The following is a 144179-nucleotide window of genomic DNA, read 5'->3' as shown; positions in this document are numbered from 1 at the left end:
TGGGTCATCCTATCCTCTTCATGATCATGTGGACATGGCAGACCTAATGGCTGCAAACACACTAGATCAAAATAAAGCTCACTATATTTTCAGTCCAGTGTGTAAAACTGAGCAAAGATGCTGTTGGGGCTTAGCTTTGAATATTATACAAGAGAGAAACTATTTGAGCTCAATGCTTTTTAGACATTCTATGAATACCTATGCCATTATTTAAACAACAGGTGCGTTAATGCGCATTCCAGAGGATGAAGCACCAATGACATAAGACTTATAGCGTATTCAGAAATAACAGAAGCTATTCTGTGCAAAGATCAACTTGAAATCTCAAAGTATGCTGACTTTACAAGAAATTACATATTGCCATACTTGTTAGGTGGCTTCCTGCTTTTAACTTTGTGGCTAGGCTCATAGTCTGAAACAGACTCTTCACTGTTCTCTGCCTCTTCCTCAGCTGAAGAATTGGACGAGTCACTCCCTGAACCAGATTCTGAGCCAGACCCAGAATCGGAGTCAGAACCAGTCCTGTCACCCAGAAAATCATTTAAAAGTTCATGAATGACTGAGAAGTATCCTAATAGAAAGAATCTTTGATTCGATGCTTAATGACTAGACTCACCCTTTACTCTTTCGCTTCCTTGAAGAGTCATCATCTGAGTCATCACTACTAGAGGATTCCTTAACAATAAACACACACACAAATTACATACATTCAGGCTTTTGCAAGGTCATTATTATGCCAATCCTATGGTACACATTTTGAAGTCTATAATATGTATTCATGCAGATGCAATCACAATAATCAGCATCAGCCCAGCAAAAACCAAATACACGATTAAAAAAGTGAATAAACAAAATGATCCAAGAATGTGAAGATAACAGCAAAAGTAAATCAAAACAGCAGCCGGAAATGCTGTCCTGCAAGGTCCTACCTCATCTGAGTCACTGTTTGAGGAGCTCTGTTGCTGTTGTTGCTGCTGCTGCTGTTGCTTCCTGAGCATAGCTGACCTCTGCACTGCCAGGATACTGGGATTAGACTTCCAAAACTTCAACAAGGGGGAAGAAAGTAGAAATATTTTATTTCATGTTACTGTACATTACCAAGGACTGGTTTAGGGTGGATTATACCTTAAAGCTGGCTTTAGTTTAGCACCAGGTTTAAAGGAATAGTCTGACTGTAAATGTCCAGAGTGGTTAACAATAAATGGAAGCCAGCACCTACATGAGCATGTTGTAAATTTACATCAGGTGGATAGGTAGATATTCACCTTAACTAATCCGATAATCTGGTAGGTTGTACGTTCTCACTAACAATTAACAATGACCTTCATTTTCACATGTGCTGTGAACTCAATATTTTAGCACCAACCTCTGACCACAAAATGAGATATGTGATTAAACTGTCAAAATAAATCATAAAGCCTCACTTCTGATGAATCAATCTTGGCCGAGTTGTTCTGACCATTCTTCCCTTTGGACTTTTCAGAGTCAGAATCAGACTGGCTGCCTGAGTCTGAGCCACTTCCTGAGTCGCTGCTCCCTGACTGGCTGCTACTGGAGCTGCTGCTACTGGAGCTGGAACCAGAGCCGGAACCAGATCCAGACCCAGACCCAGACTCATCGTCCGAGTTACTGAAACACAAACAATTTTTATGTTAAGACGCAACAGAGCCACTTTAATTTGAACACAAAAGAAAACAGCACAGCATGTTCTCTGACATCTCTATCATCAATCCAAATGACAGGGAAAAAAATACAGATCTGCAAAGATGACATTGTAAAATCCTCTACCATACTGTTAACCTGATTAACAAAACATGTTCAATATTTACTCATAAACCACACTGCAGGCTTTAGAAAGGGAAAAACACACACACACTGAACAGAGAAAACAATTTAGATATATGGCTGAATAATTTTCCTTCAATCACACCTACATGGATATGGCACAACTTGAATCTATAAACAAACACGCAAACCTACCAAATTCCAAGAGGAATATATATTTAAGATTGTTTTTTAGGAAACTTTGTTTAAAAAAGTGAAATCAGAAGAGGGGTTCAATTGGTCGCCTGTTAATGTTGGAACATCAAATCACCTCTGCAGTGGTCATTTTAGAGCCATACTTCAACTGTTTTATTGGGGGTGATTGTTGGGAGGTGCTCAAGAAACTGACTGAACCAAAATACAGTGATTAAAGTCTTACTACATGCACAGTTACAGAAATGCTCTGCCAACGTTAACTTCTACTAAGAATATTAGTTTTCTTTACCTGGAATCTCCACTGCTGTTGCTCACACTTTCATCTTCACTGCGGCCGTCCATGGCTGTGGTTTAAATATGTAGGTCTCCAAAACTACCTATCTTTGCTATTTGGCCTGACCAGGTCCACCTTTGTACAGAGGTGCTCACCTGTAGAAATAAAACATGATGGTTACTTTATTTAATAGAGAAAAAGACAAATGTCAGTTTAGCACTATAGTGAGATTTTTAACTGAACTAAAGTATATTTTCATTAAAAAAAAAAAAAAAAACCCTAAGAGTTTTGCGTATAAGGGAAATTACAACAGAGTATGAAGCAAAAGGGTACAGATATAGTCACACTTCCAGATCACTGTGAACATACTTCTTATTTAAAAACCAAAAAAAAAGCTTTTCAATGATAAAAGTCAAACTGAAACGTCTAGGAACTAAAAGAAAAAGAATAACTTCACTTTCCATTGTATACTATTATAAAAATGGACAAATGATTGCGGTCAACATTAGAGAAAAGTCTCCTGTGTGGAAGCGCTCAGGCCTGTTCGTTAGGCCTAAGCAGGGGGACTCCCGTGGACAATAAAGCCCAGCAGAGCGCTGTAACCGGCGGACAAAGTAACAACACCCATCCTGGGGATGTCCATGCCGAGGAATGCCGACAAAAGAGATTATGCAAGCTCTAATATAGCGCCTCAAGGTTTAAAACAAACAAAAAGAATCAACCCGTTGTAGTTTTCTGTCTTTGGAGTAAAGTTAATATACTTTCACCAAAGCTAGCTTTACAATTCGCGGTACATTTTAAATCCAGCCTATCAACCGCTGCCTAGCCGACTGAGCTAACAAGCTAACGCATAAAATCGTGTTTTCTTGACGAAAAGTTGCGTTAGCACATTAGCTAAACACAGCACAGCTAGCTACACTCTACCAGTGAGTGCGGCGTGTTAGCTATTTTGCTAACACAATGTTGTGCTGAATATCACAAAAAAACAGTAAACTCCTGAGTGAATATCAATATATACGCCTCTTTTAGTTTTTTGCTCATTTACTCGGCGCAGAAAACAGGCGCTTAGCGTTATATTTCAATTTAACTAGCCACCGAGCAAGTCTGCTAAGCTAAAAGCTAACGGCTAACTAAAACCGACAGAGTTTGGCTCGGAGAAGTAACTTAGCTGACTTTTTTGACTCAGAGTCGTATTATATACTACAGACTTACATCTCTATACAGAAAGGTCCGAGGAAAGGCTCTGAATTTCCCTGATGTTTTTATAAAACACTGTTTAAGTTTGATGGCCGCTCGTGTATGCAGGCTAACGCTAATTCCCGCACTGCATCTTCAGCCTTCGCTCAGTGTCCTTAACCGCTACCAGTGCTCAGTAACGAGGGTGAAGAAAGCAACTTCCCAAAATACGCACCGCGACTCCACTTCATTACTGCATAATTCCACACATCTGAAATATTAGCCCAGTGCTCATGAATGAATAGCTACAGATCTTAAAGTAAAATGAATGCAGAGTTGAGCCTCATTTCGCTTTGTGTCGTTACCTGGCTCCGGCGGGCGCCAGTCGGCTCCGTAGCCGAAACTCGGCTGTCCTTTTTTCTTGTTTTCCTCACCCAGTTAGCGTTAGCAGCTAACCGCGGCTAGGCTAGCTCCCTGTGTGAGTGAGAGAGAAAGCAGCCCAAAACACTCCAACTTTTTCTACGGAGTCGATCTTATTTAGGTCCCCGTTTCCCGACTTCCAAAAAATGTCTGCGTTTGAAATTTCTTTGTAATCCGCAAGAAGAAGACCCAGGACAAGCTAGAAGGCATTTCAGCCGTGAGTGCTACAACAGCCGGCCTCCGCCATGACGCCGTCGCGAGCTCACACACTCAAACCGGAGCCAGTGGAGATGGAAACCCCGGGCAGTGACGTCACCGCCACCATGCTGTGGGCACCGGGGCCAGAATAGGTGCTTCGGTAGAAATGACAAAACAAATAATTTGCACTCACTTTTAGAAATAATAATAAACTAGACACGTGTACATCGTCACAACAGCGTGGTTAGTTTCCTGTAAAATGAAGAACTCGAGCATGACCACTTTATTTGCATAAGTCCAGGAGTAAGAAACCCCAGGTCCCTAAGGGCCCCTGCCCTACAGAGGTCTGTGTTTCCCATTTGAACACTTCACATTAGGTTCCTTAAAGCTGCTCGTGGTTCTTTTTGTATTTCAATGTGATGGAATGCTGAATTTTGGAGTACTTTGTCTTCTTTTTGGACAAAATATATAAACTTTAATAACTGCACATTCTCACAACCAAAGACAGTGCTGGCCTGAGTTGGTTTTGTTAAAAATAAAAAACAAAAAAAGTAAAACAGTTCAGTGTGTAATTTTGTCCAGCAGTTGTGGTGGTAGTGTTTCCATCTGGTGGTAAGTCCTGATAAATTATTATTATTATTATTATTATTATTATTATTATTATTATTATTATTATTATTATTATTATTATCAGGTCAGGGTAGCAGCCAAGCATGAAGCGGGAACACATTCTGTATGGGATAACCACATTCACACAACTAATGCATCATTTGAGAGGTCAGAGGAACCAGGAGAACCTGGAGAAAAACCCAGCCAGATAAATAGAAAACATGCATTGCCTTATATTTTGTGTGGTTTTTTTGTGATTTTGCTTACAGTGATGCAGTAGACTCCAACACTCCTGGTGTTACTTCTGCCCAGGGGTACCCCCTGATGAAGAGCACATGTAATGTTATAACATTCTGGATAATATTTCCTGATCTTTCTTCTTGAACATTTGCTCATGGGACAGCTTGCACAGGTGTGGACACTGACTATTTTCACTTTGCAGAGTAAAGCTGGGTATGTGGTAGCTTAGTGGTTAAGGTGTTGGGCTAGTGATCAGAAGGTTATGAGTTCAAATCCTAGGTTCTTCCAAGCTGCCACTGCTGGGCTATTGAGTGTGGTCCTTAACCATTAGCTCTCATTAAAATGAGATAAAAATGTAAGTGGCTCTGAATGCTGAGTGTAGTAAGTTGTTTGTATCTGTGGTACTATTCATATCTAGCAACATAGACACACAAAGATAATGTCGAGTAAAGATTGGTGTTCCACTTTGCTTAGATGAACACATTATTAAATAATAATAGTATGTCAATGCATAACCATCAACAATGTAAACAAAATTATGTTTAAAGGTAAAGAAATAAGATCTAAAATTTTAGTGCTCATACATCACACAAGTGCTTTTATGAAAACTAAAAAAAGCCAGTGTTTTTAGGTTTTAAGTTTTCTTCACATTTACCATCTAAAGGACAATGATGAGAGTTAGGAGCAGGGAACTGTGTAAGGCAGCAAATCCCCAGGAGAGGAGCTGAGCTCATATCACTAATGTAGTGATGCAACCTTCTCAGTCTTCTTGTGGTATTATTTTCATCTTGTGGTAATTATTGATAAAGAACTAAATACATGTAGGTTTACATCATGTTTACATCATGATTGCTCTGTTCGTTGGTATCGTAGAGTCCTAATAATTATAATAATAAGATAATAATTGATTATATCTGAATTTCTGAAAATCAAATAATAATAATCCTCAAAGTCCCAAGTGAACAAACCATTAAAACTGAAATATTTTAGTAAATACGTAATGTTAAATAACAACAAAAAAATGTAGACTTGGGCAACTGCAAGTTTCACTACGAGCTTTTAAAATGCTAGTAATACAAACATGTTCTCAAATGTACACCGATCATAAGGCATAACATTATGACCACCTGCCTAATATTGTGTTGGTCCCCCTTAGGCTGCTAAAACAGCCCTGACCCGTCCTGCACTGTGTATTCTGACCTCATTCTATCAGAACCAGCATTAACATCTTCAGTAATTTGAGCAACAGTAGCTCGTCTGTTGGATCGGATCACACGGGCCAGTCTTCTCTCCCCACGTCCATCAATGAGCCTTGACCGCCCATGACCCTGTCACCGGTTCACCACTGTTCCTTCCTTGGACCACTTTTGATAGATACTGACCACTGCAGACCGGGAACACCCCACAAGAGCTGCAGTTTTGGAGATGCTCTGATCCAGTGGTCTAGCCATCACAATTTGGTCCCTCATCAAACTCAAAGCTCAAATCCTTACACTTGTCCATTTTTCCTGCTTCTAACATCAACTTTGAGGACAAAATGTTGACTTGCTGCCTAATATATCCCACCCACTAACAGGTGCCATGATGAGGAGATACTCAGTCTTATTCACTTCACCTCTCACTGCTCACAGTGTTATACCTGATCGGTGTATATAAACCATGCAGAGGTTTTTCGAACATTGGTTCAAGCTCCTTAGAGCAATCAAATGAGTTCAAGTTCTAATTCTTTTTAACACTTAACAAAGAATCTAAAAGAAATGGCAAAAGATATGTTAAATTCATGTTGATTGCTTTACCTACATAATAAATGCATTCCAACTAAATGGTTTAAAGTTTAAAATCTAAAAGTGCCTTTACAGTAAAGTTAAAGGCGTAATCAGACGTCTATTTTATAATTGAATATCACATCTCCTTAGTAAATCTGGGACAAAAACTAAACTCTAACCCTGCTGTGGTGTGACTGTCTGCCGAGTCACGCCTGTCAAACTTTATTTCTGCCTCACTTTATGAAAAACAAAGAAGCAGACAAAGATGGTATTCATTTAGATAATACATTCAGGCCTACAGTACACTTTTAAAAGCTCTTTGAAAGCTGAGTTGTGCAGTAATGTACAGAAATGGCCAAAGATTTATTAATCCATTATTACTTTACTATTCATTCTGAAGCTCCTTTAATTTCATGTTATGTATGTTTACTGATCGAGTTATAACAGAATTGTTATACAGATTAAAATCTTTCACGTTCAAGTAGAAAAGTTGTCTGTTGCTTGACATCTCTACTCTAAATGGTCTGTAGTGTGTGAATGGAGATGTGAGTGTGTGTGATTTGCCCTGCGATGGGTTGCCACCACCTCCAGGGTGTCCCACGTCCTCCATGCTTCCTGCGAGAGATTGTTGCTGATCTTTATTTTTGTTTAATCCTGCATCATGCTGAACCAAATGCATCCTGCCTGCTACTGCAAGAAACACCTAACCCAGTAAAAACACTCTCTACCATATGACCAAACATGCCATTAAAGATTTCTTTCAGTTCCTCTTTGTATATGATAGAAAATCTTTCATATAACTTTCATATGTAGAGACTCATCATATAGGGGATTTCAGAAAACATACGTAATATGTTGGGATAGTTTTATTAAAAGCAAGAAAGCTTGGACAGAGCAGGAATTTAAAATGTGTCCCAAAATATCTGAACTACCTGAAATATTTGAAGTATTAAAGTAATTGTACTCTGTAAATTCTCACCTTTACTTGGTCTTAAAAACTGATTTGCTTCAAGTAAAATGTAGTACCAGAACCAGCAAAAGTCATACACTCACACAAAAATAAAAACACACTGTTATAGAACACAAGCCTCTAATTAGACTCCCATCTTAAATGTATTCCTTAAAATATACTGTATGTTTAAATTTCAGCTTTGACCATGCTGCTGTTTTTGTGGTTTTCATATTTCTGCTGTTTTATTTTCCTGCTGAAATTGCAGGCTGTTAGTGATGACAAAAAACAGCCAGAAGAGGTCTCCAAGCTGCCAGCGCATGATCCCTTACCAGTAAAAAGTTGAGTGACGGCCCTGCTGGACGCCTTTTCTCCTGCAGCAGTGAGATGAGAATCAGAAGAGCCAAGAAAAAAAGAAGAAAAAAGCTCAAAATGTCAAAAAAGTGTCAGCCAAATGGCAAACTCTAGGAAGCATGATGAAACCACACAGCAGTCAGTGTGACGAGCAGAATAAGAGTGATGCTCCACAGAGTCAGCAGGGAGTAATAGAATAAGGGAGAGAAGATAGCTGGACTAGATTTCACTGCTGACATTGATTTCAAAAACCTGTTGTATGATACTCACCATCCATCTGCCACCTACTACAGAGCTCAGAAAGGGAGCCATTTAAAAGCAACAGCCTTAAGTCACAGAGGGAGAGAGAGAGTCAAAGCAGCTGAGATTCAGGGGGAAAAAGTATTAAAAAAGAGGCTTGAATAAAAAATAAGTGATGTGAGAAAGTGTGTGTGGATTAACGCTACAGGGTGAGACTCGCTGAGGATAAAACAGACAAAAGAGGAGCAGTGAAAATTATTCTTTCTACTGATTCATTGTGTTAATGCCGTAAAAATGCGTCTTTCGTTCCATTTGAGATTATGACAGTTTGCAAAATATGCATCCTAGGATTTTTCTGTATCTTAAAAAAACTGGGATATTCTGCGATATATCTGAGAATGCAGCAGAAGCAACTGAAAAACTATTAAAAATGCAGCAATTAAATGAAAGTATTGTAATTTTAGATGAATTTATGTTGTCATTCTATAGTTTATTCATTCTGTCTGCACAGAGTGTGTGTAGTATGGCCACACCTAAATCCCACTGGTCTCCTGAACTAGGGATTTTGGGTTTGAGTCCCATTTGGGGTCAGGGTGAGTGGTACAGTGCAGTGGGCGTGTGCTCAGTCCATAACCCAGAGTCTGATCATCAGCTGTGAACAGTGAACCCTCTAAAACAAACAAGGTGAACTGTTCTGTTCATTTACAATGAAAATGTAACAGTGAGATACTTCCATGACATTCATCAGTGTAGCTCCTCTACTTTAAATCAGTCTAAACATGACAGGCAATTCAACTGACTGATATATTCTTATAATTTTCAATCTAGACAATGAGTTTTAAATTGCTGAAAGAAAAATAAAAGAGCACAATTAAGAATGGATATAAATGAATAAATAAAATGAATGGTGAAGTATAAGCAATAAAGTGTTCGAGTATCAAAATGGTGTGAAAAGATAAGTGTTTTAAGGCCGGGGCAGACTTAACCAATAAGCAGACGCTTAGGGCCCCTGGGGAATTAGGGGGCCCCGACCAATACCAAGAAGCCTATATAAATCATACAATACTTATTATTTTCTATCATATATTGTATGGTCTGTCTATAACCATTAAGGTTTTAACGTTATTATTACATCTTTTCAAATGCGGGGCCCCCCCATGATTTGTGAATAGTGGAACGTTCCTATCGTACTGCACATGTGCGAGATTCCCATACCTGGAATCGTTTAGGGCCCCCAAATCCCTAAGTCCGCCCCTGTTTAAGGCAGGGGTGTAACTCTGGTCAAAACAGATTTGATTCATGAGACAATCCGATTTATTTCCACTCTCATAATTTTGACCAAAATTTGAGGAAAGGATTGTGAGTGAGAACATTCCTTTTTTATTTCTGAATCATAAACAATACTGAACAATGTACATATTTCTCTGTATAAGCTGTGGTGCAGCAGAAATGTGCTGGGTCCATAACCCAGAGGCTGAGCCTGGTGAGATTTAATGCCTTTCACACAAAGAAGGTCCACATGCATTCAGCTTGAGGTCACAACTTAAGCCAAATAAAACTCTTTAATGCCCCTAACACAAATACCTACTGCAGCAGTAGGTATTTTCTAAATATATTAGAAAATGTATTCACATCCAGAAAAATCCTAAAAACGAAATAAAAGGAAATTAAAAATAGAATTTATACACACATTAAAAAAAAAAGAAGCAAATCAGAGGCATTAAAATATTAGACAAATTTGGGGCACAACTGACAGAAAGAACATGAACATCATCAACGCAGTACGGCATAGTCAGGCATAAATTCAATCAAATGTCTGACATCGCTGGTGAGATCCATTAAAGAAGTAGGCCTCTGCAATTCCCAAATCCCAGTTTAACACAATATGCATATCCTGAGTTATTCTGAATTATGAGGCCATGCGCTTGCTGTGTGAAGGCTGACTGGTGTCATTTGTGATTGCGCTCTGATAGACCGGCTGGCGTAATGGGTAAGGCACCAGCTCCTAAACCAGGGACTGTGGGTTCTCCTCCCATCAGAGATTCATGTGGTGTGTAGCGTGGCACAGTGGCAGCGTGCTGGACCCCTAACCCAGAGGTTGCTGGATCGAGCCCATCCTCTGCTAGGTCAATAACTCTATTTAGATATGGCTCTCTGTATGACTAAACATAATAAGCTGTTCACTTATCTAACACTATATTATTCAGTATATAGTTTCTACTTTATTATTAATATATTCATGACCAATTTTCAACAAGACTGTGTATGAAAGTTGTGCACGATGTCATTCTGATGATATTCTTGATTACTTCCCAGGAAGCGGCTCATCCGCACCTCCGCACTTTATAGCAGAATATCACCACAGACGACAGAATAAGTAGGCCATGTCCAACAAGCTGCTGAGTGAAGCGTGGGATTAGTCTAGAAGAAAAAAAAAGGCTGGAAACATGCCACCATCTGACTTCATCTTGTCAACCAACAAGGAAACAGAAAATAGTCACAGAAAGCACAAAAACAACACTGAAGTACCGAAATACTTACAACCAAACAGAGACGAGATCAATGTATTTTTTTATTTCATTTGTCTAAAATTTCTACAAACATAGAAATTTGGTTTTGAAAAAAGTGAACTCAGATTAAAGCTGCAAGTTTAGCAAAACAAGTATCAAACTGTCTAAAAATGACCGATCACATTCAACATCTTTACAAAAAATTACAATATAAATTACTGACCAAATGAAAATCCTGAAAGAGAAAACAACAGCAGTTTCCTCAAACAATAAATAGTATGATACATGGCTGCAAACACCAGGCAGTACAGTATCTCTAGGACATACCATAGAACCATAACACACACGGTTCTAGTCTTTCTTGAGGGAGCTCAGGATTTTATTCCACCATCCGCAGCCAGATTTGAACAAATTTGAACAAGGATCCATGTGCATTTGCTAAATAAATCCCTGGTACACCACTGGCTCTAACACAGTTGGTCTTCACATAGTGCTTGACAAGCTTGTGCCATAATCTGTAAACACGTAAAGAGCACCTCGTGGGTGCTAATCTCTTTAGTCTAGTTAATCAATTGAATCAGTCATTTCTCAGGACAGACTGTAAAATACCATTTAATGTTCCCAGTTACTGTTTTTTCTACAGATCTCTTTAGCATTATTGCGACTGCTGAGTGTTTAGCTGTTGACTAACACTGCTTGCTACAGCTACATATTCCGAGACAGAAAACCAGGAGGACTGGAACGATTAAAGGCATTTTTTTAAAGATCTCTGTTTTCAGCAACCGTCACAAAACAACCCGATGGCAAAACACTGCAAACCAAAATGACTGGCAAGCAAACACAATTTGTACAAAAAGACAAATGTGACATTAACAATATTCTAGGAAATTAGTCCATAACTGAGACCAACCTCAGCGATACAGTGCATGTAATACATTACAATATGCAGTCAGCATGAAGTAGTACGTTTCTGTTGAAAACCGATGGAAATGTCTTTACATTCTTACATATGTACAGTGCTACAGCTAGCAAAAACTCAAATCAAATATCAGCGAGAGAGACTGGAGGAGCACCGAAGGCCTGGAACCACCGAGCGTACACATGTTGTGCAACAGCAATGTTCTCTACAATGCGCTAATGTGCAAACGATAAAGGCAACGTTACATATTCAGTCTACAAAAGGAGCTGAAATATGGAATGTTTTGAAGTTTGGGGTGTTTAGAATTTTCACGTCAATGATCATTTAGGCTTAAAGTATCACAGTTATCACGGTAATAATCAGCCATTAACTTTGGTGAAAATCTAAGGAAATATGTACTACTATTTTACTCTTTGCACATCCTTGTATTTATAGCAAAAAAAGGAAAAAAAAAAAAAGAAAAAGGATGGATCAAACGTTCAAATTTTTCTTCTTTGTGCAAGAAAAGATTTCTGCTACAGACGGCATCTTCACTAATCACGATCTCGGTATAAATCACAGAGAGGGGAGTGTCTTCACTTCCATCACATTACAATTGCATGTACACTACATAGTACACTACCTACACCTCATTTGAAATCCAGATTTGATTATTTAATTGATCACATTATTATAAGTACTTGTTGTAAGGTTTGTGGATGCGGAAGTTAAGCTTGATCATCAGTAGGTCACATGAGCGTTGATGCAATAATGATGAAAGCTCACGCAAGGACAATTATATTTTGAAAAAGTCAAGGCTAAGGTAACACATTTGAGCAAACACATGACTAACACACAGTTCCATGAGAAACACAGCTAAACTGTAGTATATATGATGAATAGTTCAGTAAATCCAGGCCTTAAACCAACAGAAGAAAATAACTAATAATCAGGCTCAATAAATATATGGTCCATTCCAACAACACTAACACCAGCCTATCCTTCCATGTGACAAACTATGCATCATTTACACGAGTGGTTTTTACTATTCTGACTTACAATGTGTTACATCATGGAGGCTTGAAATGGCTTAGAAAATTAGTGACATCTTGAACACAGCAAACTGAACATGTAAGCACTGTATGACCTACTTTCATATAAAAATAATTTTCACTATTATGCACAAAGGCCTCTAGCTCCTAAAAATTACAGGACTGAAAAAAAAAACCTCTCAATGAACATGAAGATCTTTGGGACCGAAAAGACATTACAGTAACTTTCCTGTAGGAACGATGCTACTAATTTTAGATGAAAATCACTGAGGACAACCATACAGTATTCACGCGTAAAACAACCGATGAGACTTAAACTCACCGGTCATACTATTGCAAGGTATCTGTAGCTGAAGAGCTCTTTTACAGTTCGTCAGTGACTTGGGGAATTGAATTGACTGAAATATGATAGAGCACTCTGAAGCATTTTTGATTCTGCAGATAGTGCCTTTGAAATATCCAGCTGAAGGCACGTCCAGTTCAGCTTCAATGGATTCGGGTGAGGTTTTCTGTCACTCAGCTGCATCATCTGTCTTTACCATCAGTTATGACATTCACCGGTCAGAGCAGTCAGGCTGGTCTACATTTAGATGTGGTCAGCTTTAGTGCTCCTTTGCTGTGTAACATTTTTAATGTCTTGAACTCAAGTGGCATCCGGTGAGGACTAGCGTTGGAGAAGTATCGGTACTTGAGCATATCGTAGTAATGATACTTCACTAGATTTCCACTGGCGTCCTTTGGGAATGGCCAAAATCCATACAAGTGGATCTCATCGCAGAAACGCGTGGCCATGGTGTACATCAGCAATCCAGTGCTGGGACGCTTGATATTTACCTTGTTTGTCAGCCAGTACCTGGAAAAAATAAACATCAATATTAAATATAGTTGCAAGCAACGATGATCGGGCCCAAGCAACGGTGCCATCGCCGCCCAGGCGCACCAGACACAGTGAGCACAGTGGGTACATGCATTAAGGGGGAAATACCAAAAGGACAAGAGTGACAATTTGGGTCTAATGTAAGTGATCACAGCAAAGTCCACTGATGGCAACAAGAAAACTGCCTCTCCGTCTAAACTATATAAGGGCAAAAGTGACAGTTTGGGTGTAATGAAACAGATCATAGCAATGTCCAGTGATGTCAAAAGGGACAATGACTCTCCCTCTAAACTATATTACTATATCAGTTTATATATAGAGAGAGAGAGTCACCCAGGAAAAAATATCTACTTTTTCTTTTCATGAAGTGTATATACATTTTTTGGCTGACTCTGTATATATAAATTGTGAGCATGAAGCCATATTTAAAAAAATAAAAATAAAGGGGAAAGAGCCTCTAGTGGACATAGTCTAGTACTGCAGGAGTCAGGCTAAAACCATGTCCAGTCAACAGACTGATGAATGTAAAAATTTGTTGTGAGCCGTTTAAGCGTCACAAAATCATGAAACTAAGCAGACTTACTCACAACCAGTTGTTCTTTCTATGTAAAATGTTTTGAAACATTAGGACTTTCCACTGTTAAGATATAAGAACATTAAGTTTCTTCTATTATGTCCTCACAATAGCAACATCATTCACAATATCACAAATTCCTTCACAGTTTCACATCAGCCATGTCCTGACATTATTCTGACCGATTTTCAAGCAAATCAGGTGAAAGGAAGGGAAAACATTAGATTTCTAAAAGTGACACACTTCCTGCTGCCAGTTGGTGGCGCTATGACTGAGATTCACAGTTGTCATGTCGGTGTGTTCAACTTTCTTCTCTTAACATAAAATTGAGGTCTGATGTACATCACTCAATATACACCGAAGTTATTAGCCACTTCCTGTTTCCTCTTATTCTCCATATGTTTAAGGCCTTCTCACGGCTGAACCGTTTGAGATCAAAAATCCCTCATCAATTTACATTATCAATGTCTTGAGATCATATTAGCCTGGGTTTGGTGGCGGTTGTATCAATGTCGAGATCATATTAGCCTGGGTTTGGTGGCGGTTGTATCAATGTCGAGATCATATTAGCCTGGGTTTGGTGGCGGTTGTATCAATGTCGAGATCATATTAGCCTGGGTTTGGTGGCGGTTGTATCAGTGTCTTGAGATCATATTAGCCTGGGTTTGGTGGCGGTTGTATCAATTCCCTAGGAGGAGTATTTCAAATTCCATTGGGTGCGTTTTGCAAACAACTCAAAATACCTGACTTCCTGTGGATTAGACTTAATGACATGCAGCATGAAAGTTGTTCAGTTCAATGAGATCTAAGTCTGTACCAAGTTTTACATGGATACGTGCAAGTGTGTATCAGCTATGCAGCAAGATTTTCCAGGGGGCGCTGTGACGTGTGTGTGCCACGCCCAGGACCGAGCCACAGTGATGTCCTAATGGCCGCAGATTCCAACCTGTCTGCTGATTTTCATGAGTTTTTGAGCATGTTAACGCCCCCAAAAGTGCCTGGATGATCGAAAAAAACAAAACAAATCCTTAGAAGAACAAGAGGGCGCTCCACACTGCTAGTGCTTGGGCCCTAATAAACATCTTTCTTTGTTTAGGTTGCTTTTTTAAAAAATGTGCTACTTTTCTGTAACTCAGAGAAAAATGATCATCTCATTTTTATCTGATATATAAAGTGTAGAAATATTGTAAAATGTGTCCCATTTTACAGATGTCTTCTTAATACCACATTCTGACAAGTTTTCTCGTTTTCTCATTATATTCACAGCTGCTGAGAGCACTGATGTGGAAATGTAGAGTATATGGCAGCTTTCTGATTATCATGAATGTTTGTTACTAAAACGTAAAAACTAGTATAGTATTTTTTTTTATTATTTGGTGTCAATCTTGTGAAGATCATTTTCAGACACTCTGTAAGAACGCTTTTATCACCGCACCAAACTTTTGCCCACGCTCAACCCACCTATATGTTCTCTATACTGAGAAAACAGGCAACATTATCTAGCTAAGGATCATAAGATAGAGGGTTTGCATCCTCTACATTTATGAATAATACAGCTATAAGACTCGTGTCGCAAATCTCTGCCTTGCGCCGAGCGCCGTGAGTCGAGTCGTGCAGCACACATAGCAGCCCGCAGCACTACGGTGCTCACGACCACTTTCTTCTCATTTGTTACCGCTTTGTCGGTCTTGTTCATTGCCACATGTTTTCATGTCATGTCTCTGCCCCTATATGGTCGTTGGTTGTAGCCCAAATGTGTCATGATTAGTCTCACCTATTTCTGAGTTTTCACTGTGATTAGTGTGTATTAAACCCTCGTGGCTCTAGTATATACGCCGTGAAGTATTCGCTCAGTTAACGCCCTGTTTTTCTGGCTTGCCGGAGAAAACCTGTTTATATATCGCTTGACCACTGCCTGTTTTTGACTTTGAATCTGTCTTGTGCTGTATGTCTCTGTGAATCATTCCTGACAGCTGGATTGTGAGACAGAGACTGACACATCCCTAAAATGGTAAAGAAATTAAGGGAACAAAAAAGGGCAGGGATTAAGGAGATAAAAATCCTAGTAATAGTAGGGCTTCTAAGTTATGCAACAGAAAATTGGGAGATATTAGCCATGCTCTCTAGGTGGGAGGGATGGCATACTTTCTCTCTTGTCAGTCACAGTGACACAAGCCATGTGGCCATCATGGGCATCTGACAGCTCATGTATGTGGAAGATGGCAGATAGCATGAGCAGCAACTGGAGGAATGTGGAGAAACACAGAGGAAGCATGCGTAAGATTTCATCTTCCCTACTTGGTAGCTGATGTATGATGAAGAGAGACAGCTGGAGGCTGGGAACTGGTACATGAATAAGTTAGGCATAAAGTGGGGTAAGAAATATAGCCTGCTTCTTGGCCATCTTCATGTTCTTTGCAACAGCATAGAGCTCATGTGTATTATATGGAACAATGCATATGAGCTCTAAGCTGTTGCAAAGAACATGAAGATGGACCAATGCCTGAGTGTGTAATCATTCGAACGTAAGTAGCCCATCCAAAAGCTATGCTAAAGTAGCTGCCATTCTTTAGTAAACTCCCAAGAGTCTAATCGAAATAGATATTGCAAGATGAAATTTTTGTTGGGTTGTAATTGAATGGCAAATTAGGGTATAATTTGCCTGCCTTAATGATGTAATGCTCTACCGGCTCTGAGCCGGGGGCATTATCATGCAAAAACCTGGCCGTCTGCTGCCATGCATGCAAATCTGAAATTGCCAGTGTGCACCTTGCATGTTAATAGGTGATAGCTTCAGAAGGTTTTTAATCAGCACTGAATTAAAAAAGAATCTGGCCATGGACAATACAGCACTGTGATCAGACGCAGCATATTAGACAGCTGGAAAACTAGAGGTGTGATCAAATATAGTACATTATACTGAATTTTAAGATAAAATTTTAGATACAATGGTTCACAGGGGATCTGTTCGAGTCGTGAGCTGTGCAGAAGGACTGGGATTCCATGGGACATGAAAAAGTGAGAACAAGCGAGAGATTTTCACTTTCACGAGGGCACAAGCAGGGTCAGATATAAAGCTTGCAGTGCAAACAAAGACCACAACCATTAACATATGCATACAGCATTTTTTATTGATCCTTATTAATGCTCTGGTCAGGATCACAACACTTTTAATTAGGCTACTAGTTTGTTTATATCTTAGGAAACTGAACTAGCTAAATTTGCAAGCGTAAACAAATGAATAACTAGAGGAAGGAGGTTGAGGAGAAGCACTGAGCCTGGATTCACTGATCATGACAAAAATGCTTTCAGTGTTTCTAGAAGAACGCTGGGAGGGTTCATCAAAACAACAACAACAAAAAACACACTCGCAAACCAAAAAATCCTTCCGTTTTAGGCCATACACACCTCTGGTTTAAATTCAAATACAGATACGGATATTTGAAGCACTAATCAGATGGGTTATGTCTCTGTGATGTACATGCAGTCTATTACTTAATGTTGAATCAAAGTAAGAATCAACCAGCTTCAACTAAAATGTTGAATCAACTAAAGTGCTGGCTTTAGATTTAATCCAATCGATGGTTATATTCCTCTTTCTTGGTTCTGTACTTCCTCTTGGAACTTTCAACTTGTGTTTGTCTTCATTGTAAGCATAATTGATGAGAAACTTATGTAGTCTTTTAAGTACTCGATTCAATCTGTTTTTTTAAGTAGTCGATTCGTTTTGGCCCACAGGTTAAGTCGCCCTGACCGAAAGCCATTTCCCTCTTTTAGAAGCCTATATTTAGCACTGATGCAGGCCAGTCTGAAGGTGTCATTAAAAAGAAAAAAGGCTGCCTGGCTGCCATGGTAACTCACAAGAACATCTGATGTCCTCTTCAGAAACACAAGGCCAAAACAAGCACCTCTTGATGAGCATGGAAAAGTAAAAAACATGGAAAAGTGATTTGAATAGACCAACTAAGATAATCCGAGAGCTCTTCGCGAGAGCGGACAGATCGCTACACGAGGTAGCCTTGGTCTCATGCAAACCAATCGAAGAAAATTATACTCTGAAGTACACTTTGCCCATAAATCTTTTAAGCGCTGAGCCTGATGAAAGACTGAAAGTATGAGCACACAGTTTCATCAGCATTAGCCCTCCCCTTCTTCTCCACTCAATTCAAAATGAAAATATTATTTAAAACTACAAAGCTGCGTAGTCTGAAATCTGAAGATTAAGAGCACTTAGTGGCATGCTCTTGTGTAATCACTGGGTTTTCTTTGCGTACCCGCTGAGTGCTGCCTTCGCAAACACACGCCACAGGTGGCAGCCTGCAGGCTATTTTTCATTTCAGGAAATGACAAGTGGGATTCAGGAGCTCTGGGCTCCCTTCTAGTGAATACTGCCACGCCTGGGCTGCATGCCAATTCCTCTTGATGGATGAACCTTTCTTGTGTCTTCAAACAATGTCCGTACTTTTGATTCTGCTGATTTCTGCGAAAACGAACACATCCAGCGACTGAATGATGAAGTGTATCACAGTGCTGAGATGTTTGATGTGTATCCTAAAGCTAAAGACACGTCTGAGCTACATTTACACTGCAGCTAAAGATTTTTTTTTCACCACTGGGTGAAATCTTTTTTTGTCCCACAAAAGCCAGCGCAATCATGTATCTGCTCTACTGGCATCTCTGTTTCCAGACCAATTTCAGCTGTCAAAATTCTCTCTCTCTCTCTCTCTCTCTCTCTCTCTCTCTGCCTGTCTCTCTCTCTCTCTCTCTCTCTCTCATTCTTCCAAGTGTGAATGGTTGCTTGAAAGGATTGCACGGATATTTCCTGGATTTTTGAGATACATGTGAAAGTGTTAGGGGTGAACTCGCATACAAGGTTTTGAAACAAATTATAAAGTGTCTTCACACCAAACAAAATAGTATCACACACAGCTTTAAAGTGATGTTGGAATAAATCTTCAAAATATCTTGTCTTAAATTATCCAGCTGACAAATTTGGTATAAAAGCAGCACTTGTAGGGCGCTTTGACATACGCAGCATTTAGTCCATTTCTGTGGTGTGTTTTCCTTCTCGACACGAGTCCTTTAAGCGAGAATAAAAAAAAAAAAATACACAAAACTAAAATTAAAACAACCGGTCCCAGATAAAGTCCAGTCACATTGCAGTAAGTATGTAATTCAACCCTGAATCAAAAAGTCTGTATGCAGTGGAATGGACATTATTTTTGTTTAGGACAATAGTGGACATGCTATCAGTGTAATAGTGGATCAGCATTCACTATACAAGTAAAGGGTGTGAACAGTGCTGATATCCATTACCTGCAAAACAGCTGGGATTAAATTATATGAAATGAAATTAAATCTTGCTCACTCTCTTAAGATATCATGTGACTCACCCTCTGACAGCATGGACCAGGCGGAGGGAGGGGTAGGCCATGCGCACCGGAAGCTTTCTCTTGAGGATGAGCTCGTTGACGCCTTCCACGTGCTTCTCTCCTCCCTTCACCATGAAGGCTGGAATCCACAGAACGCTGTCATTCAAGAGCCTCAAACGCTGCACGAAGTGCTCACGCACCGTATCGTTCAACAGGCCGCCGTACACACGCTGAATCACAGACGGATTCATGGTGGTGAAGTCTGACCTTAAGCCCACATCCTCAGCGTATTCGGCCAGGGGAGCGAGGTTACATCTGTGCCACAGCCGCAGGGAAAGACAAATGTTAGAGCCGGCCTTCAGGCTGCCTACAGGGCTTTAGTCGTAGAGAAGTCTTTTTCTGTACTGATGTATGAGACATCATGAAAATTCAAGCTTCAGTGGAGTTTGATGAAATGACATGAACATCACACTGATACTGGTTTAGGTGTAAATGTGTGCAGCAAGTATGAAACTCATTGCTTTAGCTAAAATCTTATACAATCCATATAGATCTATCCGCAAAGGGTCGTGTGAGTGCAGGTTTTCATTCTCCTCGAGCAGGAGCCACACCTGATTCCACCTGTTTAATCAACTGATCTTGGATTTTAGTAGACTCAGATGTGGCTTTTTCTTGGCTGGAATGAAAACCTGCCCCCACACCGGACCTTTCCAGATAAGCTTGGGCACCACAATCTATTCAATATAAGGCAATTTTATACTTCTACCTTTCCAAGTATTTAAGAAGAGTCTTTCCCATGGCTTAAAAACACAGCTTTACTGGCACCCATTAGTAAAGCGCTGACACTGGAGACTCCTTCCACATACATACATTTATGTTTCAAAAAACAATATATTAAATCTTTTTATTATTAGACTTAAATTATATTTCTATTATAGTTTGCCATAAATGTCTGTGTAAGTTGCACTGGGCAAGTGCATTAATATAAACCTGTGAATTGAATTACAGCCAACACAACTGTCGTCGCTGCTGTTATGGAAAATTCCGACCAAGCCACGTTGGATAATATTTTAATTATTTTATTTTGACTGCCAGTTGGATTTGACTGAGAGAAATAACTTATTTTGACTTTATTCACTGCACAAGTACAATGAAACTGAGAACAATGCAACTGGGTTCTTGGCCAATTTAAGATTGCCTGGAGAACTGAGCTTTTTAAAAACCAGCGTTGCTGCTTCACAGCTCCAGTGTTCCCCGAGATAGACTAATTTAATCTCATATTTATACATCTGCCATCAGTAAAATCGCTATCCTCGTTAGAATCCCAGCAAATCTGGAGTCTATTCCGGGAACAGGCCAAAAATAGCACTTCTTTATGTACTGCTCTTTATATTATCATAGCATCGTACTATAGATGTTCCTATTAGATTTTAATGCACCACTCGGGAGAGCAGCGAAACATTGTGCCACATGGATTCCATCCAGATTTGAGCAAACAACCCCAAATAAGAGCCATTTTAGGAAAGGATGTGCGGTCTTCGCTTCTGTTATATAAGCCTAGTATTACTACTGTGAGAAGAAAAAAAAACTGCAAGACAAAAAAGTCATGGTAATTGAATACAAAAGTTTTGGACAACTCTGACAACTGTCTGGCTTCAAGCCATTTCTCCCGAAGACTGGATGAAAGCAGATTCATTCAATTACACCGACTGCAGTCGTAATAAATTAACAGCTCAGCAGAGGTATGTTACAACGGCGCCTAAGTGATCTCTAACAGCAGGCTGGCAGAGAGACGTTTTCCGACAGGCTTTTACCATTCGGCACTCTGACGTCTTGGTCATCGGGGACAGAGCTCAATACCTGACTAACTGAATAAAAGCTAAAGGAAATTACCGTATAACAAAATCATGGCTGTCTATCTCCTTCCCACATCCGCTCTTGAGGAGCACGCCCGAGTTGCCCACCACAGCACATGTCTTGAACCTTTTGTTTTTGAGAGGCGAGACCTCAGGAAGCAGGCTGTGGAGGGTGTGCGAGACGTTCAGCGTCCTGCGTCGGTCCAGAACGTAGTGGATGGTGTCACCAGGTTTAAAGCTGCTCTTTATCACGGACACATCCCTCTCTGCATCCAAGAAGTGGAGGATGTCCTTCCTTTAAATTGAACAAAAGCACATCATGAATTGGCCGTGTTCCATCATCACGAAAAGTTCACACAGTTCGTTGGTGGTTAAATGAAATGTAGTGTAGTGAAAGGATTGTTCTAGCCCTTTTGTCCTGGAATTGTGTTGCTCTTCAAGGTACTGTTCTCTAACATACTTTAAAACTGAGGTCTTTAAGAAACAGGTGTATTTATATTGAGACCATGTGACACTTTAATTGCTCCTAGCTGAAAATAATTCAAGTATGTGACTTTTAATTGCTAATTCATGAGTTTCACAGCAATGGGGGTGAATATTTATGCAAACAGAACTGTTATGTTTTTTTATTTGTAAATAATTCTAGAAATCTACAGTATTATAGACCACAATGTGCTGATTCATGAAGAATAATCTGAATTGTATCCATAACACTACAAAGAGTGAGAGAGCTTCAGGGGGGTGCAAACTTTTGCTCATCACGGTATTTTCCTGCTCTAAACTACAAACATTACAACACTGTGTTTATCTAAAAAACATACTGAAAGCTAGACATTTTCTATGTAGGTTTTAAATGTAAACCCCAAGATGGAACTTTCCACGTGTGCTAAAGATCTCAGTAGAAATTGGTATGAGTTGTTGCAAGCAATTAATGAGGAAGTGTGCGTGACACCTGTCTGTGAGTGTCAACAACAAGACATTTTCCAGACATCACAATGCAGATAACACGGTGCTTAGTAATTACAATATGCTCGTTTCCGTGCCACATGTGGGAACTGATAATGAGATTCTACAATTTATAAATGCAGACTTTTCCTCTGGAAATAAAGAAGTAGAAGTAACTAGCTGTAACTTCCTGCTAATTACAGGCCTTTTGTCACAGATAGCATTGACGAAGGAGTATAGATCTTCATCGCTGATTAAAAAGTGAATGCACAGAGTTAAATACACTATACAGTTAAACACACGAGGATGCCTGAACATCCCACTACAAAACCATGGGCTTTAATATCGAGTTGTTTCCCCATTCCACTCCTCTGAAGGTGTGTGTGGTTGTGGAGATGCAGCCACTAGTGAAGAGCAGAACTGAGGTCAGGCACTGATGTCAGTTCAACAATTCATCCCTGAAGTGTTCAGTGGAGTTGAGGTCAGGGCTCTGTGCAGGCCACTGCTCTTCTTAGCAAATCATGTCTTCATGGAGCTGGCTTTGTGCTCAGGGGCATTGTCATTTACATTTCTGGCAGACACCCTTATCCAGAGCGATGTTTTTTTTTATGCAGCTGATTAATTTAAGGTTAAGGGCCTTGCTCAAGGGCCCAGCAGTGGCAGCTTGGTGGACCTGGGACTCAAACGCACAACCTTCTGATCAACAGTCCAACACCTCAACCACTAAGCTACCACATACCCCACTATCATGCTGGACTATGTTTGTTCCTCTTAGTTCCAGTAAAGGAAAACTGTAATGTTTACAATATGATAAGACATTCTATACCAGAGGTGTCCGATATTATCCTCAAAGGGGTGGTGTGGGTGCATTCCAACCAATCAGAAGCTACACCTGATTCCATCTGTTTAATCAGTTAATCATAGTTTTAAATTCAATAATCAGGTGAGGCTTCTGATTGGTTGGAATGAAAATCTCCACCCATATCGGTCTTTTCAGGATAAGATTGGACACCCCTGTCCTAAACAATCGTGTGCTTCCAATTTTCTATCAACAGTTTGGAGAAGACCTGCATATGGGATTAATAGATGTGTGTCCACACACCATTGACACATAGAGCTATAGACTAAATAGTGATAAATAAAATCACAAATACCAGACCTTACCAGATTATATATATTATAATAATAAGCTAACTTGGGTAAAAAAAAATAAACTGAATTCATTTCTTTCATAATACTAAGCATTTCCACAGCATTAGTCCAGTCCTGCCAGGTAAGAATGACCCGAATGTTTTAAGAGTTCTTGTCAATTTTAGCCAACTCCACTGACTGGATGCAATGCAGACGGAGCATGTGGGGTTTCACCTGCTGTTTCAAATAATCACACAGGTTTTCCTCTGGAATTGAGGTCCAGGCAATTTGAATTCCAGTCAAAATCACTCTCCTGAAAAATGACACACAGATTTAGTCCTATGCACCCTGCGGCGTTTATCCTGGAACAGAGGAATGCCACTACGTGCACACAGAAAGCAAAACGTTACCAGAAATTTCTTCAGAAAATTTGGTTTTAAGTTAAATTAGGATATAATTATTTCCTATTTTTGCCTTTTACCTTTTACCTAGGTTCATCCTGTGTTTGATGCAGGGGTATGGGAAAGACGAGTAAAACCCTGCCCTGAGAGAAAATGCCCAGAGATCATGTCCAGTCACAACATCAGCTAGAGCCGTGTCACAGCCCACAGGTTTACACAGGCCACATACCTCCTGGTACAAACGCAATTAAAGATCAGTGATTTTGGTCGAAGCTAGCTGTATTCAATTCAAACTCGAAATATATATCTCAATCGTTTTGTGATCTCTCGAAAGCCGCTGTAAAATTACATCTTACATGAGCACACACAGAGTTTTAAAAAATACAGATGCCTCCTTCTTAGGATTGGTTGGATATTGGTGCTCCACATTATTTTTTTCTCTGTATTTATAAACCTGACTTCACCTGAGCTCCTCTGAGCAGATATTTCATTGCACCCGCCCCAATGTGAGTGGAAGATCCAAAATATTAAAATAGAGTGGATCAGGAAATAAGAGAAACAGCCAACAGAGAAAGCATGAGAAATTTTTTTTTATCTTGGTGAAGACCAAATGTCCCCACAAGGACAGGGATATCTAACAGTTTTGACCATGTCAGGACATGAGCAAAAAAAAACAATTGTTTACTTTTACTTACAGAAGTTATGGGTATGGAAATATTCAGGTGTAGGAGTTGCATAAATTAGTCATGTTGATAATTATTTCAGCAGGATGTCCTCACAAGGAAAGTAAGACAAACGTGTGTGTGTGTGTGTGTGTGTGTGTGTGCCTTTTAATGTGATAAAGCGAGTGCTTAGCACCAAACAGATAATGCCCTCTTCTTTAACACCCACCTATAAACACTGCATATAATTAAAGACAAATGATGTCTCTCATTAATTTGCATTCAACTCACATGCTCCAGAAAATGCTAATTACCAGTCATGTTTTTATATATATTCACAAGTTAGTGTTACATGAAGCTGAATCATTAGCAGCCAGTACACCTGAGCCAAGAGTGCTCAAAACCGAGCAACATGAAACACGTCACTGTACGAGTTAAAAATATATTTGATTAGAAAACTAAAAGACTGTTCACTTATTGGTCAATAAAATTGTTATAATATTTCAACTCCTTATAAGAAAAAAGTTTCACATCACTAATCCAAAATGTGGGTGAACAGATTCATTAATTGACATGATGCACAACACTAATCATATATGTGGGTAGGTTACACTCACCGGCCACTTTAATAGGAATGCCTTCACTCCTGCACATTCATGCAATTCTCCAATCATGTGGCAGCAGGACAGTGCATAAAACCATAACAACACCGGTCAAGAGCTTCAGTTAACGTTCACATGAAACAAATGTGACTTCTGTGACTTTAATGGTGGCATGGCTGCTGGAAATTGCTGTTGTATTCAGATTTTATGCACAGCAGTCTCTTCAGTTTACATCAAATGGTCAAAAAACAACCAACCAAAAGTCAGAGAACAGCACCAGCACTGGACAGCTGAAAGAAAAAGACTGTGATGTTTTTCTAATCTTCATCTATCCCATTCCTGGCTGAATAAAACGTAATGCATTCAGAGATGCTTTTCTGATCAGCACGGCACTAAAGAGTTGCAGACTCTAGTCATCCTGCCTGACTTCTCTCATGAACAAGGCGTTTCTGCCCACAGGACCGACACTCAATGGATGTTTTTTTGGCTTTCTAACATTTACATATCCTTCAGTGTGAATGCTAATACATCAATTTCTACAGTGTGAAACTGGCAGTAGATCTATTGGGACTCACAATGTTATAACACTTCAGTTTTGCAGTCAAATCACTAGAATAAAAGTTTGCTGTAGCTAGCTTGCTAACCCTATTGGTAAGAATAATTTTATCTACTGTATTTAATTCATTAAGTGTAATAAAATTATAAGAACACAGCAAGACATAAAAATGAACTCAATACAGTGTTCCTCTACTGAAATGTAATATGTAATATGATAATTAGTTAACTAAGCGTAGGATCTATGATTTTAGGTTTCTTCACACTGTTGACCTCAGGTACAAAATTGGTGTCCTGGTTAAGAATAGTTAACAGACAGAAATAATTAATAATCAGGAATACGTAGTATTATGTTATTACTATGTTAGTTAATATACAGAAACAGGAAATGAAATGCAGTATAAAAATTTTATTCAAAACCAAAAGTTCTGTGAGTGTCTAATCTCTCTGTGGAGTTGTTTGTGTATTCCTGCTGCCTGATCCTGACAACCTTTCTCCTGCTGTGGCTCCTCTCACCCTCCAGACGTGCCTGATTCATCCTGATGCTCTTCTTCTGCTCTGTTCTTTCTACTTCTTCATCTGGAGCTTTGTGCCCTTGTGACTCAGTTTCTGTTCCGTCCTGGATACCCAAAACATTTGCGATTTCCAAAAATAGTTTATCCCCAAGTCTCACCCTGGCCACCCCAGTGGATAATCTCACCTCAATACTCTAGACTAGTAGCTTCTACAAGCTGCTGCTGTAACCATAAAGACTGACCTGAATCAATCTCATTCAGAAACTTTTTACACACTTTACTCTTCTACACCCGGATACTATAATGATTTTATAATCTCACTATTTGGTCGGTCAGAAGAGGACAGGTTCCCTTTACAGTCCGGTTCCTCTCAAAGATTTCTTTCTCATTCCTCAGTGAAGCTATCTTAATCTATATCCAGATTTCTGCAACACTGCTGTGTGACAATGTGTATTGTTAAAGGGGTGATACGAATAAAATTATTTTGAAGTGAATTAAAAGAAAATCATTTTGGTCACCACAGGAGTTCTGACACACAAATGTCTTTCATTTTCACCATCTCGTGCTCTACAGAAATCTGAAGCACAAACCAGGAGTTGGATTCCCAGGGAACCTTTTTTAATATTACTATTAAAACACTGACACTAAGCTGACATGAAGAGAAGTGATTGAAGTGTTTGCAGCCTGAAAGCAACTGAACGTTTATGCTCAGCCTGCACTGCTCAGCTACGCTTATCTTTTAACATCTATAGTGATAGCTGAGAGACCTGACTGTGTAAAGGATGCACACTGTCTCACTGGGTAAAAAATGTGACCTGGGTAACATTAAGTGAGGCTGTGGTTTTGTATCTTAGCTGTTTAACATTTCTGTCTATGGGTAAACACGGCCCCATGCTGTGAGCTATTCTAAGCATGAAATACACAGGACGTGTTTAACAGACACCAGGAACATGCCAGGCTCTTCAGCAGATCCCTAACAGACCTTCACAACAAATACACTGTAAAATCTATACAGATTCAAACAAACACTATTCCTAATCTAAAAACTTCACACACTTTATGTCTTTCTCTGTCAGCGAGTGTGCTTGAGCAAGCACTACCTGTGGGCCCTACTCACGTTTCCTATTCAAATAAGTATTTGCATACTCCTACGACCTTAATATTTCAGAAGCAGCCAGTGGCTTTTATACCTGCCAGACATCCAACACTATCACTAACTAGCCTGGCTACATCATTCACACAGTCACTGACCTCAGTTAGCATATATATCATATATGCATTTTTCACATATATGCAGTTAGCATATACATCATGATATAGCATATATATCATTTTTGACAAAACTAGCTAATCCTAATGATTATGTGACATGTCCAAACTATCTAGCAACCGAGTTTTACGTTAATACTAAAGCTGAAGAAGCAATGACTGATTTTACTAAGCAAATATTTAGATTTAAATATCATACTACAAAACAGATCAAAGTCAAATTGCAGGTTTTAATTAAAGTTCCAAGCCATTAAGCTCTGCTGTCCTCATTACAAAGGTGCAGCCAGGTATTAACTTCACAAGGGATGATGAAATATACTTAATAAAATGGATTAATAACAATATATTGCTAAGTAAATGGTATGCTAGCTTAGTGGTTAGCATGCTTGCCTTGTACCTCCAGGGTGGTCAATCACCTATTTGAGTGGCACAAGGAAATTGTTTTCCGGAAAAAGCTCTGGAGGAGAATCTGACCTGGACTGAAGTGAAGGTAAAGCTCATAAGTGTTACACACACATTTCTGCTTTGCCTACGATAGCCCTGTGGCTAAGCACATTTGCCTCACACCTCTAGGGTTGTGGGTTTTATTCTTGCCTCTGCCGTGTGTTTGCATGTTATCTCCAGGCTTCAGGGGTTTCCTCTGGATCCCGGTTTCCACCAGACTAAACACGTGTTGTAGGTTGTATGAATGTAGAGTGTTAGTGATTGTGTGGTTCTCCCCTGCTTTGTGCCCCAAGGTTTCTGGGATAGACCCCAGGCTCCCTGTGACCTTGTGCAGGATAAGAGCTACAGCAAATGGATGGAGGGATGGATATTATATTGATAAGTCTACTTGTGCTTTTTGGTGGACGCCTGACAGCAGTAGAAGTGATGATGGCATGAATTTGTTATTTAATCACTTAAAGCATGCTGTCTTTCAATATTAATGACGTTAATGAGATACTGGTAAAATACGGTTATGACAATTCCTGTTGGTTAATTCAGTTTTTTGCCAAAGCAGACTCTCACCAATAACATGTGATTACGGTGAAAATGGATGGATGCATTCATTTGACGGTGAGGGTGGTTAAATCTAGAATGTTAAGGATAAGTCTATTGACCTTTTATAAACATCATTATTGTGTAATTACTGTGCATTTGATACAAAGAGAAGCAGCTGCTCTGCACGTCTATGTTAACCACCCACGATTAAGCATTAGGAAATGTCATAAAATATTTCTTGGGGATTCTGACCTAAATATCCCCATAGCAATGCTTCTTATTGCGATAGTTTACCACTCACCTGCAGGACTTGCTGCAGAGGAAAAAAGGCATGAATAGCATGGATTGCTGTTTATATTCCATACCATTAACACAAAAGAATGCAGTATTTCAGGAGGAAAAAGGTTTACTTGACTGTCAAGCTGTAATGCATTTGGTATAATAGAAAAGTGAACTCTAAACAGGCAGTAAATTATATTGGCACTCACTTTTAAAATGCAGAAGGAACAAACTGGAGTGGTTTAATAAAGTCCCATGCTAGGAAAAAACATTCAGTCTCTGAGCAAAGGCAGCGCTTAACTCTAAAATGCTGGGATGTTCAAGAAATAATCTGAATAACACTTAATATCAGCACTCAGAGTGATCTGACTCACCTTATTAGGCTAACTAGAGTAGCATTGACCTTCCACCCTTCTTGTGTGCCCTGCAAATATGCCGGAAGGTTCTTCCGAAAGTCGCTGCTGTTGGCCAGTAGTCTTGAAGTACTCAGCTCATTCTCACTGCAGAAACAGCAAAAGAGCACACTGGAGTGTAATTTCTGTCACATCATTTCTTTAGGGAAGTAAATCAGGTGTGAAATTCACATGACTAGGCTACATTTGGTTGCTGCTTTGTTTTGTTGGTAAAAGGAAGGAAAAGCACAGATAAGATTTTCACCACTATGAGAGAATACAAAGCTTGTTTTTCACACAGCACTGTTCACTGCGGTTATGTAACCCATTTGATTTTCAATGATCATTATATTTCAGTTCTCTTAATACAGACAGGTCTGAATGCGTGACTTCTGACTAGGTCAGATTTCGTATTGCACACGTCAAAGGCGCTGCATATACGGTATATCTCACAGCTGTTGCTTTTTCTGCAAATCAATACCACTAAGTTGGGGCCAACACAGAACCCACATCCTGTTACAGAAAACAGCACTGAGAAAGATGCTGTTTTTTTGTTCTTGGTTCATTTTAATGTAAATAATACCTAAAAAAAAAATGTAACATACTAATTTGAAGAAGAGCGGCAGTTTTAAAAAATTGTAAAATAGGGGTCAAGCAGGTTTAGAAAGTCATAAAGAGGACTAGCAGAGCGTAAAGTAGTACACAGACGCTTTCAGTCTTATGCACACCACAGGAAACTGCATAATGCCTGTAACTAAGCTACCACCCACAGCAAACCTTTGGTAATCTGTTAAAATGTCAGCTTCTGTATTTGTATTTTACTTTTATAATGCACAGAGTTCTCCTTCATTCTACACAGAAAATGACTTTTTATATCACATTAATCCATGAGGCTGGTCTTTTAACTGATACCTGAGGCAGCACACGACCTAAATATGTGAAAACACTGCCAGGTTTACACGAGAGCACACATACCAGCAGGTATTAACTTGTGTTATTCCTCCGGCTTTTTTACACACACCTTTACTGTGACACTCAGCCTCGTGGGGGATTAAACTGTTACTGCAAGTGGCAGCCAATTAACAGATGATAGCAGACATTAATGTGTGTGTGACGGAGATAGACACATGTGAAGCTAAATTCATGACACTTGAAGGAAAAGTCTGATTTTGGCACCATGAACGGATGCTAAAATCAGTGCCTTGGTTAAACATTCAGCACAATATTGGCATCTGACACAAAAACATTGCAGGTACCGGACATTTTAAATAAATGCTCATGTTGGTGTGATGCCGAAAATAAATTTTGGTCAGGTTAACGCAGGGCAACTTCAGGCTTGGGGATTTGTGCAGTGAAAGATAAAACACATATGAAAAGTTCAACAGGTTTAATCACAAAAACCTGCCATTTTATATATATGAAACTCTACTTGTGAATATTTATGATATTTAAATTCATAAAAAATGCATTAAGTAACTTTGTGTCATGAGAAAAGCTTGACACAGAAGAAGAAATCGTTTTTAATTTGTTCTTGTAATATCGCAGTGATTAATGCTCCATAACAGCAGTTCCGGCTGTAGTGTCAGTGAACGTCACGGTTCAAACACATTAGCGTTTCTATAGCAACAACCTACACGAGGATGAGCAAAGCGGACACTCTGCATCAAAAGATTACGAAAGATAATTGTTGATATGGTGACACGGTTTTCAGTGAATGATTATAGATCAGTTTATTATTTTTGTTAGCAGTCTCCAGGATCGTCGATTGTCAAACGTAAAGCCGTAACTTTCCGACAAGAAAAAATAACATCTCAGTAACATGACCAGCTGCATAATTTCTTTTATTACAGCTGCTATAGCATACGTGACTATTAATTAATCAACTATTAATAGTTAAAATGTTGATTTTTTAAATCCTTAAAATATTGGTAGTTCTGGCAAATGACTGTGGTAAAAGAAATAATGTTTGCAGGTGTTTACGTTGATGATTGTTTCCTTAAAATACACACCTGTTGTGTTTTCTTCCTTACTTGAAGGAAGTGCAATATTTAAACTATTGTATACCTGTATATATTTAACATAACACACGTTTTATGGTAATACAAGGCATGACTTTCATGAAATATCACATGGAGTCACCGTGTCACCATATAACTAACTGTTTTCAACAGATTTAAAACACAATATCTATAAATAAAAGATGTTGAGAGTAAAATATGATGGCTGCCCTTCACTCCCTTGTTGTAGTGATACTGTCAGTGTATTTCTCCTTATAAGAGACATTCACAATGCCACATAAGGACAATGATAATCATTTTTGTAGGTGGATTAAATAAAATTATTCCCACGATTTCAGTGACATGGCAAAGGTTACGGTGGGCAAAATGATCTTGCTGCCCGCTCTGTGAAAACATATCAGAAAAAGAGGACCAAATTTCCTTATCTTTCCTTTTTCCTTTTCCTATTTTAAGTACGTTAATAGAGTATGACAGAATAGAGTTAATAGAAGAATAGAGTTAAATGTATCTGTAAGTATAACTCTAACCAGAAGTTGTTAGCTAGATTGATCATTAAAACTGTCTCCTTTACCACTTAATCACAACTCAAGGTCAAGAGTTTTAAACTAAAAATAACTCTTTGTATTTTGTAATGGAACACAATAATGACTGGTGCCATATGGAGATCATTTGAAACACATTTTCCGTAAAAGAAGGAACAATCCGAATCTGTTCATACTTCTCATTTTAACCTTGATGTAGTTTTACTGTTTCATTAAAATGTCTCTACAATCTCGTGCATACTGCTTACAGAAACTACATTTTTTGGTAAATGGCCAAGCTGCTGGCCTGGAACACACAGATTTGCTCACAGATTTACTGTTGAAATGTGGGAGTGCAATGAAGCACATCTGTACAGATGTGATTGCACATACGTATCTTGCAATCACCGTCGATCATTGAACTGACTCGCGTACTCTCAAAACACCAAGACGTGAATAAAGAAAACAAGCAAAGTGAACAATTCAGTTAGAAAAAATAATAATAATAATCATCTTAGATCCCTTACCAGTGTCACGAACATTCAGCACACACAATGAGGATCTGATAAAACAAGGCTTGTGTTGTTTTCTCCTGTTTTCTCTTTTCCTGCATGTGAATGAAGCGAAAGTCGACCTTGCTGCTCATCAGTTATGGTACACCAACAGCTGTGTGATTAGCGTCCTTGGCATGAGAAGGATGGACGGACCATTTCAGGCGATAGATTCCGAGATTTAAGTTCAGATAATACTGCATATTTGTCTTGGTTCTTTGGACAATGTGCATTTTAGTTTCCAGCTATTTTTTTCACATCATGAATATGAGGTATGGAATTGTCTAATGCTTTAATTAGAGCCTTAATCTTTAATGTGTGCACCTTATTTTAAAGATCTGAGTTTCAAGGAGGTTAACCGAGACCTCAAAGACACATAATTATAGATGAATAAAACCTACGAAGTCTCATTTTTAACATAAAAATAATTCTGGAATTATTTTAGATTAGGAATATTCCTCATCTTAAAGTGAATCCAGACCCCAATTTTCAAATATGTAAAATCAGCTGTGAAAATCTGGACATTATTTGATGTCATTCATTTATTCAGTAACTGCTTTTTCCTAACCAGAGTCGTGTTTAATCTGGAGTCTTCTGGGGTAACACAAGACACAAGGAAGGTTTTAAAGTTCTGCACAGGATAGATGTCTTTAATTTGTAAACAGAAATAGAAATAAAATGACTTTTTTATGCTAAATTCAGGTTCTGGCGAGTCTGACTGAGCTGACTAGCCATGTAAGACGTTTGCTTTGTTTTCTGCTTCTGTTTTCTGATTGTGAGGATGAAAGTGTTTTCTATAAAAGGCAGAGACCACATGTTTTCAACTGTCTGTTTTTCCCATCATTTCCCTGCTCATAATCACCTACGCAAACAACACAAACACATCACCCCAAAACCACAATGTCTCATCATCACTGTCTAGCAGACAAGTGCAAGTCAAGCTTCCTCTTTCTTATTCTTCTCTAGAACAAAATCAATAATAATCAATCCTGTGACTTTAGGAAAATACTTCAAACTGTTGTGAGCACTGGTGTTATCTTAAGTGACGAACATTGCCTCTGCCTGTCAGGTAAATAATGATATCATGTTTTAAGGACAAGTAAGAACTTGATTCTGCTTTCAGTTCTGGGACTTTCTGACTTTCAGAAGCTCATGGTCTGTACGCAGTGTGGCTAACACTTCACATTACGGGGATTTTATGTTGTAGTTTCTTTTTGTTTTTTTTTTATGTTAACATTAATACACCATAAGTAATGTTACTAAATACACCAAATCCATGAGTAAACACACATTCACATACATTTACATTAAATAAATCAGTGTTTGTTATTAAACATTGATAATCAGATTAGCTCAGATATCTGTGTGTAAGTACTGTAATTGTCATGTAATTCTCACTCATTTATAAAATGTACTAATGAGAATTGCTTCGTTAGTTCATGTTCATAGTTAATGTTGTGGACCATTTTTAATTTATGGATGGAATAAACACGGTTAAAACTGATTAATGTATGTGTTTATTATTTGGCTTTTTTTTTTTTTAAATGTTAATACAACCGGCAGTGAGTTGTACAGAACTGATAGAGTATTAATGCTGAAGTTAATGGTTTGTTAAGGAACCTTCATGTCAAACGTTGCCTTACTGAAGACCTCCAGTAAAAACCTCCTCCAGTTTTATAACCACACCGGGACAGAGCGAGTATAATATCAAATGAAAGACAAGTGATTTCTAAATTTAATCAGAGGTTATACACATCCTGGAGGAGGTGCAGAGGGAAGTGGCCCAGTTTAACCAGTCTGATGTATTGTGGGGACAGAGCATTGTAAAGTGTTCAGTCTATTTCTGTTTCTGCTGTAAGGAAATAAATGAATCAAAACGTGTTAGAATTAGAAGTCGAAAGGACAAAATGAATCTAAATCACTCTAACACCTTGGTTTAAATCATGCGAGGACAGATTAATTCAATTTCAGCCTGAACAAAGGAAAATAAATCCTCATCCCATCCCAGTATGCAGTGGGGCAGGCTGGAGGAACCGACGGAGGAGCATTGTTTTATTGCAGTCTAAACTTCAGAGCTGTGTATGAGAAGCTGGCGTAGAGATGCTTTATCACCTCAAGAAAAATAATCACTTTTCATCCGCAACAGAAGAATAACAAAGCGGCTGACCACCATGTGCCTACTGACCATATCACCAGCAGGAGGACGGAACGTCTCGCGCCTACCTTGTGAGTTGGGCTTCCTGATGCTCGTTAGTTCTTGCTCTTTCTTTCGTCTTGTAGAAGATCAGGAGGAGGCCGATGGTGCAGATGGTCCAGCGTTTCCGCGTAAGGCGCAGTTCGCACACGGAACCCATCTGCATGCTTTAAAACCGACCACTTCACCCGCTGCTGTTCTCCTAATTCTCGCGAGCCTTTTCCCTCAGTAGCACTCATATGCAAACACACACGCTCACACTCACACACACTCTCACACACACACACACACTCTCTCACACACACACACACTCTCACACACACACACACACACACACACACACACATTACCCATTTACTTACTCAGCAGCTGCAGACACAGACTCCACGAGCTCTCGCTTTTTTTGACTGATGATCGAACCAGCCAATCGGCCCCTTGATATGCAAATTAATTTCAGAGCTAAGCCAATGATAATCGACGTGGGCGTGTCTCTTTGTCCCTGAAGTTGGAGCTCAGACAGTGAGGAGCGCGGCTAGACGGAATGAGAGATCAATAAGAAAGTGGCGGCGAGCTGCGTGTCTGTTTTATTGACCAACGGAGACGGAATACTTATTGCGTTAAGCAAATAAACACAGTTTTGACGAACGCGTTGAAAAACAATCTGCAGGAGAGTCAAACCCAGCCCTACAGAGATTTGTGGGTTTCTAATTTTAACTAGTCTTGTCCAGAATCTCGTCTTCAGTCAATGTTCCTAAAAATCAAACGATCAGTAGCAGCAACATGGCCGAAACACCAACAGAAATGTGTATTTAATTGCCATATATATATATATATATATATATATAGTTAAGTTCAGTTACTATTTTATCCCTAATGAGAAGCCTGAGGCAACGGTGGTGAGGAAACACTCCCTGAGATGATATGAGGAAGGAACCTTGAGAGGAACCAGGCTCAGAAAGGGAACCTCATCCTCATCTGGGTGACACTGGACAGGATATGATGTAAATGTAAATTATATTCTTTCTGCAACAGCAACCAAGGTCTCTTGAGGAACTAATAGGTCAGTGTAGTTTCTAAATTCATTATGGAGCACTGATTCCTTCCTGACATCACATCCATGTGTGGTTCTTCCCCAAACTGCCTCAAATTTGGAAGCACACAATCATATAGAAAGTCTTTATATGCTGTAGCACTACACTTTCCCTTCACTGGAACTCAGGGGCCCAAACATGTTCCAGCATGACAGAGCCACATTCCAAAATCTAACAGAAACCTTCCCAGTAGAGTGAAATTATTGTAACAGTAAAGGGGGACTAAATCTAGAATGAAATATTCAACAAAGAACATATGGGTGTTATGGTCAGGTGTCCACAAACTTTTGGCCATACAGTACTGAAATCTGAAGTGAAGGGAATGACATTAATTATCTCATCGCAGTGGCACCTGCAAATAGGTGGGATATATTATATTACAGATATATTAGTCAGGAAGTGAACGGTCAGTTCTTGAAGTTGATGTGTTGGAAGTAGGTCAAATGGGCAAGTGTAAGAATCTGAGTGACTCTGACAAAGGCCAAATTCATGTTTGTTACTTCGTCCCCCCCCACCCCCACCCCCACCTAACACTGCTGCAGACCAAGTACACCCCTCCATGCAACGGTATATCCTAATGGCAATGACCTCTTTCAGCAGGATAATTCTCCATGCCACACTGCAATAACTGTTCAGAAATGCTTTGAGGAACATGATAAAGACTTCACGGTGTTGCCCCACAATTCCTCAATCCAGTCGAGCATGTGTGGGATTTTCTGGACAAACAAGTTCAATCCATTGAGGTCCAAATCCACAACTTACAGAACTTAAAGGATCTACTGCTAACGTTTTGGTGCCAGATACTACAGCACACAGAGTCCATGCTTCAACTGGTCAGAGCTATTTTGGTTGCACAAAGGTGACCTACACATTATTACATATTAGACAGGAAGCTCAATATTATGTTTGACTGGTCTATGCTGAAATTTAGGTGTTAATGTATAATGTAAAATTAGGCCACTGACTTTTGCTAAATAGAAATGGGCTTTACGGGAGACACATATGAATCCCAGACAAGATTACAAGAGTAAACTATTGATTGTAAACTATTACAGTAAGGTTCAAAATAATGAAATGTATTACATTTACTATAACACTAACACTATATACTTAGTGCAACACAGCAAATAATTTCCTGTTAATTAGCCAATATGCTGATTCAGGTGTGTTAAATGAGGTATAAGATAAAAATGTAAGATGTAAAATAAATGATATGTTAGTGACTATAGTAAAATAGGCCATTATTTATTAATGATAATGACCTTGTTTTTATTTTCAATTAGCAATTTGAATTATGCATAAAACGTAATAAAACAATGTTTGTAGAGATTAAGGTTTCCATATGCCACATAGTAATCATACACAGCATGAAGTATCACCCTCATATTGTAAACTACCATAAGTTCTGTCTGGGAGATAGAATATTGCCTTTACTCTTATTAAAGGTGAGGCGTAATGCTCACTGTTATATGGCTAAGTGCTTTTAAGGCACTAAATTCACAGCAGTGTGGCATAAGACCTAAACACCATTTAGTTGAAAATATAATCCAATAAGACCTACCTCCAGAAGTCCAGCCCCATTACTCCCAACAATGCAAGGCATATGGGTAATGGCTCAGATGAGATTTCATCCCAGGCGTACAAGACATGAATTTGCTTTTATAGAACATCTTGTTCTGCAATGTATTAGGTCTCAATCTGGGGTCATCGCTTAGCCAAGATCTGCCTCACGAAGAATGAATGATAGCTGCACTCAGATAATTTAACCAACTTCAAACAAAATAGTGGGTGCAGTGAATTGCCAATTGCTATGATCCTTGTAGAGAGTGACACAGAAATGAAGGCCTGCTCATGTAAAGAGTTCAGTACAGACATGATCTAAGAGAAGAAACCCCACTGATGACAAAGGTTCTATGGAAAAGAGCAGTAAAAGCTTCCAGAGAGAGAGAGAGAGAGAGAGAGAGAGATGGCTATTCAATATGCCTTTTAGAGGAAGAAAATAGAGGAAATTTCTCATATAGAGGAATGGCTTACTCCAAAGCACTCTGTTCCATGATAATATAATTGTGTGAGAGGGTAAGAGAGGTAAATAAGGCTAGTTAAAAAGCATGGTTATATGAGACAGGGAGAAGGGATGGGGTGAAGAAACTGAGGACTACAAAAAATACCTTGACTTGAATCAGGAAAGAATAAGGGCACTATAATAAAAATATAAAACAAAATATAATACAATAAAAAACAATAAGTATCTAATGCCTTGTACCTTGTAATCAAATAAAGGAAAAACAGAAAAGGTTGAATGATCCTGATGGTCATGATGATAATGTTGATGTTAATGGAGCCCTGCTATAGGCTTGTGAGGATGGTATTATATTATCATGGCATCAGTCATGGCATTCAATTACTACAGCAATACAAATGTGTTCCTTTTTTTAATCTCAATGGTCCAATTTCTTTTCTTTTTTTTTACTTTAATAAGTGTGAGTGGAAAATTACCACTGACTTTCAAATTACAAACTGTGACTACAAATTAGTGCAACTGCAATTTGTAATGATTTTCATTTGCACTGAGATCTGAATGTTCTGTAACGATGGCAAAAGTTTTGAAGTAGTATAAAACGTACAGTATTGTTTTGTTCAAACAAATATACCTTTCAGATACTGACTTTTAGCAATCTGTTTTTTTTTTCAGGGAGAAATCTCTTGAGTAATTTGCAGAAATAATTGTATTTGTGCCAAGATTGCAGGAGTCCCACTGTTTTTGGAAAGTGGACAAAGGATAAATGCTTGTCTGGCAAGGACTCCACAGGATTGATGACTCATCACGTAGTGAGGAAAGTGAGAGTATCTCTGTTCGAGTGGGCGCCAAATTCTACCAACTGAATCGATTTAGGAGGACAGACAGAAAGGTGTCTCCGGGACACAGCTCAAAGATAAGAGAGCGGAGCAAAAGTGTTCTTTACAAGCCCAAGGATCTTTCACAGATTGAGAGAAAAGGGATGTGATAAGATGAGCAGTGACACAGGCAATAATTCAGTCAGCTCAGGCATTAGGAGGAAGAGAAACAACAAGAACTTTTTATAAACACTGAAGACCAGTGCCAGAAGAGTATTAGACAGAGTTAATGGGCCTATATAATAATGCACCAGGGGTAATTAGCTGTGAAAACGCCACTGATGGGGTGAGATCTAAAGATCTGTCGCTTCTAATTTAAAGACAAAGAGGTCATGTGCCAAATCCAAACACGATTACAAAGGGATGAGAGGATTTTGTTCTCCTCTGACATTACTCTTTCTTTTCCGCAATGACACAGTGACCCATTAGTAATGTCACTGAGCAACAACATTCAGCTGGATGACTGAGTCCCTCTTATAGTTTCTCCATATTTCTCATTAATATGTGATATTTTCTGTTATTACCGACATGATAGCAACACATTCAGGTGCGGAGTACAGACAAATACAAATAAGACGTTATTGTGTATAATAATCATTTCAAAGCTTTGTTTGTACATGTTCTATCCCTTGATATACACTCACAGACCCACTGAAACTGAGCAGGAGATTGGTTTCAGTGAATCTGAGCCACAGATTCCTGTTTTTTGCTGATAAGAGTGGAACCTAATCTGATCTTCTGCTGCTGCCGCCCATAGTTCAACGTGTTGTGTGTTTGGAGATTCTTTTCTGTTCGCCACATTTGTACAGAGTGGCTGTTCGAGTTATCATAGGCTGTCAGCTCGAAGCAGTCCTGCCATTCTCTGCTGACTTTTCACCTCAACTTTTCCACCTACAAAAACACGTCTGAAACTGAGAGTTGTTGTGCGTGAAAATCAGGAAGTCTGTGGTTTTTTGATAGCAGTCTGTCTGGCACGAACAAGAAAGCCAGCGTCAAAGTCAGTGAGATTACACTTCCATTCCCTATCCTGACCTGTTTCTGCATGATTTTGATCAATTTTGTGGCTATTGCATCATTGCCTTAATAAAGGGGTCAGTGTGTGTATGTACAACTCTAAAATGAACCTCATAAGCTTTTCCAATTTTTTTTTTTTTAGATCTATTGGATTGATTAAGCAATTGAACCATTCAGAGTTTGAGATATTTGTATTTGACAAGCTGAGGTTTTCCCAACAGGTTTAATGCACAGTGCATGATGTAGTATAAGATAATAGGAAATGCTTTCAGTGTAATCTCTGTATTAATGGTCCATAATCAACCTTTTCCATGGTTCTCATACGTTTATCTACATCTCTCACATCTCTCGTCTTTTTCAGAGATTATTTCCCTTTCTGGGGATTTTTTTTCCTCACTCCTTGCTGCCCCTTACTACCCCTCTCTTCCCCCAACCCGATCTATCTCCACCATCTGTTGGCTCCATCACATTACCTTCACATGGCTCTCTCTCTCTCTCTCTCTCTCTCTCTCTCTCTCTCTCTCTCTCAACAGTGTTCTCTTTATTCCCAGTGTGTTGTCTGTGGTTCTTTCTCACTGATCTCTCCTCATCCTGAGGGCTGTTTACTCACCCGTTCACATCGAGCATATCCAACACCCATTTTGGACTTTCACTCCATACTTTCACTCCAGTGCCCATGTGGTGTCCAATATTTTTCATGAATTTGAACACGAACCCTTTACACAATTTCACTAATAGTAATAGTGTAACGTATGGGTCAGGAATAAAGGTTTGAACTGAATGCTTGTTTTTTGTTCGTTAGCTTGTCAGGTTAGTAAAATGTTTCTAAGATAGTGGCATCTGGTTGCTTCTCGAGCTTTTTACTAGATTGTTTTACAATAGCACCATAGCATTTTTAAACTATTTTTTAACATCAGTATTAAGAAGATTATTTTGAGGCTCTCCTTTTTGATACACTAAGATTAATTGGATCAGCACCTTAAGAGATTTAGTTATTCAGTGAGAAACAAGCCACTGATTATGTACCTTGAAAGAATGAGACGTACTAGACACCTAAAGTTCACCTAAAGGTTTATTGGGCCCCAAATCTCTCGGCTGTTCCTCAGAGGCTCCAGCAGCTCTCTCTTAACGCTGTAACAGTGATGACAGTAATTTAAGGTTGCTCCGTTGATATAAAAAAAATAATATCCAGTCCAGTGATGTTAAACTGAATTTTATTTATCAGACAGTGTAACAGTGGTGAAATTCTTTTAATCATGTGCTTTCTGAGGTTGATTTATTTCCATAACTAAAGTGATTTTGTTGTTCTGTGAGCTTGAGACAGGCTTTGGATAGAAGTTGTGCAAACATAAATGAATCCCTGTTTCCATATCTATATAGTTGTACTACAGTTGAAAAAAATATACAAGATCCTAGGGAGGATAGCAGCATCTTTGCACTAACTTTGATCCATGTGGATTATTGATGACGAGAATCACATGGGTTACACAAAAGACAGGTGACAGTTTTGTAGGATTTTGTGTACACACAGGTTGTTTTTCTGAAAATGTTAAGTGAAATCAGTGCTGAACGGTTTCTCTTCCTGCCTCCTGTTTTTATACACGACTGTAATTGTAGGTGTTTTTGTCAAATCTTTGTGGTACTGCATGACCTAAAAACCTTATCTGTGAAGATGACAGTTATCCTTTGATGTCTTGTTGCTGTAAAACTTCTGCTACTCTTTCAGCAATTAGTAAATGCTTTCATGGGTGCAGATTCATTAAAATATATTTACCATACCTTATTGTACATTGTCTAGCAAAGGCTTTTCTGTGGTTATACTGTAAAGTGAACTGTCTCTAAATTTTTTAGCAGGCTTCATCCATTATGTGGCATCTCTGTGACAGGGAACAGACCAGCAGGAAGCAGTAAAATTCAGAGAGTGAACTCACTTTTATGGGCTCCGTGGAGACACGACCCAATTCTCTGTGCTTTCACAAATGTTTCCTGTCAAAAGCTGTATTTACAGCGACCGTGTTTAAGAAAATGTTTATGGTGTTTTGCATTGTCATATCGTCTTTGTATGCTGTAAGACTCAGACTCTAAGATGCAAACTATACGAGATGGTGTGCCAGAAAATCTCTCAGTTCAATCTGTCTTGCTTCTCTGGAATCTGTTTGTCATGTTGCTGGTGGCACCGGTTAATATATTTGCAAATGCAGCCTCATTCCAGCACAGCTCCATTTCCATAATGTTTGAGTGAATGGTGGTGACTGAGTAATTTTTTCAATCAGACAGTTTGAGATCTGATGTCCATTACCAGACGAGCAGGATGTCCATCAAGCTGCCAAGGCGCAAGTCCACTTACAGTGATTTGAGACATGTCTCTATCAGAGTGGTTAATGTTTGTTTGTCTGTTGTGTGAGGATAAACCAACACATTGACAGGTGTTGGCTGCCTGAATTCTCCAACTGGGTGCCCAAAGGTTTTTTTCCCCCATATTTATCCATGCTGCATGCTTCACAAGAACCCGATTTTCAAATCTCGTCCTCCGATACTTCATTATATCAAACAGCAGATGATACGATCCCATTAGTCTCTCAAAGCCTGCTGTAGAGAAATGTGTCATGTTAATTTCCCATACAATTATTGGAGTGTCAATTTGAGCAATGTGTCTTATTGGTGTTCCTGTGAGACCTAGCACAGCTGTGCTTTCCAATAAGCTTGGTTAACATGGAGAAATTGTGTACGTGTATGTGTGTGTATGTGTGTGTGTGTGTGTGTGTGTGTGCAACAGAATAGAGCTCTGTGATCGATTGGTGCTGCAGAGTAAATTCCCCAGTCTGGCTTGCCGGATCACACAAATGACAGTCAGTAATGAAAACAGAGGGCCTACTGCTGGTGGACACAGTGGCCCACAGAGGACCAGAGACAGAACAGAGACTTTTCAAACACAGTTGTGTGTGTGTGTGGGGGGGGGGGGGGTGATAATACGAGCAAAAATATATACCTGTGAAACGGACTTGTTCCTCTTTTTTTTGCCCTTAAAACTGTGCAGGAAGAGCTCAGTGTGTGTCGGTATATGAGGAGGTGATGATGGAGTGAAGTTTGTGCAGTGTGTTTGGGAAGAACTTCAGCAAACTCCTGCTGAGCTGTGTGTGTGTGTGTGTGTGTGTGTGTGTGCTCATATGATAGAATTATTTGAAACAATAACCAAAGTATGTCTACCTTAATAGCCTAGGATCTGAGTGTAAATTGTGTACCAGGAAATTATGTGTAATTATCTGTTAATTAACCCCCTCTTCCTCAGCCTCTGCACATCAAACCCGAAGCATATGGACATATTCTTTATTCAGTGAAAAGGAGTTAGGACCTTGTTAGCTTGTTCTTTATAATCATTTTCGAATGTATTATTTTATCATGGTCCTTTGCCCTGTTGTATTCCCCAGTCAGCATTTTCATGGCTTGTTTCTGGATGATTTTCAACATTTTTTTTCAAGCTTGCAAAAAAGACAAAACAACAACACAACAACAATAAAAAACCCAGCATGCTGCCTGAAGAGGAGCCATTTCCAAATATATTGTGAGACAGGGCAGGCTACAGAAAATGAATATTAAAGAGATTAACACAGCCTTGGAAAGCACAAAGATAGAGCGATCAAATATTATCAGTCATTTCCTGATGAATTGTTATAAAAATAAATTCTTTGCTTGTGTGCAGTTCAGCAGGATGTGCATCATGTCTGTCCCTCTTTCCCCCCAGGAAGCTGGGATAAGTAGAACACATGGGAGTAAATTTGTGGGATGGGCAGGTCTCTCAGGACTCAACTACAGAAGTGTTCAGCCCTCAGGGTAGAAACACTTGGCTATTACATGACTAATCAAAAACCACAGGTCTAAGTATCATCTCCAGTTGTTAGAACTAAGGGAGCTTGTTAATCTGCATTTAGGGAATCTATTACACACTGGGTGCATGAACCAGGCTTGCCTTAGGAACTGCTGGTCTTGAAAATATTATAATTACATTATATTATAGGTTGTGTCTTGTTAACAGGATAACGTTGATTAGCTTACTGAGCCATAGCTGTGTGTGTGTGTGTGTGTGTGTGTGTGTAAAATGCAGGCGCTTTTCATTTTTAGCCCAAACTGATGTACACTATTGCATGAAATTAAGAACAGCAGACTGAAATGTGACACTGTTTTAAAAAGCATGCTGTGTTTGCCCTGTCTAATTATTTGCTGCAGTGCCACTAAACATGACTGACATGTTGTTTGCCCAACTGTAGAAAAATCAACACTGATTATTTAGCATTCACCACCAACATAGGACATATGCCAACATGTTTGCACGCAAATAATGGGTTCTTGGTAGAAATGTGGAGATAAATGATATCCTTTCTGGTCACTGCTTGATAAAATATGAAATAGCAGGGCAAATAAATAAATAAATAAATAAAATAAAGTCACCTTGTGGTAATCACGTGACACAGCACAAAGACAGGCTGTATGAGTATACAGTCTCAGCTAGAAAGAAATCAGCCCTAGTTTCTACTTCAAATTATTCTGTGTGTTTAATCATAGGTGCTGTCTTGATTCCAGAAAATGACACATTTTTCACTTTCAGTCACTGTGTATCAGTAAATGAGTCCATTTTTATTTATTTATTGCTTGCTTTTTTTTTTTCAAAGATAAGGACAGCTTAGCCCAGGTAGACTCTTTACACCCTTGTGCCTGCAGAGATTAAAATCTACAATATATTTTAACTCAGTCATATTTTGCAGTCATAATAACAACAGTAATATTTAGTAGTAAGCATATACAATATACCATTTCCAGTGAAAACCCAGTCTACTGTTCCTTAGACTGTGTAAATAAATAACTAAATTAAAAATAAGAAGAAATAAGCAGTACAAAATGCAGTGTGTAAGCTTTATAATCCAGAAGCATCATAAAGCAGTTTGTAAAATACGTGAAAACTGCAATAAAGCTGCACACAGTACTGCTACATGCAGCACACACAGAGCTTCATGCAACCTCTATAAGAACAGCTATTAAACAGCTCTGTGGCTGTGAAAGTCCATGAAATGGTGTCTGGAGGTCTGTGATAGCTTTTTGTTACAGCAGCATTAATAACAGCCCACCGTTATCAAAGTTATTATATAAATGACTGTGTCCTTTTCCTTAATGGCCTGTTGTAATTGAATGGTTTAAATCCAGACCTCAATCACTCCAAAACAAATAGGTCCAATGATAATTTGAACTAAATGTGGTCTGGGAGTGGAAAATATTAATAAAAAAAAGCAACAAATTATTGTGCACTTTTACACAATGAGCCTATTTTTTAAATGGTATATTTTAATAGTATTCAAATAGTTGTATTATATTCATCAAATAAATCTGCACTAAGTGGATTAAGTAAATCTCTGGATTTATTTATTTATTTTGATCGTGTTTTTATTTATTTCAGTTAAGCATTTAAATATTTTGAGAACCCCTTCCCTATAGCCACTCTCTGCAGTCGCTTTTATTCCTTATTTTCTTTCTGATCTTTTATAGCTCTTTTTGTTATGATACATTAGGAAATACAACACACAGACACACACACACACACACACACACTGAGCTACATCTACATTTATAACTTGTGAAGGAGCTGAACAGATTCAGATTGTTGAGTCCAATCTGACCTCAAAGTGCACATGTCTGTGAAATAAACAAGTCCAAGACCTAATGGAAATAAAAAATTGTGCCAAAGATTCAACTCACATTTGGGCTTGTGACCTGGAGCCGGTCCGCCCGACTAGCTCTCTCTGTTGGGAAGCCATTTATCAGGTGGTCACACATGTCGTGTTGGAAATGAAAGAGGAAACATGAGGATGAGCAGGATAAACCCTGTCAGGATCTGAAGCTTAAGTAAAAAGTGTAGAGAAGTTACAGGGCAGGTATGATTAGTTTTAATAGTGCACCCATGCACAACTAGAGATCAGTATATGAGGAGATGACATGCTCCAGTGCCTTAAAGACGAACAAAGAACGACGAACGTTTTCATTTTCCTCTAGACAAAATGGGGTGGGGAAAAAAGTACAAAGAAATACCAGATGATGGCGCACTTCTCAAACACTTGACACAAAGCTGACGTGCTTTGGGTTTTTCTAGTTAGATGTAGGACTGTGCAAAATTAATAACACTGATTTAATACCTTCTCTTTTATCTTTCATCTCAGACAAGATTGGCAAATAAACAATATACTAGAGTTTTAATTTCATGCGAATGTTTATTTGTTTAGCAGTGTTTGTTAATTCTTATTAAAAAAATAATTATAATCTGTAAGTTCATCTAAATGCTGAGACCCAAAGATTTGTGTCCATAAAAATGCCTTGTATGTGAAGTGATGTGGGTGTGTGATGAGACAGTAATGAATAAATTGGTAAAAAAAAAAAAAAAAAGGCTGAATTTGATAAAGATTAAGATGTGGTGTTTCAGGGAATATTCTGTCTTCTGAATAACTAATGATAGATAGATAGATAGATAGATAGATAGATAGATAGATAGATAGATAGATAGATACATAGATACATAGATACATAGATATTACAAAATATAGTAGAATATAACAATATAACAAAATATAGCAGAAAAATGCTAAGTAATGTGCAAAAACTGTGTGTTTATGAGTCCTGTGCAAATCTCAGTGTGTTTTGTGTTTTGTTTTATTGCATGTTTGAAGATTTGAAGCTCTGTGGGAACACAGCGAAGATATCTTTATGCTTTAATAAGATATGACATGATCTTCTGTACATGATAATCTGAATGAATGTTATATTGTGAAAAGAATAATTAGCATTAATCATTTTATAGTATTTAAACACACACACACACACACACAAAATGAAGATTTGTAATAGCCCTGGGAATGATAGAATTTAAAGAATTCCTTTTTTTCTGGTATCAGTATTATCAAAACATCAGGTCAGTTACAGTCATATTATGTATTAAGTCCTTGGTAGTGATGGTGGCGTCATCGTAAAAGGAACCTATTGTCTGCAGCACAGATCTCATTGATTTAACTGTGACAGATAACACAGGAGATTTAATCATGTTGTTCTTCTTGGGTCTTTAATCCAGGTCCTTTCTCTGCACACTCTGGTTCTTGATACTCATCAGTAACACCCATTATTCTCTTCCTATTTATGATGCTTCATCCACAGGGGTTTTTTTCTGACTCCATGTTTTTATTATGTCTGAAATACAAAGATGTAAATTTTAAATTTTATTTTGATTTGGAAAAACAGCAAATAACAGTTAAATGAAATGTGATCTAAATACTCATGTAAAAACTGATTTAAAAACAATTATAATGGCTCAAAATATGTTTTTTTTTTTACATATCTACTGTTGTTTGAATAGCTTTACAACATAGTATTCATGTTTACGCGTCGAGGGCTTGACCCTAAAGGTTTATACAATTAAATCTTACCATGAAAAGTCTGTGTGACAGACGACGTCCTGCTACATGCTAGGTCATGGTCTTATCTGGGGCCGTCCTCTGTTTTTCCAGAGATATTAAGTGACTTGATTTCTCTACTGCAACCTAGGCACAATGATTTTGATAGTGATATATGAGGAAATAAACACATCACAGCTGAGCAAAGCTGCTTTCATGCCAAATGCCTTGAATTCACAATATTGTTATTGGCCATATTGCTACCATGGAAACTGTGTGGCTGGATGCATGGTAGTGATCAGAGAATGAGCGTGTGTGTGTGTGTGTCTGAGAGAGAGAGAGAGAGAGAGAATGTGCTTTTGAACATATCCAGATTCTCCCAGAAAGGCATTACTATGCAGGGTTTTTGGAGATTATTGCCAATTGAGTTTAATTAACATCTGATAGCTCAGTGTTCCCTGTTATGAAACACTCATTTCGGCTTGTCTGTTGAGATTGTAAACTGTCTGCTGTGTCCTGGCAGTGTAGGCAAATCTGAACTGAACCACACAGCTTCATAAGGGCCTACACTATTAGCTACAGAATATTTATTCAGCATGTCACCATAGCCTATGGTATTAAAAAGTACTGTACATTATACTAATAATTGAATAAAGTTTTCTACACTACACTGCTTGTCAGACAACAAATGAAGTAAAATGTGTATTCTGTATAGAATAGAATAGTTTGTGTGCTGTCACATACACCAGTTAGCCATAACACTATGATCAGTGACAGGTGAAGTGAATAAGACTGAGTATCTCCTCATCATGGCACCTGTTAGTGGGTGGGATATATTAGGCAGCAAGTCAACATTTTGTCCTCAAAGTTGATGTTAGAAGCAGGAAAAATGGACAAGAGTAAGGATTTGAGCTTTGAGTTTGATGAAGGACCAAATTGTGATGGCTAGACCACTGGATCAGAGCATCTCCAAAACTGCAGCTCTTGTGGGGTGTTCCCGGTCTGCAGTGGTCAGTATCTATCAAAAGTAGTCCAAGGAAGGAACAGTGGTGAACCGGTGACAGGGTCATTGGCGGTCAAGGCTCATTGATGCACGTGGGGAGAGAAGGCTGGCCCGTGTGATCCGATCCAACAGACGAGCTACTGTTGCTCAAACTGCTGAAGAAGTTAATGCTGGTTCTGATAGAAAGGAGTCAGAATACACAGTGCAGGACGGGTCAGGGCTGTTCTAGCAGCAAAAAGGGGACCAACACAATATTAGGCAGGTGGTCATAATGTTATGCCTGATCAGCATATAATTATGTGCAATATCATTTTTAAAAAATGTATAACATCATTCATTCATTCAGTTCCATTCTGCTTGCCCTGGTGGTTGTTTATAAACTAGTATATTAGTTTAATTTACTTACATTGAATTTTTAGTCAGCCCCTGCATTATGAAGATTTATTACATTATAAAATCTAACCTCATGAAGCTGAGTGATGCTGTGGTGGTTCAATTTCATACAAATAAAGTCAGAGGGAAATTAACGGACACTACCCCTGTCCAATGAGTCTTTGTCAGTTTTGCAGTTTGTGTGAACTTGTTCATGTTAACTCTATTGTGTTACCTGCAAGTACAACATATTCAGAATAGTATGTAAATAAAATCAAGTAACTTTATGAATATTCATTATTTATGTTAATATTAATTTATTAATTAATAAATGTTGGGTTTTTATCTCATGTTTAAGGTGAGTAAAAAAATGACATCACACTACCTCCTTGATTATTTTCAGAAAGCTGTCCATTGTGTTTTATTGTGTACTTGTTATCCCTCTTCTTATCTTTTCAGATTCAAATCCTTTTCTGCTGGATTGGTTACCAAGTGGTGTATGGAAGGCATGCAGGCCTTTAGTACACACACACACACACACACACACACACACACACAGTATATAATGAGACACAGATGAGGGCACAGGTTGTATATAACTGGACTGCAGTTTCCTCCTTCGGCTGAAAACATTTTTGTGTCTGCTTTTCAGTACACATTTAGCCTTCATTGTCCCCGCTGCACCATATCACTGCAAATTCTCTTCCTGTGAGCAGTGGAGGACAAAGGCCTGGGATACTGGGCTAATAATAACGCATGTGGCCTGGACGCTTGCCTAGATGAGAGAAACACATTTCACTCACTGCCAGTGTTGCCATACTGGAATGTTGTTCCTGACTGGAATATCTGAATCACAGTAGTTTAGAGGAATGGCTGTATAGTGATTAATAAAATTTTATTTTCACAAATACACAAGTGTGTAATGCAGAAATATCTGTACAGCCTTGAATGACCACAACACAATTACACCAATACACTGTATTGTTTTATTTTGTGCCTGAGACATAAAAATGGAAACACACAAATTCATACATAAATAAAAGACTTTCAAGAAAATCACAACATAGAAAAGCTCACAAAAAATTCCTGAATACAAAAGGTCAAAAGTATTCGTACACATTAGCATCTCACCAGTATGTGGGTCTCACCCAAACCTTTGTCACAAAATTTTCAGCACACAGTTTTATAAGATGACTTTGTATATTGGCATTAAGATTTCCCTTCACTGGAACTAAACGGTCCAAACCTGTTGCATCATGACAGTGCATCAGTGAGAGCTTTAGAGGCAGGGTCTCCTGTGGCTGAATTGCCAAAAATCTAATGGAAAGCCTTCTCAGACAAGTGGAAATGGTTGTCACTGTAAATTGGAACAAACTAAGTCATAATGACCACGGTTTTGGAAATTTGGTGTGATGGTCAGATGTCCACATATCACATCTATCGGTACTCTTCCTGCTGGTATGTTTTTGGAAGTTGGGAGAAAACCAGAGTACTTTTTTCATCCTCGCATGTCCCTCCCGTATAACACTGGTACTGTGTTAAACAAACACGGACACAGCAGGCACAGTAATGTTGGAATGTTTATTGTAAATGCCAATGCACATTTTTCTTTTTAATTATTTAAATACATCTTATAAATAAAATGAAATGTCATTTTGTGGCTTGAATGTTGGACTGAAATTTCATAAACCCTTTGATCCATTGTTGGATAAAGAAATACAGCTGCTGGGGGAACTATTTTTTAAAATGGCAATGAACCGAAAATATATAAAAGAATCGATTCCTAGTGATTAGCTGAGCCAAATGATTCGACTCACTTAAAAAGGATTCCCCTCCCTAGGGAATTAATCCGCGAGCCCGTGCTTGTGATGATGATGATGATGATGACGTTGATGACGCTAAACACGAGCGCCCCCTATAGGCGGGATCATGCGGTTAACTCGTGTACGTGCGCGCGCGCGCGTGTCTATCGAGTTCTCGTGAGCGGTTACTTTGGCCTGGCGGTTCTTCTGGAGCTTTGAGGATTGTGGAGTGAAATGAGCCTTTGGGAAGATACCGAGGCGTCTCGGGATAACACACAGCAAAACAAACGGTAAAACGACTGCTTTTTTAAAGTTAACATTTCTTTTTGGGGGTCAAAAATCGGTGTCGTGTGTGTTGGTGTCACGAGAGAAACAGAAGTTCCAGGCGCTTTTCCAAGTTCACTCAACTTTTCCCGGACGTTTTAAAATGACCGGAACTGAAATTCCCGTGGTGACATTAATCATCCGGGAAAAGCCTCATTTCTGTTATAATGTGTTTTCTCTAAAGTTTATTTTGTCTGGAAATGTTTCATGTTTAACTCCAAACTGGAGAAAACGTGTGTCCTGTGTGTTCTCTGGTCAGGTTCGTTAGCACTGTTAGCTTCAGTGATGTGTGAAGGATTAGTTCTTGTTATGAATTATTGTTGACTTGTGTGATGTCTTAATGTCAGCTACACAACTCGGTACAGTTTCCGGTCACTTTGTGTTAGATTGTGTGTGTCTGTACACACAGACTGTAGTGAGTCTCGATGAAGATCCTGGTGTTATTCAGAGCAGTTAGCTTTTAGTTCAACACTGCTTTACTTTCAGAAGGTTTGGAGTTTTAATGTGTTTCATTATCGAGACTCTGAGATGCTCATGGTCAACTTCATCACTACAGTGTGTCCTGTCAGTGTCCTGTCAGTGGACAACAACAAAAAACATCTCCATACTTCAGTCAGGTTCATCTAGCTTCTCTCTGTCACATGAGGTCAACAAATGAAGTTATTTTAGCGACACTTCTGACACAACTCTTTTTTTTTTTTTTTTTAATTTTTTTTATAACTGACCCTTAGTTTGCTTACTGACCCTTCATCTGCTCACCGACTCTTTGTTTGCTTACAGTCTTACTGCAACAGAGTAAATATTACACCTCAAACCCTGACATTAAAATTGCCCTTATTAATAAAGAGTTCATAAGTAAAAAGTAATACAACATGTCATGCTTCTTGTAGAAAAATCATCGACACTGGTCTAAAAAGAACAAACTAATGCTTTATTAAAATGTGTTGTTTAATAAAGTAAAATATAGTTGTGTAATTACCTTTTTTTCCCCCAATGGCAGCTCTGTGAGTCTCAATTGTAGCAGTCTTGCAATAAGTTGTTGTTGTTTTGGCTGCTCCTTGTTTGGGGTCACCACAACGGATCATTTGGCACAGGTTTTACACCGGATGCCCTTCCTGACACAACCCTCCCATTTAATCCGGGCTTGGTACCGGCACTGAGAGCAGTCATAATTTTGTAATGGTCAAGGTTACTCGCACAGGAAGGAGATCAGTAACTTTAGAAGGTGTTAGTTTTGTTTGTTTTTTCTTTGAGAGAGGGCGAGAGAGACTGTAATATATACTGTACACTACCTGGGTGCTTTATTACAAACATCTGATCATGTAGCAGCAGTGCACTGCATAAGATCCTGCAGATACGCTCCAACAGCTCCAGGTAATGTTCACATCAACCCTCAGAATGGTGCAGTTAAAGAAAAAACATTCAGTGAGGAGAAGTTCTGCAGACAGAAACACCTTGTTGATGAGAGAGATCAAACCTTGGGGTAGATGAGCAACAACAGCAGATTACACGTCCGGTTCCACGTCTATCAACAGAGAGACACAAAGCTGAGGCTGTAGTGGGCACAGACTCAGATAAAATGTTTAGATATTAATCAAGAGAGACTCCAATGATAAAAACAAAATAAAGTTTTCAGTCTGGAGCTTGACAGGCTTTAAATAAATTAGCCTTCAAAAAAAAAAGGGTACTTTTCAGGGTAAAGGTTTTGTGTTTAAAGGTTTAAATGTGTAAAGGTTTAAATGTTTCTAGTAGAAGTGTGTTAGTACTCTTAGTTCTGGGATATTTTATGTAGCTGTGTCTTTTCATCTAGCACTGTGGTCCTAGGGGAGTGTTATTTCATTTCACCTTGTACTGTACCATATATATCTGGCTGAAATGACAATAAAGCATCTCGACTCGACTCGACTCGACTCAGCAGGATATGTTCTCCGTAGCTTCAGTTAGAGGATCTAGAAGATCTCGGGAGTACATTCATGTTGCTTTGTTCACATTTGCATCATTTGTTCTGCTGGGAACAAATATTTACTATAAATGTAGGAAAGTTTTTTTTTCCCCACACAGTGCTTCGTATGCATATGAGCTCTGGCTGCACGTGATGAATCACGCTGTTATAGGAAATTAATCAGTGAAAGCATTAAATTAAATTATTACATTATTATTCCATGTCTCTACCAACAAGATTTTTTTAAAGAATGCAATGTAGTCATTTTTTAAATAGTTATCTAGTGAATCTTGTATCTTTAATGAAGAAGCTCTGTCAGACATGTCACTTCCTGTTATCATTTACGTTATTTTAGCTCCAGCCCCCCCCTCGCTCTCTCTCCCTCCCTCTCTCTCTCTCTCTCTCTCTCGCTCTCTCCCTCTCTCTTGCTCTCTCCCTCTCTCTTTGTTTTTTTCTCCCTCTCTTGTATTACTAAAGACAAACAAGCAGTTTCTGTACACAGCTGTTTGTCTTCTATTTCAGTCCCAGTGCTAGATCCTTGAGATGACTTGGTTAAAAATCCTAGATGTGACTTGGATGTTTTATAAATTTCTCCTTATCTGCTGTAACAGTTTTGACTCCTCTCATGTGCTGATCTTGTGGCTTTCTTTATTTGTTATCTACATTTACCTTGCATTTCTACTGCACAGTTAAATCTGTACACATATTTCACATAAATATATAGCTAGTCTTTTTACCGATGGGGGGAAAAGCAGGAAAAAATATCATTGCATGTTTGGACAAATTCTGTAGTCATTATGGGTGAAAATGTGTGAATGTTTAATAATAATATTTTGTGATTCTAATGTTAACCGTCATAACGTTTGGCAAATACTATGATATTATTATGTTATTACACCCAAAGGAGCTATTGGCACTAGTGTGTTATAATCAGTGTCTAACTACAGTTATACTATGTTTTTAAACATGAATAATATTTCGTAGCTGTCCGTAATTAATGTGTTTGAGATGTTTAAACTTTATATTTTAAACGTTATATCAAAGAGATATTTTAAACAATGATGCAAACTAGTCTAGCTTTCATCATTCTGCCCCCGAGCAAAAAAAAAAAAAAAAAAAAAAACTATCTGTATTTTCCTAAGGTCATGAGAAACCGAACCCGTGTGTTCAAAGACACGCCGGAAAGGTCACACCCGTTATTTTTCACGCCTGTCCAGTTGCAGCGCTTCATGCCCCACGGCTGCTTGCTTACGTTTCTGAGATGCCTGGCTGCGGCGCACGCATCTGTTACCATAGTTTCCTCCTCGCGCCTGTGTGTGTGATGATGATGATGTCAGCGTGCACGCTGAGCCACCCCCCCTCTTTCTCTCCCTCTCTCTTCCTCATCTCTCTCTCTTCCTCGTCTCTCTCCATCTCGCTCACCCTCCTGATTCAGTGGCAGCGGAGAAGCAGCTGTCCTCTCGTCTCTCTCTGGATCTCGTTCTGTGCTACGTTAACGAGCAGGTAAGCAGCCTGACCAGGGGCTTGCTGTTTCAGGGCTACTCTCCGACTCGTCTCTGCCTCTGTTTTACACTCTGTAAGCCTGTGTGTGTTTGGGTTTGTTGTAAATTATCTGATGTGTGTTTGAAATTGAATGTGAAATTGTGTGTACATCGCCGAGGGTGTGAGACAGGTCAATCAAGAGAGGAATAGCTCCGAATTCAGGCTCAGGTACATGTTTGGGAAACTCAGCTGTTTGTTTGATGTTCTCAGAGCTGTGTGCTAGAGAGAGAGAGAGAGAGAGATAGAGAGATAGATAGATAGAGAGATAGATAGATAGAGAGATAGATAGATAGATAGATAGATAGATAGATAGATAGATAGATAGATGTGGAAAATTGGTTTTTATGTTTAAATATGCCTTTTGTGCATTTGTTCACCACCGTCTGTGAAATAGATTGCCTACCTTTGCTGCTGTGTGCGCAGCCATTAAAATCCAACTTATCATTTTCATTTTCTCCGGCAGTGATAGAAACGCTACGTAGGAATAGTAACAAAATGAGCCATAACTCATTAATAAGTATTTAGTAATATGATAGGGATCATTTCAGACCAGTTTGTGTGCTTCATTCCGTGCTAAAGTTCAGTTTGCTTTAACTTTAACATCCACAGTGCACATTAAAGGCTCTCATGGACTGTTTTTATACACTTTCTGCTTTGTGTCATGTCTTAATTTAGCATTTTGATGTGGTTAAGCTTATATGCCTGCAGCTTTAAGGAGATTCTGTCTTCTGGCTTGTAATCATCTGAACCTAGCTCCAGGAAATAGAAGATAATAAAAGGTATAACTCTTCTGTTCTACAGGCTTTTGTTCTGAGGGTTATTGATCTGAATGGGTAGAGATTCAAGAATCAAGTTGTGTTTCCTGATTCTCTATTTTATCTTCAGAGGCGGTTTCTGTTCCTTAAGTAAAGGACTGTGAAATAATGATAAGGTGAGATAATTGAGATAAATTGAGACATGTCTCACATGTTGTTATTTAAAGTGTAATAATTTCAGGGTAAACTCTCAGTTTGTTCAGTGATTCATTTGGTAAATAAAAGTAAATCAAATCACACCTATGTTATGACAACAGCGTCATTGCTTCTCTGGGCAGCGTTGGTGTATTTCAGTATTGGCTCCATTACATTGCATGTTGTTTTTTCCCCCTGACTGAAGGTTGAAGGTTGCTTCACAGAAGATATTTTTTCTCCCTTTTTGCGCCAGAGCTCTGCTCTAATGTTTCCTCTTGTTTACTGGTTAAACAGTGTCCTGAAAGTAATGGTTGATGTTTGCCTTATCTCATAAAGTACACAATGATTTTTTTTCCATTGGCTTCCATGCTTCCTGCCTGTGTCACAGCAAGGCTGGTGTCATGATGGCATATGGATATTTCCTGCTGTTGGAGTGGCATCTCCGCCCCCAGTGCTGCTCCACAAACACAGAGGCTCCTCATCTCTCTCTCTCTCTCTCTCTCTCTCTCTCTCTCGCCTCCTCCCTGCCCAGCCTTTGGCGCATGGCTTGCCTTCGCCTCCGTGCTCTCCGTGTTTCATCCTCTTGGCTCAGTGGAACTGCATTGGTGCATTGGGACAGAATGATTTCCAGCACTCATTTATTTTAACGATCAGATGTGGCGGACATGCGCATGGAGATATTCCAGCTGTTCCACATTCCACAGCAAATTCCATAAATTAAAACCGAAAACACATGTTTCTGTAAAGCCGTAACAGACGAATGGGAATGTTTCTACAAGTACTGAATGAGCGCTTCTCATACAGCCGGGCTCTTTAGTCTTGCAGATTAGAGGGACACAATACAGTGATTGTTCAACATATAAAAAAACACCTGTCTCCCAGTGCCAGTATGAATGAGCAGGGTGACCAGGGTGGACTCTTGTGTTGCTGCGTGATGAATGGACGGCAAAGGGAAAAGGCCTTATTTACAAAGCTGAGGCCAGGAGGACCAGCACGCTGTCAGTCTCATGAAACGGCAGGGACGCACAGGAAAAAGCCAGCGCAAAGAATTGAGCGAAACCATGTTTCCATGTGCCCACAGCACTCACAGTCAAGCTCTAAACACAGAAAGTGCTCAGGCCTCTGTACAGGTCAGCTGAGTGATTTATAAAGCCGTGATATTGTGGGAAAGATGCACCGGAGAGCGTGAAGTTGAACATGGTCATGCTCTTGTGTTCTAAGCAATGTTGTGCTTTAATAATAGTGTTGGAGTAATTATGTAATTGCATACTTATTGATTGAGTGTAATGATATGCTCAGGTTGTTTAGATACCCGATATCTTTGTATCATGTTTTTTAGAAGAGATGAAAGCTGAAGCTGGTCCATCATATTATTAGATAAGTGGAACACCAGAAGCATCAACGGGCCTCCGCAGCCAGTCTACTCCTTTTTGTTCCTAATTATAATACCTGAAATAAACTTTTAGTACACGTCAAACACGTTGACCTCGCTGTGACCATGACCCTGAACAAGCGCATTTATATAACCTGTTCTAGCTGGAGCTACTGTCTGAGCCGTGCTGAATGCAGAATTTATGCACACCTCCTGACCAATCAGATTTGAACTTTCAGCCACACTGTGGTATAATTCCATATAAAACCTTCAAATTATTCAACCAGTCGTCTATGACAGCACACTCGCGGATAACCAGAAAACATAATTCATAAAATCGAAACCAGAACAAACTATATTCAGCACTATCTTTAGCACAGTGAATTTATACAAATTTGGTTTGATTTTTGCTTGTTTTTTGAGTTGAATACGGTTTAATTTACGGTGATGCCACTCTCAGACATGTGACTGGGGTGAAATAATTAGATGATTTGCATCAATTTTAAGGCAATGACTGAAATGAATCAACAATCATAAATCCGTGCCTATTGACTGTAAAGGAAAATGAACCTGAGAGAGAGAGACAGAGACAGAGAGAAGAGGTGTCTTACAGTTTGTTTTTCAGTTCTGCCCTAAATAAATTATTTCACATAGCAGATCTTTATGTATAGGCCACAAGACAAAATAATAACTGAATTTACACAAATGAACCACTTCAAAAGTTCTCATCCCCTCGATTCTTAACACCAGGTATTGTTACCTGGAGGATCAACTGTTTTTATGTTTTAGGATGATTCTTCATGAGTCCCTTGTTTGTCCCAAGCAGTAAAACTGCTCACAGTTGTTCAGAAAAAGCCTTCAGGTTCTGCACGCTCTTTGCTTTTCCAGCATCTTATACACATCTGACCCCTTTCCAACAGAGGCTATAGGATTTTGAGATAGATAGACAGACAGAAAACAGACAGACCGACACACAGACAGATAGGTTGTCTGTCTGTCTGCACAGACTTTTTTGCAGTACATACTGCTTATATCTCTACAAATTTAAACAAGCTCAAATAATTAACTACTTTAATTTAAAAAAAATCAAACTGAGCCAAAACGTATAGATAGATAGATAGATAGATAGATAGATAGATAGATAGATAGATAGATAGATAGATAGATACACAGACAGACAGACAGAGAGACAGGTAGGTACTTTACTGATCCTGCAATAATGATAATTTTGTAAGGCATCTGGCATTTGTTATATTTCATATTCTGAAACCTATGTGTAAGTTTGCTAACAGAGTGATTTAACCCTAACTCTAATGAATAAAATAATTCCTGCTCTACTTCCGCATCATTCACATATCGACAGGAGGCTATGATCATATCACAGCACATTCAGTCATATCGTCACATATCAACTTGTTGGCTTAAGAATCTAAATCGTGGAAGCCTGAGGTTTTACCCCTTTACAGACAGTGTTGGAAAAATTTGAATTCAAACAGGATTACTTTTAGCTGATTGATAGTTTTGGGATGAGAGTGTAATCGCATACGAAAAGACTGTTATTTCATCAGAATCATACCAGTTTATACATTACAAAAAACGTGAAAATGCAAAACCGTGAATCATCTCATCTTGACAGCACTCATTACATTTGCAAAAGAATGAACTTTTTATAATTAGTGTTAGAATTCCTTTTTATAATTAACATTTTATAATTGGTATTAGAACCTGAAATGACAGAAATTGGCTGAGAGGAGTGGAACCCAGTACTCAGTCCACCTCACGGTTCTGTTTTGCGCATGCTAAGATGCTTTTCAGCTCACCGTCTTACAGTCTTTAAAGAGTGATGACGCAAGTTACTGTAGACTTGCTGACACACACAGGGTTATCACCTAGATTGATGCAACATGATGTAATCAAAAACATCAGTTATTATAAATTATTTCATTATAAGAATATGTATTTTTATTTTTTAAGTTATATATAAGCACATGTTTTAAACATTGGAAATGATTTTTGTATTTATCATTTGTTATGAATGACATCCGCGGCACGGTGGCTTGTGTGTGTTGAGTTTGCATGTTCTCCTTCCTTTCCTCCGGGTGCTCCGGTTTCCTCATGGTTTCCTGTGTGATTGTGTGATTGAATGAGTGTGTGTGTGTGTGTGCGCCCTGCGATGGGTTGGCACTCCGTCCAGGGTGTATCCTGCCTTAATGCCCGATGACACTTGAGATACACACTTGAGCACAGGCTCCCCTTGACCTGAGTATAAATCGGATAAGCAGTACAGACAATGAAATGAAAAAAAATGAATGACGTCGTTATTTACCCCGATCACTCTTTATTAATTAAATCCACTGGAAGGTGATGAGAATAGCATGGATTATCTTGTTCCAGTGTCACCTGTCAATAGGTGAGATATTTCAGCATTTGAACAGACATTTCTCAAAGTTGGTGTGGTATTAGAAGGACAAATGGGCAAGTGTAAGGAGCTGAGTGACTTTGACAAGGGCCAAACTGTGATGGTCAGGCAATATATACACCCTTGGACACCCTATGTACACCCTTATCCATGGCAACTTACTTTTATCTTCTTTATAAAACTGAGCAGTTGAGGGTTAAGGACGTTGATCATGGGGCCATCAGTGGCAGCTTCATGGTCCTAGGATTTGATCTCACAACTTTCAGAGCAGTATTCCAACATCTTAACCACTTAAATAATTGGGTCAGAACATCTCCATTATGACAGGTCTTGTGGTGTGTTCTAGGTATGAATGGTCAGTAACTACCATAAGTGGTCCATGGAAAGATGCCCTGTGAACCAGGTGAACTCTGAATGAGTGTCCTGAATAAAATGTGGAAAATTTCAGACTCAGTAAAAAAATTTTTTTATTTTACTATGCCAGCAAAAACCTTTGGTGTATTTAATTGTAATGATATTCTTGTTTACCATTTCCTTAATTATTAAACGGGGGTGGGGGTGGGGAATATCAAATGAGTTGTGTCGTATCACACTTGCATGTCTTTCTGCTGCAGAAATGCAGATGATGCTCGTGATGTTCTAAGAAATGTGTGCTTTCATGCTATTAAAATAATTCCGTTATATTCCCAGTTACATTATACTCCCCATTTAAGTGATCAGCAGCAGATCAGGGGGTTTATATAGGACTCCATTTGCCGGCAGCCTCTATGATTAGATTAGAGTACTGTGATGGAGGCTGTCTGTCTCTATCTTGTTTCTCTTTCCTCAGCCCTCTCTGCATGTATTTTTCATTAAGCACAAATATCAGGAATGAAGGTTCACTCTCTAGAAACTTCTCACTCGATGTTCAGTGTTTGAGTGAGTAAAATGTTCTAACTTGCCTCTTTGTGTGTCTGCAGATTGTGAAAGAAGCCTTAATGCTGTATCTGTGACATGCGCCGTCCAACCTGAGGACGAGTGAGAATCTGCACGTTTCCTCTCTCTCGCTCTCTCCTCCTCCTCCTCCTCATCCTCTTTTCTCTTTCTCTCTTTTCCCTACCTCTCTCCTTCCTGCCAGCTCTCTCTCTCTATTTTATTCCTCCTTGTCGTGGCACAGTGCTCCAGCGCGACTTTGCTGTGAATAGAGCTTCCAGATACGACACTTTTCCAGCTGATTGAGTGAGTGAGAAAGGAGGAGGAGGAGGAGGAGGAGGAGGAGAGAAGAGAGCGAACCTGAGGGAAGACCCGCCTTTGCTTACCTACGAGCTGTGATAACAAGAGGAAAGGAGAAGAGAGGAGAGAGGAGGGTGAAGCAGAAAGAACTGGGAGCCTAGCAGGATCTAACGTGCTCGGTGTGTGGACCAGAGTAGGTCTGATGCTGTGAGACGAGCTTAGACCAGCTAAACATCCGTTCCATTTGCTGAAACAACTCAAAAAGAGCGTGAGAGAGTGAATATGGGAGTTCTGCTGTGTAGCATGCTTGTGCTGGCTCTGATCTGTCAGAATCATAGCTCCAGTGTCAGAAGTCCTCTGGACAGGTACAAACGGTAAGAGACCTATACTGTCAATAAATAAATATTCACCTAGTTAATCATATTGTTGTAGTAATATTTGATATTTATATTAAGATTTGATAAATCAAACTTTTTTTTCCTGTGGATCTTTTGGTTCATTTGACTTTAATAAAAATAGGAGTATTTGTTTAATATTTTTAAAAATATTATAAATATTAAAAATATTAAAAATCTATAGCTTTTTCTGTTTCTAATTATAACTCAGCATGCACACGTCACAGTGCAGTACAAAAAAACAGAAAATAAGTCACTTTCTCTTTTCTGCAGTGTAATAGAATTGTACACAACTGTAATCAAAAGATTTTTCTGAGATGTAGTGAATATTAGGTTTTTTTTATTATAAAAAGATGATAAGCTGATTTGAGGGAATTATCTGTTAAAATTGTGTGCTGAATCTTTCCAGTTTTAAGCTCTAGTAAATGAAACCCTGTTTATAGGAGTGGGAAAGTGGGAAAATGCTTGAATTTGATTGGCTAGTAGGTGTGTGTTAATTTCATATAACAGCGCAGGTGTTTCCCGCTGTAACATGAACAACAGGTTAATGTTAATGTGCTCGATCTAATTCATTATCGTTTCTATAGTAACTGCTCATACACAGGGACTTGCTCATATTTCGAGTCCTCCACATAACCTGAGACTCTAATAATAAACAGATTTAAAAACGTTTTTTTGGGGAGATGTTTGCTTTACAATTATGGAAGGAGTCTTGGTTGTAAACGCTCACAGTCTGGCTTACGCTTTTTGTTTTCTCAGTAAAATGACAGGCTGTTCTTTGTGTGTGTGTACCTGAGTGTGTGTGTGTGTGTGTGTGGGGGGGGTGTTAGCAGGAAATAACTTGTCTCTTGGACCTTCCACAACTTCAAGTCTATTTATAAACCATTAAAACGTACAAGGTATTGTTTAATAAATTAAAGGTTGTAATCGTTGGCAAATCACTGTGGCATTAGCAGATTATTTGGAGCAGTTTGTTATTCTTTACTTAATGTTGACTGAATGACTGAATACAGTTTTTAAATCAACACTGCTGTTTTGCAGAGTTTGCAGGCATCATGGTGCATAATGTTTTTCACAGAATAAGTGTCCTGATGGATAGATGCCTCTGTGCTGTGTGTTTTCATGCTGTTTAGATTTGAAGAGACGGTGTGGTCTGAGCCCAATGACTGCTCCAGGGCCAGGCAGCCTTTCGGCATGTCCAACCCTTACAACTTCTCACTGGATATCCGCATGCCGGGGATCATCCCAACAGCGGTAAGAAAGCTTTAGATTTCTATCAGGTAGATAGTCCATATGTAGGAAAAGAATACTATGTAAAATTGAATTATTTAGTAATGATAAATGTCAGGGCTTCCATGGTTAATTTAGGAGTCTCTGAGAGGACAGATTAAAAGGTTACAGTTGTACAATAGGGCTGTGGTGGTACATTTCTATGAGGATATATCAAAAAAATGTTTATAGATTCTTTACACTATTAAACCAGTGAAGTTAATATTTACAATGGGAATACTTTTAAATGAATGTTAATCCTGGAAGACCTTCTCACACTACCTGTGCAGTGGTGTTGTGGCAATTAGAGGTGCAGTTTTGTCTTTTTTTTTCCTTAAAACTAACAAGGTACATTGCTCTTGCTAGCTAAATAAATAAATAAATAAATAAATGGAATAAACAAACCTTGCTGTATTTTTCTTCAGGAAAAGAGACAGAGCTGAGGAGCACTGTTATGGCCAGGGTTAGAGCTAATTTCTGTGCCATAAAATTGAACTAGCCAGATCTGTTGCGAAGTAATATTGTGAGTCATATAATCATGATGAAATATAATTACGATCCATCTGTAAGCAGATGTTGCATCCATTACCATTCCTGTAAGAACATTGCGTTATATACCGAAACATGATCGTGCTGTATTTTTTTTTTTTCCCCTTTTACTCCCATTCTAGTCGTGTGGTCATGCCAGTTGTCACACCATACTAGTTCTTCTCTATTGCATTGACCAAAGAGTGCAAAAGCTAACATGCTTTTTTTTATCTGCAGATTAGAGGGGAGTGCTAGTATTTTTCATATGTTTGAGCTCACAGATGTATTCATTTGGCTAGAGTTGTCCTGAAATTTCATCCTTTAGGATATGTGTATGTCATTGCAGGGATTTGCGCTGACTCCTGATGCTTGAGCAACCCTTTACCTTCACACACTTTGGAACCCTGTGTTGAATTTATTTAGACTGTTCTACTCACTAAAAGCATGTTATCGTGGCCCTGCTTTGGCATGCACAGCTCTGGCTTGCTGTTTATGATGGTCCTGAAGCTGCCTCCACTCAGGAAGTGTGCACTGTGGCCTGGCCTGGATCTCCTGCAGTGTTTGTGTGCTCTGTATCGATCTGGCACTAATGTAGTCATTAAAGCTGGACTCGTTGCTGCAGGCCAGAGCTAATTGGCCCTTGCGGCTGCCTCCGAAGCTGCCGCACTCTTGTCCATCGAGCAGGGAAACCTTAACGTGTAGAAAAGGGAGGATTAATCAAGTGTAACAAAGTTGATGTACATTGGAGAGCTTCTCTCTCTGCTCTCCAGCTTGAGAAAGTCTCAGGAACTGGGGAGGGGCTGATGGGCTGCTGCTATTATTATTCTCCTTACAGCTCCATGACTCATCGGCAAGTGATTCATCGCAGGCTCTCGTTGATAACTGGGCTGGGAGAAGGGGGATGCGAGCGTAACATCACCCAGGAAACTAGAGTTGGGTTTGAGCAGTTCGCTTCATCCGTATCGAGCTATTGATCAGCCCATGACCTTTGTCTGGCTCAGGGGTGTCTCTCAAGTTGTTTTTGCTTGCTGTTGCTTCTCTCTTATTTGTCTCTGTGTGTTTTTTCCTTTTCCTTTTTTTTTTTTTAAGATGAATAGCTTTGTTTGGTAATATTGATTTAGACAGGATCTGTATCTTGGGTCAGGCCTTAATGAACTTGAGTTGAATCTCTCATATTTTAGATTTAACCTAACCTCCTGACAGAAGCTGAAATAAGTAAAGCTGTGCTCCTGACAGGATTTCACTTAGCAAATTGCCCTGTATTTGTGCATTACTTCACTATTGCCACTGCAGAATGAAAAATTGATTTAGGCTTGTTGCCCTAAAGCAGGAAGTCAGAGGGTTAGATGACAGCCAGAAGCTCTCAGCCGTAGCCAAGCAATTACAGCCCTGCACCGCAAATGACTTGCTGTCATTTTTGTTAGTAATGCCACTGAATAGCTGTTTGAACTCCATTCTGCAGTGAACTCCGTTTTTCTCTCTTATACACACGCACACACCTTTGCACTGTGTCACTTCTGGTGTGAACCTGATGGAAAAAAAAAGTTATTTTGAGAGCTGTGCTTTGACTTGTTTGAGCTAATCCCTAGAGTTAAAGGGATCAGAGAGAGAGAGCAGAATAAAACTCCTCTGCGTCTGGGCAGGGCTCATCCTGTCATCTCTGTTATTGGATTAAGTGCATTGTGTTGGCCTCTTGCTGAAATCCAGTCTGATTGTGACACGTTATGCAAGGTCGCCGATGAGGAGTGTGAATAAAACCCGAGCAGGGACTCGTATTAGAGCAGAGCCGTCTGAATCCGCTTTTTTCTTCCCGGCTGCTTGCTGAAGTCGAGACGTGTTCAGGAGAGTAGAGACAGCGGCTGGCTGAGTGATAATTATACGTTTCTTTCACAAAGCCTAACGAACAGAGGAGGGGTGAACTAACCTTAAATGTCGTAATACTCGGATGTCACAACTCGATATCACAATATTTTGACAGTGAGGAAGGATTGACTTCAGCAAACATGCTTTTGCATTGTTTTGAATTGAAGCGACGCATCACACTGTCAGTTCCACTGCAGTCCAGACACACAGACGTGACTCATACAGCAGATTTTCTTTGATGCAAGTCCTATCTCCGTTCTGTTTGTGATATACTTTTAGTAAATGCTCCAGTAGGACTGCACAACAAATCAGAATTCTCTTTCCAGTTTTTTGCTAAACTTGCCAGATTGTTGAGATTAGGTGAATATGGGTGTATTTACTGTTTCTGACCAATTATATTATGCTATTAATACTTTACTTTCCAATTCTCTTACCCTTCTGTTCACTTCTCTTCTTCTTTCCTTTTCCTTTCTTTTTATGTTTTGATTTTCTTTTCATAAAAAAAATGTAATATATATATATATATATATATATATATATATATATATAAAATCTGTTTATTACTCTCTTCTTTTTAATTTTTTTTTTCTTTACTTTACTTATTCGCTGCCTTCTCCTCTTCTTTCTCCTTCTCTTCCATTCCAGTTTTCTAGATTTATTCTTAATCAGCACTCTAAACATTCTTGTTTAAAGAATGTGAAGAATAGAGGCTGGTGATATTTATTCTTGATTTTAAAATCAGTAAAAATATTTTGTGCTATTTTTGCTCAGTGTAATACTTGTGGTCTGTGGAAGTTGCTCGTTTGCATGAAGTGATGTAGTTTTTTTGTCTTGCAGTCCGATTCCTATTACTGTATGGCTGTTCCTGTGCCCACACAACAGGAGACCTATATAGGTGAGTAACAACTGCACAATAATTGATGAAGAAATCCAATGAGAGAGAAAAAAAGAACCTTGATTATTTTTAGTTTCTAAAGCGTTTCTTTAAGGAGTATGAAGATATATTGATTGTTTTAAGTCGGTAAATATCTATTTTACTCTTATAAGTCATGAACTACATTTAGAAACAAATATGAGAATATTGAAGCTAGTTCTGGTTGCTGTTGGTAATGCCCGTCTCATTATATCAGCTGAGATGTTTCCCAGTGAAGACCTTTGCACAGTCCAGCGAGGCCATAGAGCTCCCATAACACTGAGATGACCCTACAAGTGGCTGCTGTTTCCTTCTGCTCTATAGGCCTAAGCATACAGTCTGTGTTTGTTTAGTCCCAGAGGAATAAGATTACCCCCATTCAGCCGCATTCCTCCTGCGCCATCACTAGTGGGACTATAAAGAGAGCGAGTCTCCAGTCCTGTTAAATCTTATTGGACAGGCTCTCACAGAGAAGTGAAGGGAATCACATCACGCACTTCACAGCTGTAGCCAGAGCAAACAAACCTTGTTTTTCGCCTCAGTGCTGGTTACAGCTTCAATTCTGCTCTCCAGTCACAGTGCTCTGTGTTAGTTTAAAACGACTGGGCATGATGGCTTTTTTTATACAGATTTTTTATTTTTTTTGCATCTTTTTGTGTAAGTCAGTGGGTTTTTCCACAGCACTATCATCAGAGCACTGTGTTTTAATATGATATGTAGCATATGAAATGACTTCATTATTACAAATTCAGGATATGGGACAGTGCACCTACATTGTTTGCTTCTCATACCATGTGCTATATTTACAATGCGATCTCTAATTGGATTCAAAATAAATAACTAACAATAGGATTGAAGTCCTAGATATTAGATTTAAATTGCTGTAATTGGCATCTCTATTGCGTGAAACATCTGATAGTCTCATATACCTTTTTATATCCCTCCCTCTCTGATTCAGGAAACATGATCTTCAGTAAAATCGACATGTTTTAGTAGTAAATCCTTTGCAATCAATGACTACCTGAAGTCTGTAATCAATAAACATTACCAGATGCTGGGCATCACAGTGATGCTCTGCCAGGGCTATAATGCAGCCATTTCCAATCGGTGTTGTTTTGACTTGGCTAATACTAACATTTCAGATTTGGCCCTTAAAATGTTCATAGTAAGTCCCTAGTATTGCACATGACAAGGTTTGAGGCATCTGGCGTGATCTGATGCTTCTGTAGACTTTAGACATCATCCTGCTCCTGTTGCTGTCAGTCTAATCATCAGTATAGACAAGTGAGCTCAGTCTACAGGCAGCCATACATGTCCATGCCTTCATATTTCCCAGATGAAGTGATGTGCACTGGACCCGGAGAGATGTATTTTATTCTCCACATATTCGTTTTCCTGTCACTCTGGAACTGGTTACTTTGCAACTCATCCATCAAGGCTCAGGTCATGCATGTGTATTTCTTTTTATGGTAGGCTTTGCTGTATCAAAAGCAAGTGATCCTGAGCTGTTCAGCAGTTTTTCTGAATATTACTTCTTTACTGCTGTTGTTTTTTGTGGGCTGTCAAGCTAAACTATATGGCCAATATTATGTGAACTCCGGACCCTATGACCTGTTCCAAACTACTGCCACGAAGTAAGAAACACAGATAAGATTTTCCTTCACTGGAACTAAGAGGGCCAAACCTGTCCTAGCATGACAATGCCCCTATGTACAAACTTTATGAGGTTCATGAAGATGTGGTGTGCAAAGTCTGGGATGGAAGAACTCTAGTGTCCTGCACTCAGCCCTGACTTCAGCCCCACTGAACACCTTTAGGATGAACTGGTTTGTTGACTACCTACCAAGTCTCCTCAACTGACATAGCTGAAGGAACACAAATCCCCACAGCCACACTCCAAAAATCAAGCAGAAAGCTTTCTCAGAGGAGCAGAGGTTATTATAACAGCAAAGGGGGAATAAATCTGGAGTGGGATGGTCAGTGAATGGATGGGTGTATTTACTTTAATTGTATTTCAATCCCTTTTCTTTCTCATTTAACAAAAGGAAAAAAACTGTGCAAAACCATTAAAACTGAGACACTGAGATGTCTTTCTCATGGACAAGATACGATGGATTATCTGAACTGGTGTACCTAAAAACTATGTACCTAAAAACTGAACTGAAATGCCAAGAAACCGGTACTCTTAAACTGAAATGACTACTGCGACTCCAATCCTTCTCTAACCTCCAAACCCTGACCACAAACTCGCATCAGGGTCATGTCAAGCTTTTTTTTAAATTTATTTTTACTTTACTGTATTATTTTTATCAAGTCAAGTAGCTTTTATTTTACTAGTTTAATCAGTCTGTTACTTATAGAAACTAGCATTTGTCTCTTTCTGAATCCTTGCAGATTTGCTAGACGCTTCATCTGTCAGCACCTTTGCAGTCACTCTGCATCTGTGAAATGAAAATGTAAATTTGGAGCATTTTTACCTCATGGTGCAAAATATATGGCAGAGTTTATGTAAATTGATTAATTTCCTACCTGCACTGTGATTTAATAAGCCTGAAAGTGATTTCCGGAACAGTTCCTGTCGGCTCACATTAGTACGAGTTTAAGAATTTTTTAGATTGTTCTCATAGAGGAATAATAGAAATGGTTTAACTGGGTTTTGATGTTCATAATTTTAGCTCATTCAATATCAGGTGGTCACCCAGTTGACCGGTTTTATAAATGACCTCTGTTTATATTGTGCACAGGTATTGTTATGGACCATAATATGTAGCTATCAGTTTAACCATCATCACTGTGTCCAGTCCAGTCCAGTCTTTGCTGAAGTTGGTGAATCAGTGAGCAAGAGATTGCTCCCTTGTTCTGTTCATGTGCACCCAAAAGAGCTAGAATTATCTCTAGACATTTTTTGTGAAAGCTAATGAATAAACGTGACAGATTGCTAATTAACATCACAGTGATTGTGTCATACAAGTAACACAAATAAATGACAGCTGTTATAAATATATCTAATATCTTTAAGCTGTATATAAATATATCTTTTAAAAGACAAGCTGCATTCTGCTCAATATGTGAGGTATGAAACTCATTTATTATGTTTAGGGCTTCATCCATCATGTGGTGGTCTTGGAGGATTTGTCATTTCTGGTGTTTAAATACACATATTTTAGTCACAAGTCATATGAAGTAATATTGATTGTGTAGAACCTCTCAGGTAGTTGACACGTGTGGTTGCACTTGTGCTTGTGTTCGTGACGTCCCTTTTCCTTTCAGGTCATTGTTACATGAAGCAGACCTCATTTATCATTATCAGTTGTATGACACACACACACACACACACACACACACACACACACAGAGCAGCATTTAGTAATGGTTTCTATTCCTCCCAGAAGTGCTTCATCAGCCTGCCTGCTTTTTCTCTCCATCATGTCAGCTATCCCCAGCTCTTATAATGGAATCAAACATCAGTATGAGCTGACTGAAGAAGATGAAGCTGTTATATACAGACAAATCACAGTAAAATGCCATATAAAGCAGTATTTGGGCCACACGTTTTGCTTAGGTCTGAATAAACTTTCTGTAACTCTGAGACATATACATATGTTTCTGCTTTGAAAGCAAAACCTTGCCTTGCTCCCTTCACAGGGAAATTAACACCACTGAACCGGGAGAGAGAGCACTAAGTAGGTTTTTGGGGGCATATAGTGATTAACTTAAGCAAATTGCTTTTACAAGAGATTTATTTTGAGTTTCTCGGTGAGTGCATTTTACTTATGCCTAGTGCAGCTTGAATAATTTAGCCTCTGTGTACTTGTCTGGAATGTAAAATGTGGACAAAAAGATTTGGTATGCCAATCATGAATATACTCTATTATACAGTCATGTATATTATAGGTTTTGTATGAATACAGAGTATATGCACTCTTGGGGTGGGGGGGGGGGCTTCCATTCAGATCAGACTGTCCTCTGATCTCTCCTCTGGTCCGTCCTCTGGTATCTCCTCTGGCCTCTCCTGTGATCTCTCATCTGGTCTCTCCTCTAGTCTCTTCTATAGTCTCTCCTCTGATCTCTCCTCTGGTCCGTCCTCTGGTATCTCCTCTGGCCTCTCCTGTGATCTCTCATCTGGTCTCTCCTCTAGTCTCTTCTATAGTCTCTCCTCTGGTCTGTCCTCTGGTATGTCCTCTGATCTCTGCTTTGGTCTCTCATCTGGTCTGTCTCCTGGTCTCTCGTCTGGTCTGTCCTCTGGTTCATCCTCGGGTCTCTCCTCTGGCCTGTCCACTGGTCTGTCCTCTGGTCTCTCCTGTGATCTCTCATCTGGTCTCTCCTCTGATCTCTCCTCTAGTCTCTCCTCTGGTCTGTCCTCTGGTTTCTCCTCTGATCTCTCCTCTAGTCTCTCCTCTGGTCTGTGCTCTGGCCTCTCCTCTGGTTTCTCCTCTCATCTCTCCTCTGGTCTCTCCTCTAGTCTCTCATCTGGTCTCTCCTCTGGCCTGCCCTTTGATCTCTCATCTGGTCTCTCCTCAGATCTCACCTCTGATCACTCTTGAAGTTTTTGGTTTTTCACACCATTCTGTGTAAACTCTAGAAACTGCAGTGTGTGAAAATCTCAGGAGATCAGCAGTTTCTGAAATACTCAAACCCATCCATCTGGCATCATCATCCATGCTTCAATCAAATCACACAGATCACACTTTTTCTTCATAGTGATGTTTGATGAGAACATTGCCTGAAGCTCTTCAAATGTATCTGCATGTTCTTTCCTGACACATGATTGGCTGATTGGACAGCTGCAGGTTTGCTTGTGTTTGTGTTCTGAGTGCTGTTAACCCACAAAGACCATTATTTTCTGATAACAGTACAGTCTGGAGTGTATTATCTCTCACAAAAAAAAAAACATTTTTACTGAGAAAGACTGGAAAGCGTAACCTGACCTGACTTTCATAAATGTTAAATGAATGTCTGGGAATTCTAGGTTTTACTTTTAGTTTTAAAATCTGTTTATTATTACAGCTTCCACATTTGGCAAATACTCTTATCATTTATTTTATTTAAATGATAAAAACCTGAACTTCAGTTGTATAAATGGAGTAAAGAGCTCTAAAATGTATATTTGGGTAAATAATTAAGACCAGGTCATCATATTTTATTCCTTACCTACATATAAGACTCTGTGTATTGCACCTGTGTTCCTGGATGGTGGTTCTTTTATAGTCCATAGTGGTTTGTTGTGTAGGATAAGGATCAAAGACCTAAGTGGCTCTTGTGTAGAAGATCTGTTGTGTGCTCCACCTGTTTTCATGTTTTGGCTCTTATCATCCTAATCAAAATGGAGGTGTTTTCTGCTGTATTAGATTGCCTGAAGGGTAGATTACAGAACAGAACAGAAAAAGCAGTCCTGTGATGCAGAAATCCAATCAGCTGCTCTTCATCCACCTAAGCCTTCTTCAGTGCTGCTCAGTGAGGCATCTAACGGCAGCATTGATATTGGCCAATGGTGGCAGGCAGCCATACAGATAGTCGTTGGTTGCTTATAGTGGTGTTGGTGGTGTGTGCGTGCGAGTGTGTGTGCGTGCGAGTGTGTGTGCGTGCGAGTGTGTGTGCGTGCGAGTGTGTGTGCGTGCGAGTGTGTGTGTGTTCAGCTGGGGTGTGTGGTGCACAACTGTTTGACAAGTGATGACTTTATCCTGTCTTCTTGCTGTCCAGGCAGGGACTGAGAATTTGCTCCTGAGCTCTGATTAATGACAAAGCATCGTACTACTTCATTACAGGGTGCTCTCAGTGAGGATCGAGTGTTAATAGTTGTGTGTGTGTGTGTGTGTGTGAGAGAGAGAGAGAGCGGGACTGTGAGTAAGAATTACTTCCCACTGTGCACTCAGCTCCCCTTCCAGTCAGAGAGGATTTGACCTCAGTCAAGTCTCAGATATCTTCTGTAATATGTGAGTGTAATCTCCTTTTATATGGATTCTATTGATGTGGATCCTGACATGCATTCTAAAGGAGAAATTAATTTGTCAAATATTAATAGTATTACTTCGTGGAGAAATTATGCCTGTGCTCAGTGTTTTGTCCTTAATACTCCACACCCTTTCCACTTTCTTCCTAATTTTATCATCTTCCAATTCCACCTCATTAACCAGCACACCCCTATCACACAACAGACAACAGCCGGAGATGATAAAAGCTATGGCATGCTTCCACCATGACATGCAAAGCAAATTACAGCATCTTTTAAACCAGTGGCTGCTGCGTCACAGGGCAGCGTGATGCGCTCAGAGGGAAGCACAGTCAGCTCTCCCCTGCGTATGTGAGCACACTCACACGCCCACGATTGTTTAGTGTCTGTCTGAGTGACAAGGGAGAAAAAGTATGCCATCTCTCTCAAAGGGTACAATTATCTTCATATCCACATTTCACATCCTGTTTAGCATATGAACACATCAGCCTTCTCCAGTGCTGCTCAGTGGTGCGTCTGTAACCTCTTACTGTGTTACAACACATTAAATGTTCATTTCCACCATGTTTTTTTTTTAATACAAGTGCACTGTGTGTATAATAGCGAGAGCTGAACTGTACTTGCTCTGTTTGTAGCCTTGCAGTCAGCTGGTTCAGCAATGGCCGTCAATCAGACGAGCCCATGTATTATTTATAACTCCATTAAGCTTGCCCAAAGAGAACGTCAGGTATGGGGTGTCAGTCAAAAGCACTGTATTGATCCACCACCCCTGGTGATGCTCTTGTGGAGGCCATGTTGCTGAGTTTGCAGCAGAACAATGGTTAGTGTTGAGTTTACAAACAGAAAGCAGAGTAAACTAGAATAGATCAGGACCCAGGCACTGGTTCTGTTTGTTGTTGTTCTAAAATGTTGCTCTGCTTTGTTTCCAGCAATTATCAAATTGAAATATCATCTTCAATTACCACAGTGTTTTGTTTTCATCGTATTGCCCCAGTAGGTAATTGTTTTGTTACAGTGAATATTTGAGTAATTATTCACTGTAACAGATTTTAAGATATTTTCACTTTTATTTTGTTCACCTGTTCACAATCTGCTCAAACACGTAACTATCCTTCAGGAGGAAATGCAAAGCTGTGAACGTTGATATGTGCACTCTGTGATTCTGCAGGTTTCCTTTGGGTTCTCTGGTTTCCTCCAGTTTCCCAAAAACCCTCAAAAATTGCAACCATCATGAATGGAAAAATGTCATTTGAATAACTCTCTACTTACATTTACAGCATTTGGCAGACACTCTTAACCAGAACAACTTACATTTCAGCCTCGAGCTGTTCTAAAATCAGATCGGGTTTGTTCTTTTTTCCCCTCTTATATCCGACCTGCTAATCTTTTCTGCTGATTTTAGCCTAATATCGATCCTGGATATCAGTATTGTCTGGGTTTTTTTTAATCTCAGGATTGTTTTTTCTTTTAATGTGACACGGTGTTTAAACCGCCACTAAACGTATTCGTATATTCATATATATTATGTGTATTGTTGGGATATTTTTGCCCATATTTTTTTATATCCTTTTTCTGAAGAATTGGGATTCTTATGACTGAATGACTTAAGACTGAATGCTAACACTTCAGCTGCTTCTGTCCTTAGTGAACTTCGTGCCCCACGCTTCCATGGACACAGCCCACCACATGCTCTTATACGGCTGCAGAACCCCCTACTCCTCCAAAGGCTACTGGTAAGTGGTAAATATTTTCACTTTAGACTGTAATCAGTGTCCCTATTACTGATCAATTTACTAAAGTATTACATGGCTTTATGCAGTGCAAAATGAAGGAGTAGTTTTCCAAATAAACAGATTAGCCATTCTGTCATTACTGAAGCTGATAAATAGCCTTGTTGGCCATAATTTATAAACTTATGAAAACAAATGGATTGAATGGATCATTACAAGCTGCCGGAGACCCCTAATTGATTTTATTTAGCCTTATGCACTAAGTCTTAGTGATACACCATTAAGAAACTCAAACAGCCCTTTCTGGTCTGAATGCTCCTCATAGCAGAAACAGCAAATGATGCTTTGTCCTCCTGGGAGAGGAAGAGAGAAAGCGAGCAGAAGAGGGAGTGGGGAAGACGCTAATAAACCCGCCTGTTACCAGGGAAACCACATCCAGCTTGACAACAGGGGTTGTTAGAGCTGCCCTGTGGGCTTGTGGGTTAGATGAGGGGGTGGGGGGATTTCTCATATCCGACTCACAGCCCTGCCTCTCCGTCTTTCTCTTTCTCTTCTCTCCCGAGTCCGGGTGACGAGCAACACAAAAACAACATTACGGTTGAGTCCAGACTGTTTCACGTCAGAACATTTAGACAGACCGTTCCACGCCTCTGCAAAGACAACACGGCCTCGTTTCCAACACGCTAATGAGACCACAGCTTAGTCCTCTGCCCCTGTTATTTTTGTCCATGAAATGCAGAGGTGGCAAACACACTTTTGTAGACTGTCAGATTATATGTGTACTTTTGAATAGAAGTGTATGCTCTGTTTGGGTTTGGTGTATGAATAGATACTGTGGCAGACGTTCTCGTAATCTGTCCTTGCTCTTGTTAGCAGAACCGGCTTTTCAACACAAATGAATCTTCCTTCATTCCGCTCCATATTCCTCCAGACGGCATCAAACATTCAGTGTGAAATGCCTGTGGGGCTCCGAAAATCAAGAATGCTGCAGAGGATCATTGAGGGGAAAGAGGCATAAAAAATAGGCCAGGTCATGTGACTTATCACACCCAAATGCAGCAAATCCAGTGAGCTGGGAAAGATATCAAAAGACTGTGTTATAGGAATCAGCCAGGATAGGCCATGTAGATGGCACTTAAAAAAAAATAAAAAAATAAGCCCACTTTTGTGAAAATGTTGAAACACGTTCAAAACGTTTTCAATCCAGCATGAGGTATAAAAATACTTTTTGATGATCAACACTGTCTACGTACTCTAAAGGGAAAAGTATGACCTCTGAAGTGTTTTGTGTTATGTTATGTAATATAGTGATACATATATCATCATTTCTCATGGTTTTGATGGTTTATAGTCTACATGAGGTTACAGTTACATGGATAACCTCATGTAAAGTTGTGAAGTTCACAGCTATTTTATTGACAGTGTACAAACAGCAGATGATGGCAGATGTCTATTCCTTCCTTCCTTCCTTCCTTCAGTAACTGCTGTATCCTGGATAGGGTTGTGTTGATTTTAATTGTTCATTAAAAACCCTTTCTTTCCTTTTTTTTGTCCATACAGTGTCTTCTGCAGCAAAAAATTGTAATTTAGATACATCTATCTAGGTGTATTGTAGTAACATGATTTAATTCCTCTACATAATTTATTTTTAAATGTTTCCATCACTCTTTGATCTTTTTCTTCCCGTGAGATGACGTATAATAATAATGTTGTTCTCTGAAGAGAGGATTTAATACAATTCTAAGAAAAAAATCATGAAAATCCAGGTGTGAAGAACATTCCTGTGATTGTGGTGTGTAAATGCCTGTGTGTGTGTGTGTGTGTGTGTGTGTGCTGTTTGATATTCTGTTTAGCACAGCAGGAAACATTCCTAACTCTTTCTGTAATCTCCTTAAACCTGAAATGCTACTTTTCCTGTTGGAGAGCAGTTAAGCCAAGAATAGTCTGTTTTACTGCACATCAGGCAGCCGAGAAAATCTTTTCACATCCCTGTTACAGTTATGTAGCTTATAAAACTGTAAAGTTCAGTAGAATTTTTTATATTATCTTAGTAATCACCGTTTATTTAAATCTGTTTTGGGAGTTTTAGGTGTTTCTTATTATTTTTCCTTTCAACATTAAAACTGTTCAAGGCTAAGTTGATTCATTATTATACGACAGCCATGCACCCAGATTTTGACGAACACATTTTAAATTAAATAAACATATTCCAGATATCTGCGGTCTCCATCAGGCCCAGGACATTCTGATTGTACAGTTTAATGCAGCGGTGTCCAGTCTGATCAGGAAAAGCTCGGTGTAGGTGCAGGTTTTCATTCGAGCCAAGCAGAAACCACACCTGAGTGTATTGAAAGCCAAGATCAGCTGATTAAATAGGTGGAACCGGGTGTGGCTCCTGCTTGAACGGCACACCGGCTCTTTGCAGATAAGATTGGACACAGTGTATCATTTGCTATTGGACACCACTATTTTTTATCCACTCATAATTATCCACTCTTTGGAGCAGAAGACCACGTCAGCTTTCACCCGGTCAGTCAACAACTGGAATCATGCACTGTAGTCAACTTTTGGAATCAGACTCGGTCATTAGAATGTTAGGGGCTTGTCTGGGCAGTTCAAAGCTCGATCTGATCGGCAAATTTGATCAGATATTGTTTTTTTCTAGTTAACAATTGCTTAATGTTTTATATAATGCTTATGTTTGATCTCACACAAGCATTTTTAATATTGTACACAAAGTCCCCTGGGACTTTAATAAATATCTGTTCATAAAGGCTGAATAAATGTGAGATTTTGATGTTTTGTCATGATGATGTGTAGTGGCAGTACATTCTCCCTTGCAAATAAATACAGATTTTTGTTTTAACTCGTCTAATTTTTCACGTTTCTGGCGTTGAAATGCCAAGAGATTGTTTAATAGTAAAGGTGTAGTGATAACTGGGTATTATGTCTCTCACAATTCTCTCCATGTTGTAAACATGTTTGCTGTGTGATCATTTATAAAGCCTTTGGGGCTCAGAGCAGTGTTGATAGATGAGTGAATAATGAAACAGCGTCAGGTGGTTGTATTGAGCGGGGTGTGTGTGTGTGTGTGTGTGTGTGTGTGTGTGTGTGTGTGTTTGTGTTTGTGCAGGGATTGTGGGACAGAACAGGGCACCTGTGAGGACGAGGCCAAGATCATGTACGCCTGGGCCAGAAATGCTCCACCCACCAAGCTCCCTAAAGGTAATCTCTGTCTTTAGACCAGGTTCCATGTCTGTCTCTGTCTTATTTTTAGTATCTCTTTCCATTTGTCAGTTCTTTTTCTTCTCTCTATGCCTCTTTGAAACTCTTATCAGACTGTCTCTCTTATTATCAATGACCCCAGCTCAGACAGCTAACTTCTGAGATCATTAATAATCACAGGATTTACTCTGGACCATTGTAATTGCTCTCCAGTGAGACTTCTTATCAACAAATCTGTACAGAAAAGAAAGCCACAGAAAGGACAGTAATTGGTTCCTCATCCACCATTTATTTCTCCCTCTCCAGCTTTCTCCAGCTGTTTATTTCACATACCTATCTGATCTCACCGTGCTGCCATCTTTATTCTTTTTTTCCTACACAGATGTCGGCTTTAGAGTCGGAGGAGATACCAGGATTACCTACTTTGTGCTGCAAATCCATTATGGTGATGTCCGTAACTTTAGAGGTATGTTTTCGTTGACGATCCCAACAGCAGGCTGGAACTCGGTGGCTCAGCTCTCACACTGTTGCTGAGGAGTTCTGACAGAAATCTGGCCCAGTGCTGCTGTTTCACAGCCAAGTAATGATGAGAAAACATATTGAGAAATCAGATGAAACTAATTTCTCTTCTGGCACTTTAATAATCCTTGACTGAATTGATCTAAATTTTTGTATGTATGGTATTTTTTTAATAAATACATTTAAAATGGTTTACGAGAACATGATGGTCACTTAATACTTATTAATATATTGAACAATAGTAAAAATAGTAATATATTTAAAATTAAGCTCACAGACCTTGTTTTTAGCCTCACTCATTCCAGGTTAAAACATATATTATGCATGAAGCCAAATCTGTGTGGACATTGTTCACTAAACATTTGACCAACCTGCAAAATAACCGAGCGGACCTCAGTCCAATCGAAATATATGGGAACAAATAAAAACTAGTTTAATTGAGCCAGCCAGTGGAGGAGTGGACAGAGTGTGGGATAACCGAGGTTCAGGGAAGCACTGTCCATGATGGCTGTGTCATCGGCTGGACTCACAATCCCAGCAAGCTTAGAGCGAGCACTTTTCTATTGCGCCACCATTGCGTCACCTTTATAGAAATATGATGAAATACGCTCTTATAGAAAAATAATCATTAGTGGGGTAGTGTGATGTGTCCTGATGAAAGAAAGCACAAGTCAGAATTCCCCATGCTGAAAGTCTTTCCTGTGCTGATCGCTCAACACTGAAGACAACAAAGAAAAAATATGTGTTAATTTTGTGGACCATCTCCCATAAAAGTCTCTGTGATAAAAAACTTAATTAAAATAATTTAATTAACACAAAGCTACAATAATTACATCAAAATTCTGTTCTGATGGTGTTTTATATCAGTACATTCTCTCTGGTCCTTCTGATTCTGATCAGATCTTCTGTAGTCGTCCGTACACAGCAATTGATAGTTTCTAGTAAAATTTTTACAGCAGTAGTAGCTGCGAAATGCAATAATTCTCCCTGTGATTAGAATAGGCAGCTACGGAAATGAGATTCTAGCTTCATGAATAATCTGATTTTCCCCCTTTATAGAAACCTCTTCCAGTGTAATGCCTAACAGCTCCAGAGAAGCTCCTGACAATGCTGAGCTATTTTTAACATTTCACCCAGAATTTTACTCATTTTTCTGGATAATTTCATGTGAACAGATGGCCTTCTGGGGCAAAACTGCTGACACTTTACATTAAGACTGAGACTATTTGCTCAGCGTTGTCACATTCTATTCTTAATTTTTTAAATGATTTTTAGTGAAGGCAATTAACTAAATCCAACACAGGCCCCGCTGTTATTTCAGCCTGATTCTGCTTAGTGAAGCCACAAATGAATGAGCTAAATCTTAGGAGAAATGGTTTGTTCTGATGGTGTTTTGTCTTGGTTTCAGATCACCATAAAGACTGCTCAGGACTTACTCTAAGAATGACTTCCAAACCGTAAGTTTCTATTTGTCATCCCTTTTCTTAATGCTGTTATTGATTGTTTGCATGACTGCATTTGAAAAATTGTTCAGTTTCAGAATTCCCTCCAGGCTTGTAAACTTTCATGTCGCATTTAATTGGAAGTAATAATGAGATTGGAAAACGTCGGCGTTTGAATTATTTAAGCGGTTGTTTTTCTACAAAATGCCCGTGTATATTGACTGAAGTCGTATCGGCTGTGAGATCCATCAACCTAAGGCTATTTTTTTACTTCCATAAAGCATATAATTATGGGCCTTGCATCAATTATCAGGGTGTTGTGGCAATAATTGGACATTCCTTGTGGAAATAAAAGAAATGCCGCTTTAAATAGGCAGAAAAACAATTAAGGGTTTAAATGCTTTTATGCTTAAAGTCAGTGGATTGCTTTATTAACAGACACACTGCAGGAGGTACATTTACTATTTCAGTCCATCTCACATCTACTGCAGGGACTTGTATCTGCTGTAAAACTGGAGTTTTTAAAATAATACATAAATTGATAATCAGTGGCAGAGCAGCTGTGGTTAGAGCAGATCCGGGTTCGGCGTGTCGTCTCGGTCCCGGTCTCACTGCTGCTGTGAATGATGCCAGTGGATAGCTGATGGATGTGACTGATTGCTAGCTCTTCTGTCTCCTTTTCTTGTTCATATTTGTGTTTTACTTACACACACCGCTCCATCAGTTTTTAGAATCGCAGAACAAAAACAGACCTGTTGTTTTTCCACACACCTGTCACTCCAGACCCACATTCTGTAATAAACGGTTTTAAAAACCTGTGGAATGCAGGAAGATTTAGCAGAGCCGAACAAATCCGTGTGCAAAAAGCTCAGCGTAATCATGACGTGCCTTGTGGGATTACACTCTCACAAAATGAAGTACGTAAATCCTTGATAATATGATGGCTGAATGCTATTTTGGATGAAATCAATTTCCTTTTTTAACATTTCAGTGTTTAGATGATTGAATCCTAAGATTTAGAGGAGAATTTGATGTCATTTTGCATTTCCTGTCTAGGCAGCCCTTTATAGCAGGCATGTACCTGATGATGTCCGTCGACACCGTCATCCCTCCAGGAAAGACAGGTACACAAGGAGCCTCCCAATCTGGCACTGTTTATATATTGATTGAAAGCGTTTATGATGGGATCAAACCTTCAGATTTTTTTAAATTGGGAATTCTCAGTCTTAAAGCTCACTGTGCATTTTTTCCCTTGATAGTTAAATTTGTACAATGATGCAGTATGTCAATAATTAAAGTCCCTTCATTTACAGTAACCAATGCTGACATCGCTTGCAATTACTTATCATACCCGATGTACCCGTTTGCCTTCAGAACCCACACACATCGCCTTGGTGAGTTTCTGACGTACTTTTCTTCTCATTGTACCGCACGTTTTAAATAGAAACTATTTAATTTGCTAAAAATTTCTATCGATTGATCAAAAGTATTTTCCTGTCTGTGCTTCAGGTAAAGTTGTCAGCGGTTACAGAATCCGTAATGGACAGTGGACGCTGATTGGCCGTCAGTCTCCACAGTTACCACAGGTACTCCAAATGTCCATGTAGCATCCTGCTCTGCTTATGTTACTCATTCTCATCGCATTTCATCTTGGAATATTCCAGCATGTTACAACCTAATCTCAGTCCTCCGGGTCTGAAGTATATGAGCATTTATTGTGACTAAAAATTTCCACTGCTTTCCCTGTGAAAAAATAGAAAACGTGTTTACTCATGATAATTTTAATATGAAAGTCATGAGGCAGCTGTTGGGGCAGGTAATAAACTTTTAAAATTAATGACTATATGATGTTAATTTAAAACCCTAGCTGTTACACAACGCACTTCACACCAAAAATTATTTAATCCAACTTTCAAGCACAGAATAAAGCAGTAAAATGATGGTCAACTTACTTTCCAGTGTTTTTTTTTTTTAATATATAATTTCTATGCACAGACTCACCAGTGGTGGACCGTCAGGGTCAGTAAGTCCTTCTCTGCTGGCCTAAACAGCAGTGATCTGAATCACTGACTTTTAATATATTTAATATATTTTCCATGAATGTGTATTAAATTATTCCCAGTAGTCTATTCTCTACATTTCATAGCTTTTCTCTCGGTTGCGCTGCTTCCAGTAGTGTATATTTATGATAAGAGTATTTATCCAATCATATTTCAGACAGTGGATGACATCATGTGTCGCCCGGCCTTAAGGCCTTCAGAATCAATAGTGCAGGCGCCCGGAGCTTAAAATAAGTGGCAATGAAACTGTTCCATTAACCAATCAGATTTCGAGTTGGCATCACTGGGGTATTGAACAAGCCAAATACGAGTCTTCCTGATCACACACACACACTTCTGATCCTCGCTCTGCGACGCTGCAGTCTGTGGATTGAAGAACGAGTTGAAAAACGGGGAGGAGCCGAAGTCTGCCGCCGATTTTGTATAAAATTTGGGACTGAGGAGATCACCAATTTGTGTACAGTTTATGGAGAATCTCAGAATTTTAGGAGGGCTGAGTAGAAAAAGGCCTAGCGATGCCCATGGTGGCATCAAAATGATGGTATAGACATGGAATAATTCAGGAAGGACACCAGTGAAGGCCTAGGTGTGAAATGCACGGCCCGCTACTGAGACTCACACAACAATTTAATTAAAATATAACAGTTATTCACCATGGCGACCACACACACAGGTATGCAGAGCAAAACGTACAGATACACAGCTTAATCTGTAAATACCTTTTACTGAAGAATTAATAGCAATTTGAACCTGAGCTCAGATTTCTGGGTTTCTTCAATCTTTTCCAGTTTTTTTTTCCCATCCTTCGAAGTAGATGCCAGTAGGTGAATATTCTCTGCTAAAGCTCTCTAGTTCCTAGGCGTGAGCATGTGAGCATGGTACACTAGCATCATATCCATGCCCAGTGTTCCCTTGGTAGACTCCTGCGCTGTAGCCCATTGATACGAGTCTCCCCGGTATTTCCTGTTGGCGGCAGATGGCTTGTCTCTCTGAGTTAAAGGCCAGGATTAAATGTCATGTTCAGGCCGTGCTGAGAAATTACACTTCCTTCCACAGCAGGATGCAGCGGCTGAGCCGAGCCATAAGCACGTAACAATATTAGACGGATTAGAAACACGAAGCGGCTCTTTTGTTCTGTCAGTGCATCCTGCAGCTGAATGACGCACACAACATCTGCCTTTATTTCTTCTTCTTCTTCTTCTTCTTCTTCTTCTTCTTCAAGAGTCTGCTTGCAGTCCAAGGTGATTTTTTTATATGTACCTGGGAAATTATGCTGGATGAAGGAACACAGTGTGACTCATTTGCTCTGCATTGCAGTTTCTTGAAGTACTTTATTGTGAAAAAAACACTTTTGGCCTTTTCATTTCTTATTATTGTTCACATGGTTTAGCAGAACATTCAGTGCTTATTAGAAAGGATATAATTCAGAGAAATTGAGTGAAACAGGCTGGATATAGGATTATCCCTGACTGCATTGCTCCTAGTGATTTGAGGAAAACCCATCAGTTATACAACGATGTCATGATGGGTTTATTGACAGTTCTGCCTATTCCACTCTAGCTTATTTTAAGATCATGATAAATCAGACAAAATAGATTACACGTTGTCGGATAAGATCGTTTATCCCTGACTTCACGGTGCAGAAGGGGGTTTAGTGTCAGATAAATCCAGTGAAGTCTTGATGGGCTTGATTATAATCTATCTTTTTGTGAGATCATATTTGAAAATCCGTGTTTCATTCCCATTACTTTCAAAAAAGCTAAAAAAAAAAAGAGTTAAAATCCATTTTTTATGCCCTTGAGCCAGCAGGATTTTTGACAGACTTGCCTTGATCCACTATTCAGACTTCACTTAATGACCACTTTCTCTGTGCTGCACATGGACCAGACCTAAAAATATAAAATGTAATTTTAAATATTCAGTGGAGTTAAAATGTTCCCACTTAATGTCACACATTTTGCAGACTTTCAGTCATGGCTAGAACTTCACTGAAATAACACAATAGAAAATGTAAATCTCTTGTATTTCCTCTTCAGTCTGAGTTTACACAGTGATGGTGTTATTGTGTTCAGCACTGCTCAGATGGAGAACTGTTCCTGTTCCAGTGTGTGTGTGCTGGCTGCAAACTCATCATATGCGTCAATATTCAGACAGATTTTAATCTTTATTTACAGGGAGCATCCTTCCCCAAGCATGTTAAATACGTTTACATTAAAATCTTTGGGATGTCCTTCATGATAATGCTGCTTGTCTGGATGATGCTGTTTATTAATTTTCCCGTGGGAAGAAGCAGAGTTTAACACAGGAACAGTAGCAGAATGGAGCGGTAGCAAACCGGAGCGGTAGCAGACCGGAGCGGTAGCAGAACGGAGCGGTAAAAGACCGGAGCGGTAGTAGACCGGAGCGGTAGCAGACCGGAGCGGTAGCAGAACGGAGCGGTAGCAGACCGGAGCGGTAGCAGACCGGAGCGGTAGCAGACCGGAGCGGTAGCAGACCGGAGCGGTAGCAGAAGCGAGCGGTAGCAGACCGGAGCGGTAGCAGACCGGAGCGGTAAAAGACCGGAGCGGTAGCAGCCCGGAGCGGTAGCAGAACGGAGCGGTAGCAGAAGCGAGCGGTAGCAGACCGGAGCGGTAGCAGACCGGAGCGGTAGCAGAAGCGAGCGGTAGCAGAACGGAGCGGTAGCAGAAGCGAGCGGTAGCAGACCGGAGCGGTAGCAGACCGGAGCGGTAAAAGACCGGAGCGGTAGCAGAACGGAGCGGTAGCAGAAGCGAGCGGTAGCAGACCGGAGCGGTAGCAGACCGGAGCGGTAAAAGCCCGGAGCGGTAGCAGCCCGGAGCGGTAGCAGACCGGAGCGGTAAAAGCCCGGAGCGGTAGCAGACCGGAGCGGTAAAAGCCCGGAGCGGTAGCAGACCGGAGCGGTAAAAGCCCGGAGCGGTAGCAGACCGGAGCGGTAGCAGACCGGAGCGGTAGCAGAACGGAGCGGTAGCAGACCGGAGCGGTAAAAGCCCGGAGCGGTAGCAGACCGGAGCGGTAGCAGAACGGAGCGGTAAAAGCCCGGAGCGGTAGCAGACCGGAGCGGTAGCAGAACGGAGCGGTAGCAACCTGAATGGCTCTGAGTCTGTTAAAACAGATTTGACAGCAGTGTAGCCTAAATATCTGTATGTGTTATTCTAGGAAAAGTAAACCAATGTTTGCTTCCTGAGGTGAAAAACAAGTAGACGCTTGTGTTTACATCAAGAAATACTCCCACTTGTGTTTTCACAACAGGACCTATAGAGCATTTTTATATAGAAGCATTTCTAGCAGTGCTCAGTCCTGTGGTGCTTACTTTCTCTTGCCCCTGACTTTTTGTGCTTCTCCTTGGCCGACCACAACGAGCAACTTTCGAGCTCTGACTCCAACAATATGAAAAGAATTTCATTCACCGGGCTCTTAAATTAATCTTACCTCAACCATGAAATTGCCTTTACCTGCGCTGAAGAGTTTCTAGTTTACTTTAGAAAAGATGCTCTGTGCTGACAAAAAAAAACCAGACTTTATATTTTTCTCTTCCCTGTATTTCCTGGGTTTTTTTAACACAATGTTGTCTGTATGGCTGTAATTGTCAAAACATTGTGAAGTGAGTAGACAGTGCACCTCAGTGGCATCTTTTCCTCCAGTCTAAGTAGCAGTTGTGTGTGTGTTCCAGGCCTTTTATCCAGCCAGCAACGCCATTGACGTGAGATATGGAGACATCCTAGCTGCTCGCTGCGTTTTCACCGGAGAGGGGAAAACCTCTAAAACAAAAATCGGGTGAGTTTAAGCCTGAGTGAGTAATTTTGTGAATTTCTTTCTCTTTCTAATGTTTTTTAGTTCTGCAGTCATTTCACATAATAGCAGCCTATTTAAGTGGATAATGCCATTTCTGTGATGAATTAATCCATGGCTCTCTCCGACCACTTTTTTTTATTCATCAGCTTTCCCAGTAATGAGAATGTGAGTAGGTTTATAGGTTGGAGAGTGTGTGTGTGTAGCAGAATTGTGTTTTCATCTCCTCCACACTGTGCTTTTGGACTCTTGTCTTAAGATTCACATCAGCCAAGTGTGTGACAGGTGGTCATTAGTGCTGCCCGTTGCCCAGCCCAGTGTGGCTCCCTGTCACAGCTCCTACTTGGTTACTGTGTGTGTATATATATATATATATATATATATATGTGTGTGTGTGTGTGTGTGCGTGCTGAGTGTGTTTGCAGAATCGTCAAGCACAAAAGAAAGTTGTCTCCAGGGTAACATGCATTTTTCATGATTCTCTTTTGTGACTGGGACTACATGTGTGTGTGGGGTGTGTTTGTGTGTTACGTGGGTCTGCCTCGCCATTCTTGTTGCCATGGCGATTTGGGATGTGCACAATGGTGACGTCGGAGTGCCATATAACGCATCCCATGGGAAGCAACCCAGAGTACCAGTCACACACACAAATTCACACATCCTCTTCTCTTAGCAAAGATGTGATACCTTAAAATGCCACTGAGCAGAGTGAGATGTGGAGAAGTGACCATGTCAGAAAAATTATTCAAAGTCTGCTGCTGTTGGGTGAGCTCAGCTTAAATACTATTCACATGGAATAAGATTTTCAGCTATATCACATCAGTGGGTATATCATGCAAAAAAAACATCATGGCTGCTACATACACCTCACATTAATACAAACTGATTTTCTGACCTTTATTATAACTGCTGGGTTTGTGGCAGTGTGTCTTGTGTTTGATCATTAGCAGGTCACATGACTCAAACATGTATGTTCTGTATACCTGGGCTCAGAGCTCAAGAACTTATCTGAAACCCTGTAAACATGATTTCTGTCAAGTTCTTTTTAATTCATTCTGTATTTTAACGTTCTCTTCTTTAAGTTTGGTTCTGGTTAGTTTTCCACAATAGACAAAAAAAGGTTTCCTGGAGTGTCTTTATACTCTGTAAAATACCATGTCATCTTTCCAGATGTTTAAAAAACGACTCGCATGATACTCAGACGCAACAAAAATCCAAAGAGTTAAACCAACCCCTGTCTGAATGTGGCTTTAGTCATACTGCAAAGTAATGGCTGGATTTCATGCTGAGATATGTGTGATGGATAATCACTCTCCTTTTTTCCCCCCAGTGGCACTTCCAGTGACGAGATGTGTAACTTCTACATCATGTACTACATGGACAGCAAGCATGCTGTGCCTTACATGGACTGCATGGACCATGGCAGCAGCAGTTTGTTCAGAAGCATTCCTGCCGAAGCCAACGTCCCCATTGCTGTCAGTCCGGACCAGATGATGTCTATGAAGCATGGCTCAGAGCATAAAGGTACACACAGACTCCCTTCTGTGTTATGCATACTTTTACTTTTTTCCTTCATTTTTACTGAATTTAGTAGTAGTTCATTTTCACAAACTCCCAAGTTCAGTAATAACAGGACAGCTCCCAAGCTGAAGGCTGACGACACTGATGTCCATCTTACTCACACATCGAGGTTTTGGACAGTAACATGACCACTTAGACACTACACCTGGGACTTTCTGTCATGATCATGAACATGGAAAATGACCCCCAGAATTGTTGACACCATGAAGTTCACACACAATAGATACTATTTTCCTTTATACATATACATATATATATATATATATATACAGGGGTTGGACAATGAAACTGAAATGCCTGGTTTTAGACCACAATAATTCATTAGTATGGTGTAGGGCCTCCTTTTGAATTCTTCCTCAATTCGTCTTGGGAATGACAGATACAAGTCCTGCACAGTGGCCAGAGGGATTTTGAGCCATTCTTCTTGCAGAATAGTGGCCAGGTCACTACGTGATGCTGGTGGAGGAAAACGTTTCCTGACTCGCTCCTCCAAAACACCCCAAAGTGGCTCAATAATATTTAGATCTGGTGACTGTGCAGGCCATGGGAGATGTTCAACTTCACTTTCATGTTCATCAAACCACTCTGTCACCAGTCTTGCTGTGTGTATTGGTGCATTATCATCCTGATACACGGCACCGCCTTCAGGATACAATGTTTGAGCCATTGGGTGCACATGGTCCTCCAGAATGGTTCGGTAGTCCTTGGCAGTGACGCGCCCATCTAGCACAAGTATTGGGCCTAGGGAATGCCATGATATTGCAGCCCAAACCATCACTGATCCACCCCCATACTTCACTCTGGGCATTTAACAGTCTGGGTGGTACGCTTCTTTGGGGCTTCTCCACACCGTAACTCTCCCAGATGTGGGAAAGACAGTGAAGGTGGACTCATCAGAGAACAATACATGTTTCACATTGTCCACAGCCCAAGATTTTCGCTGCTGGCACCATTGAAACCGACGTTTGGCATTGGCACGAGTGACCAAAGGTTTGGCTATCGCAGCCCGGCCATGTACATTGACCCTGTGGAGCTCCCGACGGACAGTTTTGGTGGAAACAGGAGAGTTGAGGTGCACATTTAATTCTGCAGTGAGTTGGGCAGCTGTGGTTTTATATTTTTTGGATACAATCCCTTTCAGACAGCTTCCTCTTGCGTCCACAGTTGCTCCTGTTGGATGTGGTCCGTCCTTCTTGGTGGTATGCTGACATTACCCTGGATACCGTGGCTCTTGATACATCACAAAGACTTGCTGTCTTAGTCACAGATGCGCCAGCGAGACGTGCACCAACAGTTTGTCCTCTTTTGAACTCTGATATGTCTCCCATAATGTTGTGTGCATTGCAATATTTTAAGCAAAACTGTGCTATTACTCTGCTAATTAAACCTTCACACTCTGCTCTTACTGGTGGAATGTGCAATCAATGAAGATTGGCCACCAGGCTGGTCAAATTTAGCCATGAAACCTCCAACACTAAATTGGCCAGTGTTTCAGTTTCATTGTCCAACCCCTGTGTATATACACTATATTGCCAAAAGTATTCGCTCACCTGCCTTGACTCGCATATGAACTTAAGTGACATCCCATTCCTAATCCATAGGGTTCAATATGACGTCGGTCCACCCTTTGCAGCTATAACAGCTTCAACTCTTCTGGGAAGGCTGTCCACAAGGTTTAGGAGTGTGTTTATGGGAATTTTTGACCATTCTTCCAGAAGCGCATTTGTGAGGTCACACACTGATGTTGGACGAGAAGGCCTGGCTCTCAGTCTCCGCTCTAATTCATCCCAAAGGTGTTCTATCGGGTTGAGGTCAGGACTCTGTGCAGGCCAGTCAAGTTCCTCCACACCAGACTCTGTCATCCATGTCTTTATGGACCTTGCTATGTGCACTGGTGCACAGTCATGTTGGAAGAGGAAGGGGCCAGCTCCAAACTGTTCCCACAAAGTTGGGAGCATGGAATTGTCCAAAATGTCTTGGTATGCTGAAGCATTCAGAGTTCCTTTCACTGGAACTAAGGGGCCAAGCCCAGCTCCTGAAAAACAACCCCACACCATAATCCCCCCCTCCACCAAACTTTACACTTGGCACAATGCAGTCAGACAAGTACCGTTCTCCTGGCAACCGCCAAACCCAGACTCGTCCATCAGATTGCCAGATGGAGAAGCGCGATTCGTCCCTCCAGAGAACGCGTCTCCACTGCTCTAGAGTCCAGTGGCGGCGTGCTTTACACCACTGCATCCGACGCTTTGCATTGCACTTGGTGATGTATGGCTTGGATGCAGCTGCTCGGCCATGGAAACCCATTCCATGAAGCTCTCTGCACACTGTTCTTGAGCTAATCTGAAGGCCACATGAAGTTTGGAGGTCTGTAGCGATTGACTCTGCAGAAAGTTGGCGACCTCTTCGCACTATGCGCCTCAGCATCCGCTGACCCCGCTCCGTCAGTTTACGTGGCCTACCACTTCGTGGCTGAGTTGCTGTCGTTCCCAAACACTTCCATGTTCTTATAATACAGCTGACAGTTGACTGTGGAATATTTAGGAGTGAGGAAATTTCACGACTGGATTTGTTGCACAGGTGGCATCCTATCACAGTTCCACGCTGGAATTCACTGAGCTCCTGAGAGCGACCCATTCTTTCACAAATGTTTGTAAAAACAGTCTGCATGCCTAGGTGCTTGATTTTATACACCTGTGGCCATGGAAGTGATTGGAACACCTGATTCTGATTATTTGGATGGGTGAGCGAATACTTTTGGCAGTATAGTGTATATGTATAAAGGAAAATAGTTGAAATTCCATGGTTTTTCTGGAATCAATGCTGAAGGCGGCCGAAATCCACAATAATGTCCTTTAAACAGTTGATATTGAGATATGTCTGCTACTGATGCTCTGTAAAGCCTTCATAACGCCTCTAATCTGAGGCGCTGTTCATTGGTGATTTCTGAGGCTGGTCACTCTAAATGAACTTCTCCTCTGCAGCAGAGGTCAGTTTTGGTCTTGCTTTACTGGGATGGTCTTCATGTGAGATAGTTTCATCATGGTGCTTGATGGGTTTTGCAAATGCACTTGACAATACTGTTCTTGCAAGAACTATTCCAGAACACCTGACCTTCGTGTCTTAAAATAACAACTGACTGGTTTTTGTTGTCATTACATATGGATTACTGAAGTCCATGTGTTATTTCATAGTTTTGAAATCTCCAGTATTGTTCTAGAATGTAGAAAATAAATCCCTAAACAAAAAAGATATATATATATATATATATATATATATATATACAGTACCAGTCAAAAGTTTGGACACACCTTTTAATGCAATGTTTTTTGTTTAGGGATTTATTTTCTACATTCTAGAACAATACTGGAACAATACTATATATATATATATATATATATATATATATATATATATATATATATATATATATATGCTAAAAATCATTCTCAATTTTAATAATTAATAATCTTAACGAGTCTCTCAAAAATACATTCTTAAGAGTCCTAAGGAATATTTGAAATAGGAAAATCTGATATATAAATCAGTCCCTATACTTACCCATAAATAAGAAGATGAAGAACCAAACATACTTCCTGTTTATTATAAGTGGTTGAAGATCATTGCAAGGCAGTGATTTTGCGCTTCATCACAGTTACTGGAAGAGAATCCTCCTGAAAATACGTGGTATAAATTTTAACACATACACAAACCTGAGAATTATAGAGCCGAAAATGTTCTGCACAGAGGTTTGGACAAAGTGCCTAAAATGTTGTTAGCCATTATGTGACAGGATTTAGTGCTCTTTTTCTCTACAGGACATGGCTCACAAAATTTCTGCATTCATTTTTGTTTTTTGTTTTTTGTTTTTTTCATTCAAGAGAGCCGATCATTATGAAGGGGACCGTTTTTACGCAGGAAGCAAAAGAAGCAAGCCCTTGCTGATTTTAGGAAAATCTCTTTAAACAGCATACTCACGACAGCAGATTCTGAATGTTCACTGCGCAGTTGCCTATGAATCACTCCTGCTCTGATTTCATTACATGCGAATCAGACTCATTTCTAGGTCATTTGATGGTTTCTCTCTCCTCCTTTTCAAAGACGGAGAAGATGATGCCGCGCTCCGGCAGCCGAAGAGGGAGGAGGAGGAGGTTCTGGATCAGGGTGAGTAGACTTCGAGAGTGATGACAAATTACTGTGCTAATGAGAAACCGAGCCTGCTGATGATCATAGACTGAACTGAAACACATCATTATGCCCTCTGTTAAAAAAAGCCCGAAAAAAGCTGCTTTTAGTAGCATCTCAAAAAATCAGGTGTACAGTAACATCACAAGGTGCAATTAGAAACAGAAGATAAATGATTCTGCAGTGGCTATTAGCGGTTATTCAGCTGTGCAGCTCTCGTTAGATGTGGAGGTGCTCCTTTCTGCCTGCAGGCTGTAAACCCAGTTTAAGTGACTACAGATTTTTTTATGCCCAAGGTTGATGTTTAGAGCAGTGTTGCCCTGGTAACCGCTCTGGTGTGTGAGGATGCAGGAATTCTCCCCGAGGAGCTTCCTTTTTGATTTTATTTTTCTTGCTCTCTGGGGTAAATCGTGACAGATTGGTGTCACGTTCACTGTTGAGCTTCTTTAAACCAAGTTGTGTGTAAGGATTTGGCTGCATCACTTTGAGCTTTGAGGTTTAGGGACGGGCAAATAAAGACTAAAGGCTCTCTTTTTATCTGTTCTGTTTTTTTAAAAAAAAAAATCTAATTTCACTTTTTTCCCCTTCCCAGATGAGCTATAGATAACTAGAGATAAGAGTGGAGTGAATGCAGATCAGGGCAGTGCGCTTTGATGTCGTGAAGCTGGCGTCTGAATTGTTAACTGCTTTTTTAGGAACGGTTTCAGGACGCAGGCCTTTAATCCTCACACACCTGCTGAGAGCTCACTCCAGGCCGAGAGCACGGCAGCATCACCGTGTAATCAGCATAACAGAGAAGACTTCTGATTGCTTGTTGCTAATGCGGCAAATACTCAAGGACGCCGCCGCTGAAACGGAATATATAATGAAGTAAAATGTACTACAACATAGAAGCATATTTTAACACTCCTTAACATTTGTACGTTACCAGGGTTACACAGATGATACGCAGTGTTGACACAAGTTAGACAAAAATATTCTGCTTTCATTAGTGTCTCCGAACATGTGCAGGATGCTTCATGACCTCACCTTGAACCGGGGTTCAGCTTGTTTGATAGACGAGCTGTTAAAAAGCATCATTGCATTCATGTGGTGATTTAAAAAAAGGTCACGTGCGGACAGTAAGACAATCGACGGGGGGTCTCCTCTCCAGTCTTGGATCTGAATAAAAACAGCTCAGTGGGAGGACAGCATTATGTGCAATTTGCGACCATACAAGCCACCAAATAAATATTTATCAGCAAGGTGACTGATTTACATAACCTGCCAGTAACCTACCAGTGGTGGGAGTAAAAACACTACTTGTATAAGTTAAGAAAGTAAAAGCATGTAGCGTTTATCAATGTTATGCGACTACTCAGTTGATTTACTAGTTTAAATGCTTACATTTACAACAAAAATTTAAACATTTAAAAAAAAAAAAAAACTCCAGTTATTCACTGACTTATCTAGACTATGAATAATTTTTTGTTTATATTTAAATTCATGATTGTGTTATTGGCAAAACATATATTTTCCTATATTCTTTAAATGAAAAAGCGCTCACAGTCACTACTGCTCTGTTATCATTCGGATCCTCTGCAGGCAGGTGAACACTGTACACTGTACAGGTGAACACAGTGCGTTTTCTTGCTTTTTTCCTTGTCACAGCTTTAAGGCCAGAATCTTCACAATAGAGGCTTTAACAACAGGAGTAAACATTGTTAAGCTGTTGTTCAGGATGTGTTCTTTGTTTTTGAATGCAGTGATGTGACTAACAGCCATGACACCTAATCCAAATGTTAGTGTTTAATAGTACCCTCAATTTAAAATCCCTCACACATACGGATTAGTGTTAGGATCCCGACTTCTGTAATTTCAGATGATCTGTGGCGAGCGGCGTGTGATAACCGGCTCCGGCTGAACGCAGAGTGCTGTTGTTATCACTAAAGGAGCATGAGCTTGTCCTCTGAGGGTAGAGAACGTGCTGGCCTGCGGATCTATAGAACAGGGCCAGACTCTGCCCCGGGTGTTTATAAACCATCAGATTTCACTAGTGGCCCTTCTGAGGTTCATCCTCTATTTGTGTTGCATGTTTTTCTTTTAAAATGCTCCATTTCTTATCAGCAGCAGCAGAGAGAGACTTGAGACAATACATGTCAAGCAACATTTTACCAGGGACATAGAAAATGATAACTGGGAACGTTACAGGAGTTTATAGTGGATTATGAGATTGGGCTGGACACTGTGGATGTACTTGTCAAACTGAGATTAAAGCCCCCTTCTGGCATGAAAGTCATTCACACCTACGAGTCAGTTGGTTCTAGAAGTGAGATTTTCAGATTTCAGTTTGCTTTGTGTAATCACTGACTTTCACATATTCTTCAGAAATTTACACCAAGAAAGTAAAGAAGTTAAATGATTAAGTTTTCCCAGTGGAATTTATGGCATGACTAGTCCACTATTTCCACTGCCATGCCAGCCATTCTGTATTTTCAATTCAATTTAATTCAATTTATTTGTATAGCACTTTTAACAATGGACATTGTCTCAAAGCAGTTTTACAGACGTATAGAAACATTGAGAAAAAATTAAAAAGTTTAAAGTTACTATTTTATCCCTTTTTTATCCCTTTTGAGCAAGCCTGAGGCAATGGTGGCAAGGAACAACTCCCCGAGGTGATATTTAAGATGGGCGGACTTGAAAAGAAATGCACAGACTGTTGATTGGCCAAACAGATGTTCGGTAGTGACTGTCTTGCTTTTCATTCTGGCAGAATTACAAGACATACATTAATTTATTTGCCCACAGTAATCTTTTCCTTTATCTTTTCCCATCATGGTTTCACCTACTGCATGTGTTAGATTGAAGCTCAAATAGCTTTGTATTGACTAAATGCCCTAAATAAAATGTAATATAATGGAGCTGTGTGCCCTTCATAGTGCTCTACATACAGACTGTAGAATGTCATTTGAGATTTATCCACAGGAATGGCCTAAATGTCTGTTTTTTTCTTTAGTTGACCATTTTCTGTAAATGATTGCACTTCTTTGTAGTTTCACTAAGGTGTTAGCATGCATGGCCATTGATGCATACGCTGTCATTAAAACTAATTTGCCGTGTCTCACACTCAGTAGGTGACCCTGTGAGGAAGATCTGCTGCTGCGCCACACACAGTTTAGCATCAAATGAGATTTGATAGTTTGATTTTTTTTTTTTTTTTTTTTTTTTTTTTTTTTTTTTTTTTTTTAAATCTTTTCATTTTTGGGTTTTAGTCACCGCCCGAGTGGCTCCAGTGAGCTTTAGGTAGTTTTAGGTAGTGTTTTATGATGGCACACTCTCAAACCGGATACAGATACAGTTCAACCCAGTGGCTGGAAAAGAAACTCAATCTTTATGTACACATGTTGGATTTAGCCTCGCAGACCAGTAGTGCAGACAACAAAACGAGTGGAAAGTTCAAACAAACAAAAAGTTGAACCATCTTATTAAAGTTGCATAAGAGATTTAGATCCAAATTGTTGTTGTTATCGTGCTGACACCTTTCGGAGAGCCCCACCTACACACCCAGTGTCTCTTGTGCTCACGGTCTACGTCTGAGTCACGAACTGCTAAAACACTTCATTCACAGTGAGCTGAGGAACGATCCTGAGAGTCAGTCTGCACATGAGATGTTCCCCAGTGCTTACACAATCCAAGAGATTCTTTTTGTGCTTTGATTACACTGTGGAGTTTTCTTCCTGTTCTTTTCCACATGAAGAGTAAATCCTGTCAGTCTTCTGCTACTCTGTTTGAACAGGCCATACTGTAAGCAAACACGCTAAGCTAACACAGCTAACAGCAAGTCATAATTCAGCTGAGGTATAATCTACTGTTTTCATGGTTCATACAGTGGATCAGAGTTTTGATTATATGGCTGCATGTCATTATTATGAGTTGCATGCAAGTATGAGGATATAGGTTAATATTATTAAATAAAGAAAATGCACCAAACAGCAAATTAGGTGATAATACTGAGCAGCCGTATTACACACACACACACACACACACAAACGCACAATTATATTACCGTTTATCAAATCCTATATTATCAAAATCCTATATCATCACACTAGTTTAACACATCATACCGGTGAGGTATTGGCCAGAATTCTGTTAGGCATGCATGCTAAAGGGCTTCTTCTCACTTCTCATATGTTTCACTGCCAAACAGATTTGCTCTGTTGCCATGGCTCCTCCAAACTGAAGAGTCACGGACTATGAGCTTGACAGCCTCATTGGTCAGCAAAGATGTATTTTCTCTCTGCCTCCATTGGCTGCCATCTATTTATACATCCTTCTGTGACACTTTATATTCCCCTTGATCAGTGCACATACTGAAGTCATTTCAGAATTTACGGTGTCCAAGTATTCGGATTGTCCTTCAACTATGCTGTCATTGTGCTCACTCGGAATCGATTCCTCTAGCAGCTGCAGTTTATTTCACTTCTTTTGTTGCGTTACTCTCGACAAAAACCCGTCTGGTTTCCTAAACCAATAACAGGGTTAACAGTCTCTGAAGATCTCCGTTTCCACAAACAGTTATCTTAAACCTGGACAAAACAGGCTTAAAAGAATGCATTCCTGAGATTTGCACTAATTCAGTCAGCGTCTTGCTTTCAGAGTGGTGATGAATCAAAGATGCTAAGTAATCTCTGAGGATTAGAATAGATGCAAGCCCATCTGCCTTTTGCTTTGTTATTGCCCAGCACATCCTCATTAGCTTTTCACAGAACAGGATTACTGAATAACTAATAGAAGCTGCCTTCGTGCAATATTAAACCCCAGCTGTAACATTCACCGCAGAACAAGATTAGAAAGAGAAACCTAGTTAACTATTGTGTAAATGTGTATGAAAAATGTGCTTCCTGCTATCTTTCATGACTACCTTGTAGCTACATTCATTGGCCTCTTTATCAGGTATCGTTTAGGTTCTTCATATCACTGCAACGGCAGTGAATGTATCAGCGTCGTGTCTTTTCTCTGCTGTGCTGAAAATAGGTCATCATTCAAACAATGCCTGGCCAGTGGTGGTCTTCTAAACACTCTCCATTGATGGATTTCTAGACAGGGGTTGATGAATCAGAATCTCAGGCCTCATTCAGACTTGGTGTTAAGACCCATCTCCGGTGATTAGATCCACAGCAGACAGCGTTAAATACCTTTCTAATGGGAAGAGCCATGTGTCCTGATGCATCCAGGCAACATTAAATCAGCAGTATCACTAGATTCAGGGTTTTCTTGTGTAATTGAGCTGCTTTTGAACTATCCAGCCTTACTTGTGATATATATAAGGGGCTGATTTTGGGCACTATGCATACATTATATTAATTAAATCTCTCTATTAAAATGTGCATTCCAGCCATGCGAGGTCTCGTCTCAGCTGCGTGCTTCTTTCCATTCTCAACATGAGCTCTGCTTATCACGCTATAATTTTTTCCCCATCTAATTTTCTAATTAAAGTGTTTTCAAAAATAATGATGAACAGATTTAACCACCCAGAAATAAGAATAAACATCACCCATAGCTTGGGTCATAAAGATCTCATCTCTGAGTTATTGAATAAACTCAGCATGTCAGCATTGACACATAACAGTGCATGATCAGTAAACCTAAAGTGTGTTATGGCATAGTCTGTTATATAAAAGACGCATGAAATGACTCAAACTGTGTTATATTTAACTCTGTGTTTATAGAGTGTATGTTTATGAGACTAGTATTTGTGGGTATGTTGTGAAAATAATCTGGGGATGGTTTGGGTAGATTTGGCAACTTTCTTCCTTTTTGCTAGTATTTTCGCTAACTTCTTTGCTCTCGTGGGTCACACTAGCTGGGTGATTAGCTGAGTCTGTATCTAAATCGTCTTGGTTTCCTTGTTTCTTCTTTACTGTGCGCGTTGTAATTCTGTGTAAATGATGCTCACATAAACCTTAATATGACTGTTTAGTTTCAGAAATTAATTTGGCTGTTTAAGGAAGATATTGCCGAATGTTGTTGGAGCGTGAATCCACACGTCTGTTCAACACGCCGCCATGCTGAATCCCCAGTTTTGGCAACTTTACTACTGACTAAATGTGATCATAGTCGGTCAGCAGTGTAGCATTCGAGATGCTTGAGAACCACCAAGTGTTTGAACAGTTGCACTGGATCTAAAGTCTACACACCCCTGTTGTTTGTTTTTGTGACGTAAAAATGAAACCAACCCTCATTTAGGTCTGATTCTTTTTTCACCATTAATGTGAGATGAAAATAATCATGTGAAAAACTAAACAGAAGCATTTTAGAAACATCCTTGCAAAAATGCTCCATTTCATCCAAAACACAGATCATCTACACTTGAAGTCCTTCCTTTATTAAGTTGGATTTGTAGACTGGTATTTGCAGTTGTCCATGATTCCCTTTGTCTGACCTATGACCCCAGTCCAAGCTGAAGAGCAGCAGCTCCATAGCGTGTTGTTGCCTCCACCATGCTTCTCCATGGGTATTGTATTCTTTGGGTCAGAGGTTGTCTTGTTCTTGTGGCAGAATTATGCTCAAAAAGTTCTACCTTGATCTCACCATAGTATAGTACGTTTTGTGCCGTTTTCGGGTCATTCTTGTGAACAGACATGTGACCAGCATTTGCCAGATATTCCTGCTTTCCAGGTATTCTGTTATACCACTCTCTGAGATCCTTTACATGCTTTATAATTATTTGCATAGCTTAACTTCAGCAGTTGGATAAATCAAGATGTCATGTCATTTTCAATATGTTTCAGTATAATTGGTTAATTCTGTCACACACACACACATACACACCATGTGTTTTTTTTTTTTAATCGAGTGAAAAGATCTAATATAACTTCTTGTTTTTATTGTAATTTTTTCCATCACAGAAAATGCTATTTTAACAGGGATGTGTGTATATTTTTTATCCACTGTATTTGTCTTTGCCGTCCGCTTGTGATGGTTTCACCTGAGACGGATGCTAAGACCGAGTGTGAAAGGGACCTCAGGTTCACTTATAATGGATCCACTGGCTGCATTTAAATTAGATTCCTGTTCAAGTTTAAATCATAAAATGGGACAAGGTGGAGAGGAGTCTGGTAAGTCTTCTACTTTAATCATGCTCAGAGACTCCTCAAATCATGCTTTCAAATAAATTGGGTGATGCAATCCTTTACTCTTCCCCTCGTTTGATGGACACCTCGTGTCTTCCTACTGTTTAAAAAGAGAGAGAAAAAAAAACATTTATTATGGACACAAATAATAAGCAGCTCTGATGTGTTAAGTAATTAGATTTATTTTTACAGGATTAAGAAGAAGCCCTTACAGAACTAATTTGTAGTCTCTATCAAAAACAAATCCTAATGCTAGTTCACTAGGTCAAGTCCTAATAATACCATTCATCTAAAAGCCTATAAAGAGTAACTAGTTCATTTATTTGGTGATTCAGACTGTCTATGCAGATTTTATTAATCAACAAATATACATTGCTTTTTTAATTTCTGTTTTTCTGTCAGGTATTCTGTAGAGATGCTTTCCAGCAAAAGTGCAGGCAACTAATAAATGTGCTTAGATTCTTGTGAGTGAGAAGTGAAATCATTAATAATAGACAGCGTGGTGTTGCATTTGATGTAAGCTTCAGACTGCACTTTTTTGATATGGCTCAGAGGCTTTTCACTGACCAGGTATCTGGCCCTTGGCTGCTTGTGACAGTTAGAGCCGTAGGTGAGGATGGGGAAAAGGACACGTCTAAGTGTGACTGCACCTCTCTGTCTGTCTCCACAGCAGCCGGCTAAAGCTGTGACACTCATTATCTCCAGGCTCTTAAGCTCACGGCTGGACAGCTTGATAAATCACTTGCTATATTTGCCTTTGCTGTTATTAGGACACAAATCCAGGAGCTGTCAGGCGGTTTGTCTCGGTGTGTTTGCTGGCCAGCCTCTGATTGATGGGCTCAATAAATAAGAAGCGACCTCTAATCATACATCACAGGGGGTGGGGCTTCGGGCCACAGTGCTTGTTCAGAGGAAGTGGCCAATCAGTAAGTGGAGGTGATTTGTCTTGAGGAGCAGTGGGATGGGGCTGAAGGTGCAAATAGAGTATACACATGTACAAATAAACAAATATTTTGATGCTCTGTTCTGAGTGTTAGGGACGCTCTCTACTGTGTTTGTGATGATTTGTGTTAATTGACTGCTGATTTGAGGTGTCCTCTATAAATACAGTGCTAGCTGTGCAGTAGTCATGAAGCATTTGCGAAGCCTTCATCAAACATGGCTGGATGAAAAGTAGTGTTTCCTAATGACGTGCTGACCTTTTCCTGCAAAATGACCTGTCATCTAGCGTGCTGAATACAAAGTAGCCTCCCTAGGAAGAAAGGCCATGCATATTCTCTGGCCTATTAGAATATGATTTTAGGGTCGTGTCAGCGAATAAAGCAGTAATTAGTCTGGTTTGGAGAATTAAGAGAAAATCTTTGATTTCTTGAAAGATTCTGCTTCAATCATGAGCACACTTATTTAAAAAGTGGAAATATATTAACCCTAGTGAGTTTTATGATGGATAATTATATGACAATACAGCAAGTGAGTATATTAGGTATATTCAGTATATATTATTTAAAACTCATAGACTATAGAAATCAAACCTCAAGATGCATTCAGATACATAAATGATTTTTAAATTGTATTAAGGCAAACTGAACTGAATTGTGATGGCTGTACAGATTTGCAGTAATTAGTGAGGTTATTTGATCATTATTGTAATGGTTTGGAGTGAAACATGGTGAGCTGGGGAATCCACATGGTGTGCACAACACATACTCCATGTACATAATGTCCTTATCAGCACTGGTGTGCTCTCACACTTAGAAACAGATAAATAATCCTGTTTCTCTCCATCACTCCTCGTCTGCTGTCTACAGTGCTGTACGTCTTATCCACTCTCAGAGAGACAGTCTGATGACACTCCCCTGCAGCTCTATTCACATGGACCATTCTTCTTCTTCTCCTTCTTGTTCTTCTTCCTCTGCTTCTTCTTGCTCTTCTTCTTCCACTTCTCTTTCTCTTTCATCTTTGTCTTTCCACTCTATTTTTCCCCGTGCAGGTGACTTCTATTCCCTTCTCTCCAAAATCCTAGGGGAGAGGGAGGACATTGTCCATGTGCATAAGTATAATCCCACGGAGGCCCACGCGGATCTGGTGGCCGAAATCGATAGCATAATGCAAAAGAAAGACCTGGGCTGGCGCAGGCCCAGGCTAGGCTACGCACACAGAGACGGTGCAGTTCTGGTGAGGGACAGAGTGCACAAGTTTCATCAGTTAGAGTCCACTGTAAGGCCTCCAGGGACCAAGACTGTACCTGCCAGACTGCCAGGCTCAGGGGTGGCAATGGCCAAAAAACAAGGTGGGTCTTGGTGTTGGTTTACATGAAACAAAACAAAACAAAACAAAATAGGAATGGTGTTGTCTCTCTTGTTCTCCAGTCCATGTGAATGCTTTTCTTTTGACGCCCATGTCTTCCCATCTCATTGCTGTCATTTATCTTTGGTTTTGCAGACAGTGAGGTCACCCTGTAGGATTGCAGAATGTTGGATTGTATTAACTGGGGACAAAAGACTTGACTGACTGATAGATCATCTTTTGGACCTGCAGTGCTGTATCATCACATTACAGACATTAATCTTAGTGGGAAAATCCTGATATTGGGAGGTTGTTCTGAAAAATCTGGGCTTTGTCACTGTTTTTTTTTCTTTTTCTTTTTCTTTCCATTTCTTTCATTTTCTTTTTTTTTTGGCAAGTGGGAATAGAAACAGAAATGGCCAAGCTGTGAGGCAAAAAATAGCAAAGGCATTTTAATGTGAGGCTGCACATGTCATTTCTTCTGTTCAGCCTGTCAAAGAGCAGTGTTATTGTGTGAAAACTCAGACTTTTCCTCTCTTGCACTGTGTGTTAGGAGATCCTTGGGTATTTGCCTTCATCAGACATTTTATTCTTTTTCAGAAATAGTTTGTTTTGTGCTCAGTTTCTTGACAGTTTCACTCAAGCAGACCCATTTTGCATCAATATTTGGCATTTAGTAGCAATTGCATCTGCATCAATTTTCCGTTGGTACAATCCATGATTCTTTTAAGTCCCGACTCTAGATGTCAAATTCCCTGCAAAGTCACTGTGTGCCTATTGGATCGCTGTCAAGGTGTTATTGATCAGCCCACAGGATCTAATTACTAATCCAGAAAGGAGGGGGGTGGGGGGTGGGGTGGGGTGGGTGAAGGAATGAAATTTCATGCAGTTGCTTGTAATCATTTGGAGGAGAAGCTGCAATGTTTATTCTAACTCCAGTCTCTGTAATTGCGGTTCCTATCTACGACAAAAAATTCATGAAGGCAGCTTGCTTTTGTTTTTGTGCCCTTGACTTAAGCACAGAGCTGAGAGAAGTGAAGCTGGCAGGGATACATACAAATCAGTGAGAGATTGTGTATAGCATGTTGGATATAGATCCTGAAGACAAGATTACACACACGTTTTTGTCACTGCAAGTAGATTTCCAACAGGACCTCAGATTTGTTGCACTCATCTCATGACCATGCATCATCTGAGCTTACATCTAAAAAATATAAATAATATCAGATCTATATTTTTTGTCACCTCCATCCATAAGACCCCTGTCTCTCTTCTTCTGATAAATTTCTGACTCTGTAGTACATTCAAAACCATCTTTACAACAGACTGAGCACTGTAAATCAAATTTATTGGTAAGCAAAAAAAGGTCTCATCAGACACATCGGAACATCTTCATTTCTGTGCGTGTATGAGTGTGGGGGCGAGAACGTGTTTATTAATCATGAAGCTGGTTTGGAAAAGGCATTGTTATTGTTTTTGGCTCACAGTGATTTCACACTCCATTACTATTTCATGCCATTCATAGCAATATAAAGCCATTGGGTAGCCAGAAGAAGTGCAGTACAGGGAAATAGCCTGTGATGGAATATCTTAAATAGTCTGACATTTTGAAAATTTCTTGTGCAATTTATCATTTATCGCAATTTATGGTGTCATTTCTTATGTCAACAACATTTTCAGGGCAAAACAACCTAAATGAAATTTGTATGATATTTGGTGCCTGCTAAAACTTATTTATAGTGCTCAGAAATTTCCTAATTCCTATGCCACCTTTCTCCATCTGTTCATCAGTGCACAGCAGTCTTATATGGCCGTGTCATCTAGTTATTATTTCTTTCCTCCATCTCACGGCCCATCAGCTGCTCCAGACTCATATTCCTCACTCAACGTGGGCAATATGACAACAGAAATTCCTATAATGGTATTTAAAGACATTTATATTTTCATTCATGCATAATAGAAATGTCTTTAAGTACCATTATATAAATTTCTACAATATATATATCATGATATGAAGTTTTTTTGAACTCATTATCATACAAGTATTCGATTTGATGATACTTTAATTCAATATCTGAAAATATTTTAAAACATAAATACAAATATCATTGTTTAATTTGTCAGTAGATATTTTAACATTTTTACAAATTAAAAATTCAAGATTTTACTATTAATATAATACAAATAGGACTATCACATTTGAACTATTTACTCAGCTGCTGTTTTTGTTTCTGTTGTTAAAGGTCATAAGTTTGTAACCCTTACCTTTTAATTTGACAGTAAGTACTGAATAATTCATATTACTTATTTACTAACAAGCTTTAAGATAGGTAACTGAATGAGAGGTTAACTTTGTTGTTGTATGTCATAAGCACTAAGCTCTAAACACTCAGCAGTGAAGCAAAGCAGAAAAATCTGAAATTAGTAACTAATCCCTCAACAGATCTGTGTGCAAGTGGCGAAGCCTCGTAAAGGTGTTTACACCTTCATGTGACTCTGATGCCACATGCTTCTCCATTGCTCTCTCAGGCATGTGCTGGGCTTGATGACTGCCTGCCATCCAGCAAACACTTCCCCAGTGAAAACCATACGCAAGTCGCTTCGATTTTCATACACACTGGATCAGACCCAAGTTAGCAGATTGCCGGATTGCATTACAGCGTTAAATGAAGCTTGAGACACAAACAGCACAGCTCGGTGTTCAGATCAGGCAGTCAGCAGGTTTCTCCTCTGTTACGTTACACCATTGTGATTACGCCACCATATGCCATCGTCTAATTTGTTCAGTCAAGACGGGTTATATTTAAAGTTTGTTCGTGTGTGTTTGTGTGTGTGTGTGTGTTTGTGCATGTTTAGGGGCCCATCTGGAGGAGGTGACTGGCTGGCCAGAGGTGCCCCTGCAGCTGGGTCAGGTATCCGGTCTGGCCCTGGACTCTGATGAGAACCTGGTTATCTTCCACAGAGGAGATCACAGATGGGGCGTCAAGTAAGTACTGAAACCTACACATGGACTTGCAATCACACTGTCCAGCAGGGCTTGAAATGAAAACCCGCCCACCTGCCAGAAATGTGACACTGCAGGGTAACTGTTAATGCACCAGGCATTTTAGCAGGAAACCTTGCAGTGCTTTTCAACCTAAAAACTGTGTGTTATATAGTGTATATATGGCATGCAGTATGTCTGTTCTGCCACGTTCTGCCATCTGACATCCCTTTCTCCATTCATTCTTGATAGCAGCAGACATCTACCCATGGTTGTTCTACATATCCTATAATCCTGTATTTCAACCGGGGCAACAGCCAGTCTATTAAAATTGTGGCAGACATGAAAACTGGGCAGTTTTTAGATGAATAAATAAACCATTTCCTATTTTACTGAACAGTAATGAATTCTAGCTAATTGAAAAAAACATTTACTCACAATTATGTAAGCAATAACACAATCTAGATAGACAGATAGAAAGATAGATATATAGATAGATATATAGATAGATAGATAGATATATAGATAGATATATAGATATATAGATAGATAGATAGATAGATAGATAGATAGATAGATAGATAGATAGATAGATAGATACTTTATTCATCCCAGTGAGGGTGTGAAGTTACAGGAAAATCATCAATAACAGCGTAGTTTATTATTTTCTTATAGCAGCACACCCCAATTTTACTGCAGCTGTTTTTAACTGTTTTTTTTTTATTTATAATTTATTAAAGAGCGGCATCAAATTTTTATCCCTTTATCCGTTACTGTGATCACTTGTTCTTTACAAGTCACATGTTATATTAATATCAGTGTCTTTTTTCCTCTCTCTCTTGAAGTTAATGTCTAGATTTACCTCTGACTATTACAAAGTGCTGACACAGGAGACTGTTCAAAATGTTAAAAAATAAATGGCTCATTTTTGAAAATTTCATCAATTTCAGAAGAATTGCAGTCAGTAGTTTTTACTATTGTAGTGAAGGTTTTAAAATGAGTACATTAGTATAAACATTTACAGGAAAAGGCTTTCATAGATCGAGCCACAGACTGTTTGATTGTCTAGATGAAGGCCATTTATGTCTCTATACTAAGATTGCCTGCTTTATGTTACATATCATAAATCTTCAGATATTTACACTCTCTAGACATCCAGCTTGAGAATAAGTACATGGCCATCCTTAAATTTCAGTTCACAGAGGGATTTGGAGCATTTAGCCATGGGTTTTCAAATCAGTGAAAAAAAAAGCTCCATTCAGCGGTGTTCAGGGTTATGATGAAGACATTACTGCCTGCTGTGTGCTGTGTCTCTCAGAGTCTGTTCACTCAAATGCCATTTACTAAGTGTGAGGGAGAAACAGAGGTCCTGTTTTGTTCCTGAAGTCATTAAAGTTGCTCAAGGACTGCCTCCCTGACTAAGGTGTCATTAGACCAACACCAGCTCTGGTCACATCTGACCGGCTAATCCACAAAGCTCTGCTGGGATCCCTCGGCATTAGCGTAAACAGAGCTGCGTGTTGAGCGAGTGATGAATGGAGACTGATACCCACTCATAATCTTCTCATTATTTAGCTGGGCGTGTTTGCATTGAGTGCTTCTTCATGTCTTCCCCGTGCATGAGAGGGCTGGAAATAAGAAGGTTTGTGGTTTATGTGATACGATCAGTATCGTAATGGTACTTAATGGTATCAGATGATACTTAAACATAGCAAAGCAAGTCCTTTTGTAATCATAGCATGCACTGAAGACTATCACTGCTGGTGTATGTTTAAGCCATCGCTGCCATTGCTTATTAGCAAATAAATGTGTTGTTACTTGACAGTGATACCATCCCTGATGTGTTAAGACACTTCATATAAAAGCAATTGGCTGACTGGAAATCAGAATTTGACAGCAACTTAAACTTAGGCTTTATTCATTGGAGATTTTTTTATAAGTACTGTAAGAATTATTGGCACCTTGTTATAGGCCTAAATAAAATATTTGAAATAGTTAATATAGATCTCTATCTATCTATCTATCTATCTATCTATCTATCTATCTATCTATCTATCTATCTATCTATCTATCTATCTGTCTGTCTGTCTGTCTGTCTGTCTGTCTGTCTGTCTGTCTATCTATCTATCTATCTATCTATCTATCTATCTATCTATCTACACACATACATATAAATACTGACTAATATCAAAGTTCTTTAGACATTGTTTTAATTTAAAACAATTTAACATTTGGAAAACATCAGAGCTTAACCTTATTATGTAACTGGTTAGAATTTTGAAACAACAATTTTGAAACAAGGTTATCCCTTCCATTTCCCAATCCTACACACTCATTCAGGGCACACTTGTCCTAGAATAACCAGGGAAGAATGCTGACCACAGCTAGCATGGAGAGACCATTAATTACCCCTCTTATCCGCCCCAGATCATTTCCACAGAGCCCCAGCATTAAAGCAGTACTGTGTAGCCTGTGGATAAGGGGTAAGGAGCCATTTTGGAGGCATGCAGAATTGTAGCACAGTCTGAGCTGTCTTGGCCTCTGTGCTCCTGGGCCGATCCTTCTGGCTTCCCACTAACCAGCTGAGAGAGATGGAGAGGTTGTGGGGGTGGAAATGATTGGAAAAAGGAAGGAGAGTGAAAGATGGAGAGAAATGCAGAGAGTAGAATTAATGAGCTAGGTCTCGAGGTGGGGAAGGGCAGCCCTGTTAAATCCATTCATCCTCTGCCCTGGGCTGCTCCACATCTTGTTTCAGACCTGGGCTTAAATTTATCTTCAGGGAAGTGCATGCATGGAGGATTCCCAGAAGAAATACAGAATGGAGAATGCTTTTGTAGTCTATGCTAGACAATTAGATGAAGGAGTGATGGCACGTCTGTTCCTGGCCGAGTTGCTCGGCAGGAATATTTGTTATGCATAACAGGTTACATTAGAAAGTCCACAGGGAAGTTACAGCCAAAGATTGTGATGGATCAAACACGTACTCTGAATACATGAAGATCGCTATTACTGTTCCTGTAGGCTCTCTTTACTGTCAGACATTATTCCTCTTCAATTTACATCTATCTGTTAAAATTGTCCACTCTCTTTGGCCTTATAGCTGGAGTTGTTTTCTTGTGCCTTTTCTTTTTTTTGTTCTGTTCAGCAGAACAAACACACAATGATTTTTTTCCTCATAATTAACTCTCCAGAAAATATAGTATAATAAATATCTTGAGTCTTATCCTGCTTGGTTTCTGTTTTGTAAATATTTTTCTTACTCATGTCTTTATTAATATTCACACATTATGGGATGGTTTCTGTAGAAGCACTGATTAATTGCTTTTCTTTGGCAGCTCTTTTGACAATGACGCGATTTACCAGCAGAAATCACTCGGCCCCATTCAACAGTCCACCATCTTGGTGGTGGATCCAGTCAAAGGCAATGTGCTCAAGGCCTCAGGGAGAAACATGTAAGTGCCGATGTGTAGGTTATTGCTCTGTCTTTGGTTATGTTTTTGTTGTTGTTGTTGTTGCTGATGAGTTTATTTGGTTTTGAACAGGTTTTATATGCCACATGGCATCACAACTGATAAGGACAATAATTACTGGGTGACGGACGTAGCTCTTCATCAGGTAAGGCTTTTCCCTGAGATGGCTTGTCTTTGTCTCATTTTCATACTAGCTTGTTATATTGCTGATGTTAGGATTCACAGATATTCAGCTCAAAATTAATCTGCCTTGGATCTAAGGCTTTTGCTACTAATAATGATTTTAACCTATAAAATCTATATCTGTAACTATAAAAAATACTATAGGCTATAATATATAACTAATACTTATATAATAATAATAATAATAATAATAATAATAATAATAATAATAATAATAATATATTGTTAATAATAATAATTGTTAATAAAGCAGACATTAATATTTTTAGGTTTAGATGTCATTTTTTTTAACACAAACAGCAGAAACTCAACCACCTTTAAATCTTAAAATGCATTAAACATGTCTATAAAATGAAAGAAGTGTGATAAACACACTTTATTGCAGTGATGTAGAATAACTGCAAACATATAGTTTAGCTTCTTCAATTGTTTCAATTTGGCACAAACAGAAAAACTGATTCTTGATGTAATTCATGATCAAGATCAGAAATGTGCATACATGCCATTTTTTTTTACCTGATTTTAGCAAATTCCATCCCCATGTGTAAATAGTGCTTAACTGTCTAAGCAGCATGTACATCTGTGGGTCTTAATTCTGCTACGTATAATCTCATTACTAAAGCCTCGCTATGACCCTCCTGAATATAGCTCAAAGTCATAAAAGCATACATATGTGTATAATCTGGAGTTTCACGATTGTCACAGCTTTCCTCTATCTTGGTAGTAGATAGACGCTAGGTAGCATAAACCGTACGGATACCCTGGACTGGACAAAGGTATGATTCATGTCCAGGGTGGAAATACACAAAATTTTACCATGTTACTTATAACAGTGCACAGTTTAAATGAAGAATGTTTACTGTATTTATGGAATTTTTTATTTAATTTTTCATTGTTTGGGTTTGCGTAAAATTCACCATTAGTGGTGGCTGAAACAATGTACTGTATTAATATCCAGGGGTTTTACTGTACTATATTTTTGCCATATCATTCCACTCAGCTTTATCCAGTGCCCTGTAGTACGTTCTGTGATTATTCAGAATGGAGTCATATTTTTGAATGTGATTGTTCAGTAGAGATTTTTATGGCAGCTGATTTTTATCCGCCAACCAATATATCAAGTGAGCTCTGAAAAGATGACTTATTTTAGCTCTGTCTATTTCACAGTGCAGGAGTTGCAGAGTGCATTACAAAAAATGTCATCTGTTATGATTTCCTGCTGCCATAGGTGCTGAAACTGAGCAGCGATGGAAAAGAAAAACCACTGCTGGCTCTGGGAGAGGCTTTTGTTCCAGGCTCTGACAAGAACCATTTCTGCCAGCCTACTGATGTTGCCGTGGACCCAGACACTGGCAACGTCTATGTGTCTGACGGCTACTGCAATTCTAGGATTCTTACATTCTCACCAGAGGGCAAATATCTGTCCCACTGGGGAGCAGGTACACACCCTGCCACTCAAACACTGCTGTTATTGTGTACATGACTCAAGGGAGACCTTACACTCATCTTTTCAAGAAAACATAAAGGAGAGCATAAAACACAATGTGCCATTTGTGTGATACAAAATGGTGTGATATTAGATATGTGAATATATATATACCATATATATATATATATATATATAAAATACTTGTATAAACTTTTTCTTAAATTAGGAGGATTGTCTGGACCACAATGTATTTGGTTTTGTATCTGTTTATAGTATTTTGAAAGTTGATCTAGGGTAGGTTGTGTGATATTATAGCCTTACACATTATTAGTTGCAGGTTTTCAGTAGAGAATGTCATGCTTGTTATAGATAACTGCATTTTATGTTGTTCTTGTGCATGTTGCTGCAGGTTCATTGGACCGGCGGAGACGTGTGCCCTTCCAGATCCCCCACAGCCTGGCCTTCGCAGCAGATAAGCGCGAGCTGCTGGTGGCTGACCGAGAGAACGGGCGTGTGCAGTGCTTCATGGCCGACACAGGCGAGTTTGTGAAGGAGATCAAGAAAGATGAGTTTGGAGGGGAAGTATTCGCCGTCTCCTACTCACCTGCACAAGGTAATTACGATATTCATTGCATCCATTCACATCTAGGACACTGTGCTCTAGGAAGCTGGTGTGGTCTTTAGGATGAGTTCTTAATGACAGAATCAGTGCCTGGTCTGAAATGCCTATTAGAAATAAACCGGAATGCATTGATCTTTTACAGAATAGGCTTTTCCAGCAAACGTCCCTGAGTTACTACACATTTGTGTGGATAAAACGTGTAGAGCAAATGGTAGCTGATTGGTCCACATTGGGATGTGTCTTTCACATGTGCAGGATTGTAGGTTTTGTCAGTTTTTGTGGGTTTTGCCATAAAGAGAATGCAATCTGGGTCATTTCTACCTCAAAAAAATGGAAAAGCAGAATGCAAGGCAGAGACTGAGTAAATAATTTAACAGCAGCAGTGTGATTTTACTGAAAGTCACTACTGCATGTTTGAATTAATAACACCAACGGGCAGGTATTAAATTTGCATAAACCATCTTCCACTATTTGAAGACAGAACCATTGCCTAAGTTTGTCAAGATGACATTGTGTCGTCGTAAGGCAATAAAAATCTTTCTTAAAATAGATTCGTTTCTGCAGTAAAGATGGTTTTGCATTAAATACATGCCTCATGTTTGCACCTTCAGTGTTAATCGCGGCTGAATAGAGGCTCTCAATCGATATAATTTAATTCAATTCAACTTTATTTGTATAGCGCTTTTAACAATGAACATTGTCTCAGAGCAGCTTTACAGAACATAAGAAACATGCAAAAAGTCTGGAAAAAGTCTGCAAAAAGTCCTAGATAGACAAATAACACATGCTCATGACTACACTCTTTTATATTATATACTGTATATTATGCACTTTTTTTATAGTCATAATTTAACTCTTGTTAGCTGGGTAATGTTAGCATAATGCTATGGAGCTGACTCGCTTACCTAACATCACTGAAATGATAAAATGTTAGAAGTTTACTCTTTAAAACTTGGAAATATCATTCTGGGTATGTTAGTGTTTCCAGCAGTCCCAGAAACACTGTTCTCTGAGCACAGATTTATTTTATTCACTTGTTTTGTGTTCACAGAAACAACTTTATTGCCTTTGTTCATAAAATGTATTTGTGCTGATTCGACATAAAAGTAGAGCGTGAACAACACAACATTTATGTAAGACGATATGTGCACTCACATTTATACTGTACACACTACTTGTAGCCATTTTATTGTAAATTAAATAGATTATAAATTATAAATAGTAAATTTAATAGATTATACTGATTATTTAATTGTGAAGAAAGATAAGTATTAAAACTATCAATTAACATTAAAAAGCATTAATACGAATGATCCTGATATCACTAATTTTGGTGTTAGAAATGAACAGAATAATATTAGTGCATCCCTATAAAGATGAAAGGATGAAAAATGGTTGCACTTTGACCAGGCAGTTTTGTTCTGCTTACAAAAAGTGTTTTATTTAAATTTTAAAGCCACCGAATTGCAAAGCATAAATCACTGCCACTTTAAAGCCCTCGCATAACCGAGCATATTGTTCCGACCTCAAAGAGTTCAGAGAAAACAATATGAAGCTATGAATAAAACACAAGAGGCCCAGATGAAACTCAAAACCCTCCTGGAATATTATTTATTTACTTTTCTTTCCTGTGTCAACTTGAAGGAAATCATATTTAAGGTTTAAAGTGAGATTAATGTCAGTGGCTTGAGGGTGAACTGTATGCATAAAACAAGCTGGAAAATAAAACCCTGTCAAATGAAGGAAACCCAAATCAACCAGCCGAATTCTCTAAACATCAAATAAATAGATAAATATTTAAAAAAAAATCCTCTGCTCTCTATATATGGACCCTATTTCTGCTTTTAATAAATTATGCATGAACCAAAGCTTAGCCAGCGGAGGAAGGAGTTGTATGCTGTAGGTGTGGGCTGCTGCTTTGATACTGGTCCAAAGCAATCCTGACCTTTTCCGTTATAAGAATCGATTTGCTCATAAAATATTGATACCAAAAGTTTTCTCTAACTATCAGTTTTTATATGTCCATTGAAATTGAACCTTCTTGTAGAGCTCCCTCTGTCACTCCCTCTGTTTCTCATACACAAAACCATGCATATATATATATATTTACAACAGAACAACAGAATGGGACCAGGTAATTAATATAGATAATACAAAATGATATATAACAAATGAAAAGGCTTCATACTGACCGCAGAGTATTAGATTTTGTAGTCGATCTATAACCCCTAATACTAAAGGTATTTGCCAGCTGGCTAGATCAGGGTTTAGGTTTAAAATCAGGACACCTTTTGTGATCGTCAGGAGGAGCGGCTCGGTTACTCTGTAGTACAGCTTGGGTATTACATGAAAATAGAAAAGAATCCACACAAGGACACGCCTTTTCCCTCATGACCTTAATATAAAAGAATTACTAGATGATATTCCTTGACTGGTAAAATGTATTGGTACAAGTATTGTAAATATCACAGTGTGTTTTAAATAAATCGATTAAATGTCATCAAATTAAAGGGACCTTCAAGAATCTTTGAAGCAATATATTAAAATTAAATTCAAGCAGCATTGCATGTGAAGACCATGAGCGAACATGTGTGACCACTCGTCAGAGTATCAGTTCCACTCGACTGGCCCCTTGTTTTAATATGCAATCACCCAGCCTCTTTGATGTTTAATGTACAAGCTGGATCAATATTTATGTGGTGCTGCTTCTCAGACCGCGTGTCTCTCATGCTAATGTGCCGTTTCAGGTGGCTTAATCTACGCGGTGAATGGAGAATCAGCATACGGTCAGTCCGCCCCACTCCGAGGCTTTGTGCTCAATTATTCAACCAAGGAGATTCTGGATACATTTGCGCCAGACACACAGGTGCTCTGATACGTACACACACACACACAAACACACATGCACAAACACACACACACACACATACACATACACACACACACAAACACACACACACACACAGTGGTTCACAGACATGACTGCTGCTCCACCTTACATAACAGATCCTTATCATCATCCACAACATAGTGTATTTTACTTCCTCATGCAGTCAGTGCCGTGATTATGATCGACTTTAGGGCAGATGTAATGTATAAGTCTGATGTCTTTGGTTTTGAAATTTTTCTTACTGTGAAAGAGATGACATGGTGGGATTAGGGTGGTGCTTTTCGCAGTATTTTATGTTCAGGTCCAAGCAATATTTTGACTGTGAACAGGTATTACATCAGAAGAAAATAATGCTTGTCTCATTCCTCTCACTGCTGGGAAATCAATTTTAACATTTTTCAAGCACTGTTGATAAGAATGATTTCTCACTTGGAGGTTCTTTCTTTCTTTCTTTCTTTCTTTCTTTCTTTCTTTCTTTCTTTCCTTCTTTCTTTCTTTCTTTCTTTCTTTCTTTCTTTCCTTCTTTCTTTCTTTTTTTCCTTCTTTCTTTCTTTTTTTTTTTTTTAGAAATGTTTATGTGGTGAAGGCACCATACTTTACTTTACATACTTTACATACTTTAACCATAACAACACTTTCTAGTCCTGTCAGATGAATGACTAGACTCGTGGCCTAGTTAAGTTATTATTATTATTATTATTATTATTATTATTATTATTATTATCAGTAGTAAGGATTAAGTAAAGATTGATTTAACTCATGGTGATGAGGTGAACATTAGTAATATTTCAATGTTGGAAATGTAATATTTTCAGTTTAATTCTGTAAATCCATTCACTTGAAAGATTAAGTTCACATTCACCACAACTGGACGTCTGTCGTTTTTCTGAAAAGCTCATTTTTTTCACTGAAACTAAAAAAGCAGCTGGATTCCCTTCAGCTTGTGGTGCTTTCTATAGGATTAGAGGTAAAACATGCTGGGGAGAAGAAAAACACTTAAAGAAGCCCGATAGCCATAGAAGCATGGTGTTAAAAAAGAAAGAAAGAACTAAAGAAGCCTGTATTATTATGGCCACACACATGTTATAGCACAGTGAAATACTTTTCCTCACATATCCCAGCTGAGGAAGTTGGGGTCAGAGCACAGGGGCAGCTATGATATAGTGCCCCTTTAGCAGAGAGCGTTAAGGGCCTTGCTCAATTGCCCAACACAGGCAGTTTGGTGGTGTTTGGGCTTCAACCCTGATCTTCTGATCAACAACCCAGAGCCTTAGCCACTTGAGCGACCGCCCATGTGAATGTAACCTAACAGCTTGGAGGTTTGTCACGTGGTGCTTTAGATTTTTCACCTTTTATCATTTGTTTAGAGAGTGGCTTTATTCAAGAGGCCAGTGTATGACTTCTGCAGCAGTGTGATGGATGTGTGAATAAATAGGTGTGCACATTCTGTGAAATGACCATGCACAGCTTCTCCCATGAACACATATTGATAAGTCTGAAAGCTTTTGTTCTTGTTTGCTCTGTCCAAAGCGAGTCCGTTTTCCAATACGATTCAGATTGCTGTTGCAGAAAGGTTGTCACATTTTGACCAAACAAAAATTTTGAAGTGCACAGTGAAAACATTTGCAAATAGAGCAAGCACTCCAAGGGTCTATTATAGCACAACACTAATGTTATCCAATTAAGAGAGAATTAGAACAGAGAAATAGATAGATGTGGACGTCAGATACAGAAACCTAAATTCAATTCTTTTTAAGGCAAGACTAAAGCATCAGCAGAACCATACCGAGTTTGTTGGAGTGCTCACTGATCTCTGATCTTGCAGCAGATTTTAATCCACAGTGGATTTATTTATAAAGGTAATGATGTAAATGTGTAAATACTTTTTCAGCTTTTATAGAAGGTTCAGTACTAAAACCTCCGTATAATGCGTATTAAAATATGATTTGATCATGTCTTCTAAAACATGACACAAACTACTGAATACCATGAAATCAGTGGTGTGGATTCTCAGCTGATGATTACTGTCTTGTGTGTGTTTTATTTGGTTTAGAAATTCAAAATGCCTCACGACATTGTGGTGGTGAAGGACGGAAGTGTCTTTGTCGGAGACGCCGCCTTGGACTCAGTTATAAAGTTTGTTCCGTCAGAAAGTAAGTTCTGACTTTCTCTCCGTAATTAATTCTATCATAAATCATAATCATTGTCCAAATTATCTAAATGTACTTGCACTTGAAGGCATTAAAGAGCAGAGGAGTGATGATTAATCTGGGAAATTACACTTTTAATATTTCTGCTTTTCTCTAAATGTCTCTAAAATCCTAAGCACTTGACTCACGTATGAAGTCTGGCCTCATTGAGCCGCATGGCCCAGTGTTGTGTGTGATTCTGACTGATGTACACATTACACATTCTGCTTGTTGTCTACGGATTTGCATTACGCCTCACACTTGGTGCTGTACTTCACAACCCGATGTCAGGATGCCCTGCTGAGATCTGTGGTCTCACATGTCAATCATCTGTCCTTTTCCTTTTGTGTAATCATGTAGCAAGGACATTCTGCACATTCATAAGGTCCTGAATAAAGCCCTGAGAGATGACTCATAGTCAAGAGTGTGTGTGTGTGTGTGTGTGTGTGTGTGTGTGTGTTTTAAACATTATTCAAGGTGAAAAACCCATCAGACCTTCACAGATTCAGCTTTTTATAAGCTCTCTTGATAGAATGTATCTTAATGGCCAGCTATTAAATGTCAGTTACAAAGGACAGGGAAGTATAAAGAAAATGAGCCGTGTTCTTCTTTCCTCCTTTCAGAAGCAGAGCACCGTTCTGTTAAAAAGGGTGGAATCGAGGTGCAGGAGATTGAAGGTACATTTTCTGTTTTGTTTACATGTTTTTGACTAAATGTCTGCTCGTAACACAGTTTGTCATGTTTGCTTCCTTCTTGTTGTTATGGTTTCTATTTTGACTTTTGGGTCTTTCAGGTCATGGGTTCAGGAACAAACAAAATTTGTCGTGTCTGCTGACATTTTATGCCGTCAAACCATACGTGTTCAGGCACGTAGAGAAAATGCCAGGCTCTCGAGAGCTGTGGAGAAAACGTAGAGTGCACTAAATATTTACTGAGCACCGAACCCTTCCTCGTTGTGTTTATGTTAAGCAGAGAGCAGATATTTGCCCTTATTTGTGATGACACAAGCCTGCATAGGTTAACAGTTACATGTTTAAGTCAGAATTTTCTCTGTAATCAGGTAAGGAATTGTACTGCTCTGTAATTAGATTTAATTAGACAGTCATTAAGGTTGGCACCTTTTGCCAATTTCCTCTATTAATCTCAGTGTTATAACTGACATTTTCTAATAATATAATACTTGTGTGAGAAAGAAAAAGTGCTCATGTTTTAAACCTTAATTAAAAGCTGTATTAAAGGCCAATTGTTTTAACTTGAACATTGTTTAAATGACACAAGTACATATTTACCTTAATATAGAACAAATTCTCTCTTATTTCTTATGGTTTTCTTTAGAAACTGAGACATTCGTCCAGGCCAAATTGAAGCCGATCCACAAGCAGATGGTCCATGCCCCTGAAGTGACCGTACAGAAACTGCCCACGACTAAGGAGAAGGAGGCAGCGCCGGTTCCACAGGCCAACGCTCCAGAGGAGAAAGAGGAAGAAAAGGAGAATGAGAAGAAGAGTGCCACAACTCAGGGTCTGTCTCCTGCAGTCATCACCACTCTGCTCCTGCTTCTCCCCCTCGTGCTGGTCATCACCATCGGTGTGTTCATCCGCTGGAAAAAGAGCAGGATGTATGGAGGTAACTAGAGAGGATTCATAGAGAGGGATTTTAGTCATAGCTTTAAAAGGCAACAAGGAGTCCTTGAACTTGGTGTTTCATCTGTTGGTCACGCTGCTTTTTGCATTTAATTATTACTAATTCCAGCTCTATTGAATTTCTGCGCTTCACTTTAAAGTCTGTCTATTGATGTTGGTTTTGTGTCATAGTCTGCCTGATTGAGATTTTCCAGAACAAAATGATTCATTTAAGCTACATGTGACTACTTTGATCATCTCAAGCACTCAGTTACTTGATTTTGAGTAATTACAAATCTGGATATTTAAAACAGTTGGGTCCAGCCAAGGAAACCGAATGTGATGCGTTTCAGATCAGTGCATTCACTTATTCTAATTACATACAACCTCAAAATCCCTACTGAGATCAGGTCCAACTCGAGTACTGAGTGGAATCCTGGATTAAGGAATGGTGGTAAAATTTAGTAAATGTTGTTTTAACATGATTTAATGTTAAAGAAGCAATTATTTCAGTAGCTTTCTCAAAACTCGAGCACTACGTCTCTGTCACATAAGAGCCTCCGGGTGCAGTGGTCTAGTGTGTGATTTAGTCATGCAGTTAATACGCTCCCTAACCTCCACCTGAGACATGTATGACACCCATGTTAGAGGTGAAGAAGAAGATACACATATCTATAAACACACTACAGCAGCTGCTCCAGAGCCTGGGCCTGTATGCCTCATTACACCTGGTGTTAATGCAATCTCATTTTTCCTTACGTTTTAAGATGGCCATGAGGTGAAGCTGGAACCTTCAGGATCATCAGGTGGAATCTTGGGTAAACTCAGAGGTGGGTGGAGCATAGCACAAATAGTGATTAAAAGACCTGTCTCAGATCCACACGGTCTTCAGTGCACATAAATATACACTTAATCCATAAACTGCAGCCATGTGTCAGAGCTTGATCAGCCATAGTCTATATATATATATATATGATGGAAAAATGTCATAGCTTAAGACTACTGTCATAACATGAGCAAAGTTAAACTTATTGATGTCATTTCTGTGAATAGAAGCTTTCTAACACATACCCAGAACCAAAAATCTACTTCTCTTACATTTTGTATGTATGAGGCGTGTATAAGAGTCCCTTGAAGAACATTGCGGTTGTGGAGACATGTCATGAGAAAAAGCATTTATGCTCATTTCAGTTTAGCTAAGACGCTCTGTGCCAGTGAGTCTGCAGCAATGCGGTGACATTAAAGACTCGGTTCTCTGTGACTAAGCACTAGGCATTAATTGGAAAGGGCCCGGCCCTTAAAAATGTACTGCAGATGGCACGGATCTGAAGCGGAAAAGCCCTGAAGGCACTTTTAAGATGGCACTGAAAGATCCAGTAAATGTACTTCATAACACTTTGTAGGCTGTCACTTTTTTTTTTAAAAATGGTAGGGATTCTTCCATAAATGACTTTTATATCACAACGTTGAAACGAACAGATGGGTCACTGGATTCAGTTTAAATAAAGTGGAGGAAAAAAGTAAGCAGAGTGTTATAATGAGACGTCACCGAGTGAGCACAGGGTTACTCCTCCCTGCATGACCTCTTCGTGCGGTGCATAAAGACTTTCTTGACACAAAGATATTCTAAACTGTGTATATGCATGTAAGAGTGTGGGAAGTACACGATGAAGCTAAATCAACATGCATCGTTTAACTGGTCTGTAAACAACTTCACACGGCATTGCCTCGGGAAACTGCACACAGTCAGGGGTTTAAATAAAGACTGGGTATGACTGGATTAGTAACACATCTCTTAGCAATAAGCTAGCTGTAACATGACCATCAGTGCTGTAGCAGTGCAGCCATGACTAGAAAGACTTACTGAATATTAGAAATGTTCATAGAGCGCTATATCAGAATTGTCAAGAACTTAGACTGTAACATGTTTCTGAGAGACAACACTGCACTTAACCTCGTTATTAGCTGAGATGATCAGTTTTAACTGTTGGGCTCATGTTCATTGTGGGTGAATTCGGTTGCTTGTTCTCAATTGTTTATTAAATGACCTTTATGTAAGGAGCTTATTGGCTTCTGTCTGGAACATGTTAGAGGCTGGAGGCAGGAATCACGGAGTCAGTAGAGAGTGTTTAACCCGAACATCATTACCTTTCTTTACACTAGATTCAATTTAACATTTATTACAGTCACCTCCAGAACTGTGGCAGCTACAGAAACATTTAGATAAAATAATATTTTTGAGGCTTTAGGTGCCTTGGTTATGTTCTTGGTATACGCCTACTGTAACTGAACTTTAGCTCCATGTTTAACGATAACAATAATTATGGAGCTGTCCATATTTCAATGGTTCTCAGTGTGTGTGTCTTTTCTTAACTTGGTTGAGATTAGTTATAAGGATCTTTATCAGCAGCTGATGAGATGTTGGCAGATTTTATGAATTATTTTTCAGATATGAATGTTTACTTCCACAGTAAACCTCTGAGAGCTCCATGCTTCATTCTCAAAAATTAGGCTTTCATTTTCTGCCATTAGCTAGCAGTTCTCATGTCTCATTTCTTACCACTGCTTTAAGTGAAATAGTAGGTAACTTCTGCTATTTCTGAAACTTTCAGCTGCTTTTATCTAGATGTTTTTTATAGAGCTCTAAAGTTCTGTCTCTGTTTCCTCAGGCAAAGCTGCAGGGACGTTAAACTTAGGCAATTTCTTTGCAACCCACAAAGGCTACACACGGCAGGGCTTTGACCGTCTCAGCACAGAGGGCAGTGACCTAGAGAAGGATGACGAGGATGCCACCGACTCGGAGAACGAGGAATACTCTGCCCCTCCTCCCCCCGTTTCCTCATCCTAATGATTCGGCCCAGACTCCGCCCTCTCCGTCCGTGCTCGAACCCTAACGATGTACCGCAATCATACACGTAACTATACGCATTGGCTGCCAATATATTTTAATTTATTTGTGCAGAAACCTTTTTTTCATTAGGATATACGACTGCCACTTTAATTTATGATTTTATGGGAGCAGGAGCGTAGAGGAGCAAACACTGGTAGATTTAGGGATTTAGCTCTATGCTTATTTTTAATGGAAGAGGAGAAAGCGGTAGATTTGTTTTCATTCTAAATTGGCAGGTATATGCTGATAATTTATCTTGATAAAACTTGATAGTTTTTTAAGTTTTCAGGTAACTGGTCCAGATGTTTGTTTTATCTCTTATTTGTACATTTGTGCCTTTTTGATTATGTATTTCGCCTTCTGCAGCACCTATATTACTACAGATGTGCCACTTTCTTCAAAGCGCTGCTATCGTCACCTGTATTTTGATTTATCTTGTGCCGCATTAAATGAAAAGAAAAAAAAGAGGATTATTAAGATGTATCTAAAGCTGTATTTACGACATTTTCCAAGCAGGATGTGAGATGTGTCTGATATTTGTTGTGACATACTGAGGTTTTATTGCAAGAATACTATTTTCAGTAACAATGTTATTTGTGTAATAAAGTGTCTGCAAAGCATCACTCTTTTCTGTTGATCTTTCTTTTTATATTTTCTAATTTGTGAAAAGAGAATTATTACAGCACCAAAATTCAGTAGAGTTACACAAAAATACAGAGGAATTGCCTTACAAAATGATTCAAACATCTCCAAATAAACTAAACACACACCTGTCCTCTCTCCCACAAACACCTCCCACCTGGCTCTGTGTAATTTGTTCAATTAAAAAGATTCTGGATTGGTTTACAAGGTAAATTAGTGATGAGTTTGTTAATGAAACACATGTGGATGTAAATGACCTTTAAATGTTGTTCAGGAAACTCACTCTCACTCACTCACTCACTCTCATTCACTCACTCATTCACTCATTCATTCATTCACTCACTCTCACTCACTCACTCACTCACTCTCATTCACTCACTCACTCACTCACTCACTCACTCACTCTCATTCACTCACTCTCATTCACTCACTCTCATTCACTCACTCATTCACTCATTCATTCATTCACTCACTCATTTACTCTCATTCACTCTCATTTACTCACTCAGTCACTCATTCACTCTCATTTACTCACTCACTCAGTCACTCATTCACTCTCACTCTCTCACACACTCACTCAATCATTCACTCAGTCAGTCACTCACACACAAAGACAACGAAGTATGAAGATGTATCTGATGCACCCTGATCAGTTAATGGGTGAATTAAATAAGAGAAATTCCATGTTTTATTTATATAACCTGACAGCTGAATGTTTTTTACACAATACACACAGTACATATTACAAAATATAAACAATAATGTGTTACAATGAAATCTCTAGTTAAGCTCCAGCATGTAACTGTGATCTGTGTGACGATAAAATAATTCAAAGATCTTTATGCCAGGTCTTTAAAAAAAAAGAGAAACAAAAACAGAAATCTCCATTCACTAAATGTCTCAGACTTATAAATGTTAAAACATTGGCCTAGAAACATCTACCAACAGACACACACACACACACACTGATCATGACTACCGTGTACTAGCTAAAAAAATAATGACCCACTAAATATTAAACCCATGTGAAGCTTTTTTAAAACCCTCTATTATAATCAATTGCAAATAACAGTTTAATGTGGCTTCCTCTGTTAAACACTGACCTAGAGACACTGACATTTCTCCCTTTTGATATTTATACTTAATGTGGAAAATGTTCTCTTTTTTAATTACTGTTTTGTCCTTTGGGTAGTGAAGAGTGTTTATGACAAGGTGTGGGAGAGATCTGGTGTCAAATCCCTGCTTTGCTTCATTAAATCACATTAAAGCCTTTTCCTGGTTTTTCTCTAAATGAACAAAAAGACTCTGATCTAAGGCTTGACTTCAGCGACACAGTGCCATCTAGTGGCGAGATTTAGGAACAACATGTCAACGTTTCTCCAAAACGGTAAAATGTTTTAAAATTTTATTTTATATACCGCTTTAATGTATACACTGTGAAGTGTTATTAAGTGACATTGTCTTATAATCTCTGATTGTCTTATCAGCTCGTGTTATTGTTCTAACTGGTGGACGCGTAAAAGAGTGAAAAGCCAATCACATCACGACCTGCAAGATTCTGAAGTCTGTGCCAGAAAAGTGTACAACAAACATCAGGCACTATAAGAGGAGCAGGCGTGAAGTCAGACTAAGGAATAAAATTATAAATATATATTATATAAAATAAGTATGCATATTAAACTGAATGAATTTGCATGTATGTATGCAACACATTGCAGGGAAAAGCGACTATGCTTCTGTTTTAATAGTGTTAATATTTACAGTTTCAGTGCGTGTCCTTGAAACTGTAAACAAAATACACTATATTGCCAAAAGTATTGGGACATCCCTCCAGATCACTGAGTTCAGGTGTTGTTTTTCAGGGGTTGGACTCGGCCCCTTAGTTCCAGTGAAAGGAACTCTTAATGCTTCAGCTTCATACCAAGACATTCTGGACAATTTCATGCTCTTTGTGGGAACAGTTTGGGGATGACCCCTTCCTGTTCCAACATGACTGCACACCAGTGACCAAAGCAAGGTCCATAAAGACATGGATGAGTGAGTTTGGTGTGGAGGAACTGGACTGGCCTGCACAGAGTCCTGACCTCAACCCCATAGAACACCTTTGGGATGAATTAGAGTGGAGACTGTGAGCCAGGCCAAAAGTTTTGGGACGTCTGCCTTTACATGCACATGAATGTAATATGGAGTTGCCCCGCCCTTTGCAGCTATAACAGCTTCAACTCTTCTGGGAAGGCTTTCCACAAGGTTTAGGAGTGTGTTTATGGGAATTTTTGACCGTTCTTCTAGAAGCGCATTTGTGAGGTCAGGCACTGATGTTGGACGAGAAGGTCTGTCTCACAGTCTCCACTCTAATTCATCACAAAGGTGTTCTATGGGGTTGAGGTCAGGACTCTGTGCAGGCCAGTCAAGATCTACTCTAACCCTGACACACCAGGTCTTCATGGAGCTCACACTGTACACAGGGACATTGTCATGCTAGGACATGTTCGGCCTTTTTAGGTCCACTGAAGGGACAGTTTAGTGCTGCAGTATTTACATTCATCAGATTGTATGATTTGTTGTGTGATTTTATTAGGACCGCCGCTTCCGGTTGTTTCCGCTCGCTCCCCCCCCCGGTACTGTTATCACGCCTCTACGCGATGACGTCACGCCGCGCCACTTGCTCTCTCGCTTTTTGATGCTGCTCTTTGAAAAGTCTCGTGCCGGAGCTTTAGCCGTTAGCCGCTGCTCTGAGAGGAAAAACTCCTAATGCAATAAAACAGTAATAAAAGCTCCCGTGGAGGACGGAGTGTTTTTTTATTTTTTTATTTTTTATTTTTTATTTTTTTTAAAGAAAACACATTGACAGCAGTTCCGTTAGCGAGGCTAGGCTCAGGCTAACTAACGCTAACTGGACATTTACCTCCAGCTTCTACTGCTAACCACTCTCAGGGTTTAAAGAGCTCATGTTACAGACTGACCGAGAGCTGAGAAGATTTCCGAAAAGTACTGAGAAATAAATATAAAAATCCTCAGTGTTAATACAGCAAGAGGTAAGTTGTAGAGCTAGCTCCTTCAGTGAGCATACTGAGAAACGGACAACAGTGTCAGGTTCACAACTGCAGGAAGTGACCACAGCGCTGAATTTCTCATCTTTACACTCTTTATATCACACACACACACACACACACACACACACACACACGATACACTGTCATTAGTATACAAAATATTTAAAAATATAATAACACCTTGATGTGTTAGAGTAGTGTGTTTCCACAGGGTTGATTCATTCAGGTAAATGATGCGCGTTTAACTGGTTTAATATCAGCTTATAAAGAGAAATTCAGACTGGATTTCTGTACTTTTACTGAGAAGGAAGTCACTTTAAGGTGGTGTGTGTGTGTGTGTGTGTGTGTGTGTGTGTGGATGCCTTTAAACAAATGTAATTCAAATTCATTGAGGATATAATCAGACTCCAACACAGCAGAAGACTGAGAGACTGTAAGGTTTGTTGTATTTCAGTCATGTTGAGTTACTGGTTTTAAAAGCAGCGTGTGTGAAGGCTCTTTATTCCCTCTCTGTGTTTTTGGCATGTTGTCAGACTGAGGGGTGCCAGTGACAGATGGTCAGTGTCATTGGTCAGGGCACACACACCCATGCCTGTGTTTTAATAATCCTGCTCATTTTGACCGCTTGAGTCCAGCTGTAGCTCTGAACATTCTGCTTCATCCGATCGGTTTGTGTGTAATCAAGTCTGGACGAGGATTAAGTGTCTAAGTGCTTTAGATGAACAGAATTATGAAGGTCAGGGTGATTTGGACATGAAAAACATCTTGCAGAACAGTATGCAATAAGTGCTGTTTTTCGTATTGTAGATCTTTCCATCGCTCTTGGCACACGCTCTGTATTACACAGAGTAATGATTTATAATGTGGTCAGCTTCCTCCCGAGTGTTCTTCACGTTGTCTCGGGGTGTTTTTCTTTGCCTCTTTCCCTCTGTTTTGTTCATTAGAGAGATTTCCAGATCTATAGCAACATCATTTCCTTTCATATTACAGTATCAGGATATTGGTGTTTTGCTGAACCCCAAGTTTAGGTTGAAACTTTTCCAGTATCAGTTCTGAGATCCTTCATCCAAACTCCCTCTGTCCTGTGAGTCTGTTTTATTGCGTGAAGAGTGCATTGGGGGTGTTGTCCCATCCCAGATTATTATTCTCTCCTCAGGTCCAGTTTTCCCCGGATAAGCTCTGATCAGGATAAGGAAGTTAGAAGATGAAAGAAACTCCATTAAAACACTTCAGAAATTGGGTTCGGTGTAAATTAGCCTTAAAAAATCTTTTTGAGGAACAGGAAACGTTAATGAATGATAGAAAAACTCAATCAAAAACATGATCCTCCTTATCAGTTTAATTTGATGCTTTCATTCCAGCTCACAATCTTATTTTTATCACTTCCCAACTCCCAAATATTCTGCATTTTGTGGGAATTACATTCTTTTAAACACAGACTACAGTGTTTGTTACATCGCTAACATTCATAGAGGAAGAATTGATAATATTCTATGATGGAAAATTCTTTAACTTCATTAAGTTTAATAAAGTAAATCTGCTTTTCGGGCTTTGCCTCCTGCGCTCTGATTGGTTCAGTTAGTATTTCTTACTTATCAGTGCTTTACCACAAATCATTGGTTTTCTGTGACGTTCTGTGTCTTTTCTGTAGGATTACTGATTATTTGATGTTTGCACAATGCTATGTGCCGTATTCATTAAACATAGATGTATGTAATAGATGTATAATGTCTACATGATGTATGTAATGGTTGTTTATGACAGAAGAAATTTCTCTTCTGGAAATTTGCCGTGGCGATTTAATACATTTTAAGAGAGGCTCTAGGTATAAAAGATTGCAAATCAGCTCTTCTGGTATCTCTCTGCATTTGAAGACTGTGTGATTAGTCCACACCACACCTGATAAGAAGGAGAAGTTTTCTGGAGCCACTTACCCAGGTAGCTTCTGGGAACTGTCTCTGCTGATATCCGTTTGTTTTATCTTCTCAGTAGTGCTAAAGGGCCTGAGATTGCCTGAGATGCTTGAGATTTTCCTTTAGCAGTGTGGTATTTTTCTTTAATTAATTTTGTATTTCAAGGTGAAGTACATCCTAATGAGCAGCTGTGAAGAACAGGAAAAAGTGAGAGGAGTGACGGCTCGGCCCTTCTAACCGTGTCGGCTTATGAACCGGTGCCGTGAGCCGCTCCGTTCTCCTGCACAGTTCGAGGGTTTGGCCTGGCACCGTGGCAAAACGGGCACGAGGCAGAGCGGGTCAGAGTCATGTCGGAGAGCGAGGATGCCGACCACCCTCGCTTCTTTGTCGGTGCTGATGATGGAGAAGGAGAGGAGCTGCTTGACCCGGGCCGAGTGCTTGGCTACGACTGCCTCTATGAGAACGTTGAGGAGGAAGATGAGGACGCGGATGAGGAAGAGTACGACTCGGTATGTAGGATTAAAAAAATCTGCATTACTATTCTATTGACCTCTAGCCTACTGATTCAACTTTGATAAAAAATGAACAGCTGGACACGTAATCTTATTCCTGGATGTCCAGGTTACTAAATTCTACTAACTCCTCTTAATATGCATTAGTGTGTGTCTCTGATCATATTTATGACCCCGTTCCAGGTGAAGTGTGAAATCTAGTTAAAGGAATACTCTGGTGTTTTTAACCTAATCTCTGTGTCCTTCAGATGGCAGTTTGAGTTTGTTATATAATCATGTTTTAAACTTTTACTGATGGTGCTCATTCATGTGCGTTATATAAGTGAAGAGATTAAAGACTGGTTCATTAAATTGGTTTTAGAATTTAACATATTTCAGTAAATCAGTTTATTTTGTAATTAAAATCTTAGACATGTATCTCGGCCTGCAAGGTTACAAGGTCACTGACTATAAATCGTGTGTCACAGTAACGGTACGTATTTGTTGTTTTGACCCTGCTTACGGCCTTGATTTATGTCTCTGAAAAAGCATTTGGCAAAATCCAACACAGCCGGCCAAGAATTTATCGTGCATAATGTGGCCTGTAGAACACACAGAGTCTGATTTCATGAGTGTTTTACCAGCTGCTGAGTTTAAATTGCTGGACTAAATTGAGCACTAAAACAGATCGGTTGCTCCACCCTGCAGCCTCCAGAGAGACAGATAGTGGTGGGAATCTGTGCCATGGCCAAGAAGTCCAAGTCCAAACCCATGAAGGAGATCCTGGAGCGTCTTTGTCTCTTCAAGTACATCACAGTGGTCACGTTCGAGGAGGAGGTCATCCTCAACGAGCCTGTGGAGAACTGGCCACTGTGCGACTGTCTTATCTCATTCCACTCCAAAGGTGAGTGGGGTCATGTTTGTGTTACACACACACACACAGACACACACACGCACATGCACATACCTGCACAGTTTATTCACATTCATGGTGTGGTGCCATGAAATACCTGTGGAAGGTTTTGTTCAAACAAGGTTTTGATGTTGTGTTTCTGTGGAATGAGTCTCTTTTTATTTTGACCACTTGGAGAGCTAGCTGGGATGTGAATGTTTTCTGTCGTGTTTGTCTTATGGGTTAGTTAATATGAATGAAATGTAAATGTTAAGCTCAGGTCTCTGAAACATTTACTTCAGCTATTGATTTACTTTATCCAGCAGTCTCTCTCTAAGATTGGTCTCCAGTCCAATTTTGCAGTTTCATATAAAATTCACACTCTGTAAAAGAATTCTTTAGGGTTAGGAAGTGTGGTGCACTTTGGATAATATTTAATCTAAATTTTTTTTTGTTCTTTTTTTCGCTCTACAGGATGTAGTAATAATTCTGTAGTGTGTAATATTTAGTAACTAGTGTCAGAATCGTGATGCTGTCTTTCTTCAGTGATTCCGGTCATTCTGTGCTCATGCTAATACATTTGGTTTGATGCCCAAATGCATACATGAAATCGCTGGAAAACAGTGGAAGACTAAGGGCAGTTATGGAAAAGAAAATAGACACCAGTATACACTGTATGGTCATCCCACCCTACGTGGTTCATCCACAAACTGTTGACCCAAAACAAGCACACCATTGTATGGTATATGTGTGTAAGCTAAAGTGTTATTTCCTTTCACTGGAACTGAGAGACCCAATCATGTTCCAGCATGGCATTGTGCAGAAAAAGGCGAGGTCATGGAAGACATTTTGTGCACTTTCCAAAATCTAGTGGAAATCCTTCCCAGAAGAGCAGAGGTTATTCTAATAGCATAGGGGGAACTACATCTGGATTGGGATGTTCAGAAGGCACATATGGGAGTGATGGTCAGATGACCACAAACTTGGCTATGTTGTGTATATCTACAAATGAAGAATTATGCAGATCTGAAACTGCAAATAATCAAATTTATTACAATCTTACTACAGCTTTAGAATTCCCTTATAAGTAGGTTTTCAGTAAACTATTGTCTTTTCTCAATAGTCAGTGCACTCCTTATGGTTTATTTGAAACCTTTTTGAATCAGAATCAGAAAAAGTTTTATTGCCAGGTACAGCAAAGGGTCAGCAAAGAGCACTTTACAGTACTAGGAATTTGTCTTGGTGTCAGGTGCAAACATATACACAGTTCAATGTTGTTGATAAATGATAAATGTTGATAAATGTTGTTGTAATCTCAAAATGTGGTGGCTTTTCAGAGTTATTGTCCTTTTTCTCTTTGCTTCTTAAAGGGTTTCCCTTGGACAAAGCTGTAGCTTATGAGAAGCTAAGGAATCCGTTTGTCATTAATGATCTGGACCTGCAATACTGCATCCAGGACAGGTGAGCCTCATGGCACAGGAGCCTTGCTAAAAACTCTGCGACAGGCTGAACCTGGTATGGTCTCCTCTGAGAAATCATTTGGGTTTGTTTAACAGTAAGAACATCTGTTGTTGCGGTCATGTGTAATGTGATTATGATGCCAGTGTTTATCTTTAATCTGTTCAGTGAAACTGTGAGAAGACTGCAGCTGCCATGTCATTTACAGACACTGCAGTCTGTTATGTGTATATCTTGTTTCAAAATTTGTGTAGCTTTAATTTTAATTTGCATACGCATAACAAACAAAAGATTATTAATATATTCATATCCATAGCATATAAAACAGCATGCAAACTGGATAGGTTATACATCAGATAAACTTTTCTTGTATTAAAGCATGTAATTTTGTCCTAATACAAGTGGCTTTATATTTTTACGTATCGTTCACATTTTTTGTGTCGCTCTTCGTAACCAGGAGGGAAGTGTATCGGATCCTGAAGGCAGAGGGAATCCAGCTTCCACGCTACGCTGTGCTGAACAGAGACCCAGCAAGACCAGAAGGTTTGTATAACAGTTTAAAGACATTTGTGAACTCAGTACAGCAGTGTTTTTATCTGCTAAGGTTTTTATATCTGTAAATGTGAAAATCTCCTGACTAATACTCTTCCTATACATGAGATGTTCTGCTGTTTATGTTCATGATCACATTCATGAAGCGCCAGGAGACTTTTAATAAAATAAAGCCTTTCCTCCACTCCAACTTCCAGATTTAGATTTAAATATTTCAGCATGTTGATGTTTTCTGAATCTGAAATGAATGCTGCGTCTTTCTTTGTCCCCAACTGAAACTCACAAGACAAAGGAATACAGCTGACTAAATCACCCTTTCAGTTTCTTTTTAAATTACACAATAGTAGAAGGAACACTACAGTGGGTCAGGGATCGGGATCTTCTTACAAAATCTCTCCCAGTTCTGTGTGTTTGGGGTTTTTTTGTGCAGCTAAAGGTCTCGTCAATCAACCCATCCTGTGTCCGTGGTAACAGTGCTGGTGCCATGGCAACATCTGTCACGCATTGTCGCTGACTATCCCTCTTTCTGTGTCTCTCCCTCGTTTCTCTCTGTGATGAGTTTGTACTCATGAGACCTGTTTTTTCAGTAACGAAAACAGCATCGCGACCAGCTGCTGCCTTTTTCATTTCCCTTTTCCCTTTTCTTACAAGTCCGTCTCTCAGTTCCCAGCCTTTAGATTGCTCATGATCTACTGTCATTCCTCCATCTTCAAGCTCCACGTTGGCAAAACCTGCATGTGAAAATTGCATTGAGGTTGTCTCTTGTGCACTATTATGTAAGCGAGGAAGATGAAGTGGAAATGCTGATGACTGTTGTATTTCCGCAGAGACATCTCACAGCATCTTTCAGACTTGTTTATTTTAATCATGCAAATCAGTGAGAAAGTGTGGCTCATCTTCCTCACAAGCTTTATTGAGACCCAAAAACAGCACTCACCAGTGGAGGTGTTTAGTAAACACTCGTCGTCTTGATTTCTTCCCCATCTCATGGGAATATGAAAGGGACGGCTTCTGCAAAAAATGCTAATATGTGCAACTTTGGATGAAAACTGATGGGCTCGATTACAAACGCTGTTCTCTTTCTGGATAAGGGAATCCTCAGAAGTGGGATAGCAGACGGTTCTTTGACCTGCAGAGCCAGAACATTGTCAGAGCGTTGTCGCAGCGCTGCACAGTGCTGTAACTATTAATAGAACATCAATCAGGCCAGGGCAGAAACGCTTCAGCTGGCATTTCTGTTGTCAGAAAGAACTGACTGCTGCTCTTTGTCTCAGTAAGAGTGCACTTTAATCAATCCCATCTGAGCAATCAAGATTGTGCAGCTTGTGCCTCCGGTGAATGCCTGGTGTGATCACAACACAATCATCACAGGAACACAATGCCATGTCGCTTTGTGTTTCAGCAACACGCACTCTGTTTTTGATAAAACTCTGTGTTTGCTCTTGTCATGGCTTAATCACTCTGGTTATCCTCATAGCTCTCTGGGCTTGCTTATTTACCAGAGACATTTTGTTATCTCTCAGAAAAGTGACCTGGACAGATACACACTAAGCACTTTATTAGGAACACCTGTACACCTACACATTTATCTCATCAGTGTAAAGCATAAAATGCAGATAGGAGCCAGCAGCTTCGGGAAATGTTCACATCAACCATCAGAACGGGGGGAATGTGATTTTTACTGTGGTGTGATTGTTGGTGCCAGACGGGCTGGTTTTAGTATTTCTACAATCGCTGATCTCCTGGGAGTTTCATGCACAACAGTCTTGAGAGTTTACTCGGAAAAAACTTCCCTTGAGCAGCAGCTCAGTGGACAAAAACACCTTGTTGTGAGAGAGATAAATGAAGAATGGCCAGACTGGTTTGAGCTAACAGAAAGGCTGCAGTTAACCTCTCTGTATAGTTCTGTAAGCAGATATTTCAGAATCCACAACATGTCAAACCTGAGGGCTGAAAATTTTAAACGGTCATCAGTAACAGGACCAAGCTGCACTTTAACACCAGCATGATACTGAATTCCTCTAGAGGTCCAAGAGATGCGTTGAAACTCCACCACCACACACACCAAATAAAATCCCACCAAGTCTCTTGTCAAAATGGTCTAATGTCTCTCATCATGAATTTCTGAGAGCAAAAATATGTGTTATGACAGCTAGGATCTGATTACACACTAAACTGTGATTAGGTTTATGTCTGTGTCACTACGGCATGCAGCTATCCAACAGCATGACCACAGTGTGCCATTCACTGTGTGCCGAAATCTCACGTCTTTAGGCAGACTGACTGTTTAAGTGGCTTTTAACCAGAATGTTTTTGCAGGAAGAAAGCCTAGGGGAAAATGGGAAAGTAAATAAAAGGTTTTTTTCTGAATTATATTTATAGTTTGTTTATGTTAAAATGTAAACATTTATTATTGACCGATCTTGTTTGTATTATTTGTCCCTTGTAGTTGATATAGATATGAAATAAAGGATTTACTTTTATTTAATGTGAAACACCAACTTTTTTTAAAATAGTCATTTAAAATACTTATTGTTTTTTCACAGATGAACTGAATACATGTGAACAGATTAAGTGAAAGGTTCTCAGAACAATTAAAGAAGTTTTCTGTCCCATTTTTATCTTTCACTGCTTGATGGAATGATTTCAATTCATATTTCACCTGAAAAGATTAGATTCCTCTGGCTTAAGAAGATTAGATGTGCTTTCTCTGTTATTATGGATAACGATGGCCAGTGTAGGATTAATGTGGGGCAAAATGCATCAAGATATGAGCCCTGATTTCCCGCAGGCATTCAGCAGAAATTTATTAATATTTCAAGATACGCATCAGCCTTAAAATTGCTTCTTTAAAATGAATGTCAATCAGAGTATCTTGGTCACAAAGCATTATATTAAATTGTCAGAAAGTTTGTGTTTATTATGTGTTTATGTGCGTGGTTACAGAATGTAACCTGGTTGAGGGAGAGGACCATGTGGAGGTAAATGGAGAAATTTTCCAGAAGCCTTTTGTGGAGAAGCCAGTGAGTGCTGAGGACCATAATGTCTATATCTACTACCCCACATCTGCAGGAGGGGGCAGCCAGAGGCTCTTCCGCAAGGTTAGATACCCACACACACACACACACACAACACCACACACACAACCAATCTAGAAAAGATCCTACGTCCATATATGCCTTTGTTTATATTTATTTGTTGCAGATCGGCAGCAGAAGTAGTGTGTATTCTCCTGAGAGCAGTGTCCGGAAAACTGGCTCGTACATATATGAAGAGTTTATGCCTACAGACGGGACAGACGTTAAGGTAATAAATTAAGTAAATTTAAGGTCATCTAGTGCTTTGCCTTGAGCTGAGGTAAGTTCACAGCTCTGAAGAGACATTCGGTGTCCACAGTGTCTGGTGCTGTGATAAGATTAGTAGTGCTTTGGAACTGTGCCGCAGTGCTGCAGCCCTGTAACATGCTCTTGTCTGCTCAGGCATAGACAATTCCATCTGTTAACACACGTACTACCAAAATACACAGCCTTCCTAATCATGTATTTTCCTGTTTATTCATGTGTTCTGGTGTGTGTTTGTGTACATGTGTGCACATATCACCTCAGGTATACACCGTGGGTCCAGACTATGCCCATGCAGAGGCTCGTAAATCTCCTGCTTTGGATGGAAAGGTGGAACGAGACAGTGAAGGAAAAGAGGTACGCTATCCTGTCATCCTCAACGCCAGAGAGAAACTCATTGCCTGGAAAGTCTGCCTGGCCTTTAAGGTGAGCGCACCTAGTGGAATTGATACCTCAGTTTCCAGTGCATTTGAGTCCATTATTGAAATGTAAAGCTTATTATCCAATCATTATCCAGTCATTATTGAGTAAAGCGGATACTTAGCACTACATGGAGGAAGGCTTTGCTGGATCTGGAGTGATTATACTGTTTATATTGAGTTATATTGTGAAATTGCTGAGTCATGGCAGTAAATATCTGCAGTGCTATGAAAAGTTTCTTGCCTCTTATTGTTATGCTGTGGAGATGTTGTGCCATCAAGTGGTGACCGTCATATTACAATCAGCTGAAGGTCTAACACATGGCGTTAGTGCTGGTGTGTATTTTCTTTAGAAAGCGGTGCTCTTCACCTTGAGGTTTCAAGTAACATCATGGTACATCATGTCAGATTATTTATCTCAGTACACCAGCATGCTATTTCACCCCTACTTACAACACTAATGTAAACATATCTTAATTTAAGCAGACCTTATTATCAGCCTTTATGGTGAGGTATTATACACACTATTTTCAGTGACACCTGACCGATGTCTCAAAATGAACAAACCTTAAATTAACAGATAAATTATGATTCATTTATTGAAGTTGTTTTAAATGCAAGACATTAGACTTCTGTTTATATCACCATCCCCTTCACTGCTTACATTTTTTTAATAGTTTGGACATTCTCTGTCAGCATATTTTTGTTGTGGCTCCATCCTCCTGTATGTCAAGTCTGTCCAATGGCCTGACATGTTTTTCCTCAACAAGCCCATCTGCCTGTATTTGTCTGCTATACAATACACACAGTGCCAGATGACACTACATGCGAATGCAAATAATCTACCAGACTGAGCAGAAATATTCAATTCAAATAAAGATTTAGGTTCCTAATCAGCATGCATTATTTTAATCTCAGTTTATTTACACACGGAATATCTACTCATGTAATAAATGAATGAATAAGTTTATATGGATCATATTTCCAAAATGACCCTGTAAATTGTCTCACTAACTGACCCAACCTTGACTAGTTGCTCTTGTGGTACTATAAACAGTGATGTTCTCACTCTCTTGTTGCTTTGTTTGTTTTACTGACAGCAAACAGTGTGTGGGTTTGACCTGCTTCGTGCTAATGGCCAATCCTACGTCTGTGACGTGAACGGCTTTAGCTTCGTGAAGAACTCCATGAAATATTATGATGACTGTGCAAAAATTCTGGGGTATGTAACATTTTTAGGAATTATATTTTTTTTCCCCTGATGACGTACACTGCGGTGTGAGCTGAAGACACTCTCTCTCGCTCGCTCGCTCGCTCTCTCTCTCGCTCTCTCTCTCGCTCGCTCTCTCTCTCGCTCTCTCGCTCTCTCGCTCTCGCTCTCTCTCGCTCGCTCGCTCGCTCGCTCTCTCTCTCGCTTGCTCGCTCTCTCTCTCTCTCGCTCTCTCGCTCTCGCTCTCTCTCTCTCTCGCTCTCTCTCTCTCTTGCTCGCTCTCTCGCTCGCTCTCTCTCGCTCTCTCTCTCTCTCGCTCTCTCTCTATCTTGCTCTCTCTTTACTGATAAAACAGTACTATATAATGAGTGAATATGCAGTGTTCATGTAAACAGTTCCTCTGGCTTATATATCAGACATGACAGTGAAGAAAAAGGCCTTTTTGCTTTCTTTCTCTCTCTCTACAGAATACTCTGTACTCCATAGGACCGTAATTGTTTTCAGTGAAATCATGGGGTGCTGGTTTTAAGTAACAACGTCTTATTTAAGCTCACTAATCTTAGACTCTGCAGGGGGCTGATACAGGTTTATTAGCTTTTTCCTTCCTACACTTGGACCTTGTTCACCAGGCAAATTCTTTTCTAATTTGTAAGCACTATGACACGGTTGACCCTGAACTGTGAAGGGTCTCAGTGTGGGTCCCATACATGCTGCTTTTTATCTATTAAATCATTTACATATTGAGCTGAGGCAGAGCTCGCGTGTAGCTCGAGGAAATTAAAATATTATGGAGACTCACACTGACTGCTATAAAGATATACGATAATCACAGACAAGAATTAGAAAAGGCATTTATTGCTAAGTACGAACATTATATCAAACTTGTGTGTCATTTTAATCAGATCCCGGCTGCAATTAGGCCAGGTTAATGGGGGTCAGATCTATGATGGGTTTCTGAACTAATCAGGTGTGAAGCTATGCAGTCCGGTGGACGACACTACAATCAGCTCGTCCAAAGAACACTTATATAATTACATATTGCACCTCAAATGCCCTTATGATATTCTGAACAGGAATAATATTTAACATGAATACCAGGATTTGTAATGTAATCTTTCCATTGTCGCAGGAATATTGTCATGCGAGAGCTAGCTCCTCAGTTCCAGATTCCGTGGTCCATCCCTCTGGAAGCTGAAGACATTCCCATAGTTCCCACCACCTCCGGGACAATGTATGTGCTTTCTTGACAATCTTGGTTTTCTACAGTAGTTCTGTTGAATACTCAAATCAGAGTGGTCAGAAAGTTTTGAATAACATCTGACAGTAATTCCAGCTAAAAAAGCCATCATAGAGTTATGTGTATTTAGCATTTTTATCAGGAGTCTCCAGCTGTATGGAACAGTGTAAACAATAAGAGACACTTACTTGTTTCCAGGATGTTTCTCAACATTCACTATTAATGGATAAGAAGTATGAACTTTAATGAATAAAAATGCTGTAATTGGCAAGTTGCTATGATATTAGAGAAATGAAAGACTTGTTCTGGAAAATAATAAATCACCCAGTCATATTTTATTCTTTACTTAACTATTGCCATGTATATTAAAAGCAGTGTTGTATTTTTTATCCTGCTCTGCTATAAACACTTCATGTTCTGGGGTGTTTAATGGGTGTTCATGTTTGATAGGATGGAGCTGAGGTGTGTGATTGCTGTGATCCGACATGGAGACAGAACTCCTAAGCAGAAGATGAAAATGGAGGTTCGACATCAGAGGTGCCGCTTGTTCTCCGTGTTCTCCTTACGTTCTGTTTTGAATCATCTTCTACTAACATCTACTTCTTCATGTTAGCTTTGCTTCTTATTCTTAGCAAATCAGGGTATGAAATGCTTCAACCTGCTTGACATGATTTATTGTGTCTCTGTCAGATTTTTTGAGCTCTTTGAAAAATACGAAGGATACAAAAGTGGAAAGCTCAAGCTAAAGAAGCCAAAGCAGCTTCAGGTAATGTAGATTTAATTGAGCATGTTTAATTAAAAGTTGCATTATCGGGTAGCATATGGATAACTATATTGCCTGACACAGTTTTTAAATATTACTTCATCTTTCATCACAACAGGAAGTTTTAGACATCGCCAGACAGCTATTGGTTGAACTAGGGCAGAATAATGATACAGAAATTGAAGAAAGCAAAGCCAAACTCGAGCAGCTGAAAACCGTCCTTGAGATGTAAGTGGAGTTCTCCATGACCGTTATTGACCCCTTTTTAGAAGTAGACAAAATGTGGTGAAACGTGTTCTTTTCCGATGCTTAAACATCCTCACTAATAGTTACTACAGTTATGTAAGGATTTCTTGATTGCTTCAGTTCTTCTGTCTTGTTTCAGGTATGGGCATTTTTCAGGTATTAATCGCAAGGTCCAATTAACATATCTCCCTCATGGCTGCCCAAAAACATCTAGTGAAGAGGAAGGTAAGCCTTTTAATTGCCTATAAAACAATGGATGCCAATGTCTTAAATTTGTTAACGGTTCTCAGAACCGTGTGGGTATATGTGTTTCAGACATGCGGAGGGATGACCCGTCCTTACTGCTGGTGCTGAAATGGGGTGGGGAGTTGACTCCAGCGGGCAGGGTACAGGCAGAGGAACTGGGTCGTGCGTTTAGGTGTATGTACCCTGGAGGACAAGGTACAACTGCAGGAAAACCACAACCTGTATCACTTCCTTAAAACCTACTATTTAACCTCTTCTTTTGGAACAGATTCAGAAAAGGGCTGATGATTTTTCTTAAATTAAAGTGTGAGGAAAAAAGGGCTTCTTCCCCAATGCCTTTGCAAGTAGTCTGTGGTGAAATAAACTAATTAAATAATCCAATTCCCTCAGACACAGCTGATTAACTCGGCAGTCGGCTGAATCACTGTTTCATTCCTGTAAGCATATTAAGCAATTCCCTAAGTTTCCGTCAAGTCTTCTGTTAGCAGTTCACTTCTACTTCTTAAGCCTGTTCTGATGTTAGTGCCCAATTAATATTACCTAGGTTTTATCTACAGCTCTTTATGTGCTCATTATTTACAGATTTTGAGAGCTGCAATAGAACGACTCTGTGTTTTTCTATAACTCTTGTGACCTTGTATGATAACTAAGTTGGATTCTCTTGGATCAAAATAAAGCTGTGGCTGTACAATCTTGCAGGTGACTATGCAGGTTTTCCTGGCTGTGGCCTGCTGCGTCTGCACAGCACATATCGACATGACCTGAAGATCTACGCTTCTGATGAGGGCCGGGTTCAGATGACCGCAGCCGCTTTTGCCAAGGTGCAGTTTACTAACTTGTGCAGTCATGTAGACTGTGTCTCTTCCCTTTCTTTACATACCCTGGTGTTGTGTCCATGGTGTTCGAAAAGTTCAACATTTCAGAAAAGAGCCATGAGACATCAAGTGTTGTTTTACCTCTTGTCTGATCAAGTTGCTGATTCAGGAGGAAGCCAGACAAACATGAACAAAATTTGCTGGTGAAATAAATATTCTTGTTAACGACCAATGGAGCAATATAAATATAATGGAGATTTATGACTTTTTACATAGATAATATTTAAAATGGCAAATATTTCCACTTTGCAGTATAACTGAAAAAGCAGCTTGCCTATTTTTGGAACATTCACCAGAACATGATATTATGGTGCAGCTTAACTGTGACTCCAAAGATACAGCAAGGACAAATACCCTCCTTACTGCCAGAATTAAACCAATATTTGTTATTTTTATTACTGTTGATGATATAAATAATATAGTATAAAGAGTCAAATGAAAACCTGAAAGTTGCACCATAATTTGAATTGAATAGAATTGAATCCATATTTTTCTAGAGGAAAATCTGGGCATTTGTTGAGCATGAAACACTTCCATGGGATCAAATGGAGATTACATAGAAAATAATACACTTCTGTGATACATAATTGCAATAAACAAAAGTGCAAAATAAAACAAAAGTAGGATTGTCTCACCTTTAGATGGAGAGTTAATCTATGTATTTAGACAATAAACTGGTAAGCGCATTGTGTATGTTGCATGATCTGCTTTTTCCTGAATATTGTTAATATATTTATATTATTACAAGCATGTTTTTATGTAACTCGAACACACAATCTATTTTCTATCCTCAGGGTCTCTTGGCACTGGAGGGTGAGCTGACCCCCATTCTGGTCCAGATGGTGAAAAGTGCCAACATGAATGGCCTGCTGGACAGTGACAGTGACTCTTTGAGCAGCTGCCAACAGAGAGTTAAAGCTCGGCTCCACGAGATCCTGCAGAAGGACAGAGACTTCACCTCCGAAGACTACGAAAAGGTTTGTTTGTTATTTCCTAATAGCAGGACAAGTTTCCAACAGAGAAGAAGGAAGCTAGCATTTTTTACAAAGCAAGACTGTCAAAGCTCAAAATGTTCTTTTGAGAAACCGGTGCAGTGATTTTAAGCTATAAGGACATTTTTGCCCTGGAGTTTTAGTTAGCTCAAGGTTGTTTTAAATCAAAAAGGCTTTCATTGCTTTCCAACTGTGTAGCAGCAGTACAGCCTTGAGAATGTACATTTAATTTTTATGTATTCTCTGTTATATATTTGAATTAATCGAGTTGTTGAAGTTCACTTCCCTGCATTTTTTAACTTTTCAGAACTGACACTTGTCAAACTTTTTAATATATTTTTTTTCTACTCCTATTTCAAACCACAGATTTCCGTTTTCATTTCCATTTTCGTCATTTTTCTGTTGCTAGCTGGCTCCCACGACGAGCACATCACTAGTGAAGTCCATGCAAATGATCAAGAACCCAGTAAAGACGTGTGATAAAGTCTATTCCCTCATCCAAAACCTTACACTGCAGATTAGACAGAGGATGGAGGACCCTAAGTCAGCAGGTACACAGCCAGAACGACAGGGAAAGATTTCAGTTCTCATCCAGCTAGTGCTAGAGCTCTGTCTCACTCTTTCTCACACAGACATCCAGCTGTACCACAGCGAGACTCTGGAGCTGATGCTACGTCGCTGGTCCAAACTGGAGAAGGACTTCAAGATGAAAAATGGGCGCTACAACATCAGTAAGATCCCAGACATCTATGACTGCATCAAATATGATGTTCAGCACAACAGTTCACTTAAGCTGGACAACACCATGGAGATCTACAGGCTCTCTAAAGCTCTGGCAGATATTGTCATTCCACAGGTGAGCTTAACTGTGGTTGTTCAGTGCATAGGTATCACACTGTAAATATTTATTGAAAATTTACACACTAGCATGGATCAGTAAAATGCTGTTTATATTTAGGATTGTAGTTTAGGATATTAGTTTGTTTCTCAAAAGTTTCCTGTCCACAGCGAAATGCAGAAAACACAACAGCAAAATGCAGAAAACCGCTGCATGCACGCTAAGTGTCTGATCCATGGCCTTTATGTAATTTATTCCATCACTTGTGTATTATACACAGCAGTCCAACATGAGAGTGAAATATTTTATCCATTAAACATCACCACAATTTCTGCCATCTCGAAAAATATGGACATCACATGACAAAAGCTTCATTCCCTACATCTATACTGTAACATAAATATAAATCAGTTTTGTCCACTTTGTAGAGTTTTATTTACTTTTGAATAGATGCATTTGATAGTTGAAAATGTCGTGTTAGCCCAGGTGGAAAGGCAAAGGCAATGAGACAAGACACATTTTTACATGTAGTTGTTTTACATTTAGCTGGTGTGGTCTAGGCCCAAGTGATGAGGTTGGATTTCTCACCTTAACTAGTACTGCAGCAGAATGGTAAATTCTTTTTTTTTTTTTACCTCTACTTGGCAGGAATATGGTATTTCTCAAGCTGAGAAGTTGGACATTGCCAAAGGCTACTGCACACCGCTGATTCGCAAAATCCGCTCCGACCTCCAGAGAACGCAGGATGATGACACAGTCAATAAACTTCACCCGGTGTAAGCTACAGTCACAGTATACTCTTTTTTAATAATTTATTTTAAGGATTTAAAAAATTATAATTGGAAAATGGGCACTGTTTCAGACATCTGCTTCAAATCTGAGCCTTATCAATAAAACTGTGAACAATAACAAATTGCCATTATTTGTCACATATACATTACAGCACAGTGAAATTATTTCTTCATATCCCAGCCTTGGAGGTTGGGGTCAGACTTTAATGAAATATTGGTTGCTCAAATATAGCATAACATTTCTAATTTAGAAGAAATTAATTTGTTTAGTCAAATGTATTGATTCGTTAATTGATTGATTCATTTGAGTCACTGTGGTCTGTTTGCAGTTATTCCAGAGGAGTCATGTCTCCCGAGCGTCATGTCCGCACCAGACTTTACTTTACCAGTGAGAGCCACGTCCACTCTCTCCTGTCCATCCTACGCTACGGAGCTCTCTGTGATGTAAGCCTTCTTATACTGTAAACTCCATGAGTGAATTTTCTCTGCACTGGTCCAATTATATTTCATATTCAAAATTGTGACTGTAGCAACACACACATCATTTTCTTTACCATGCTCTTTAATTTCATTTTCATATCAGCTGCTTGTGTTGAATGATTTTGCAGGAGACCAAAGATGAGCAGTGGAAGAGGGCCATGGACTACCTGAAAGTGGTCAGTGAGCTGAACTACATGACCCAGATTGTGATAATGTTGTATGAGGATCCCAATAAGGTAACGCTGCAGTCCATCCCCTCTCCTAAAGGCCAGTATAGATCTCCTGCTTCAGATGATGATGCATTTTATATAACGGCTGCTGTGTCGTTTCAGGATCCATCTTCAGAGGAACGTTTTCATGTGGAGCTGCATTTCAGTCCAGGAGCGAAAGGCTGTGAGGAGGATAAAAACCTGCCCTCAGGATTTGGCTACAGACCAGCATCTAGAGAGGTTAGACCCAGCTGACTGGTTGATGTTTTCTGTCTGGCTGACTCTGTGAACACTGCAATGACTGAGCTATTAAACCATTTCAGCTCAGGCTTTCATGTGATGTAAAGAAGCTGGAAAGGATTTAAACAAGATCAAGCAAAGAAATTTTAGAGCTGATATATTGTTTCTGTATTAAGGATAAAATGTTCAGTTGTGGTGCAGTTGATGATATCGTCACATTAAATGCCTTCATTTAACCGAAACAACAAAAAATGCAGTACCCAAACACTCAAAACAATTAAATAACATGTTTTTCATATCTTTATATAATTTCATTTCATGTATTCAGTCTTGAGAAAAGATGATGGATAAAGTAGATGTTCCAACCCTAACCCTGTGACACTTCTGTCTCAGAACGAAGGCTCCAAAAAGAAGTTGCAGAATGACAGCGATGAGGAGTCGAGTACTTTAAAGCGAGACGAGCCGGATCGAGCCCTTGTCATGTTCCGACCCATGGTGTCCGACCCCATCTACATTCACAGGAAGTCCCCTCTTCCACGCTCCAAGAAGATTGGCTCTGTGGAAGTAAGTGCTGTTTGGCTCGTTTGTATTCAGAATTTGTCCTTCTGTACTGTTCTCCTGCTCTGTAAAAAACCCTGCAGGTCATCTTCAGTTGTAAAGAATAATACAGTGTTTTACCAAAATCATGATTTACTGAAAACTTGTTATATTAAATTGTTGAGTGTACTGGTGAAATGGTTTGTCTGATAAATCATGTTTTATACAGCTTTAAGCCAATTTCTTTAAAGTTTTTTTATTTTTTAGCATCCATTTTATTTAGCCTTGTTTGAAAAATGATCATTTTTTACTTTTTTTTTTTTTTAAAAAGTACCTTAGATTTTCTTCTATAATGTTAGAGATTTACTGTGTAGAAATACATCTGTGAATAATGCCTCTGTGCATAAAATCCTGTGTTTTATCTGTTTAAAGTTGTATATATTTATTATACTCTCTGCAGTGTGTACATGTAAAAATGCTGCTTTTAATTCCAGTTTTATGAAGGTTTATAGCACCAGGTTGTAATCAGTGTGATGTCCTGTTCTCTGAACTGCTGCCTTTGACTTTCTAACTGTTTAGATTAGATTTTTTTTTTTTCTAATTTTAAGTTAATATAAAAAACACACACATTTAAACTAATACCCATCTCATGCCACAATAATGCACTAAAATTCACAAGACAAAAAATCTATTCTGTCTGCAAAGAAACAAAATGTGACTGTATTAGTGTTTTTTATCATTAGAATTGGGCAAAAATCATCGCAGATCATGTTTAATGATTGGGTATTGATAAACTGTGGTATTATAATGGAGTGGTCAGTGTGTTACACTATATTGCAGAGCATATTATTTTAGTCGTCTGTCTTGAAATTCACAGATGTTGCATTACTAGTTTATAAGTCTTTACTTCAAGTCTTCTATTTAAATTTTAGTGAATTCTTGTCATTTTTCTAAGTAAAGTTAGTGATTATTGTTTTTGTGTTTCTGTGTCTGGCTTATATAATGATATGATAACGCTCTCATTCTAATATTATTATAGATTAAAGAAATTTTTACCAGGGACTAGGATCCAAACCAGTTATGACCGTTTACTGGTAAATGTGCTGTTTAATAACTGTCAGTTTTTTTCTGCCCAGTTACATTTTTATTTCTACCTTTACTTTTTGTTGTTGTCTTTTTAGTCCTCATTGCAGACAGACTTTATCAAGACCTCTACTGGCAAAGTATGAGTTCAACGCGTGTTCTCTTTTGTTTGTTCGTTTGCTTTTTGTTTTTCCTCACAGAACAGAGGGCGTATGTTGTGAATGTTGATGGGACTCGTAGCTAGACTGTTGTTAACGTTGCATGACTGTGCTGTTTCTGCCCCCTCTCTCACTTCCAGGAAGAAAGCCCCCTGAGTGTGTCTAGCCCTGAGTCTATTGGTACCTGGATACATTACACCTGTGGTGTTGGTACTGGGCGTCGAAGACGCAGATCAGGGGACCAAATAACTTCCTCCCCTGTCTCCCCCAAATCACTGGCTTTCACATCCAGTATTTTTGGCTCATGGCAACAGGTTTTTACAAATTTAATTCATTCTTCACAATCGCTAACTCCTTGTTCATGCGCACCAGAGAAACCTGACGGCAGTCAGCAAGGACATCTAATCAGCAGATCAATCAAAAGAGAGTATATTTTTTAAATCATTTCCTTCTTTTTGGTTTTGCCCTTTTTCATTCCATCTAAAGAGGAATTCGAGAGAAATGAAGCTTTACTTGTGGCATCTGAATAACCAACCATCCAGTTTTGTGACCTTTCGTAGTGTCGACTAACAGCGGAGGATCTGAGGTCAAAGTTGCATGTTTATCATTTTGTAACTTGTTTTTTTCCTCCACTGCCATCATGTGTGATACTACACTGAAACCTGACTTGTTTAGCCGTTTGAACGGTTGCCTGCAGGTCACAGCCACAGACCGTCCATCTCTCTGTACGGTTGACTCTGAAGCCTGTGGTTCCTCAGTCGTATGCCCTCAGTTCTAATGTCTAAAACAAGTCTTACCTTGTCATGGCCACATGCGTTTTGAATTTTTTTTTTTTTTTTTAGAGGTGTGTCTCTTATTTTGTGAAATGGTTTACCTTTGCTTTGCTGTAACATGTTTTTCCATTAGCAACCTTTCTTAACAGTGCTTTTAAAGGCAAACCTTTAGTTCCACCTTATCTGCAGCATTCTGCTTTTTGTTGGAGCTTCAGTCTTTTTCTGTATTTGGCTTCTGCTCTTCTGCTTCCTCTTAGAACCCTTACATTAACAAGCTGAGGCACTGTGAAAGAAAAGGCATATTTAGTTTTCTGATTATCCATCACAGAAGCATATTTATCTTAGTAGCTCTTTTCATTCATCTGCTGACTCTCATTAGTTGTCCTTTGCAACCTGCTCCATTTCAGTGTCCAAGAATTTTCTTCCCTTCCTTTGGGTTGCAGTCAGATTTGTGGTTTTTAATCGTTTTGCCCCTCCAGTCTCCCAGCTCTTGCTTTTTCCAAAGCTGAAGTTTATCACTGCTTTGGCACGTTTATTGCTTTTTGGTTGCTCTTCTCCTCCAGGAGATATTTAGCAAGATCCTACTACTTTTCCTATCATTATTTTGCAACAAAATAAGAATATGACTGAAGAAGTAGGGAGTGTGGAGCTCATGTCACATCATCATTCCACACTGCACTTTGGGTTTCTACATCCCCATCTTGTGAAAGACAGTATGACAATGTGACAACTCTACATTCTTTATATTTCGGTCTTGGCCTTTATTAATAGTAGTGTGTAGTTTGGGGTTTGTTTAAATGAATGTTATGATCATCTGAAATATGTGTTCTTTGGCTATAAATCACTTCCACACGATTGTTTTGTGTAAAGTTTTTCACAACTTTATCAAAAATGTTATCTCAATATTGAAATAGTTTTGTCTTTTTAACATGTGACATTTTCTCTTAAAGCTGAAAGTACCACATAGCATAGAATTAAAAGAGGTTTTAGGCCATAATACCAATATAATAATAATAATTATTATTATTATTATTATTGCTACTACTACTATTAATTATTGTATAAATCTATTAATTAAGCTAAAATATCTAAGAAGATTGAAGAAATCAAAACAATTCTATTCTGAATTTTAAGACACTTTTGGAAGTTTATCATTACAGTTAAGCAGAATTACGTTATTTTGCTGCTCAGTGGTTTCTCTGAGCTTCAGGTAAGCCATGGCAGGTGTAAGTGCAGCTTGATTAGCCCTCCATTTTGTCTTCTTTCCACCATCCCGCCTCCGGCTGTCATTTTTCCAGTCCTTCGGATCCTGTACTCGCATCTCTCCTGTTTTCCCTGTCCAATCAGAGAGGATCCAGTCATTCCAAGCCTTGGTTTTGCACGAAACAGAACAACAGAAACATAAAAGCTCCTCCTCCTTCCTTTTTTTTTTCTCCCCCCAACCACAGGTGCAAGTGTCTATTTGGTTCGAGTTGTGCCATGTTGATTTGTGGAATCTCTGCAAACTGTTGCCATGTCTATCACCATTCCCCTCTGCATCTCCTGTCTCACCTTTGTCTTGTGCTTCATCCTGTATCTAAATGTCTTGAATGTCTCGCACGGAATGGACTCTCTGGCCATGGGGATGTTGCACGATCCATTTACTTTTCCATGCTGTCTTTCTGTTGTCCTTGTTGCCTGTACTAACATTTGTAATGCGGCTTATTAACGCCTGTCTATCTGGAAAAGCCCTATTTCTTACATATCAAAGGTTTCAGGATGTCTAGAGTTTATCTCCTTTCCAATTGCTAGCTTGATTGAAGGGCTAATGTTTGTTTTTGGGGTCTTTCAGGTTCTTTCGGAGAACAACAGTCACGCAAGGCCAGGCAGACTACACACGGATCAGAAGCTCACCACTGGAATAGGTAAGCTGTGACTTTTCACTGTAAAAATCATCAAAAATTAGATATAGACCTTGAAGTAGGTGGTTACTTAAGCGTCTTAAATATTTTGACTCTTTGAATGTGCTTTGCTGTTAAAGTAATACATTATTTATTTTTTCTGGCTTAATGTTGTGTATTGTGTGATCGTCATATTGTTGTTCATGTCATGTTTCCTCAAGAAATAATAAGTAAAGCCATGAAGTAATATTGTGCCTTTCCATTTCAACCCTTCGCTCTGTGTCATGGCTTTGTGCCTCTTCTAGCACCTTTAGAGTGCCTCCTTTGTATAGGCTGTTTCCTGCTGATCCTCTGGCACCCAATGATTAATTACTAAAGGTGTGATGATGTATTTAACTTTAATACTCCCAATTGGCATAAATGGGAATATGAACGTCCTTCTAGATCAAGATTTTTGCCACATAGCCGCTTTAACCAGTGCTGACTCAGTTTCTCTCATACATGCTGGTAATGTCCTTTGTGTATGTTTACTTCCTGTGAGGCAGCAGTGAGATTGATGTTTTGGTGGCCGGCGAATGGACTTCAGCTTTGCCTTCTGTTGAAATGGCTTAGTTTCAGACCCTGAGAGCAGGACCTGTTTACATCACCTGTGTAATATTAATATGTAGCGGGGTGTAGCAGAAATCCTTTCTCATGTTCAGAAAATGAATAGAGAAAATGAGCCGAGTGCACTTCATGTTGGTGAGAAGGGGAAATCAAACAAGTAGTAATTTCAAACATTTTGACTCAAACAGATCATAAGGGTTATTATTATTATTATTATTATTATTATTATTATTATTATTATTATTATTTTATATAATGGTGTACCAAAAAATGTTCAACATGGCATATATAGTAGATAATAAAAAATATGAAGTCTAACACGTAAGGTAGTATGGAAAAAAAATATTTTAAGCCAGAGTAGATGATGAAATATTTTTAGATAGTGACAGTAATGTTTTTTTGTTTTTTTTACAAACCATTTTTCTGGGCATGAATTTTGGTTTTGGTAGGAATTCTCTCTGTAGTCCATCACTCTCTGTTTGCTGTTTTATAGCGGTCTGACCGTGTCTGTATTAAAAGAGAGTTTTTTTTATTGTAACCATGTAGTAGATACAGAATAGTTTTGTTGTGATGATGAATACACAATGTAAACACATGTTCAGCTTATCCTGTCACCCTGTCAATGAGCAGGACAAATGACATTACTGTCAGTATGGGAAGCTTTTAATGAGGCTGCACAAGACTTTCTGTGGCAAGAATCTCGTAGACGTGCATGCTGCATGCGTTGCGAGGTGTGGCTCCTCGAACACACGACTGCTGTATGTATCTTCTCTAACTCCCATCAGGGTCTCATTGTGCTGGCCTGTTTAGCACCATGGTGCTGGGAGGCTCCTCCAGCGCCCCTAACCTACAAGATTATGCTCGTACACACCGTAAAAAGCTGACCTCTTCTGCCTTCTTAGATGGTATGTGCAAACATGCGCACACATCTTTGTTTTATTAAAAAAAAAAAAAAAAAAAAAAAAAAAAAGGTGACCCCTCATCCCCTCTTGTAAGGAATCCTGGAAGCTCATTTTTTTGTTTTTTTGTTTGTTTGTGTGTAGTTTTTTTCTTTAATATTAGTTGTGATTTTGTTGGAATTTTATAATTATTTGGTCATTAATTTTATTCATTTAATTTATTGATTTTAAATTATATATCTATTATTTAAAGATAAATATAATGTACAAGAATTTAGATACAAGATTTTGATGTAGATCTGTATTCAGCTCATAAGAGTAACTAGTAATTTTAAATAATAGCTTTCAGTTCTTCACTTCATGCTACATGATTTACATTCATTTATTCAGCAGATTTATTTAGCAAAAGTGACTTAAAACTGAGACGGACACAGAGTTTCAGTTCTACAGCTGAACAGTTCAGGGTTTAAGGTCATGTTCACG

At 39.3% G+C, this 144179-nt stretch overlaps 4 protein-coding genes across 20 annotated transcripts in view; 2 read left to right on the top strand and 2 right to left on the bottom strand.

Annotated features, from left to right (window-relative positions):
* Positions 1-4132, bottom strand: part of chd1 (chromodomain helicase DNA binding protein 1) — a 17296-nt gene extending 13164 nt beyond the window's left edge. For 2 of the 3 annotated variants that reach the window (XM_058411810.1, XM_058411811.1), the window contains exons 1-6: positions 3796-4132; positions 2270-2409; positions 1425-1629; positions 930-1043; positions 617-675; positions 367-522 (exon numbers count right to left, since the gene is read on the bottom strand). In XM_058411810.1, the coding sequence (XP_058267793.1) occupies positions 367-522; positions 617-675; positions 930-1043; positions 1425-1629; positions 2270-2322 (587 nt within the window). In that variant the 5' untranslated portion in view covers positions 2323-2409; positions 3796-4132. The remainder of the gene's footprint in view (positions 1-366; positions 523-616; positions 676-929; positions 1044-1424; positions 1630-2269; positions 2410-3795) is intronic. The other variant, XM_058411812.1, reaches the window with a different exon arrangement.
* Positions 4133-9630: 5498 nt separating this feature from the next.
* On the bottom strand, positions 9631-34741 carry st8sia4 (ST8 alpha-N-acetyl-neuraminide alpha-2,8-sialyltransferase 4). Its single transcript, XM_058412580.1, has 5 exons — positions 34391-34741; positions 29060-29185; positions 21383-21640; positions 19511-19804; positions 9631-13519 (listed from the first exon to the last, which is right to left on the bottom strand). The coding sequence occupies exons 1-5, from the start codon at positions 34525-34527 to the stop codon at positions 13237-13239; spliced, it is 1098 nt and encodes a 365-aa protein (XP_058268563.1). The 5' UTR covers positions 34528-34741; the 3' UTR covers positions 9631-13236.
* A 15353-nt stretch (positions 34742-50094) lies between these two features.
* Positions 50095-117495, top strand: pam (peptidylglycine alpha-amidating monooxygenase). 3 transcript variants are annotated; one of them, XM_058411329.1, is made up of 26 exons: positions 50095-50252; positions 59471-60097; positions 61252-61372; positions 64616-64673; positions 72287-72374; positions 75505-75596; positions 75979-76062; positions 77524-77572; positions 78614-78681; positions 78871-78951; positions 79067-79143; positions 83306-83409; positions 84755-84948; positions 89107-89169; positions 98299-98598; positions 101451-101580; positions 104913-105029; positions 105120-105192; positions 106459-106669; positions 107069-107272; positions 110029-110147; positions 112225-112324; positions 112984-113037; positions 113696-113986; positions 114750-114812; positions 116652-117495. In XM_058411329.1, the coding sequence occupies exons 2-26, from the start codon at positions 60006-60008 to the stop codon at positions 116828-116830; spliced, it is 3012 nt and encodes a 1003-aa protein (XP_058267312.1). In that variant the 5' UTR covers positions 50095-50252; positions 59471-60005; the 3' UTR covers positions 116831-117495. The 3 variants fall into 3 exon arrangements, with proteins under 3 accessions (XP_058267312.1, XP_058267314.1, XP_058267313.1); XM_058411330.1 differs by lacking the exon at positions 50095-50252 and adding an exon at positions 53578-53731; XM_058411331.1 differs by lacking the exon at positions 98299-98598.
* A 2673-nt stretch (positions 117496-120168) lies between these two features.
* Positions 120169-144179, top strand: part of ppip5k2 (diphosphoinositol pentakisphosphate kinase 2) — a 30880-nt gene continuing 6869 nt past the window's right edge. For 2 of the 13 annotated variants that reach the window (XM_058411792.1, XM_058411789.1), the window contains exons 1-27: positions 120170-120549; positions 122646-122989; positions 123680-123875; positions 125234-125324; positions 125779-125864; positions 128820-128974; positions 129078-129179; positions 129479-129640; positions 130734-130855; positions 131973-132074; positions 132531-132617; positions 132771-132846; positions 132962-133071; positions 133229-133314; positions 133405-133530; positions 134035-134156; positions 135005-135187; positions 135612-135753; positions 135835-136058; positions 136689-136816; positions 137161-137275; positions 137440-137547; positions 137644-137760; positions 138154-138324; positions 139679-139852; positions 142143-142215; positions 143583-143702. In XM_058411792.1, the coding sequence (XP_058267775.1) occupies positions 122828-122989; positions 123680-123875; positions 125234-125324; positions 125779-125864; positions 128820-128974; positions 129078-129179; positions 129479-129640; positions 130734-130855; positions 131973-132074; positions 132531-132617; positions 132771-132846; positions 132962-133071; positions 133229-133314; positions 133405-133530; positions 134035-134156; positions 135005-135187; positions 135612-135753; positions 135835-136058; positions 136689-136816; positions 137161-137275; positions 137440-137547; positions 137644-137760; positions 138154-138324; positions 139679-139852; positions 142143-142215; positions 143583-143702 (3340 nt within the window). In that variant the 5' untranslated portion in view covers positions 120170-120549; positions 122646-122827. Of the gene's footprint in view, positions 120550-120980; positions 122506-122645; positions 122990-123679; positions 123876-125233; positions 125325-125778; positions 125865-128819; positions 128975-129077; positions 129180-129478; positions 129641-130733; positions 130856-131972; positions 132075-132530; positions 132618-132770; positions 132847-132961; positions 133072-133228; positions 133315-133404; positions 133531-134034; positions 134157-135004; positions 135188-135611; positions 135754-135834; positions 136059-136688; positions 136817-137160; positions 137276-137439; positions 137548-137643; positions 137761-138153; positions 138325-139478; positions 139521-139678; positions 139853-142142; positions 142216-143582; positions 143703-144179 lie in introns of those variants that run through there. The other 11 variants (XM_058411797.1, XM_058411793.1, XM_058411800.1 and 8 more) reach the window with 8 other exon arrangements.

The sequence above is a fragment of the Hemibagrus wyckioides genome, linkage group LG16 (genome assembly GCF_019097595.1).
Source record: "Hemibagrus wyckioides isolate EC202008001 linkage group LG16, SWU_Hwy_1.0, whole genome shotgun sequence".
In the NCBI taxonomy this organism is placed as follows: Eukaryota; Metazoa; Chordata; class Actinopteri; order Siluriformes; family Bagridae; genus Hemibagrus; species Hemibagrus wyckioides.
Note: the sequence above shows the minus strand (reverse complement) of the source record. Positions and strands in the feature narration are given on the sequence as shown.

Coding starts and splice junctions, on each gene's coding strand:
- st8sia4 (XM_058412580.1), bottom strand. CDS start 34,527: ATGCAGATGGGTTCCGTGTGCGAACTGCGCCTTACGCGGAAACGCTGG. Junction 21,641..29,059: donor ACTCTAGTTAGCCTAATAAG/GTGAGTCAGATC, acceptor TTCAATTTAAAG/GAAGGACATCCTCCACTTCT. Junction 13,520..19,510: donor CTGGTCCATGCTGTCAGAGG/GTGAGTCACATG, acceptor TATTTTTTCCAG/GTACTGGCTGACAAACAAGG.
- pam (XM_058411329.1), top strand. CDS start 60,006: ATGGGAGTTCTGCTGTGTAGCATGCTTGTGCTGGCTCTGATCTGTCAG. Junction 78,682..78,870: donor CATCCCTCCAGGAAAGACAG/GTACACAAGGAG, acceptor CTTCATTTACAG/TAACCAATGCTGACATCGCT. Junction 105,030..105,119: donor AAGGCCTCAGGGAGAAACAT/GTAAGTGCCGAT, acceptor GGTTTTGAACAG/GTTTTATATGCCACATGGCA.